This window comes from Calypte anna, chromosome 33, assembly GCF_003957555.1.
Source record: "Calypte anna isolate BGI_N300 chromosome 33, bCalAnn1_v1.p, whole genome shotgun sequence".
Classification (NCBI taxonomy): Eukaryota; Metazoa; Chordata; class Aves; order Apodiformes; family Trochilidae; genus Calypte; species Calypte anna.
The window spans coordinates 572-136,785 of NC_044275.1; the positions used below are offsets into that span (position 1 = coordinate 572).

The following is a 136,214-nucleotide window of genomic DNA, read 5'->3' on the forward strand; positions in this document are numbered from 1 at the left end:
TCTCCCAGTACTGATCTCTCTTCCTCCATAAACTTACTTTTTTAGCATGTCTTGTTCAAATTTTGTAACTTTTATAGTACAGAGACAGAAGTGAATGTGTTTGCACTGACTAGAGGGCCAGCTACACTCCTGGAGCAGCTTTCACCCTGTACAGTAATTGCAGCTTGTAGAGCAGAAAGAAGTAAGGGTGCAATTTGTCTGCTTTCTTGTATAACAAAAGGAGAGATCTAAATAGGTGCATAATATTCACATTCACAGAAAAAAACAACACCCCAAACAATCTTCCTAAAGAGAAAAAATAGCAATATAGCAGGTTTCTGCATAGAATAATTTTTTTCCCAGAAGGAACTGAGCCATTGATGTACATTATGTACAATTATGTAAAACCTGATTACTGTTATTAGTGTCTCTTTTACTGCCTGTAACATATTCACAGATGTATCAAAAGGAGAATTGCACAAATTAGCAAAACAGGAACATCATTTGCCCAAGCAGACACTGGGTGATGTTTCTTCTCTTAGAAAAACCAGAGCTGTACTTAACAGATGGCAGAATTTGTCACATCTGACCAATTTCTGCATTTCAAAAGCAAAGTGAAGTCACCTTGCCCAGTACCAGGATCATGGCCCATGTGCTGTACTCATGGCCAATGGAGTGGTGTGCAGATTTCTTGGAGTTTTTTACAGTTTCTTAAAGGACTTTGATTCCTGATCCAGGGTGCCTTATCTTCAGAGGGCTGTGATTACTCTTTCCACTGCTGGGATGGTTCAGCTGCTCATGAAGCAACTGCTGAATTGGTGCAGTTTACAACCCAGCACAGTAAAATGAACTGGCACTTATGTAGATTTCCTGCTTATGCCAAGCTGTAATTTGTTAGGATTCAGCAGCTGCTGTATAAATAGCTGAGTTATTCCTGCAAAGGAGGCACAGCAGACAGCTGGGTGACAGAAACAATGCAGCTATTTCAAGGTAAATGGTTTGTATTTGAGAATCAGAGTGCTTAGGTAATGAAAAATATGAATGTATGTTGTTACTGTAAACTGGAAGACTTAAAATGTGTCTGTCACTTTGCATTGTTCTGGGACTATTTGCCTCTAGTTTTATTTGACAGGTTTTGGGAAGTGCACAGAATTCTTGATGGGGGGGGGGGGAAGCTCAGCTGTCTTCAAGAGCATTCAGTGTTCTGGTTAAAAACTGTGGGGTTTTTCTCTCTCTTTTCTCTCTCTCAAAGGTATCAGAAAGCAGCTGAAGAAGCCACTGCTGAGAAAAGAAGAAGTGTATGTATTTGTTTCCTAGGCAGTAAGAACCAACCTGCAATCAGAGCTGATCCCCTCACTCCACATTTCTGTCCCAGATGATTTTTGCAATAGCCAAGTTGCTGCCCTGTTTCCTACAGAAAACTTGGCTTAGCCATAGTGCTTGCTTTCCACTCCTTCTCCCTACCCTTTCCCAATGTGAATGAAAGAAAAGGAAGTTCCTTGCCCAAAGCCATGTGCTGAATCACCAATTTGCTCCTGAGCAAAAGGCAAAATGAATTAACCACAACACATGAACATCCATCTCCTCCTTCTTAGCTGGAGGCAGTTGTGTGGAACCTTTTCCTTTCTTAACTAAATTTAAAAGTCTGCTTCAAGGAGCTGCCAGCCTCTCTGAAATCCAACCTGTATATTTTTGATAGCTGGAGAATCCATTAAGGAGGATCTGCTCTGAAGTGGCTTACAGGGTTCAAAATGCCCCTGGATGAGGGAGAGCCATCCTGCCTGGCTTTGTTGCAGCCTCACATTCCCTTCTGTAAATGACATTGCCCTTGCTGTTCTGGGGTCAGGGGCCCTGGTTTCATACCAGGAACCCAGACTGCAGGCCTTTGTATAAGCTGTTCCTCAGATGAATTTTTATTTAAAAAGACTGTCAATATTTTCAGGATATTTGGGTGAGTCTTTGCTAGACCATGCTGCCTCAATCTCTTGAGTGCTTGGCAACTTACTCTTTTTCTGTTTGGGATATAGATGTGGTAAAATAAGCACTCTAAAAATTACTCTTCATTTTTTTTCATTGCCAACATGATCAGGGAACAGGCAAACCCCAAGGAAGAATGACTTGTGTTATGGAATATATATTGGGCCTCCATAGGTGTCAGTTCCAGAGGTGTTCCTGCTGCACTCTATTTTGAGTACTTCTGTTACAACATTTGCCTTATAAATTCAGTACTTTCTTTCAGGTACAGTCAGCAAACAAGGTGATATTTTTGAAGTCTAGATAGATTCAAGTTAATTTACAAAGCAGTGTTCAAAATGTGACCAGAAGAGTAATAGGGTGAGAGACTTAAATCCCAATATAGCTGCTAATCCATCTTAATTCCTGTAAGCCTGGCAGACCTGTTCCACTCGCAGGAAGTTTGATGCACAGTGGTCTCCATAAGGGAAAGATGGCAAAAATGCACTGGTGGCAGGTATGAGATTTGAATGACTCCAACTTGGGCTGGTCTGTTACTCTGGGGAGAAATAATTACTTGTAAGCAAAACTAGGCTGAAATGATTTAAACAGGAGAAGTACTGCTGCTCCATGTTGTACCATCTGACTGGTAAGGCAGTGCTTGTGAGTTGTGTGTGTGTGCATCCTGCTGAGAGCTGTCAGTGTTTGGTGGGAAAGAGGTGGAAAATTCCAGCAAATGATGTGGGGTTTATAAACAGGAGCAAAAAGACTTTTGTTGTCAGTGCTTGGCTTAAGCCTGACAATACATGGGATGAAACACTGAAGACAGATCTCTTGTTAACTAAAAGGCTGCTGTTGACTGAGAGGAGGAATACCTACCTCCCAAAAAGTAGTGCTTTCTGAAAGCTGAGCTGGAGCTTTTTGGAAGGCCTACTGATTGTTGTCTTCTGGACCAGCTGGAAGACACTGCAACATTTGGCAGACCCCCCATTCCTCATGGGGCTCCTTCTGCTCTTGTTTGTTCTAGGACTAGAGACCCTTGTGTGGATTTTTGGTCCCTTTTTCCTTGATGTGTAGATTGAAGCCTTTTGTGTGTCATTTAACTCATTAAACCTCGACTCCCTTTTCCCTTATAAGGCCATCATCCTGTTTGCTCACTTCCTGCTTTAGCTCCTGACTTTTCTCTTCTCCCCCCTCCTTCCTTTCCTATCCTGGATGCTTTCTGCATGCGGCACAGTTGTAACCATTCACAGCTGGTTGAGAAAGCAGGGAGCTGAGCTCAGGACTGAGCCTTTAACTTCCTCTGGCATAGAAAGGAAGTGCTTTAATGCTTCAGCAGACATAGAACTGGAATTAACTTTTTTTTTTTTTTTTCCCTTCTTTGTAGAACGCAGAAAATCTTCCCCCTCATTTTAAAAGAGGGAATCTGAGTGTACTGAAGAAAAAGTGGGAGAATCCAGTGCTGGGAACAGAGTTTGGGAAGGAAACGCTCCGGAGCGGCTGTGCTAAGGTTCGGCACAAGGGAACCGGGACCGGTCCAGTTTCTCCCCCAGAAGTGGAGCAAAACCCGGGGGCTGGTGCCACATCTGAGCCCCAGAGCTGTTCCAGCATCCCTTGCCACTTGCAGGGCCCCGGTGGGGACAGCAGAAAGTTGAAAGTCCACTCATCCCAGAGTGGTACCATGGAAAACTGTCTGCGAGAGCCCCGAGAGGTGGAAAAACCCGAAAGCAGCGAAAACGCGGAGCCTGCGGGGAAGATCGAGAAATACAACGTCCCCCTCACCAAGCTGAAGATGATGTTTGAAAAGGGTGAAGCGGCTCAGCCCAAGGTAAGGCTCTGTCCCTGCAAATCTTCAGAGAAATTCCGACTCTGCTGCCTCTGGGGCATCAGGAAAAGTGCCCGGAGGGAGTGGCTCTGAACTATTGACTCTGGAAATAATTGTATTCATTGGGGTTTAGTTGGAAGTTGTTTCAGTGAAAGGGGTGCAGTTTGAGAGAGGGAAATAAGTGTGGAATTCATGAAGATGGTTTTTTAAAAAGCAAGTTTGCACCGTTTGTATCTTGGCTGACGATTAAGATGAAGTGTGTAAAATGTAAATATATATAAAAGTAAAGAAGTGAGCTCAGCAATCTGGGGTGGTTGCAGCTGAGCTGGAAATCGTGCCAGAGTTAGGAGGGGTTTTATGTGTACCTATCAGTATGTGAGTCACACAGAGGCACGTACAGAGAGATGTAAATCCTGTGAAACATTCCCTTCTGTCCCTTCCTCTGCTCTCGGTGTCTTAACAAAAGTTTCTTCCCGAAAAAAAAGGGAAAAAAAAAAATCCTTAGGGGAAGGAAAACTAAGCAGAGATAGCTCCTGCCTTCACTGGTTTTGACTTGCAAATGCAGAGGGTTTGCATTTTCCTACAACTGCTCATGAAATCTGATCCTGCATGTGGACTGCAGCCTGGTGTCCCCGGGGAGAATTGCCTAACTAGCAAATGAGTTGCATATGCGAGTGACTTGCAACACAGTCCTGAGGCCTTGATGCTGGTGGATTTTCCAGCTTTCTCATAGTTTCCCCTACTCCTGGCTTTGTTTTCCTGCGGGAGGGTTTCTTTCGGTATTAAGTAAACCAAACAAATTTTATACAAAAGTTGTTGAAATCTGTGACAGTGAAAGGCTTCAGAGGAGCACCCCGGTGATAAAGCCCGGGTTGGGTCTGGGTGTAGTAGTTTCAAAACTGATTTTTTTAGGGTTTTTTGGCAGTCTTAATCGTGATCTGAGAGCTGCCCTTACCATCACATCCACTGAAGGGTGGTGCTCTCCCAAGAGCAATTCTCTGAATTCCTGCCTCGGGATTAATCAGTCAGGATTCTGCAGGGAAGTCCCGTTTGGCAGATGGGCTCCAAGTAACTCTATCTTAGCCTGGGGAATAAATAGTTGGGAAGCTGACTGAATATGGAGCTGATATTTCTATCAAGCTTAGTTCAGATATTGCTGGAAAGCCATTGAACAGTAAACACCAGACTGTAGGTATGAAACTATGCAGGTCAGGTTAAAATGATGGAACTCTGTTCCAAGTTCATCTGGTTACTTTTTAATTTTCCAAGAGAAAAAGCACAAAGGGTTCTAAAGTGTTGTAAGTGTCTGGGGGGGAGGGGGTGCCTTTGTAATTAGAAAGCACTATTGTCAGATTTCTGGGAATTTATCTGGGGGCTGGAGGATGATATCATGCAGTCCTGTACAATGCAGATCCTTGGGGCTATGAGGACACAGATTTTTTTTTTCACTAAGGTAGGAAGCAACTACAGCACTGGGGTGAGTTTGGAAGCTCTGCAGTTGCCTCTTCATGATTTTCCTGAACTCTGTCCATTGCTAAGCCTCTGGTTTAAGTGCAAGCCAGGCTTCAGCTGAGAGAGAGGAATTTTCCTTGCTATTTACTTCAGGCTTATGGTGGAAGTGCTGACAAAACATCTGTATAAGCTAAGAAGCCCCATGGCAGTAACTTCACAAAGATAAAATGACTTGCCTAGTTGCTGGGTAAGAATGTGGCAAGAATCCAGATGAGAGCCTGGATTTCCTGACTCTGTCACCCACTCCAGACAAACTGATTCTCATTTTCTGGGTTATAAGCAAAACCTCCCAGCTGATTCGTTCAGATCTTGCTTTGTCTTCTGCAATTGAGATACAAAACAGATTTTTTTTTTTTCTTGTATATTCATGGAAAAAAAAATGTTCCAAGTACATTAGAGGCAGGCATGTCAGTCTGGATTGGTTCAAGACAACATCAGATCTTTTATCAATTTGAAGAACTCTTCCTGGAAGTGATAACAGAAGCAGACACAGGGAAGATCAGGAGAGAGAACAAACAGATCTGCAGAATTTCTTACAAAGTTGTCTCCAAGTTGGTTGGTGGCTCTTTTGTGTTTGTTGTTTTTTTTTTTTTTCTTTAAGGCAAACACAGCCTTGTGTAGCCTCATGTGCAGGTCACATTTGACACAGTTAATATAGAATAAAATAGGTGTAACTTTTATTTGGTCTTTTGCCCAACAACTCTTTGTGCCCCAGGCAAAACACTGCTAACTCTGTTTGTGGTACCTTTGCACTCACCTCTTTTGTCTTAGAACCTTGGGGGTTTCCAGACAGGAGGAGGATTTTATCTCCTTTTGCAAGCAGCAGAAGCTGTGCCATGGGAACTGTAAATGGAACTGAGCAGCACAGGCATAAGGTTGAGAGTTGGGGATTTCTTCATGCAAAAGGTGTTACCTTCCCTGAACCATAATCACCCTGATTACCTCTGGTTGGTCAGTCTGTTAATGGTAACAGGAGAACTCCTTCATCTTCCCTTTGTGGATTTTTTTTTTTTCTCTGGGGTTATTCTGCCTGTAATGGATCTTTGTACAGCAATCAAAAGCTGGACCCTTTGAGGAGCAAATTTTTGAGCTGTAAGAACTTCAGACTTCTGAAGGTGACACTGAAGCTGAGACTGAATAAGAATCATCTAAGGACAGTGTGCACAGAGTGGGGAATTTGCAAGTCCTTGCAAGTGTGCAGACACTCCCAAACTGAACCTATCAACACACTCAATAGAAGGAAAAGACTTGTCATAGCTAAGCTCTTTTCCAGTAAGAAAAGTTACTGAAGTCTTAAACCACAGAAATAGAAAATATTTCCCATGCTAATGGAAAAAGAGCTTTTCCAGCTGCATTTTCCTTTCCCAGTGAAGCTGCTGATTTGTATGCCAAAGGAGACTGATTTTGCACAGTGATTATCTTACAGTGCAGTCCTGTTAAAGTAAAACTTTGGAATTTGCTTCAGTTTGGTGACCAGCAAATAAGCAACTTGTTAGAAGTTGGGGGGTGGGGAGACTGTGTGGCTGGAGCATCTTGCCAAATCTGCCTTTTTCCCTGCATTAGCCTCAGACTTCATTTCCAACTGGATTGTGATTTAACTCTTCCCAGGGAGAGAACAAAGATCTATCACCTTCCAGTATCTTATAGACTGACCTTCAGCTGGGAGGACCTCATGGCTTGATGAAGTCAAACTGAACTCTGCACTTCAGGAGCATTTATCAAAGCTGCTGAAATTGCTTTTCATAATTTCTTTTATTGAGCCCTAAGATTCTGGGAAGTTGGTCTCAACAAATGAGTATCAAATCTGATGGAGCCAACCAGTGCAGCAGGGCTCCAGAATGCCCTGACCAGCACTGCAGCCATGCAGTGATTATCCTGGAGATCTGAGAATATTTATCTCTAGCACTTTCCTGTTTCAGCCTTATCAGACCTAATTAGGGAATTATTTGGCAAATATATGAGCTACCAAAACAAATAACTAGCTAGGTTATTTTACTTCAGTAACTTTAACAATTGTATTTATTATTCTTTCCGTTGCTGAAAATAAATGCAAATTGTTGATATCTCACTCATTTCATCCTTTTTTCTTTTTTTTCTGATTTTAAATCTTCATAAAACGACTTTGAAGAAAAGAAATGGAAAGGAAAACAAATCTCAACTGAAATTTTGTGCCTTTATATCTGACCTTCCCACAAAGGTAACCTGTCACAGGGTAGCTACTGACCTCTTCAAGTGATTCCAGGTTCCAGAGGGTCAGGTACTCTGTGATCAAACTTTATGTTGGTCAGATGAGATGGATGTCACCTGCCAGACGTGTTTATTCCAGTAAAGCAGATTTGCTAGTGACACCTGTGCCTCTGAGGGGATTAGATGTGACCATCTCTGTGTCCAGGCAGCTGATAGGTGGTGGGTTTTGTCTCTCAGGTCCCTAGAGACCAGAGGAAGACAGCAGTTGGGAGAAGGATTTCTGAAAACAGCCTCTCTTCTGAGGACTTTGATGCTGGCCAGGGAGAGAAGAGCCACAGTGCATCAGGTCAGTAAAGCTCCTCATCTGAATTCTGGGGTTTAGTTTATAAAATGAAATTACTTTGTACAATAGAAATGACTTTTGCCTTTCAGGGGGGGAAGGAAACGAAGGCATCTTCCATCTGTAAAGTCCATGGGAACATCATGGGAACATTTAAATCAGTCTTGGTTCCTTCAGCACAGTAAACCCAAGGCACAGGAGGTCACCAGCAAGTTAGTGGAACCCATTTTTAACCTGGGTCTTAATCCTAGACCTTCATCTAATAATCAAGCTAATTTAGAAAGTGGTGAGCAGACAGACAAGACAATATGTTGTCTTCTGTCCTGCTTTAAATCTCATCCCTCCTGCCCTGTCCAGGCATGGGTAGCTACAGCTGCCTTTCTCCTCTCAGGAAATGTGGGTTCTCTGTGCTTGGAGACTTTTCTAACAAAGCATTTACAATTTTTGGTGTTTCCAGGCTGTGGCTAATGCTCTGTCTCACTGCTTAGTGAGACACATCGTGTCCTGGTTTGAGCAATGCTGGAGAGAGTGGCAAAAACTCCTTAAATTCCTTGTCCCCAAGAGGGACCTTATTGATTAATCCAACTTCTAGTCATTCAAGCTAATCAATGGTATGATTTTTTTGTCATTCTTTATTGAACAATTATTATTACTGAAGACCTGAGCAGTCTAGAAGGAAGTTAGATAGCAGAGCAGTCACAGGAACTGGCTTTTTAAACCTATTTGGCTACAGTCTGACAGCAAAAACCTTTCTGTAGACAGGTCTGTTCCTGAGAGTTACCCTTTATTTATGTAATTCTTGGTTTTTTTTTTCAGGGCATCTTGCAGATACCAGTCCAGCACCCAGCCCAGACAAGGCAGAGAGCAAGAAAAGTCTGGAGATGCCTCGTTTATCAGAAACTTCAATCAAGGATAGGCTGGCAAAATACCAGGCAGCTGTGTCCAAGCAGGGCAGTTCCACAGTGCCCATGGTAAGTCTGCTTTTGGGCTTGTGGAGAAGTGGGTTTTTGAAATTAACTTTGTGCCCAGAGGAGTTGTTCCTGAGGAAGTTCTAAGTGTTGCAGGAAGAAATAAGTATTTGCATCTTCCTGGAGTGATCTTGAAGTTAATTCCAAAGTAGGAACTCTGAGGCCCTTCTGAAGCACAGCTGATCCTCTTTTTCTCCTGGCATGTTTGGCTGTTTGTAGTTTTGTTTAAAAAATAACAACAAACTCAACTCTGTGTTGTGCAGTAGCTGTAAGGCAGTGGAAACTGAGGCAGAAAAGGATGAAGGGACTTGGAGTGTCATGCAGTGTCTTGGCATGCAGAGATCTTTGGGATCTCCAGTCAGTTTTCCTGCCTTCCTGTCTTCTCACCCATTAATCCTGAGTCCAATTAGACTCTTGAAGGGAATGAACCCATGCCAATTTCATAGATATTTGATCAGGAAATGAGCAATTAATGAAACATGGTGAAATAGTGCAGCTGAAGAGATTGCAAGAATCTAAGGTTTGGTTAAAAAGTGTTAAAGGACATTTGCTGGAACTGATGCTTTTGCTTAATGATGGGAACTTTTATTGCTGATGTATGACTTTTATTAACCAGAGCAATACATTTTAAGAGGATAAGCCTTTTTAGGTTAGGAAACTTGCACTGAAAATAAAAGCCAAAAATGATGGCTCTGAGCTTTGGGAGAGTGTATCCTTCCTGGGTATCTTTGCAGAGGAGAACAAGTCTCCACCCAGCTGAAGTGGTTTCTCAATTTTATATGCAGTGTGGCTCTTAATTCTCCCAAGGAAAGGGAATTTCCTTGGGAAGGAAAGCAGAGTAAACTTCACTGCATGAATAGAAATTATTGCAGCCAGTGCAATAAATCTGATTAACTGCTAATTGCTGATTTCTGCATCCCCTTTTCCCCTGGATTCAGTTTGCAACCTTGCCTTTGCCAGTTTGTGGCTCACAGTGGTGGTTGATCCCCTAAATGATGTCTTAATGGGAAGAGCTTTACCATAGATGTCTCCTGAGACTCCTGTTTGCCAATCCCCAACTGTTGGAGTGTCCTGATGCTTTTAGGATGTTCCATTTGGCAAAATTTCTTTGGATTTGGGGCAGCCCTCCCTATGCAGTGTGGTGTCTGCAGTGCTTCTGTATCCCAGAGCTCTTGGATTTTCTCCTTTCCTGCTGACAAAGCCACTCAGGGCTCTTTTGATATGGCAGTGTGGTGTTTGCACTTCTCTGAAAAGGTGTCACATCTGTGCTACAGAGGAAAGGCATCATCTCTCCTGGGAACAAGTATTTTGAGGGCATTGTGGTGTAATTAGGCCTGGATTAAAAGTTACAGAAACTTGGCTAGTTAGAGTGAAAGTGAGAATTTCTAGAGCATTCCAAGTGATGCAGGCAGGAGAGGGAAGGAGGATGCAGAGCATATTAGAGATCTCTACATTAAAATTCTACCAGGGAATTACATACCTAGCAGAAGTGGTTTGGTTTTTTTCCAGACTTGTCTACAGAATCCAGTAAGATGCTGGTGCTGGCATTTGGCTGCTTTTCTCTTTCATTGCAGAGAGGAGGCCTTGTGAAAGGCACGAGTCTTCCTCCCATTATCTTGTCTCCTGTGAAAGAAACACGAGGTTTCACTTCAAAAAAAAAAAGTCTGAAAGATCCTTTTGTGAAAATGGGTTTGTCAAGAACAAAAATCTCAGTCAGTAACAGAATTAGGGTTTTGAGTAGCACTGAAGCAAAAGCAGGATTTGCTTTTATGTCAAATTGGATTTTTCTAGGTTACAGAGTGCTTCAGATAGTGCTTGTCTTGAAATATTCATAATGCCAAATGAAAAGTTAATGGTTCTGGAAAAGGAGAATATGGATTGAGCAGGAGAAACAGAGTTGATTTTCAACAGGATTCTGGAAGTAGAGAAAAGGGATTGTTAGGAAAATGCTGGAATTATCTTCATAGAGAATATCAAAATTCCACAGTCCCATCTTTTTTTCTTCATTAAAATACATCATTAAGTCTGGATAGATTTTTATGCCCTTTCCTTTAATTATCTCAGTATGTATTAGGAAAACATTTTTTTAAAAGATCCTAAGGAAAAAAAGATTCTAGGGGAAAAGAACCTGTCACCTTTCAAGTGCTTTGTTCTATAGACTGAGACTCAAGCCAGTGAAAGTGAACTCAAGAATTACAAATCTGAGCAGAAGGAGAATATGCCACCAAGTCTTGAGGACTCCAGTTCCTGTCAGGAGGGGGAGAAGGTAAGATGCTCATGCTGGTGAAGATCAAGGACTTGACTTTGAGTGGAACTGTAGAAGCACAGCTGATAGACATGTTCCACAAACCATTAGAAACTGAGGATAAGCAGCTGAGACAGATAAATGCTGCAGAATTCCTTTATTTATTTATTTTTATTATGTTGGACTGCACCTGAATCATAAGCTGACAAGTCTCTGTGGAAGACTTCTAAGCAGCTGTGAATACCTAGAGACAAATTTTGAATTTTTTGGAGAGTTTTCCTGGCTTCTCAGTAGTGAAATGCCTGCAGAGTGACTGAGTCCTTCAAGATAAAACTTCTGTGTTATCTGATGGCTTCAGTAGCTGCCCAAACCTGAAACCTCTGATGGTTTAGGGAGGAGATGGTTCTGGTTTACTCTTCCCTTTTGGTGACAACGATAAAGCCACCTACAAAACTTTTGTCATCTTTCTTAACTATAAAATGATCCCCAGCTAGGTCTTTGTTCTGTTTGTGGATTCTGTTTGTGGATTCTGTTTGTGGATTCTGTTTGTGGATTCTGTTTGGTTTTCTATAAACCAAAGAAACTACACCAGAAAAAAACCCCAGAAGCTTTGTGTGACACAAACATAAGGAGTTTGTCACTGTTTCCTCTGCAGTTAGTGGCTAAATTTTGGTTAAGGTAACTGAGAATGCCAGTTTGGGTTTGTTTTCCTGGTTTTGAACTTCAGCTGTAAACTGAGCCTAAATTACCCTGTGAATTAGAGATAATAAAGTGCACTCAAGCATTTGTGTACTAAACTGGGGACAGCAGAGGGGATAAAAGTAGCAGAATAATAATTGGGTTAGTGTGTATTCCAGCCATTCTGAACACGTGGCAGCCTAATGCCAGGAGAGCTTTTAGAGCTTTCCAGCCTTCCTTGGGCAAGAGGCCAAATGGTTGCAGTTCCTCTTTCAGCTGTTCCTCTCTGACAGCTGAGCAGCTTCATTCATGTTCAGCTGGTTGTTAGCTAGAAGGTGATGTTAGTAAAAGACCCCCTGTTAAATGACAGGACATCCCTGGAAGATTGGGATAAAATTTCTTCTGTTTGGCTTTAATTGTGGAGTTGGTTGATGAGGTGTCCAGGAACCTGAGGAGAGGATTGTGTTGAGAGCCTTTTGAAATGCCATGATGAGCTTTGGAAAGAAGCTTGATTAAAGTTAAGAGGAGAAATTATCAGAAATGGGAAATCCTCTGGCAAAAAGGAAACAAAAGGAACTTGCTAACCTTCTCTGTCATTTTTCAGCTATGTGATTTTTCTATCTCAGAACACACCATTTCACTTCTTGCTCATGTTTAGTCACTTCTTCAGTAAACCAGAGTATGTTAATGTATGTAATTTCTTTCCTCATTACCTCATGAATTTGCAGACTTCAGTTGCTTGAGTGAATGAGTGATGATTTGCACTTAATCTTGTCACAGTCCTCTTCTAAAAAGTTGTGTTTCTGAAAGAGGATAAACAGGATAGGTCCAGGCATGTTTGTCCTGACCTTGGTGTCAGGGACTTCCCAAGCCTGAAAACCTGGGACATGCACCAGTGAAATCCAGAAGGATTTCTGAAGATTGATAAATAAAGATGTACAAACTGCAGGGGTTTGAGAGAACAAAAATGTGATGTTTGTGTGTGTGTGAATGCTCCAGCAGATGATCTGAACATTCCAAGAGCTGTAAAATGATGGGAATGTCTACCTGGTAGGAATCACTGACATTCCCTGCAGTCAGCTGGACTCTGCTTTGTGCCTTACAACACAAAAAATACCTTCATGTGCCCCCAGGGTGGTCAATCTGTGTGTGTTCCTCAGGCCATGACTATTCAGACTGCAGCAGATGAAAGGTGTTAATTGTCTAATATTCTCTTGCAGGTTTCTGGGGGTGAGAACAGCTTGTCTTTCCACTCTGGTCTTCTAGAGGATGGCAATGGTAAGCACTTGTTCTCCTGCCTCAACAAGAGCAAAGCAAGAAGAAAAAAGAAGCTGCCCAGTTGTGTGTAGGATGCTTAAGATCAGTCCTGCCAAAAGATAAAGTTGACCCAATAAAAACTTGCCTTAGCTTTACATGTGAGCACTTTGCAGAAATGAAGAAGAGTTCCTGGAGGTTAGACAGTGGCTCCCTGTATCTGAGTTTCCTCTACAAATCACCTTAACTTTCCTGGGAAATCAGAGGAGTAGAACAATCATGTTTAAATATCTAGATCTAAAGCTTTAATAAGAGATGTTCAAGAAAAACTGTGTTATCCCTCAGCTGGCAGGATTTCTGTCTTAGGAGCACAAGCCTTGCATGGTTTTCAAGTTACAGAATTTTTTTTTTCCTCCTCTGTTCCCCTAGTTGGACAAAACTTGGAGAGAGAGACAGAAGTCCAGAAACCTGTCAGCACAAAGCAGCAAAACTTTGGTTCTAAACCAGTTGGCCAGACAGATGCATCTCCACCCAAAGCAGTGAAGGTAAAGCAACTGTTAATTCTCAAACCTTGGTGATGGTTACAAACAACAAACTATTTAATACTGAAAAGCCTTGATGTGGTCACAAAGGGTCTGGCAGTAGCTGTGTCAATATCTAATCTGCCTTCCTCAAAATGTGTCCATGAGGGAACTTGAATTCCAAAGGGAAAAGCTGCTCAGAACTGAGAGTTTTTCTTCCAAGATTTGAGTGGCTTGAGTGTGCTGTCTGTGGGGAAAGGAGGCTGAGGGGGGGATGGGATCAGGGCTTGTCTTTTGCTTCTTGTCAAGTCAGTGCTAGAGGCTGGCCCTGAGGTCCTGATACCACTCTTGAGACTTCATGAGGCGGGGATTTGACCTTCCAGCCTCCTCTTCCAGCTCTTCCCAAGGTAACTGCAGTTGGGAGGGCAGGAAGGGCACTCTGGTGACTGACTCCACAAAGTTTGGCATTCTCAGTGCCAAGTCTTTAATGTTCCATTTTCTTTAGTGGGAACCATCAGATACAAAGCAGATGGAGAACCCCTTGGATAGGAATGCATTTGCTAATCTTATTAGACACACAAATGGCAGTATTGAACATTTTGATCACACTGTACTTGTCACATGTGCTGTCTGGAGTTGGGATGCCTGTTCCCTGGGCTGCCACAGACTTCCTGGCTCACTCCTGAGGAAACAACTCTGCTTTTGTTGTTTTCCCCATCTTTGAGAGGAACCTCGTGAAGACCAGGGAGATGTTACTGCCCAGGGGTCTGGAGATGCCAGAGTGCAAAATGAGAGCTGCCCAGAGAATTTTTGTAATCTCAGACTTTTACAGCATACAGGATAAACACAACCCGTGTGTCTTGGTCCTCTGTGCTCTCTCTTTATATTGTTAGAACCATTTTAGTCCTTTACCTTGTTTACTGCTTTAGATGCTGCACTGCTGAGATAGAAACCCAGGTGCTGTTTATTCATGTAAGGTTCCTATTTGTCTCTTCCAGCTTCTGTTTCCTGTTCTTGGTTCCTAACCTCTACTCCTGCCTTCTGCTTCCCTCCTACTGTGAGCTCAACTCTCAGCCTTCTCTCAAGTGTTTTTATTATATATATATAAATATCTTGGGCCTCACCTTCCTCCTGTAGCTCCTACTTGTAGTATGCCTGGGAAGGAATTTCTTTCTCTTCACACCCCAAAATGCCATCACACTTAGGGCTCATTGTTCAACAAGTAAGTTCCTCTTCTTGGATGGGGATGTGCATTGCAGAAGCAGGTGCCAGCACCTTGTTATCTTACCAAAAGTATCTTCCAGGGAGAGTTGCTTTTTAATGGACAAGCAAATTGTTGCTGTCTTGCTCCCTGGGGCAGAGTAAATTCTCATTTTCTGAGTTGTCATTCAGCAGCTCAGAATTTAGAAGTCGTATGAAGTTTTGGCAGCTCCTAGAAATGATGGATTTTGGGGTTTTTTTGCCAAAGGAACTCTGAACTTTGGTTGGTCAAGCTGTCATGGTAATTAGAACTTTAATCTACAAAAACTTCAACCTGTGCCTTAAAGTTGAAGTACCTACTAAACTGGAATTAAATTGGCAGCAGGTTTTATGGTTGTGACAAACCTTCAGCTGGCTCTGTCTTCAGCAATCTGTCCCTCACATACTGTAACTTTCATTGCCTAATCATTGTTTCTAGTCTGTTATAAATAAATTGCTGTAATTATCTCTTTCTGTGATCTTCCTGTTTTTTATTTAGGCATCATATTTTTCTTAAAGCTTTTTAGCAAGTTTATAGCAGGTAATTTTTTGTCCCAGAAAAGCTACAATGTCAATGTGTCTCTGCAGACCTGGGGTATGGAGCACAGGCACCTTTTTACCCTTCTGCTGCAGTAGTTGTAATCAACATGCAGCCTGAGACTGCCACTTTTTTAACTAAGTTCTTTTTCTTTCAGCAAAAAAAATTCCAAAATCTTTGCCATACAGCACAGCAGTGACACTTGACTCCTAAGTGTCAAAGTTTACCCTTGAACCAAACTCTCAGGAAATTCTCCTGGTGAGCACATAATCAGTTGTAGCTCTTTAACCTCAAAGCTCTTCTCACTTTGAGTCTCGGTCAAGTTTGAGAGCTGCATGTCCTAAAACTTGGGTTTAATTTCTTTGTGGTAGAAATGGAATTGCTCACAAATGAAGTCAGAAGTGTTTGCTGCTGCCTGCATCTGTGCTGAGATTATTTCCTTCTCTTTAAAAGAGAGTATTTAGCCAAACCATTGAGCAGCCAGCTGCACTCCTTTCCCCTCCCAATCCCTACCTTTTATTTTGAGGTTATTTCAGCTCCTTTTCTACCCTATTTTTTCATTTGGTTAAGTCTCATCCTGCCTGTATTCTACCTGAATGTTTCCTCACCATTTTCCTGTAAAGAAGAATTGGTGTTTCAAAAATGGATTTAGACAGCTTTTTGGCAACTGGCTCAGTGAGAGCTGTGACTGAGTTCTGGTATTTTCATTGTTCCTCCTCACCCATTGCTCAACTTGTGGTCATTCAGCTGGGGAATTCACTGGGGGCAAAACTTGGCCCATTACCAAGCCTGGAGGAATTTTTCCAGCTCACAAGCTTTCTCTTCTTCCTGTAGAAATTTCAGTTGCCAGTGAAGGAGTCCTGTGTGGGGTGTCAGAAGACAGTGTACCCAATGGAAAGGCTCTTTGCCAACCAGCAAGTGTTCCACATCAGCTGCTTCCGCTGCTCCTACTGCAACAGCAAACTCAGGTAAACATTTTGTTCCTTTCCTTTCCTCCAGGAGTGCAACTTTCCCCTTCTGCAGCTGAGCAAGGTGCTGCTCAGGCGTAGCTGAGCTGGAGGCAACCATAATCCAGTGAATTAGAGAGTGATAACAGAGCCCTAGCTCTGCCAGTGGCTTCTGCACTTGATGCAATCTCTTTCTAAACCTTTTATGTAGGGAAAAATGTCCAGCTTTGTAGTTTGGAGGGTTGGAAAGAGGGCTGTACAAACTCAGGAAAGCTCTGAAGCTCTTCAGTAACATAACTAAAGTAGAAAGCCATCCTGGTGGCTGAGAGACAGAATGCTAACGTTTGACTTCATGTTTCCTTGAGCAGTCTTGGGACATATGCATCTCTGCGTGGGAATATTTACTGCAAGCCTCACTTCAATCAGCTCTTCAAAGCTAAAGGCAATTATGATGAAGGCTTTGGACACAAACCACACAAGGAATTATGGGCAGGCAAAACTGAATGTGAAGAATCCCCAGAGAAAACTCTCCATGGTGTAAATGCAACAGAAAGTCCCCAAAGCCCAGGAGTAGAGGATGCTCCGATTGCAAAAGTTGGAGTTCTGGCAGCAAGTATGGAAGCAAAAGCTTCAGCTTTGCCTGAGAGAGAAGAGAAACCAGCAGAAACAAAAAAGCTGAGGATTGCCTGGCCACCTCCATCCGACCAAAGCATTCAAGGAAGTGCCTTAGATGAGAGCATCAAAGTACTCAAACCCAAATGGCCTCCAGAAGAAGAGTTTTCCAAGCCAGATGTGCCAGAGGATGTGGATCTGGATCTTAAGAAGTTAAGAAGATCTTCCTCCCTGAAGGAAAGGAGTCGTCCCTTTACAGTTGCAGCCTCATTTAGAACAGTGTCTGTTAAAGGCCATAAAACTGAGAATTCCCCTTCTCCTACTAAGGCAGAGAGAGAAGTGTTGAAAAGAAATGAGGATCTGGTAGACAAAAAGCCAAAAGAAAAGCAGGTTGAGAATAGAAACATCCAGAGTGCTGAAGAGAAAAACGTAGAGGAAGAGCAGGAATTGTCTCCTGACAAAACAGCAGAGCATAATTTTGTAGAAAATGGCCAGGTGAATGCAGAGACAGATGAGGAAGAACATGGGATGGAAGAGCAGGAGCTTCCAAATGAAGAATTCCTTGAACCTAATTCTCCTAAGCATTCCAGCTTAGCCCATGTGGGGACTGCTAAGGAATCATCCAACCAGAACCGTAAATCCCAAGATGTTGGTTTCTGGGAGGGGGAAGATCTGGAGGATTTGTCTGTGGAAGAACAGATCAAAAGGAATCGTTACTATGAAGAAGATGATGAAGAATAAATTGGCCTTTTTCCTAGAAAACTTGCTGCAAGGTGCTGGGCCTTTTTGAAGTGGTATTTGTAGCTTTACCAAACAGCTGTCCTCCATGCTATGCTGCACGTGGACATTAAGGGAATCCTAGGAACCATCCCAACTAGAAAAATATTCTGGAAGCCTGCAAAGAGAATCCTTAGGTGCATGGAAAGCAGGATCTGGGCTGTGGGATAACTTCAGCAGGTAATCTCTGTCCCCAGCATGAGACCAGAGCTCTTCCATACTTCTGCCATCTCATCCTTTTTGAGCTTCAGGACATCCTTCACTAACAACTGACAGAATTTCACTGTCCTCACCCCAAACCAGGCTGTGAAACAACCATTCTGGACCACACTATTCTTACCACTACAAATGCTACTGCAGTGCTTAGGGACCAATTCCAAAGGGACTTTCTGGCCTGCTTGAAAAACTTAATGCACTTTAATGCATGGAAAGGGCACAACTGGGTTGTTGGGGTTTTTTTAATAATAAAAACATTTATGTTTGTGCTTAGTATCCAACAACTAAAGCCTCTAAAACCAAGAGCAATGTGATTTTCTTTCTGAAAACTGCCAATGATCAGCTGGAGACTCCCTGCTCTCTTCATTTTTCTCTGTGCAACTGGAATGGTGAGCCCATTGCTGGAACACTTGTGTTTTGGTGCATATCAGAAGCTGTGCTGGCTGACAGATCTCTTTGAGGACAAACCAACACTTCTGCAGTAGCCTGCAGGGCATTACTTTTACATTTCATATGCATTTGAAGTGGGGTTTTGGTTCTGTTTGGGGTTTTTTTTGTTTTCTTTCTCTTTTTACATGAGTTCATCATTCATTTTAAACTGCAGATAATATTTTTAAGGCCTTTCAACAACTTGGAAATCTTACTTGTACCAAACTGCCCTAAATCTTGTCCTTATGGCTGTGAAATGATGCTGCATTGCAAAAATCTCTGGAATAAAACCATCTCAAGACTGACACTTTCTGATTGCTAGCATTGAAGCTTAGTACATTTTTAAACTTGACTTCATTTATTTTACAAACAAGTAAATCTTGAACAGTGGAAGGAGGATGCTGTTTTATATTAGCTTTTATTTGTACTGTATTCTCATGAGAATTAGCTCTTAACTATACTTGAGGTGTAAAATATTCTGCTTTCTTAACAGTCCTGCTAACTCCAAAAACTTCAATAAAGTTTGGTCATTTACATTAAAATGGGAGTCTGAAGGCTGGAGTTTGGAAAGAAGGAGTATTTTAATAAAGACCCTGGGAAAAGAGGGATGAAACACCAGTGTTCCTCCTGGAAACCAGTGATTTTTCTGGTGCCACTAGGTGACACTGTGTGTCCACTTTCTTTCTGGTTGCCACTCAAGAGGCAGCTGTGCACTCCTAGTGCTGCAGGGTTCAGAACACGATGGGCAAAAGAGATATTTTAAACTATTAAACTTCCAGTTCTGGCTTCAGGTCGTTTGGGGCAACTGAGGGGTTTTTTTCCTCCCTTCTATGAGGTGCTTTGTGTTGCAGTTCTCTTCACTTAAGCCTGAGGTAGGTTTGGTTGGAATAGAGGGACTAAAACCTTGAAAAAGGGCAGAAAGTGGTGCAGCAACATGAGAAAATGTTTGTGAGGTGGATGGGGAGGAGGAAGAGAGCAGGGAAAAGAAATTCTGTCTGTCTGGAAGGGATCAGCAGTTGCACATCATGAGGTATAAAACCTGCTGCTCATTTTTCTTTCCTTTTCCTTCCCTTCCATCCTTTCCCTTCCATCCTTTCCCTTCCATCCTTTCCCTTCCATCCTTTCCCTTCCATCCTTTCCCTTCCATCCTTTCCCTTCCATCCTTTCCCTTCCATCCTTTCCCTTCCATCCTTTCCCTTCCTTTCCCTTCCTTTCCCTTCCTTTCCCTTCCTTCCCCTTCCTTCCCCTTCCTTCCCCTTCCTTCCCTTCCCTTCCCCTTCCCTCCCCTTCCCTCCCCTTCCCTCCCCTTCCCTCCCCTTCCTCCCTTCCTCCCCTTCCCTCCCCTTCCCTCCCCTTCCCTCCCCTTCCCTCCCCTTCCCTCCCCTTCCTTCCCCTTCCTTCCCCTTCCTTCCCCTTCCTTCCCCTTCCTTCCCCTTCCTTCCCCTTCCTTCCCCTTCCTTCCCCTTCCTTCCCCTTCCTTCCCCTTCCTTCCCCTTCCTTTCTTTTAAGGGAGAAGACTCGATTTGTACAGATACAGCTCCTGCAAACCAAAGCAATGATGTGCAAGCACATGCTGCTTTCTGTAACCTTTACCTAACAAAATAAACCTGGTATCAGGTTTCCTCCCCATTGCTCAGCAATCGGATGTGTTTCTGCCTGGAAATTGCACCAAATGTATTTGAAAAGGGAGGGAAGAGTGTTTGTTGTGGCCTTGGATTTGTTGAGCATGCCTGCCACTTGTTTCTAAGGAAACACCACTGAATTTTACATTGCATCCCCAGCTAGGTGAGGGTGAGGCAAAGCAGTGGTGGCTGCAGCTACCAGGTACTTCAGTTCTAGTTAAATTTCAGGCAGCTGTGAGACTTGGAGATACAAGAGCCCTTTACTGTTCATGCAGACTTTCTGAGCATTTATCTTCTAGGAGAAATTAGCACAAGTGGTACTTTTAAAGAAAGTTGTTGATTAAAAAAAAAAAACAAACCAACCCAAAAGTGAACAGATCATGATCTAGCCTGTCCTTGAATCTATTAGTTATCATAGCAGTTGAGTGCTTAATGGGCCATTTAATTTGCTCCTGACTGGACAGATGCCAAAAGAGCTATTAGATGAAAGATGGGTCATTTGCTGCAATGGATGAGGAAGTTGGTGCTGACCAACTCTCCAGCATTATGGAGAGAACATAATTAAAAAGCTTGTACAAACCTGAGGTTTGGTTACTTGGTACTCTTCATACCAAGAGTGGGAAGCTAAACCACAAATTCTCCTGAATGTTTTAAAAGCTGCAAGGAAAATCTTAAAACTTTGCCAAACAATGAACTTTTGGGTCTCTGTTTTGCACATGAATGTTAATATTAGTAGAACTAATCCTTGGATTCTTACCACATGGCTCCACGTGAGAATCTGCACTGTCCTGGCAGCTCTGGGGTCCTTCCCTTCAGAGGTGAACTGGGCTGGGAGCCTGCCTGAATTAATGAATCCTGGAATCATTTGGGCTGGAAAGGACCTCAAAGATCACCCAGGGACATTTCCCACCAGCCCAGGAGGCTCCAAGCCTCAAACAACCTGGACCTGGAACAGGAGCTCCCCAGCCTCCCAGGGAAGAATTCCTCTCAAGATCTCATCTCTGTCATTTTGAGGCCATTCCCCTTCATCCCATCCCTCCAGGCCCTCATCCAAACTCCCTCCTCAGCTTTCCTGGAGCCCCTTTGGGCACTGGAAGGGGCTCTGAGGTTTCCTTGGAGCCTTTTTGGGCGGAATCACCCCAACTCCCTCAGCCTGCCCAGAGCTGCTCCAGCCCTCAGGTCACCTCCATGGCCTCCTCTGGATTCCTTCCAGCAGCTCCGTCTCCTCCTTGCACCTTGGGGGAGTTTCACACTTCCCGCAGAAACTGTCTCGAAGACTTTTTTTTTTTTTTTTCTTTTTTTTCTTTTTTTCTCTCAGAACCCCTCTGTGTCCACCAATAAACAAATAGAGGCTTCCGAGAGCCACCAAAACCCCCTTTCTCCCCCTCTTTCTCCCTCTATCGCGACATTTCTGCTTCCCCTCCCCCCCCCCCCCCGACTATCGCGACAGCAGCGCTGAGGCGACGGCGCGCGCCTAACGGTCAGCCGGGAGCGCGCGGAGGCGGCGGTGGGGGCGGGGCCGAGACGAAGCACAAGCACCAGGCGCACGCGCCCTGCCCGAAATGGGGCGGGGCCAAACGAAAGGGGCGGGGGAAAGGGGAAAGGGGCGGGGCAAAGGGGAAAGGGGCGGGACGAAAGGAAGGGGGCGGGGCTGGGGCTGCGGTGGCCGCGGCGGCGGCGGCGGCGGCGGAGGAGGAGGAGGAGGAGGTGGAGGAGGAGGAGGAGGCGGAAGATGGCGGCGGCCGCGGCGGCGCTGCGGGCCTGGTTCTGGAACGAGCGGTTCTGGCTGCCGCACAACGTGACGTGGGCGGACCTCGCCGGGGAACCGGGCCCACCGGGCGGTGGCGGGTTGCAGTACCCCCGGGCCGGCCACGTCCTCTCCGCTTTCCCGCTGGCGCTCGGCATCTTCGCCGTGCGGCTTCTTTTCGAGAGGTGAGCGCCGGGGGCTTTCCCTCCCCCCCTCCGCCTTTCACTCCGCCCCGACTCCGCGGGGCGTCCCTAGGGGCGGCCGGGACGCTGCCCGCTCCCGCCTTAGGGGCAGCGCCCGGTGAGGCCTCGGTGTCTCTTAGCAACGGCTGCCGAGCGCCCCGGGGGGCGGCGGGACGGGCCCGAGGCGGGACGGGCTCCGGAGGGCGGTTCGGATGAGTTCCCCCCCCCCGAGCTCGCCCCTCAGGCCCCGCCGAGGCCTTCCGCTGAGGCCGTGCCGAGCTCCCCGGCCGCCGCCTCTCCCGAGGCGTTTTTTGTGTGAAAAAGGAGAATTGTGTAAGCCGGGAAAAGCGGTGTCTGTGTCTGTCACGACATAGAGAAACCCCCCCGGTCCCCTAAGGTTCCTTTCTCCCTGAGGGGCTCCGTGGGTGCTAGCGGTACCTTGTGCTGAGGTAATGCAAGAAAAATTCGGGGGGAGGGGGTTGGAAATTCACTTTTTATTTCTCCTCCTGCCCGGCAGAACCTCGGTTTGGTTGTGGTGTTGGTCTCTGCCTTGTCCCTCTCCTTCCCTTGCGAGTTCCTGGAGGAGGAAATGGGATTTGTTCCCATGGGCTGGTGTATTATTATTATTATTGTTTTTATTATTATTATTATTATTATTATTATTATTAAAGAGTTTTGTGGATCCCCCGCATCTCCGGAGTGAGCTGAGTGCCTGCAGGTTACACCCCGAGCAGGTGTAATGCTGTAATGTGCTGGAGTATCCCTGAGCATCGAACCCATCCCTGGGGGAAAGGTTTCTCCCTGCTGTGATGTGTATCTCTTCCAGCCACATGCAGGGCAGGCTGTGTGGGTGGCAGGGATACTAATTAGGAAAGTGGATTATGGAGGAAATCAAGTGGAAGAGACCCAGGCACCTTGTGTTCCTCTTTAAACAGTTGATTTAATCTTAAATTTCCCCATTGGAGGGGCAGAAATATTCCTGAGAGTGTAAAGGAGTGAAGTGAGTGGGAGTCAAGCTGGATTTCTTTTGGGGGTTTTCTGTAAGAAGTGTGAAGCTTTCAGAAAGGAAACAGGAGAGGACTGGACTGAAGTAGGTGAACTGTGGAGAAAAATGAAGCAGGTCAATAGAAGAGGAATTCAAGAGGCTCTTTTTTGTCCTCTCCATTTTATCTTTCTCTTCTCTAAAATTATAAAATAAATAAAGCTTTTAGAAAACTGATTGCACACACGTGGCAGTGCCAGAATCTCATCTCAGCTTGCTGCCAGCCTTGATCAAATGTTCACACTTGCCAGCAGACAGGGAAAGGGAGTTGTGAGGCAGAACAATATCCATGGCAGGAAGGTCTCACTTTCCAAACCCTGCTCAGTTCAGGTGTCTGAGTCTGGGGAGGAGATGCCAAAGGTTCCCTTCCCTCTGGAGTGTGAGATGTCAAGAGAGATACACTGCATCCTACCACACCTTGTCAAAGTCTGCTCCTGCTAGCAATTGCTTTGTCTTGGTAATGTCTGCCCGGTTTGTGACATTTCTTTTGTGGTTTTAATGTAGGGAGGAGTTAAATGACAAATTAAGTCGTCTGCCTGCACAATGAAGCTTCCAGACCAGGGCCTGTTTCTCCTTCTCAGCTCTGTCTTCGTGTGTCTCTGGTGGGATCCTGAAGTAAGCAGGTTGTGAGAGCAGCATGCAGGGCATTTCCATTTATTTTTACAAAGCCATCATTTTAAGAACTGCTTTTCTTTTTCCTCTTTGCCACTTCAACCATCTCATAAAAGTTCAGGGTTGTCTTAATAAAATCCCCTTGTGCATGTAATAGTGATTCAGGCTTTGGGGCATGATTGTGCCAAGTGTCTTCCTTGACACAAATCTGGCATTTGAACTTGATGATTCAGAATTTGAGTTGTAAACTGGTGGAGCTCTTTTTGTTTTAGCTTTGCTTCATTTCTTTCCTTTCCTCCTGCATCTTCAGGGTGAGGAAGTGCTTTTGAGACACTGACACTTGACACATGCTTCTCTTGGTGAATGCTCCTATAAATCAACCTTTGCATCACAGTTTTGGTAAAATATTCACACTTGTGGGGTGTGTATGGCTCTAGAGCTGAGGCAAGACTCGTAGAGGAAGGTGAGGTCCTGACTTAGTTGCAGAGGGGTGAGATTTTTGTGTAGGCAAGATAACAAAGAACTTCTGCCCACGAGTTTGTGTTGTGGTTCTTTCCTTAGTTATGCTTGCTATTATTTTTTCTGACACATCTTGTGCCACTGCAGTCACAAAAAAAATCCCCAGCCTGTTATCCATATGGTGTGTTGATACTGGAATGCCCTTCAGTAATAAATATGCTTGTTGCTCTGCAGGTCTGAGGAAGGATCTGCAGCTTGTGCTGGAGATAAAAGTGATTTTAGATGCTCCTTCATCTGGTCTGTCTGGAAAATCAGGGAAAGGTGTGGAATGAAGTGGTTTAATCTTAGCACAGAGATGATGAAGAGGCAAACTCTTACTTTTACTACATACTTTTAAGGTCTTACTGCATCCTGAATTGTTCTTCCTTTTCAGAGCTCTGATAGAGTCACCAAACTTGAAGGTTTCATGGAATAATTTTGCCTTTGGGTTGGTGAAGTACAACATGCTTGGCACATAGTTGTTGTAACATATGAGGCTGTGTACTTGGTTTCAAAATCAGTCTGTCTTAATTATTAGTGTAAAAAAGGTAGCTTGGTAGGGGTGACTTAAAGCCAATGAGCAGACACCTGCTCATAAAAGTGTAATCTGAGTGTTTAAGTGATGATAATTCCCTTCTGGGAAGGTGTGGCAGTAAGTTGACCTTGGAATAGTTGTTGCAGTTAAGAATTCTGTGGAGTCATAAAATAATTTAGATTAAAAGGCATCTCTGGAGGTCACGTTGTCCAATCCTCTCCTCAGAGCAAGGCCAATGTTCCAGTCAGCTCAGGTTGCTTGTGATCTGGTGCTGTTCAGTTTTGAGTCTCTTCCAAGAATGGAAATTCTGCTTCCTGAGCAGCCTTTTTCTTTTGGTATTGAACTGCTGGCACAATGCAGAATTTATTTTTTTTTCTGTGGGCTCCAGCACCAAACTTACACATCTGGAAACATCTGTGACCAAAAATCTAGCATGCCAATGAGGTTTTAAATGTGAGTTTTCCATATCTACAGAAAACAACATCTATTTTTCTGACTAACAGGAGGATTAATCACTCCATAGTCCTCCTGCAAGGTGCCAGGGTTGAAGCAATTGGGCTGTGGCTCTTCAGCAGACTGGTGAGCACCAAGCCTGGGCACAGCCATTACTTGCAGAGTTAGAGAAGCTCACTTAGGGCTTAAACTTCCTTAAAAGTAATGAAATCCAGTGCTACCATCCTTTTTCCTTCCTGTTTCTGTGCCTGGGACTCCCTGCTTGTGTCTTTTGCTTGTGTTGATGTCTGGCTGCTACTCTGCACCTTTGTGGGGTTTTTTTTTTTTGGTTTGCTCTTTGGTCACCCACAGACTTAACTGAGTAACTTGAGTCCTCTGTGGCATCTGTAGCCTGTTGCTTACTCTTGGGTTTTATTTATTCTTTCCCTGATTTCTGGAAATATCTGTATTTTTTCCCTAAGGCTGCTGGTGGAGGAAATGTACTGCTCAGGAAGAGTTTCATGCAAATTTTTGAGTCTATTGGGTTTGCTGTTTGGTTTTTTGCAGTCTTTAAGTCCCAAAGTGAAGTCTGTATTTTATTTGCTTTTCCTGGGGAGATTCTGTTTCTGCTTTCCTTGGTGTTTCAAGTTTTGAATTGCAGAATAATGCCAAAACTTTGTAGGGATCACTGAGAGCTTTTGTAACTATTCCTTCCCTTCTGATTCTTAAAACAAAAGAAAACTCCACAGAATAATAATTGAATTTGCAGGGTTTTTTATTTTTTTTTTCTCTATTACATGAGGAAACTGACCCAAACTCTGAGTATCTTTAGGCAAGTAGGGTTTTTTCCACAGCCATTTGTTCCTGAAGTCCTGACAACCTCTTCACAAGAACTGCTGGAGCACTAAAGAGTTGAGGTTCTCCTGAATTTTCAGCTCTCCTTCAAAACCCAAAGAAAAATGGTAGCAAGTGTTGGGAAAAGCTGCTTTTTCTGCTTGATGGCAGCTAAATGGGATGCAAATGTGTAATTTGTTGGCTTCATTTATCTCTGAAATAATCTCTGTTTTGAAGGAAAATAGATTTAATGATGCAAATACTGGGTCCTTTTCAAGATTAGTTTAGAGAAAGAGGTTGTTCTTGCTCTTTCTAAAGAATTGATTAAAAAACCCAATAAAACTTGCTCCTTCAAACCCTTCTCTCTTACCCACCAACAGGAGAGCAAACAATTCACATATTCAGGTAACAAATACATTTTCCTTGGAATCTGGTGCCCATTTTGATCCAGAGGAGCAGCAAAACTGAGGGAGATACCAGAGCAGGTGACTCCTTACCTCTTCCTCATTCTCTGAAGGAAACAAGCCACTTGATTTTCCCCAAATCTATTATTTTATTTAAGTCATGAGAATCCCCCTGTGAGGATTCTAATACTTCCAAGCCAAGAACATGAAGATTTGGGATTCTGTTCTAGTTGTGTCTCCTCTTGGTGCTCTCTGCAGCTGCCATTTGGACTAACTAAAGGTCACCTGGGCAGAGTGAACATCTTCAAGAGCTTTTTGGGATGGGTTTTGCAGTTGGTGACCCCTCAGGGGGATTTCTGGAGGAAGGAAACAGTTCTCTTTTTTTAATCCAACTCTTTCTTGGGAACTCTTCCAGGTTTATTGCCAAGCCATGTGCCATAAACCTTGGCATTCAGGACAGTGGACCTCACAGAGCCCAGCCCAATGCAATTTTAGAGAAAGTGTTTACATCCATCACTAAGGTGAGTCCTGCTTCACATTCTGCTAGAAATGGAGGCCTAGAAGTAAAGGGAGGGGGGGAACTTTCTGCTTCCACCTCCCCAGTTAAAGAGGGATGCATTTCACACTGTGCCTGCACAATCACCATACTCATTTTACTTTGCCCCTGGCATATCCTTGTAGCAGTTCTCTCTGTGACTGACCTGTGCTTTTTGCCACAGAAGAAACTTTTTTTTTTTTAATAAATAAATGTTCCCTTTTGTCCTGGTTTGGGTCAGGATAAAGATGATCTTTTTTAGAAAGGTACCAGATCTCTTCCTTTAGTGCCATCCCATTGTCCAGATGTTAACTCCTGGTAATTCTTGGCCTAAAAAGAAATTTACCAGAATATTTAAACTTTCTACTGGAAAAATGCTCCCCTTTTCCCTTGAGATTTGTTCCTTTGCTGGTTTTATTGACCAATTGTGTGAATGCCTTCCTCTTTTTCTTTGTTTTTTTGCCATCTACTGTGGAACTGGACAGCAGCTGTCACAGTAGAAGTCAGTTATTTAAGGAAAAAGTGTTCAGTCAATGGGAGTGTGCCCTGAGAAAGGGTAAGATATTTCATATTGGCAGTAGGTTTTTCTTTTGATTGATCCATGGCCTTCCTGTTCAATTCTTTGCTCCAGAATTACAGAATTCAGTTGAGTGGTGACAGTGAAAGGCACACAGACAGCACGATAGGTTTTCATTAAAGAGAATGAAAATGGAAGGTTTTGTGCTCTGATTTTCTGATGCTGAACTTCACTCTGAGTGGAGCAGATAAAGTGCTCAGTAAATGGAAGGGAAATGATACCAAAGCTTTGCTAAAATTTGCCTCATGGGAACATGAAAGTTTTGAGGGCATTGGGACGAGGTGTGAACTGCAAAGTCCACGTGTTTTGATGCTGTTTCTGGGGAGGACTTTTATGGAGGGGATGTCTTTGAAATTAATGTTTTAAGAAGCCCATGGGGACTGCATGCTATGCAGAATTTATCCAGCATATGAAAAGAATACTGAGACATTTAACTCAGTGTGCTGGTGTCTGCTTGTTTGGAGAAGCTGAACATGGGGTGGCACTGATGCAGGGGAAAGATTTCATTGCTGTTCTGGAATCAAAGCTCTGTAAATTCTCCTTTGAGGTGGGTTCCCTTCCAGTGCAGAAGTGTCAGACAGCCCCAACTATTAAACCCTGGGAAAGTGCAGAGAGCTCTGGGTGTGATGGGGTGACAGGAAAGTCCTGGGCTCAACACTGCAAATGAAATGAGAGATTATTTGGCTTTTCAGTTGAGCAGTCTGGTGACTTGATTAAATCAGTGTTCTGCACAGTTTTGGGGGTTTGTCTGTAACTCGAGTGGTAAAATGTGTTTATCATCTTTCAGTTGTAAGAGCTCCCTGGCAGAGCTTGTTAAAAGGAATCTGGTCTGACACTAACGTGGCTTATCTCCCCACTGGGCCATTTTAGAGGTAGTTATCAGGTTTTGTTCACTTTGTCTCTTATCCATTTATGTCATTATTTAAATAAAGTAGAGTTGCCAGTCAGTACTGTTATTTATTTTTTCAAATTGAGTTCTATTAATCAACTTTGATAACGAAAATATCAGCATCTCCATGATGCTCCTTTGGAACACACAAATATCCAGCGTGTTAAACCAACTCTCACTTTAAAATTTCCCTAAACTTGGAGTGTGTAGCAACCCTTAAATGTGTTCAGCTTTGATCTGCCTGAGTTCTGGACTCTTTGAGTTGCTGTGCAAGTTTTAACAGGCAGGACAGGACATTTTAAAAGCTCTTTCCTCTCCCAAATTAAGAAACAGAACAATTGCATTCTTTGTCATCAAATGATGAAATAGATGAGGAAATGTTCAACCAAAAGCATTCTGAATAATTAAGTAATTAGTGGCTTATGGAGTTTAAGGATGAATTAACATTTCTGGCAAGGGGTTCCTGCTTCTAGTCCGCACCTCATGCCATCCTGGGGGGTTTGGTGACCTGGGCATCACTTCTGCCATGCTGCTGAGGGGGATCTCAGAGTGCAAGCAGGTTGAGGAGCAGGAGAAATGAGCCTTGTTTGATTTTTTTTTCCTTCAGTCTCCAGATGGGAAGAGGTTGGAAGGCTTGGCAAAACAGCTGGACTGGGACGTTCGGAAGATCCAGCGGTGGTTTCGGCATCGGAGGAACCAGGACAAACCCACCACCCTCACTAAATTTTGTGAGAGCATGTATGTGTGTGCAGGGGCCAAGCTGATCAAGTGTCTTGCCTTTTCTAACTAAAATCCTGGTCTGGAGTGTCTTGGGCTTGGCTGCTGGAAGAGGAGCTCCTGGAGAAGCAAACAGAAGAAGCTGGGAGGGCTTTTTAGGTGTTGGTCAGCTAAAGTATTTAGTGTGGGTGCATGAGGGAGCAGAACACATGCACAGGAGCTCCTCCTGCCAGCCACAACCAACTTTATAGATAGTGGCCCAGGTCCTTAAGGCCAGTGCAGCACCCCTGAGTGCATGTGTGCCTCTGCATGTGCTCAGCACAAGTAATGAGACTGAAAAGAAGTCTGCTGTCTGCACAACACTTACATTGCAGAGCAGTGTTTATTTCCAGAATGCCCTCATGGCTCACAAAGTGATGGATTATACCCTTACAGACACTTCTTGGATCCCTGTTCTTTTCATTTCAGTTCATTCTTTTGTTCTTTGTTTCTTTCTGTGTGCTTGCAGTTACCTCTGTTAGTGTAGTAGCATCTGAGTATTTTTTCCTGACTTGTTATTTCTTCTGTGCTGGTTTCTTCCCTTTCCAGTAACTTTCTGCATATTAATTCTTCCTCCCAGTATGGTTTTGTCTACTTAAAGCCACAAGGTAAGAGGGACAAAGACATATATTAGGATACCTTCTGGATAACAGAATATCTTGTTATATATTAAAGCATATGAATTGATGCATGCCCACTCTGAACTTTATTTCTGACTTGTCTTGTTGATGCAAAGTTCTGTGTGGTGTGAAAACTCTTCAAGAGGTTTATTCTTACATTAAATAAAAGAAATTTGGTGGGTGAAACCTTTTCAGGTGTCAGAATGTGGGAGTTTTTTTTTCACTTTATCATTTTATAAATGTTGACCAGAAGCTATTTCTGTTTCCTAAGTTTAATTTTTGCTTCTTTTTTTTTTTTCCAGGTGGAGATTTACATTTTATTTAAGTATATTTTTTTATGGAATCAGGTTTCTCTGGACGGTGAGTTTTGCTGTTTTGTAATAAATTTAGCTTGAGTGATAAAATCAAGATAAAATTCCAGTGAAACAGTCCACTGCCTGAGATGACAGGGAAGAAGAAACCCAGTGAATAATAACTTCCTTTTTCCCTTTAGGCACCCTGGTTTTGGGACACACGACAGTGCTGGTACAATTACCCTTTTCAGGTAGGTGCTAAACACTAGATTCCAGCTTTTTGCACAATTTCAGGTTTTATTTTTTGTTGATAGCAAATTGAATCTCAGTAGACTGGAATGCTTCTCATTATCCTGCTGGGTGGATGCTGCACAGGCTGCAACCTGGTCAGTTTTCTAGTGGAAAAAAAAAAAACCCAAAATGCAGAAAATTCTGCTAGTAACTCATTTCCAGTGTTAATTTTCATTATGCAGCAATTATTGTGTAGAGACCAACCAGGTTGTTTCAGTGTCTGGTTGTCCTAATCCAAGAGCATGTGTTGTAAATCCTGCCAAGGGATTATTCCTTTTGAGTAAAGGAGTAAAATTTTTTTTTTTATTTTAAAATTTTTTGAATTTTACTCCTTTTGTTTGAAACACAAAGTGTTTGTGTGACCAAGCCTGGAGAAAGGAGTCTTTTGCTTAAGCTGGTTTTCCCTAAACTTTAATTCTGAATCTCTTAACTTACTGCTCAGCATTCTAAAGGGACAGAGTGGGATGGCAAGGAAAGAGAAAATAAATTTTGATGTAAATTGTCAAGTACTTTGTCTTTAACTGTGCTATCTTTGTTTGTTTTCCAGCCTCTAACATCCAGGCTTTATTATTACTATATCTTGGAGCTGGCCTTCTATTGGTCTCTCATGTTTTCTCAGTTTACAGACATTAAACGGAAGGTGAGGTCAACCAGAGTTGCATTAATTACTTTGCTAATTAGACAGGACTAACAAAAAATATCAGTGTGTCTGGCCAGTATGGCTGAGGCATAGTAATAACTATTTTCTTCTTCATTCACATCTCTGTTTCTTTCTTGAGTCACTACCCAGTCCCTGGGAAAAAGGGAGAAGCCTGGTGTATCCTTGAGAGTCCCTTTCACCTTCCAGGAGAGAAGAAAATCTCTCATTACCTCCCAATAAAAAGTTATCAAGCAATTGGGTAAAAAAAAAAAAAAAAAAAAAGTAATTAGAAGGCTTGCAAGAAAACATGAGAGGTTCAAAGCAGTACCTTGCTGAGCTGGGGAAAAAATGGCAAGCACTAAAGCAATAATAAATGCTGCTTTGAAATGGATTTTTCATGTTTGTGTAGCAGGATGGTAACAATTGCTGGAATCCAATTGCTGTCTTCTAGGATTGGCTGATTGCTGCTGCTGGAAAACAGTTCATCATAAATCATAGTTTATTGCTTCAGTTCTGCAAAGTGGCAAATTATCCCAGCTCTTCCACTGACTGTTCAGAAAGAAAGATTTGCCTCTGTTTGTTTTTTGTTTTTTTTTTTAAATCTTTTTTTCTGTACTGAAATAGCATCAGGTGAGGCTCTACAGGCAGAAAGGGAGTGATTAAGAGCATCTGTGATGCTGTTTATATTTAATTTTGTACTCTGGCTTTAACAAAGCAGATTACATTCCCCACTGGTAGGGCACTTTCCCAGGGAAGTATTGGAGCCAGGGGGCTAAACTGGAAACCAGCCCTGAACGTGTGTGCATTGTAAACATCTTTTTTTTTATTTTTTTTTTTTTAATGAAGTGGCCCAGTTCTTGCTGTTGGGTTATGGTGGGTTCTGTGCCTGTTCTGCCCTGGCAGGCTGTTGCATGCTGACAACAGGAACAGCAGAGTACTTAACACTTCTGCCAAGAGCTGAAAGGAAGAGCAGGAGGAGTGAAATGCCAAAACCAAGGGGCAGTTTCTGTGCTGTCAGCATTTCTGGTGGGGTCTGCAGGCATCATACTTGTCTTTACCTTGCAGTTGTGTGCCAGAGAGGCTGTGCTGTGCCTGCCTGTGCAGAGCTCTGGCTTTCCAGGCACAGAAATGCTGGGAAAGACCTTTCTGGAAGCATCAGTGGTGATGTTGATGTTGTGTGATGATGCTTTATCTGAAATGGGAGTCAGAGTCTGAACTAAAGTAATCTATGACCCCATTAGTCAGGTGTGTGGCCCTGTTCCAAACTTTTGTGTTTATTTGACAGCCAGAGAGTCTTCATTCACTTTTATTTCTGTTTCCAGGATTTCCTGATCATGTTTGTCCATCATTTGGCTACAATAGGACTCATTACCTTCTCTTACATGAACAACATGGTGCGGGTTGGGACTCTGGTGCTCTGCCTCCACGATGCATCAGATTTCCTTTTAGAGGTGAGTTTCCTCTCACATCTTTGCAGACCAACTGCTGGTGGGGGCTCAGGGGAGCAAGCTGACTTTCCCTTTCTTTAAAACTACATGAAATATGCCATCAAACTTGTGCTGCTGATCCTGCCTTGTCAGCTTTTCATCATAACTGCTTTAGTGCTGAGCATAATCCTTAAACGCTCCAAACTCCTTACAAAATGTGATGGCTTGAGGGGTTTTGGAGGCTCTGCAGGCTGGTAATTACATGAGTGCACAAAGGGAATAATGTTCTCATGTTTCTTGTCTCTTTTAGGCTGCAAAGCTAGCTAATTATGCCAAGTACCAACGACTCTGTGATGCTTTCTTCATGCTCTTTGGTGTCGTTTTCATTGTTACACGGTTGGGCATTTATCCTTTCTGGTAAGCACCTGGAAGGTCTTCTTTGTTCTCTCAGTCCTTTAAAGAAAACCTTTGCATTTTTCTTGCAAGCATTTCAGCCTGAAGCTGCAGACAACCCAAGTGCTGTTAGGAGCAGTGCATTGGAGTAGGGATGTGAAGAAACCTCTCAGCAATCAGCTGAGAGTGAGCAGAATCCTAATGCACAGCTGGCCCCTCTCCTCCTCCTGCAAAGTGATGACAGGGCTTGTTAGCTGTAGCCAAGTCAGCTATATCTGCTCTGAAAAAAACTTCAAGGGTTCTTTGCTTCTCTGAAGAAGTTCTGGAAATAGTTCCAAACGAGGTCTCTTGGTAAATTTGATTTTTAAGTATCTGGTTTATTCATCACTGCAGTTTCTGCTTCTTGTGACACTTGTGTCCTGTCCTTGTGTTGTGACTCTTCTGACCCTGAAATAAGTCTTAGGTTTCTTGGGAGGTAAAACCTTGGCTAAATGGCTTATAGCTCATCCTCCTGTAATGAGATTCCCTCTCACCCCAGTGGGTCAGGCTTGGTGAGGTTCTGCTGTTGATGAGCTGTTACCCACTTCTTGTTTCTGTGTGGGAAGAGTGAGGAAAATTCGGTTACACCTGATGAGCACACAGTTTATTTTGGGTTTACTGCATGTATTTATTTCCTAGGCAATGGGCACCTTGCATTCCCACTCTTTTTGGGTATCCCAGTGGGAGGCAGAAACAAAACTTACACTTTGGTGTTGGGGTTGCAATGAAAGCTCTTGCTTCTTCCCCAGTAAATGCATCAAAGGCATTTAGAGAAGGGAGAACTCTAATTCTTAGGTCTTCAGAGGCTCCTTCCAGAGCCAATGAGATAGTTGTCATTGTTTTTATTGCTGCTGTTTGTCATGAGGTGATGCTCTTGCATCATGCTCCTGCTCAGCAGACCTGTAAATCTTTAATGTGTTTTCCACTGGCTGTAATGTAATTCCTCATCTTGGTAGAGAAATCTGGCAAGCTTGGAGCAGTATTGCAGATCCCCTTCCCTAATGAGCAGAAAACACCAACAGATCTCTGGAATTGCATGTAATTAGTCCAGAAAGTGGCCAGGAGTTCTGTAGCTGCATTTTGGGGCACTTGGGTTCCTGTTTAAAGGATTTGTTTTTTTCATGCGAAGTGTTAAAAGCTGTGTGAAATTATTGATGTCTTTAAAGGTCTCTCCATACCTCCCAACTTAATAAAATCTCAAGTGTTTACTAAATTAAGCACTGGCAGTAACTCCCAGCCACAAGAACAGCAAAACAATAATGAAAGCAAGCAGAAAGCTCTGTCCATAAAGCAGCTTCTTGGCTTTTGGCTCGGCAGGAGGAATCTATAAAAATCTGGGGGAAGAGAATTGCACACAGGGAGGGAATCCTCCTGGGAACAAAATTCCTTCCTGATCTTTAAATACAGGTGAAGACTGCCCAAGTCTGAACGTGTTAACTGGTGTTTTGATGACCTGTGCAGCTTGACATCACTTCCTCTCAAGTTGATGATAAATGTTGATGCTTTGGAGCAGGAAATTGGCAGCCGCTCGGTGCCTGTCACCCAACTGCAGAACATTCACATCTTCTCCTGGTTGTTGCTCAGCTCAAATGTTTCTAATTAGCTTGAAGTCTGTCTCCTAGCTCTGGCAAGAGCCACTCTGCCAGCAGCAGAGTGACAGATGCTTAAGTGAGCCACAAACTGGTGTGCATCTGGCCACCCCTCTCCAGGGCTGGAGGCCACGGCCCCGCGCACGCTCGGTCTGTAATGTCTTTCTGCATCTCTTTTAGGATTTTGAATACAACCCTTTTTGAAAGCTGGGAGTTGATCGGTCCTTACCCTTCCTGGTGGCTCTTCAATGGGCTTTTGGTAACCTTGCAGGTCTTGCATATCATCTGGTCTTATCTCATCATTCGCACTGCCTACAAGGCCCTCGTGCGGGGAAAGGTAAGGCTGCTGCTGCCTGCTTGGGCTCATCTTTCCTGCAAGGCCTGTCAGGCAATCCCCCAAAAAACTGGGCCCCCCAGTGAGGGCTGGAATGAGTTCTTGAGGGATTTGCATCAGGAGTGCTTTGTAGAGTGCTAGGGGTTTTTTTTGGGGTTTGTTTCTTTTCACCTTGGTTGCTCTGCTGACTTGAGCTGCCAGGTGTATGCAAAAGCAGGGATGCTTTCCTCTCTCTTCATTCAGGGCAACAATTTTCCAGAATGTTGTAATAACAGTGATAATGACAGACCTGTCATGCACTTGCTTGGAGCTGAAGGTGGTGGCAGTGGGCTCTTTTTTCTGAACACTCATTGTTTTCCAGCTTTCCAACCAGCTGAAGGTTCTTGGGCTGGGCTGGGGGTTGTGCATCCTCCACTTGTTGGCACTCCCAGAGCCTCCTGGCTCTGAGTGCAGAGGAGAAAGGGTTAGCAGAAATGCAGCTGGGTTTGCTGGTTGTCCCTGGCCTCATGGGGTGCAGTCTGGCTTCAGGCCTGAGGATTGAATTTCAATTTGTCTTGGGAGTCTCAGAGAGAGGGGGGGGTGGCAGCTGGTTAGCAACAGCTCCTGCCCTGAGAGCAAACAATGCTGACTTTTGGCTGCAGCCTCAGTTGCCAAGCAGAAAGGTGTCATTCAGCTGCAGCAGCACAAGACAGAGCCAACCAGTCTAGGAACTCACTTGACACCCACCCAGCTTCCCCACCAGATGCCAACTTCCCTTCCCAGGGAGCCCTGGCTGATTTCGTGGCAGAAATGCTTTTCCAGATCAGATATTTGGTATTCTGGGTTTCTCTCCGTGGCTCTCCTTTATTTTGACTTCTGAGCTGCCCCTCCACGTGGAATGTAACCTTGAGAAATATTTCTCAGTTGTCTGTGGCAGCAATTGTCAGGGGAGGGCAAGTCTCAGGGTATGCACATGAGCTTTTCATCTGTTCCCCACAGCTGCTGCTGCAAATGTCTCATTTTCTGTCTGTGCAGCTATTTCTGCATCCTGAGGTCTACATCTTTTTGCTTTCCTTGGTTCTCTCCTGTCCAGGTGACCTAGCCAGAGAAAGGACTCTAAGCTCTGTCTTCTTCATTCTTTTCTCCTTTTCTCTGTGCCAGATTGGAGCTGGACAGCTTCATCCTTTGCATGTAAGTGTGATCTCTGCTTCTATTTATTCACTGGAACGTGGCTGTGTCTGGTTCAAGGCTGAGACAAAAGCAAAGCTGTGCTCTTGGGGCTTTGGTGGCTGCTGCCTTCTCTTCAAACATTTCTCTCCCTGGCTGAGGCAGTGCTGGTTCTGACAGGATCCTAAAAAGCAGCTTTTTTCCAAAGGTCAGAGCAGTGTCTGCTGACAGCTGGCTGCATGACCTTCACCTTTCTGCTTTTATGTCCTCACAGAGCCTTCTGGTATCTCTTTAGTGCTCCTTAACACTGGGCTGGGGTGGAAGGAGGCAGTAGAAATCCCCTGCTTTGTGCAAAAAGGAGCAGAACAGTCCCTAAATAATGGGAAACATTTCGAGGGATTTCTGCTTCCTTCCAGTCACCCTTTGAACTTCCAGCAGAGCAGAAGAGTTGAGGGGAGGGGGTAGGAAAAAAAAAAGATATTAAAAGTTCTGGCAAGAGCCAGAAGCCAGTCCATCCAACAGGGCCATCAAATCAAGCCTGGAGATCATTAACTTTTTCCTGGCTTCCAGCCAGATCTTCCCCTTAATTTAAAAAACTTCCTGCTCTTTGAAAAGCCCTGTCAGGGTTTAACACTGGCCCAGCAATGAAACCAAGTACCAGATGCTCTCTATTCATCTCTCTCTGCTCCTTGATAAAGAAAGGAGAGAGAATAAGGGAGAGAGACTGATGGGTTGGAAACCAAACTACACAACTTTAATGAAACAGGAATGATGCCCCTGTGCTCAGCCTTGGTGAGGCCACAGCTTGAGTCCTGTGTCCAGTTCTGGGCCCCTCAGCTCAGGAAGGAGATTGAGGTGCTGGAGCAGGTCCAGAGAAGAGCAAGGAGGCTGTGAAGGGATCCAGCAGAATTGCTGTGAGGAAGGGCTGAGGGAGCTGGGGGTGTTGAGGCTGGAGAAGAGGAGGCTCAGGGGAGACCTCATCACTCTCTCCAACTCCCTGAATCCTGGTTGCAGCCAGGTGTAGCCCCAACGGGATGAGGTTCAACATTCCAAGTGCTGGATCCTGAATTTTGGCCACAACAACCCCATGGGGAGCTCCAGAGTGGCAGAAAGGGACCTGGAAGGTGACCATGAGCCAGCAGTGTGCCCAGGTAGCCAAGAATCCCAATGGCATCCTGGATGAGGAAGAGTGTGGCCAAGAGATCCAGGGAGAGGATTCTGCCCCTGGGGAGGAGGCCACAGCTTGAGTCCTGTGTCCAGTTCTGGGCCCCTCAGCTCAGGAAGGAGCTTGAGGTTCTGGAGCAGGTCCAGAGAAGAGCAAGGAGGCTGTGAAGGGATCCAGCAGAATTGCTGTGAGGAAGGGCTGAGGGAGCTGGGGGTGTTGAGGCTGGAGAAGAGGAGGCTCAGGGGAGACCTCATCACTCTCTCCAACTCCCTGAAAGGAGGTTGGAGCCAGGGGGGGGTTGGGCTCTTTTCCCAGGCAACTCTCAGCAAGACAAGAGGGCACAAAGGGTCTCAAGTTGTGCCAGGGGAGGTTTAGGTTGGAGATGAGAAAGAATTTCTTTCTGGAGAGGGTGATCAGGCATTGGAATGGGCTGCCCAGGGAAGTAGTGGATTCTCCGTGTCTGGAGATCTTTCCAAAGAGCCTGGATGTGGCACTGAGTGCCATGGGCTGGGAACTGCAGTGGGAGTGGATCAAGGGTTGGAGCTGATGAGCTCTGAGCTCCCTTCCAACCCAGCCCATTCTGTGATTCTGTGATAAATAGGAAAAATTACTAAATCTATACAAATAGACAGGAAAATGGAAACCCCAATGTGGGGCTTGAGACTCAGCTAAGAGCACAAGACAGAAAATCACCTTTATCCTGGCCCAACCCAGGACAAGCCCCAACCCTGACCCGGAGCAAGCAAGAGGAGAAGGAAATCCTTGGAAAAACGAAATCAAATGAGGGTTGGGAGCTGCAGAGGAGTTGGGGGGCAGGCAGAGCACGGAGCCTGCAGCACTGGGGAGTTTGGGGCTCGGGCACCCCCCGGGTGGTTTTGGGTTTTATTGCAGCTGGAGCCACTTTTCTGATCTTTTCCTTCACGTTTTGGGGGTTTGGGTCTGTGTGCTGGTGCAGTGCCCTCCTGTGGGCAGAAAGCACCTGGGTCTGCTGTGAAAGGTCCCAAAAACCAGAGGGAAAATGGTGCCTCAGAATAAATAAAATAAAAATAAATAAAAAATAATAAAACAGAGGGAAAATGGTTCCTCAGAATAAATAAAAATAAATACAAATAAATACAAATAAATTAAAATAAATTAAAATACAAATAAATACAAATAAATTAAAATAAATACAAATAAATTAAAATAAATTAAAATAAATAAAACAGAGGGAAAATGGTTCCTCAGACTAAATACAAATAAATTAAAATAAATACAAATAAATTAAAATAAAATAAAATAAAACAGGGAAAATGGTTCCTCAAAATAAATAAATATTAATAAAAATAAATAAAAAAATAGTAAATAAAACAGAGGGGAAAATGCTTCTCCAAAATAAAAATAAACAGAAATATAAATAAATAAAAATAATATAAATGTAAATATAAATAGAAATATAAATGTAAATATAAATGTAAATAAATAAAAATTAAAAATACATAAACAAAAATAAAAATAAATAAAAATAAATAAAAAATATAAATAAATAAAAATAAAAAATACTCAATAAACCAGGGGCAAACTGCTTCCTCACAGCCCCCCCAGCTCCTTCCTCTGCCCTTTTTCACCTCATTTCCCCCCTTTTTCTCCCCTCCCCACCTGGATTTCTGAACCCTTTCAGGTGTCCAAGGACGACAGGAGCGACGTGGAGAGCAGCTCTGAGGAGGAGGAGGTGACACCCAGGACCCCCAAAGGAACCCCCAGAGGGACCCCCAGCAACGGGTCCAGCCGGGCTAATGGCCACGTGGCCAGTGGCCAGCGGGCACAGGAGGACTGAGGCCAAGGAGCAACCAGGACTTGGGCTCCCAACCCCTCTGCTGAGCTCCCTGAGACCCCAAAACCCTGAGGGGGGCCGGAGCCAGGAGCAGCCCCGAGGCTGAAGGGACAAAACCCCAGAGTGGGGGCAACAACAAACCAGAGCTGCAGAGTTCAGCAGTTTTGTTTTGTTTTTTTTTTTTTTAAAAAAAAAAGCCATTTTGTACTGAAAAGCTCAGAGCTGGTGGTGTGTGCAGGGCAGCTTTGTGTGGGAGCAACTGGGGGGGGGTTGGGGTTTTTGGGGGGTTTTTTTGTTTGGGGTTTTTTTTGGGGGGGGGATTTTGGGGTTTTTGGTTTTCTTGGGGTTTTTGTTTTTTGTTACTTTTTGGTTTTTGGGGGGGATTTGGGTTTCTGGGTTTTTATGGGTTTGGGGGGGGTTGTTTTTTGGGGTTTTTTTTTTTAGGTTTTGGGGTTTTTTTTTTTCTTTTTTGTTACTTTTTGGTTTCTTGAGTGGGTTTTGAGTTTCTGGGGTTTGGGGTTTTTTTTGGGGGGTTGTTTGGCTTTTTGGGGGAGGGTTTTGGGTTTTGTTTTTTGGGTTTTGTTTTTTGGGTTTTGTTTTTTGGGGGTTTTTTGGTGAGGTTTTTTTGGGTTTTGGGGGGTTTTTTTGTTTCTTTGGGGTTTTTTTTTTTAAATTTGGGGAGATTTTTGGGGGGTTTTTTTATTTTGGGGTTTTGGGGTTTTCTTTGGTTTCTTGTTTTTGTTGGGGGTTTTTTTGCTTAGGTTCGGTTTTTGGGTTTTTTTTCCTTTGTTTTTTGGGTTTTTTTTGGGTTTTTGGGTGTTTTTTGCTTTTTTGGGGGTTTTTTGGGTGGTTTTTTTTGTTTTTTATTGTTTTTTGGTGGGTTTTTGGTTTGGTTTTTGGGTTTTTTGTTTGGTTTTTTGTTTGTTTGTTTTTTTAAAGTGTTTTTTTTTTTTTTAGGTTTTGTTTGTTGGGTTTTTTCTTTGTTTTGTTTGTTTTTCCTTTTTTCCTCGAACCAACTCAAGCTGAATCACTTTCAGAGCGCGTTGCCTGCCGGCCACTTGGGCGGGCGGGCAGGCAGCGAGCTGTGGGCCGGTTCCGGTACCACTTCCCAAACGGTTTTCTTTTCACCCCAGTGCCCAGGTTCGGCAGCAACCCAGCCACCCCAGAAACCACTTTAAAAAAACCCCAAAACCCCCAAAAAGAACCTGGAGAAAGCGGAGTCCCCTGGTGCCACCTCCTGGCTCTTAGCAGAGACTTCTCCGGACCGAACCGGGACCCTGCTGGACCTGCCCACTCAATGCTGAGGTTCGGTTCCTGCTCTCTGCTGGCCCAATGGCCCCAGGGCAGCTTTTTGGTGCCTTTTTGGTGCTTTTTGGTGCTGAAACCCCTCTGAAATCTTCAGTTCTGCAGAGGGGGGGGAGGTTCTTGCTTGCCCCTAGGACCACCCCACCCTTCCAAAGGATTTTCCTCTTCCAAGGAGGGGTTTGGAGAGGTTTCCAGGCCCTGCTGGCCAAGCTCAGACTTGAGGGCAGACCCAGGGTTGTGTCAAAAAACCAAAAAAAAACCCCAAAAAACCCCAAATATTTAAAGTCCTGCTTTGTAGGAAGAGGTCTGTGGGGCTGGGCTGGGTTTTTGGGGCTGGGCTGGAGGGTTTGCTGCTTCTGTTTTGTTTGGTGGATTTGTTTTGTTGGTTTTTTAATTTTCGTTTTGTTATTTAATTTTAATTTTGGGGTTTTTTTGGGTTTTTTGGTTGGTTCGTTGTTTTTTTTGGTTTTTTTTTACTCAGTGGTACTCGGAGGCAAACAGAAGACCCGTGTGTGTCAATCAGGAGCAGAATTTGGGGAAATTCTCCACTTGTTACCATTTTATACCATTGTTTACTCTTCTCTCCGATTAAAAAATACTTCAGAAACCTCCCTGACCCCTTCCATCCCTCGAAGGTAAAACCCAAGGACAAGAAACTGACCCTTTTCTCTCCTTCCCACCAGCTCAGCTGCTGAGACACCATTTTAAGGGCAGATTTGGGGCTGACACAACACAAATCCTCCCTTTTCACACCGGTTTTTTATTTATTTTTCTCCATCCCGGACACCGGGAAGGGGAGGGGGGGGGGGTTTGGCAGGGTCGTTTCTCAGCCCTCCACCCTTTCAAGCCTGGAAAAAGCGATCCCAAATCTCAGTCCCCTTCCTCAGCTCTCGGTCCCGGCCTGGGCCTGGCGTTCCCGGCGGCGCTGGAGGATCCGGTAAGCGCGGACACCGCAGAGGTAACCCCCGTACAGCGTCAGCAGCATCATGGAACTGGAGAAAGCTTTGTAACCGAAGTCAGCCAGCTGCTTGCCGGACACCATGGCTGCGCCTGCAACACGGGGAGACGCTCAGAAGGCTCAGGAACCCCCTTCCCCCCCCCCCTTCCCTCTCCCCGCCATTCCCGCTCCCCGTTACCTTCGCCGTTCAGCACCACCGGGAGTCCCGCCGGGCAGCGCGCTTCCGGGTTTAGCCACGTGTTTTACTGTCACGTGACGGGAAGCCCGCCGCGCTGCCTGCTGGGAGTTGTAGTTCTTCCACACAGACCCAGGGAGCAGCCGCGCCCCCTGGCGGCGCCCTCAGTGCTGCCGCTCGCTCTCCTCAGGCGGCCTCGCCCCGGGTTCCCCTCAGCTCAAACCCTCGGGATTTGCCCCTTTTTCACTCGGAATTCCCTCTTTTTCACTCGGAATTCCCTCTTTTTCATTCAGAATTCCCCCTTTTTCACTCAGAATTCCCTCTTATTCACTCAGAATTTCCTCTTTTTCATTCAGAATTCCCCTTTTCACTCAGAATTCCCTCTTTTTCACTCAATTCCCTCTTTTTCACTCAGAATTTCCTTTTTCACAAGGAATTCCCTCTTTTTCACTCAATTCCCTCTTTTTCACTCAGAATTTCCTTTTTCACACGGAATTCCCTCTTTTTCACTCAGAATTTCCTCTTTTTCACTCAGAATTTCTTCTTTTTCATTCAGAATTCCCTCGTTTACACTCGGAATTTGGTCCTTTTTCACTCGGAATTCCCTCTTTTTCACACGGAATTCCCTCTTTTTCATTCAGAATTCCCTCTTTTTCACTCAGAATTCCCTCTTTTTCACTCGGAATTCCCTCTTTTTCACACGGAATTCCCTCTTTTTCATTCAGAATTCCCTCTTTTTCACTCAGAATTCCCTCTTTTTCACACGGAATTCCCTCTTTTTCACACGGAATTCCCTCTTTTTCATTCAGAATTCCCTCTTTTCCACTCAGAATTCCCTCTTTTTCACACGGAATTCCCTCTTTTTCATTCAGAATTCCCTCTTTTCCACTCAGAATTCCCTCTTTTTCACACGGAATTCCCTCTTTTTCATTCAGAATTCCCTCTTTTTCACTCAGAATTCCCCCTTTTTCATTCAGAATTCCCTCTTTTTCACACCCAATTCGCCCCTTTCTCACCCGTGCTCCCCCCAGCCCCTGAGGGATGGCGCAAAGCCCGCGTTGCCCTGAGGTATCCAGAGGTCTCCGCCCTCCCTTGGGGCTCAGGTTCTCCTCCCAGCTGGGAATCGACTTCCAGAGGATTTTAGGAGGCCGAGCTCCTCCAAAACGTTGGAACCCAGCAGTGCTCCCTTCCTGGAGCTCCTTGCAATGCTGCTGAGCTGCTCCCAGGGCTCTAGAAGAAGCCTCAGGGCACCCCCCCCCCCCTCCTTTCTCTCCTTTCTCTCCTTTCTCCCCTTTCTCCCCTTTCTCTCCTTTCTCTCCTTTCTCCCCTTCTCCCCTTTCTCCCCTTTCTCCCCTTTCTCTCCTTTCTCCCCTTTCTCCCCTTTCTCCCCTTTCTCCCCTTTCTCTCCTTTCTCCCCTTTCTCCCCTTTCTCCCCTTTCTCCCCTTTCTCTCCTTTCTCTCCTTTCTCTCCTTTCTCTCCTTTCTCTCCTCTCTCCCCTTTCTCCCCTTTCTCCTCTTTCTCCCCTTTCTCCCCTTTCTCCCCTTTCTCCCCTTTCTCCCCTTTCTCCCCTTTCTCTCCTTTCTCTCCTTTCTCTCCTTTCTCTCCTCTCTCCCCTTTCCTCCCCTTTCTCCTCTTTCTCCCCTTTCTCTCCTTTCTCCCCTTTCTCCCCTTTCTCCCCTTTCTCCCCTTTCTCCCCCTTTCTCCCCTTTCTCTCCTTTCTCTCCTTTCTCTCCTTTCTCTCCTTTCCCCACCGCAGCTCCCGATCCCGCAGTGCTGAGGCTGCAGAACATAACTCCAAATGGCAAAGGGAAGACTTTTTATAGCTTGTGAACTCCAGCAGCAGTGCAAAGCATGGGGTGGCTAAAAGGTAAGAGCCTTCTACGCTGCCCCAGGTGAGAGCTGGGACCCTCAGTGAAGGCTGGGAGGGGGCTGCAGGGACAGCACCAAGAAACCACAGGGTTTGGGATGGAGGAAACAATTCCACAGCGGAGGATCTACCAGGGAAATACAAATCCAAAAGACAACTGCAGATCCTGCTGCAGCTCCAGGAAGTTCCTGTCAAGAGCTTAGAAAGCCATGGTGAGAAAGTGCCCTGTGTGGAGGGAGAGACTCTGTCCTGGGTGAACCCCTCATGTCCCAGCACTCACTCTGGGATTCCTGCAGCACTTCAAGGCAAAGGGAACCAGAAGTTGTGCCAAGCCCTGCAGGAACACACTGCACTTCCTTTATCTTCCCTCCAACCTCAATAAGGCTGCTCCTCAGAGGAAGCTGCTGCTGGCTGCTTTCCCTGCCATAGCTCAGTTGAATTTAAAGGTCGTCGGGGTGCCTACTGAGAAAGTGTGTCTAATAAAAGGCACAGAAACAACTGCACTGCCAGCAGATTAAATTCCCTTAGCAAGAGGCTGAGCAGAGGTCTAAGAGTCCTGGAAAGGTCACTCAGTATGAGATGAATTTCAAAGAGAAACAAGACAATTCTGGGGAAAAAAAAAAGTGAATAAAACAACACAGCATGTTCCAAGAAACCAAGACATCAGAGAAGGGGAGGCTTGGGGTACAGGGGGCACAGTGGGGTCCTGGCTTGGCTCCTGCAGGCCCCAGGTAGCAAAGTTGAGGGTCTGAGCCCAGCTCTGCAATCCCCAGAGCCACAATATAACAGCAGAACCAGTGCTGAGGAAAAAGCAAGTGGGACACCAGGGTACAGGGTGGCAGAACAGTGACCTGCAGGGGCATTCTTGGTGTTTCTGGGACAGCACAGGAGGGTGCAGAGCCAGGAGGGAAGGGACAGTGCCCTGCTCTGCACTCTTAGCAACTCCAGCAGGCACCAACCCAAAGCCCCAGAGCCAGCAGCACATCTCCCTTCTCCTCTCCAGCTTTTTTTATTCTGATTTGAAAGAGACCCAGCAGTGCTGGGACCCAGAAGAGAGGGGGAATGGGGGGTGGGCAGTGCAGCAGCCCCCCCACCTGCCAGCCCAGACAGGGGTGAGTGAACCTCTGGCCACACTGGCCTGAGCAAACACCAGAGGAATGAGGGAGGATTCAGAGGACCAGAGAGGCACGTGGCACCCAGCTGGACAAGGGGCAAGTTCCAAAGGCACAACACAAGGCAGGAGACCTCTGTCCTCTCCTGTGATTGTTGGGAGGGCTGTTTGGATCCACGTGTCCATTGCTGCCCCTTCTGCTGGAGGAAGGGGGGGGGGGGGCAGTTTCCAGCACCCTCCCAGGAAAGGCAGTAGGGAAAGGAAGGGTGGAAAACCTGCTTGCTCTGCTCCCACAAAAGCCACTTGTAGAAGCAAAGAGCAGGCTAAGGCACAGACTGGAGCAAGCCAGAGAGAAGGCAAAAAAAGGGCTGCTGTGGATCATTCATCTGAAAGCAACACGACCCAACTGCTCTGTCAGGTCCCCTGCCAAGGGTTACAGAGCCTGCCAGCTGCTCAGCAAGACTTGGGGGCAGTTGGTCCCTGCATTGCCAAAGCCAGGACAGACCAGTACAAGGGAGAAAAGCTTTCTGGGAACAGCCAGAGGGCATGGAATTAGCACAGGCAGCTCTGTGACAACAAGGATGTTCCCTGGGTGCAGGGACCAGGTCTGATTGTGAGAGCAAAACCAAAAACCTGCATCAAACCAGCTGCAAAGCCTCTCAGCCCAGGGCTGCCCTCAGCCCCGAGGCACTGGCAGGAGCAGCTGGGGAAGCAGCAGGTGGCAAGGTGGCCCAGATTGCTGGTTTGTGTGCTGGTGTTTCTTGGAAAGAAGAGTGATTTCTCAGTCCTGAGGAGCTTCAGTCACCCTGGTGGAGCCTGGCAGTGCACTCTGCCCTTTCCATGAGCCAAGGGAAGGCAAAAAGCAAGAGCAGCAAGGAGGGGAAGGGCTGGCAGGATGCAAAGCAGCCCCTGGGGGCCAACAGCAAAAGCTTTGTCCTCCCAGGCTGGATCCAGATGACCTGGCAGAATCCCTCAGGGAACTGAATCCATCACAGCAAGAGAAAGTGAAAAGGAGGGAAGTGCTCAGCCCCACGCAGGGCAAAGCCCACCCAGCAGCATCAGAGAGGGAGAGCAGAGCTTCCTCTGTGCCAGGCTGAGTGCCCAGGGCTGGGTACAGGGAAGCCCCCTGCCCTTCCAGCACTCTGCCAAAGGCTCCCAGGAGATCCAGACCGAGCGGTGGCAGCAGAGGAGGTGGGTGTGGGCAGGAGCTCTCTGCTCATCTGGGCAGGACCAGGGGTTCTGGAGACAGAGCCCACTCACATGTGCTCAGGGTGGTTCTGCAGACACCTGATGACATCAGTGACAGGTTTGCCCTCGTAGCAGATCCTGTACACAGCTGTGAAGAGGGGGAACCTGCAGACAGAGTCACCCCCAGCCCTGTTACCTCAGCTGCTCTTTGGGAAAAGCAGAACCACCCCCCCAGGCCACAGAACCAACCCCCCCAAGCCACAGAACCATGCCCCAGGCCACAGAACCAACCCCCCCCCAGGCCACAGAGCCACCCCCCAAGCCACAGAACCTACCCCCAGGCCACAGAACCAACCCCCCAGGCCACACAACCACCCCCCCAAGGCCACACAACCCCCCCCCAAGGCCACACAACCACCCCCCCAAAGCCACAGAACCATCCCCCAAGCCACAGAACCAACCCCCCCAGGCCACAGAACCACCACCCCCAGGCCACAGAACCACCACCCCCAGGCCACAGAACCAACCCCCCCAGGCCACAGAACCAACCCTCCCAGGCCACTCTCTGCTCCAGTGCAGTTTGACCCCAACACTGGAGATGCCAAGGGGGGTTTTTTCCCCTCCCACAGAGGGATTCTAACCCCACCCCGGAGGAGGAGACAAAGGAGATGAAACCACTGACTTCTCCACCATGTTCTTGCTTTTCAGGATTCGATGCACCTCGGCAGAAGTCTGGGGACCCTGCAGCTTCTGCCCGTTCAACATCTCCTTCTCCAGCTGATCAATTGACTGAAACGACCCAAAAGTCAGGGAGCTGGACCCTGCGACCCCATCTGCAGCCCTGGAGCCACGGGAAGGGAAGAGGGCAGGGTGCCGAGGCGCTCATTGGGCTCCAGGAGGTTCTTCTGGACCTCCCGCTCTCCTCTCACCTTCCCGGTTTTGGCAAACGCCTCGGCCACCTTGCGGTTGCGGCCACCATAGCAAGTGGTGATGAGGTCGGCGACCCCGCAGCTCTGCAGGAAGGTGGAGGGGGTGACGGGGCCCTTGCAGAAGAGTTTGGCGAAGCCAATCATCTCCATCAGCCCCAGGCGAATCACGGCGGCCTTGGTGTTGTCTCCGTAGCCCAGCCCATCGCAGAATCCAGCCCCAACAGCCACGACGTTCTGGAAAACCAGAGCAGGATGGAGGGATCTCAACCCCAAGCACAGGCTGCTGTGCCAGGGATCATCCCTGCAAGGAGCTGAGCAGGACACACCAGTTCCTTCCAGAAGTCTGGCCTCAGATCCAGGGATTTCAGGGTGCAGCCCCCTCTCCAGAGATCCCTGCAGGACCCCAGAGATCCCCAGGCTCTGCAAACCCCCAGTGAGCACCTCACCCACCTTGAGAGCCCCACAGATCTCCACAGTGTCAGCTTCCTGCACCACTGTCACCCTGAAGTTTGGTGTCTGCATCAGCTCCTTCAGCACCTGCCCGTGCTGTGGGTTCCTGCAGCCTGATGGGAAGAGGAGGAAGATGATGGGAAGAGGAGGAAGGTGATGGGAAGAGGAGGAAGGTGATGGGAGGAGAGCCCAAGGTAGGACTCTGCTGCCCTCCTGCCCACTGGTGTGTTCCTGCAGCTCAGCCCTTGCAGCTGCTGCAGCAGGATTGCTCAACTGGTGGGTGCTGATAAATATTTGCAGGTCCACAAAGCATGAAACACACATGGCCTGGCTGATAAGTAGGATTCAACCTTGGAATTCCCCAAAGATGAGGGCAGGCCCTACTGGGGTGTAAAACCAGAGAGGAATTACGTGCCCAGCAGATTGAAGGCATCTTCAGAGGTTGCTGTTCCCTTGCAAGGGTGTTTTCTGTGTGCTCTGCTTACACCTCAACAGTCCCCACAGCCTCCTGCCTGGCACGTTTGCTTTTGTTTAAAACACAGACACTGAATCTCCTGACTTCCAACCCAGGAAACTCTTGTGTTGGGTTTAGCTGCTTCATCCAGAGGAGGGGGACAGGAGCAGCCACCAGATGAACTTTCAAGTCAATAACTTGAGATCCAGGTGAGAGCCCCTCGAAGCCCAAAGAAATGAAGGTAGGAACTGCATTTCCCAAGAGCCTCTTTTAGGCATTTCTAAAGGCCCTGAGTGGTTTTACCTGCACCCTGCTCACCCCTTTGCCTCTCTCTAATTAAGAGAAACAAAGGCCGCTAACGAGGGGGGCTGATGGCTCCTTACCGATGGTTGTTTCACAGAACTTCTCGTCTGCCACTTCATTAGCAATATTGGCCCCCATGAGGACGCTCATCTCTATTCCCAGTTTCTCACGGATAATGTCTGAGATCAGCCTCAGCCCATCTGGTCCTTCATCCACCCCCTGGGAGACAACCAGGGCCAGAGATGAGCATCTGTCCCCCCCCCAAACCCCCTTCCCGGGGGGACCTGGCCCCCAATTCCCATCCTTCCCTGTGCTGCAGTGCTCCTGCTCTCAGCCCCACAGCCCCCAAAGCTCACAGTGCCTCAGATCCCCCAAACCCTTCTCCTCCATGCCTCCAAATCCTCACCAAGACTCTCTCCTCCCTTCTCCCCTTTATCCCTAGAGCCCAACTTTTCCTCCAGACCCCCAAGATTCCCCTTGGCAGCCCCTCTGTTTCCAGCTGAACCCCCTGCACAGTGCCAGGGCAGCACCCCCCCTGCTCACACCTTGATCAGGGACATCCCAACTGCATCTTTCTTCACGTGGCCCTTGAGCTGGTCACAGACTTTGCCAATGAACTGGTGGGGGACCACGAAGAGGAGGATGTCAGCCCCAGCACAGGCTTTCAGCAGGTCTGGCTCTGCCACCTGAGGAAGGGAGCTTGGCTGTCACCAGGGACTTGTGCCCAGAGCTGTGACAGGGAAACGTGTCCTGAATCCAGGACAAGGGGAGCAGGGGGGGCTTGAGAGGAATTGCTGGAGGGAAGGGGATGTTCCCTGGAAGGAAAGGAAGGACACAATGTCACTGCCTTGCTGTCCCCTCCTGGGGCTGGCAGGGTAGAGGGGCTGGAGCTGGGTAAGAGCAGCCTGAGGGGCTGTGGGCATTTGGGGAATATTTGTGGGGCTGAGGACAGAGTTGGGGGGCAGCTAGAGGGGCTCAGACAGAACTGGGGGGCAGACAGAGGGGTGAGCACAGAATTGGGGTGCAGCTAGAGGGGTGAGCACAGAATTGGGGGGCAGATAAAAGGGTTGAGCACAGAACTGGGGGACACACCATCCCCACAGGCTCCCTGCAGGCTGCCAGCACCACCTCTGCAGCAGCCACAGGGGCTCAGGCCCAGCCCGTGGGACCCCGGAGTGGGGGCAAAGGTGGGGGCAGTGAGAGCAGCCAGGGCTGCAGCTTGGCCAAGCAGAGCTCAAGGTCACCAGGAAAGAAAGCAGAGAAAAAAACCCACCAAACCAAACCAAACCAAACCAAACCAAACCGTGAGTCCTCTGCAGCCCGGTGCATCCCCTCCCTCCCTTCCCACACCTCCCCAGAACCCGGCTCAGAGAACCGAACCTCAGCGAGCCCTCGGGAGGTCCGGACTCACCACGTTGGGTGGCAGCTTGCGGCCGGGCAGGTATTTGACATTTTCGTGTTCCGTGTTGATGATGTCCGTGAGCTGCCGGCCTCCCACCTCCTCCTGCAGCACCCACATCCTCACCTCCTTCTCGAACCCGCTCAGCCGCCCCGCGTTACCCCCGGCGATTTTGGCGATGGCCGAACCCCTGCGTGGGCACAACAGAGCCGTGGCCACCGGGACCGCTGTCCCCTGGGCCACAAGAGTCCCGCTGGGAAGGGGACAACTCGCAGCGGGGCTGGGAAAGGGGACGGGGACTGCGCTGTGCGGGGCAGCGGGTGCGGGGCAGCGGGTGCTCGCTCACCAGTTGCCGGAGCCCACGATGCAGACTCTCCTGCCACCCATGGTGCGGGGAACCGGGGCACTGCGCAGCTCTGGGACCGCTGATGGTATTTCAAGGCCGGCCGGAGCAGGGACAGCCCCGTCCCGCCTCTGGCCCCGCCTCGCCCCCGGGAGGCACCGGGCAACCGAACCCGGGCCGGCGGAACCGGGCCGGTGCTCAGCGAACTGAGCTGCAGCGGAAAAGTGTTGCCCTGAGGCAAAAGGGAAAGAGCTGAGAGCTCAAATCTAAGGAGTGGGAGGCAGGAGCACCTTGCACCTCTTCTCCCTCCCCCCCCTCCCCATTTTTTTTTTCTTTCTTTCTTTCCTGCAGTTTAATTCCAAGAAGGAACCACCGGGATGCCAACCCGGGACACCAAGGCTGCCCTGTCTGCAGCAGAACCAAGTGACCTCACCTCCAGAGCTCTTGCTTTGGACACAGAGCAGCTCTCACCCTTGCAGGAAGGGCTTCCAGGTTTGCTGTCACACTGGACACTGCCCCAACCAAGGCAGGAGAGAGAGCAAGGTCTCTTTTGCATAGTTTGAAGCCCTTTGTACATAAACTTTAAAACAGTTTCACTGAAATTCTGCCAAATTCCCATGGGTTCCAAGTTACCCTTGCAACAGGCTGTGGTAATCCTGCAAGGCAGCAGTGTGTGGAAACCAGAATTTATCAGCAGCTTGGCCACTGGATTTCCACTTTTGCTCAAGTGACTTTGTTTACCCCAGGAGAGCTTTGCAAAGGCTTAGCAGATGTTGCAAGCCAGAAGATCCTTACATGAAAGGCTCTCTATAAAAGGCCAAAATCTGCAGAATGTTTTCCCTCCACTCTCTTAACCCATTTGGCTTTGTTAAAAAAAAAAAAGAAATTAAGGATGTAATCCCAGGCAAGTCCACCAAGTGTCAACCAGCCAGGCAGCTCAGAGAACACGTGCTGTCAGCCCAGAAAAGAGGGAGCCCAGGTTCCTTCACAAGAGGCTTTTATTAAAACTGGGTGACATCTACAAGGAGATACAGTACAAAAAAAATTTTGGTCCATGGAAAAAAACCATAACATTCAGTTAAGAAAAGCAGTTCTTCTGCACCAGCTAAGCTTGCCTACACAGTACTCAGCATCCTTCACGTGTGATTCCCCTGAGGAGTCAGTGGGCTGCTGCACCAGCACCAGAACCTTCACCCCAGTACCACAGAGGAGCCATTTCAGGAGGGCAAAGGAGAAGGGAAGTTGAGAGCCTATTACTCACAGACATGTAGGAACACAGACACGAGGAGCAGGGCCACCCAGGCTCCCAAATTCAGAGCAACCTCCCCAACCACACCAAAGATGGGGGTGGGGATGAGGGGGGGGTTTATCAGGAAGGGATTTTGCAGCTGTTCCAAGAAAATATGACCAGCTTTCAAGTCCATTGGCATGAGAGTCCTCAGCAGAAATACTGAGCTCAGGGTTAAGAGAAGCCATCCTCTAACACCTGACTCTTCACTAGTAACTCATTCCAAGAAGAGGCACCTGGGCTGCTGCTCTCCATGGTAAAGAAAAAAAAAAATCTACTTTGTACATTCCTGAACCATGCTGGGCTTTCTGGAAGCCTCAGAACCTAGAAACTGGACTAGAAACTACAGGAGCTTCAGCACAGAAACCTCTTAACTTGTGTTTGCTTGGAGCTCTGCCTGCTCCCCAGGACTCTCCTGTGACAGCCTCAGCCCCACACGAAGGAGCCTCTGGTCCCCAAAGCAAGTGACACAGGATAAGCATCCCAAAGGAATCCCAAAGGAATGACCCCCAGCTCCAGCAGGCAGCTGCTGCAGTCCCTCTCACAGGGAAAACAAGCAGCCAGAGGGTTTGCTGGAATCACAAGTGGAGGTTTTTTTGTTGGTTTTGTATCAAGTGCAGTGAAGTTTCATCACCCGAATGCTTCCACATCCCTGCAGTAAGCCAACACCTCAACTCCCCTCTGATCCCAGCCTGGGATTTTCTGTCAACACAAAGGGAAGAGGGCAGGGAAAGAGGGGCAAGGGAAGAAGAAGCAATTCTCTACCCAGTCCAGTCACTTCCTCAAGGAGGAGAGTGACCCATGGGGCAGCCCAGTGCAGCAGCACCCTCCAAGAGAGGGAGTGAGGGCAGGGAGGTATCTCAGCTCGTGGCATCCTGCCCACTACAATTCCCAGCACCTTGCTATCAAAGGAGGCAGGGAAGAGGCTGCTCACTTGGAGCAGGTCCAGGCTTCCCTGACCCAGTGTCTCCCATCTGCTAACTGGGGAGGAATGGGCTGTGGTTTCTGAACTAAAGGCTCCCAAGTCAGGAGTCATACTGGCTACTGGGGGACACTACAGGTAGTGCAGAGTCAAAGGGAGGCTCTCAGAAGCCTTGGGACTGAGAAGGCAACAGTCAGGAAGAAAACCAGGTAGAAATGTGTGTTGGTTAGAGCCCATCTGCTTGCCACACCCCAGAATACCCCAGGTGTCCTGGTGTTGCCCAGTGGGGACAATGCCAGGAGGAATAATGATGCCAGACCTCACTGCCAGAATGGGCTGATGTGAGCTTTTAACAGCCAGCACTCTGCAGCTCTTGTCTCCACACACCAAAAGCTGGGATGCCCTCTGGCTGGGGAGGAGAGGAGCAGTCTATGTGTTACGGATCCCCAGGGCCTGCTCCAGTTCCTGCCGTCTCTGCTGCACCTGCAAGAGAAGCCAGAATTGCAGCATCAAGGGGCTGAGATGAGGCAGCAGCACAGAGGATGAACAAGACAGGCCCCAGATGGAAAAGGGAGAACTCCCAACTGGGACCAAGGTGCATCAGAATCACAGAATTATGGAATGGTTTAGGTTGGGAAGGCACCTTAGAGATCATCCAATCCATCAGCCTCCAAGTGAAGCTCAGGACTGCTGCTTTTCACTGTTAAGAGTGAGAGGAACCCTGAGCTTGGTCAGAAGAAGGGAGCCCAGCTTGGGGCTGCTCACCTTGGAGTAGAAATATCTGCACACAGCTTCCTGAGCCCAGGGCTGGAAGTAGAACTCAGCTCGACGTTCCTCCTCAGGATTCCCAACAACATCAGTCATTGTCTGGAGAGCACAAAAGCACAGAAGAGTTCAGAGAGTGCAAAAGCTTTGGCTGTGCTGAGCAAACCCACACTCCCTCCCCTTTCCTCAGAGAAATTTCAGTACAGTCAGGTCCTTTCCTCAGAGGAATTTCAGTACACTCAGGTCAGGTCCTTCCACTCGACTCCAATCCCAGCCTGGCTTTCTGAGCAGCAAACTGCTTCTCTCTCTGTGGGAGCTGCCTTATAATGAGGGAAGCCTGTGACTGGCTCCACCTTCCAGGCAAGACAAAGCTTTTACCTTTAAATCCCTGCACTGGGACTGCAGCCAATCATTGATGAAGCCCTGAGGATCTCGGGCAAAGCTCAGCATGAACTCCCTCTGGGTCTTCAGCTGGTTAATTGTCTCTATTGTTTCATGAATCTGGAGGAGATAAGCACGGCAACTCAACTGCTGAATAGGGGAAAAAGTCAGACAGAAACATCAAGAGAACCAACACACAAAGGCAACTTCTTATTCTCTCTTTGATTTCCAGGTATCACTGCAGGATTTTCCATTCCCAGTTTCCCCCCTCTCGATTATTACCAACTTCCCCACACTTTAAAACTGCACTTCCAGGGAAATCCACCTGTCTGTAAGGATGGCTGACCCCACCCCAGCTTCCAAAGGCTCAACAGAACTCCCCTGTCCTCCTCAGGGCTCCAGAGACACCTTCCTACCAGCACTGAAGAGCAGACCCCTTCCTACCTTGTTATCCAGAGCAGCAATTTCCTGTTGGCTGGCAGTGGAGAGGAGAAAAGAATTCATCTGAGTTTTCAAGGTGTCATCCACCTCCACATCAATGTCATAGCAAGCTGTCTTCTTCTGGTCATTTGGGTCAACACTAGGGACATCCAGGAGAAAGAAGTTAAAATAAGCAAAGAGCTCAAGAAAGCAGCAAAACTGCAGCTTCTCTGGGATGATGCAGAATTTGGGTTGTGGGCAGGGACAGCCCACGCTGAGCTCAAGCAGCAAAGCTCCACAAGGCCCAAGTGGTTGTTCCAAGCAGATTTCTATTTACAAGAATATAAAACAAAGGACAGCAGGAAGGTGGGGAAAAAGAGGGATGTGAAACAAAAGAGGTGGCTCTAAAAAAAAAAAAAACAGTGAGAGGCAACGTGGAACTGGTGCTGAAAATCTGAACATGGAATGTCAGGTGGGAAGGGACCTCAAGAATCATCTCATGGTGATCATCTCATGATCATGCCCATCATCTGCTCCAACTCTCACTTATCAGAGCTCTTTTAGCATCCTGTCAAGCTGAGACTTCAAACTGTCTCCAGTGTGGGAATCTCCCACTTCCCCTGAGAGAATAACATTATTCCATCCTCTTCCTGTGCCAGCCTCCTCCATCCCTTCCACCTTTCTGCCTGGAAAATCAGGAGTGGAGAAGTCTTACCTGATAACATGATTAATGATGATGGGTTCTGGGGGCATAAGCAAGGCATGAAGTCTTTGGGGGATTTCTGAGAACTTCATCCGCTGAGACTCAAATATCTGTGGCAGAAAGGAGAGGGCTGAGGAGAGGAAGGAGAGCTCAGCCCCAGCCACCACTGCCTGCTGAGGACAAGGAAAAGCAGGCAGGCTGCTGCCAGCTCCCCCCTCTCACCTGCTGGAGGTATTTGTCACAGATGACATATTCCCTCTCGTGGGGATCCTGGAGTTTGTGGGTTTTGATGTACTGCCAGAGGGCCTGGATGATGACAGGACGGGTCTGAGTGTGGATCCCCAGGAGCCGAGCTAAACGGGGGTCCAGTTTGAACTGGGGGGGCTGAAAAAAGCAAGAAAAAAGAAAGAAAAAAAAGCAAGAAAGGGGTGAGGTGGGCACAGAGCTCCCAGCACCCTCCCTCCTCCCCCTTTCCCAAGGGCTCACTTGGTAATCCAGCATCAGGAGGACGGTGCAGCGCACGTTGACATCCCCTGGCCTCTTCACCTGGAAGCCATCTGTCTCCTGAGTTGTAGCAGTTCTGTGCCACTGAACAGCAAAGGGAATTCAGAAGCTCCCTGGTGCTTGGATCCCTCCCCCCCCCTGCTGCCTGACACCCACCAACTCTGCCAGAGAAACCCCCACCCAACCCAGAGAGAGCTCACCCTGCTCCAGCTGGAGACAAAAGAAAAAATAAAAGAGAAAAGAGAATTGTTCAGAGCCCCAGGGAAGGCAAAGGGGAAAAACAAAAGCTCAGGTGAGAATTCCAGAGCTCCTGGCTCCCCACCACTGGTTCAAGCCTTGTAACTCTCAAGTTACAAACCCTGCTGAAACACCAACCCCTTTTTTTAGAGGGAACCCAGCAAAAAGCAGCTCACCTCTACCAGGTGATTGTCAGGGCCATACAGGTCTTTATCAAGTTCAATGACCAGAGATTTAAAGAAGGATGAGAACTTTCTTTTCTGCTTGGTGGCATCATATTTGGACAAAGCAGACTGCAAGCAACACAGGAGGGAAAAGGATTAGGAGAGCAAGTGTCAGCACTCAAGCACAGCCACCACGACAGGTTCCTTGAAGTTCTGGACACCTAAATTCCCCAGGATATGCTTGAAAAAATCAAGTTCCAAGTCAGAAAGTGAAACGCTGGAGTTAAAAGATGAGCTTGCAGGAATTCCAATCACTCAGCATTCCCATCAAATGCCAGTGTCCTGCTTCTCAGAGCCAGGGAACACAGAGGCCACTGAGCTGCTCTCACCATTTATTCTCAAAGCTACAAGAACTTTGTTTAACTCATGTCCTGCCACGGTCTCCAAGTTGGGCTCTCAGTCTCTTCACCACCAGACTCCTTGGAAAACAGAGATGAAGGAGGATATCAAGCCCCTCGCTACACTCAGCCCCTAAATTCCTGTTTTCACCCCCAATTCCAGAGCCAGCAAATCACCACGGGTGGGGGGGTTCCCACTTACATCTTCCAGCAGTCGTCCTTCCACTCGAAGCTCCCAGGAAGCCACAGTTCCTTCCCCATCCTCTGCATCCGACTTGGCTGGATTGAAGGTGTTGGAGATGAAAATCCGGAGCTTTCTTTTTTGCTGGGAGAAAAAGGGAATTCTCCACGTTAATCCCAAAGCAAAGGGATCCCTGTACAAACCCAAACCTGATGGTGCCTCCAATTCCCCCTCTCCCAGGCCAGCCAGCAAGGAAAGAGCCACTTCTCCTTCCCACACCCCTCGGTTCCTCCTCTGGAGAGTTTAGGGATTGGGAGGATCCCAAGCTTCAGTCTTAACTCCAGGAAGAGCTTCCAGCCCAGGTGTGCAGCTCCCCCCCCACCTTAATGGGTCTCTTCAAAGCCTCCTGGATATCCAGGCGTTTCCTCATGATTGTCTGATCCAGTTTCCTCTCAAATGCCAGCAGATCCATGTAGGCCTGGGACTCGGGAACGAGTTCACGGATCTACAGCCAAGCCAGAGGGAAAATCCCCATCAGCTTCCACAGGTTCCTCCTGCCCCTTTCCTGGCCTTTTCCTGCCCCTTTTCCCAGGTTCCTCCTGCCCCTTTCCCGGGCTTTTCCTGCCCCTTTCCTGGACTTCTCCAGCCCCTTTCCACCCAGACTTCTCCTGCCCCTTTCCTGGCCTTTTCCTGCCCCTTTCCACCCAGGTTTCTCCTGCCCTTTTCCTCCCAGGCTTCTCCTACCCCTTTTTCCAGGCTTCTCCTGCCCTTTTCCCAGGTTCCTCCTGTCCCTTTCCCAGGCTTCTCCTGCCCCTTTCCCCCCAGGCTTCTCCTGCCCCTTCCCAGCTTTCTCCTTCCCCTTCCCCCCCCAGGTTTCTCCTGCCTTTCCCAGGTTTCTCTTGCCCCTTTCCCACACTCACCCTCTGAGGTAGGATTTTGTCAGCCATCTTCTTCTTTTTAGCACTGTTCAGGAGGAGGAAGCAGACACTGACCCCAAACCAGCAGCTGACAGAGCCCCACCACCCCCACCCCCACCTCTCTGATTTTTGGGGGCTCTGTCTGCACCCCCAGACCCACCCTCTCCCCAGGGGGCAGCTGGGTGAAATATCCTGGGATATCCCTCCTGCCCCAGGATGTCCCCCATACCCCGGGGTGTCCCTCCTGCCCTGGGATGTCCCTGATATCCTGGGATGTCCCTCCTGTCCCAGGATGTCCCTGATATCCTGAGATGCCCCTGATATCCCAGGGTGTCCCTCTTGTCCTGGGACATCCCTGATACCCTGGGATGTCCCTGATATCCTGGGATATCTCTGATATCCTGGAATGTCCCTCCTGCCCTGGGATGTCTCTCATACCCTGGAATGCCTCTGATACCCTGGGATGCATCTGATATCCTGGGATGTCCCTGATACTCTGGGATGTCCCTGATATCTCTGGTATCCTGGGATATCCCTCATACTCTGGAATGCCTCTGATATCCTGGGATGTCCCTCATAACCTGGGATATCTCTGATAGCTTGGGATGTCTCCCATTCCCCGGGATGTCCCTCATATCCCAGGATGTCCCTCATATCCTGGGATGCCCCTGATATCTTGGGATATTCCTCCTGCCCTGGGATGCCTCTTATATCCTGGGATATCTCTGATATCCTGGGATGTCCCTCCTGTCCCAGGATGTCTGTCATACCCTGGAATGCCTCTGATACCCTGGGATGTCCCTGATATCCTGGGATATCCCTCCTGCCCCAAGATGTCCCTCATACCCTGGGATATCTCTGATACCTTGGGATGTCTCCCATCCCCCGGGATGTCCCTCCTGTCCCAGGATCTCCCTGATATCCTGGAATGCCTCTGATATCCTGGGATCTCCCTGATATCCCAGGATGTCCCTGGTATCCCGGGATCTCCCTGGTATCCCGGGATCTCCCTGGTATCCCGGGATGTCCCTGATATCTCGGGATGTCCCTGGTATCCCGGGATGTCCCTGGTATCCCGGGATGTCCCTGGTATCTCGGGATGTCCCTGGTATCCCGGGATGTCCCTGATATCTCGGGATGTCCCTGGTATCCCGGGATCTCCCTGATATCCCAGGATCTCCCTGATATCCCGGGATGTCCCTGGTATCCCAGGATCTCCCTCCTGCCCTGGGCTGTCCCCCATCCCCTGGGATCTCCCTGGTATCCCGGGATCTCCCCGCGGATCCTTACTTGTGGTTCCGGTTGGGCACAGCCTGGGGCTGGACCTGCTGGAGCTGCTGCGGGGCCGGTCTCTTGCGGGCCTGATCCAGACTGGCCTGGGCCAGCCCGGGCCGAACCGCGGGGCTCCCGCCGTACCCGGGAGGCCCCATGGAAGGGCCCTGAGGTGCCAACCGGCTGCCCGGTAACATCCCGGGGCGCTGCGGGGAGACGGAAACCGTAGCAGAACCGAACCGGAGAAGCAGAACCGAACCGGAGGGGAACCGATCCGGAGGGGCAGAACTGAACCGGAGGGGAACCGAACCGGAGGGGAACCGAACCGGAGGGGAACCGAACCGGAGGGGAACCGAACCGGAGGGGAACCGATCTAGAGGAGCAGCGCCGAACCGGAGGAGCAGAACCGAACCGGAGGGGCAGAGCCGAACCGGGGAGGAACCGACCCGGAGGGGCAGAGCCGATCCGGAGGGGTAGAACCGATCCGGAGGGGCAGAACCGAACCGGAGGGGCAGAACCGAAGCGGAGGGGCAGAACCGAAGCGGAGGGGTAGAACCGAACCGGAGGGGCAGAACCGAAGCGGAGGGGCAGAACCGAAGCGGAGGGGCAGAACCGAAGCGGAGGGGCAGAGCCGAACCGGAGGGGCAGAGCCGAACCGGAGAGGCAGAACCGAACCGGAGGAGCCGCCCCCCTCTCCCCGTCACCCCCGCTCCCTCCCTCCCTCCCGCCCCGCCCCGCACCTCCCCCGCCTCACCGGGTAAGCGGCTCCCGGTAACGGGGAGCGGTACAAGCCTTGTCCAGGAGCCGGTCCCATGCGAACCGGTCCGCTTGGAGTGCCCGGTCCCAAGCCAGCGGTTCCAGCGGCGGCTCCAGCGCCGGCGGCGTTGGGAGTCACGGACTGGAAACCCGCCCGCGCCGCCATCTTCTCCCACACAAAGGGGAGCGGACAGGAAGCGGAAGTGGCTCATAGAGAGCGGCCGAGCCAGAGAGGCACCGCTCCCCCCCACACCCAAACACCGCCCCCTACCGGCTGGAGGGAGCTGGGTGCCCTGGGGGGGGGGTCCCGGGGTTATGGGGGGGGACAGGGGGGAACTGGGGTGCTCGGGATGGGTGCGGGGGTTTGGGGGGGGGGGTCAGGGGGGTTCAGGAGTCCCATGAGGGGGAGGGGGGGGCTCTGGGAAGGGGGGGAGGGCATGGGGGGTCCGTGAGGGGGGGGGAGGGGAAGGGATGGGGGGTCCATGAAAGGGGTGAGGGGGGAGGAGGGGAGGGGAAATGGGGGGCTTGGGGGGGGGGGGATGGGGGATGAGGAGGGGTCCATGAGAGGAGGGGATTGGGGGTGCTGGGGGCTGAGAGAAGGGGATGGGGGGGAGTCCATGAAGGGGGTGGGGGGGGAGGAGAGGAGGGGAAATGGGGGGTTCCGGAGGGGGGGGATGGGGATGAGGGGGGGTCCATGAGGGGAGGGGATTGGGGGTGGGGGGGGGGCATGATGGGGGTGCTGGGGGCTGACAGAAGGGGATGGGGGGGTCCGTGCGGGGTTCTGGGGGTCGTGGGAAGGGAATGGGGGGTGAGAAGATGGGAATGGGAGGGGGTTTCGTGGGGGGGGGCACTGGAAGGGCCACGGGGGAGGGAAGGGTCCCGTGGGTGTTTGGGAGCAGAGTGGGAGAAGCCTCGGGAAGTGCGGGAGCAGCAAAACCACCCGGGGGGGAACTGTCGGGTTTTTGGAAGCTTTGATCCCGTTCCCTGGCAGCTCCCTCCGGGCTGGCTCAGAGACTCCTCTGCCTCCTTCAGCTGCCATCCCACTCCTCCTCCTCCTCCTCCTCCTCCTCCTTCTCTCCCCTGTCCCCATTTTCCCTGCCTCATGTCCTCAAAATTCCCGCACAGGCTCTGAGCAGGGTTGGGGGGGTTTTAATCCCACATTTCCTGCAATTTATCACCATTTCAGGACCCCGGAGCATCCCCCCTGCCTTGTTTGTGGAGAAAGAAGAAACAAACAGAGCCAGAATCCACCTGGGGGAAAAAAAAAAACCCAAGAGAGGAGTCAACTTGAGCCCTAATTAAGGAGTTCCTGATGAGCAGGGGGCATTTGGGAGCCTGTCCTGGGCGGTGCTGACCCAGGGAGGGTTTTTCCTGCCTTGGATAAAAAACCACGAAGCTTTCAGCCCCATTTTTAACCTTTTTTTTTTTTTTTTCCAGCCTCCGTGTGTCCCCCCAGTTAATTCAATGCCACCTCTGAGGGGCTCGGTGCCCGGCAGGCTGATGAAAAATTCATGGGGAGGAGGAAAAGAAAAAAAAACTAAGAGTGAAACTTCTCTGCTCTGGGTTGTTCAGCTGCAACTTGGACTCTGACTTAACAACCTCCTGGAAAGGTGCCCGGAATTCCTGGGAGGGGGACAGAAAGGGATGGGGGGGCTTGGGAAGTGGACTCCAGAACTGGACCCAGCCCTCCAGAACTGGACCCAGGACCCCAGAACTGGACCCAGCCCTCCAGAACTGGACTCAGCCCTCCAGAACTGGACCAAGCCCTCCAGAACTGGACCCAGGACCCCAGAACTGGACCCAGCCCTCCAGAACTGGACCCAGGACCCCAGAACTGGACCCAGCCCTCCAGAACTGATCCCAGCCCTCCAGAACTGAACTCAGCCCTCCAGAACTGAACCCAGGACCCCAGAACTGGACCCAGGACCCCAGAACTGGACCCAGCCCTCCAGAACTGGACCCAGGACCCCAGAACTGGACCCAGCCCTCCAGAACTGGACTCAGCCCTCCAGAACTGAACTCAGCCCTCCAGAACTGGTCCCAGCCCTCCAGAACTGGACCCAGGACCCCAGAACTGGACCCAGCCCTCCAGAACTGGACTCAGCCCTCCAGAACTGATCCCAACCCTCCAGAACTGATCCCAGCCCTCCAGAACTGGACCCAGGACCCCAGAACTGGACCCAGCCCTCCAGAACTGATCCCAGCCCTCCAGAACTGGACTCAGCCCTCCAGAACTGGACCCAGGACTCCAGAACTGGTCCCAGCCCTCCAGAACTGGACTCAGCCCTCCAGAACTGGTCCCCAGCCCTCCAGAACTGGACCCAGGACCCCAGAACTGGACCCAGCCCTCCAGAACTGGACCCAGGACCCCCAGAACTGGACCCAGCCCTCCAGAACTGGACTCAGCCCTCCAGAACTGGACCCAGCCCTCCAGAACTGGACTCAGCCCTCCAGAACTGAACTCAGCCCTCCAGAACTGGACTCAGCCCTCCAGAACTGAACTCAGCCCTCCAGAACTGGTCCCAGCCCTCCAGAACTGGACCCAGGACCCCAGAACTGGACCCAGGACCCCAGAACTGGACCCAGCCCTCCAGAACTGGACCCAGGACCCCAGAACTGGACCCAGCCCTCCAGAACTGGACTCAGCCCTCCAGAACTGAACTCAGCCCTCCAGAACTGGTCCCAGCCCTCCAGAACTGGACCCAGGACCCCAGAACTGGACCCAGCCCTCCAGAACTGGACTCAGCCCTCCAGAACTGATCCCAACCCTCCAGAACTGATCCCAGCCCTCCAGAACTGGACCCAGGACCCCAGAACTGGACCCAGCCCTCCAGAACTGATCCCAGCCCTCCAGAACTGGACCCAGCCCTCCAGAACTGATCCCAGCCCTCCAGAACTGGTCCCAGCCCTCCAGAACTGGACCCAGGACCCCAGAACTGGACCCAGCCCTCCAGAACTGGACCCAGCCCTCCAGAACTGGACCCAGCCCTCCAGAACTGATCCCAGCCCTCCAGAACTGGACTCAGCCCTCCAGAACTGAACCCAGCCCTCCAGAACTGGACCCAGCCCTCCAGAACTGGACCCAGCCCTCCAGAACTGGACCCAGGACTCCAGAACTGGACCCAGCCCTCCAGAACTGGTCCCAGCCCTCCAGAACTGGACCCAGGACCCCAGAACTGGACCCAGCCCTCCAGAACTGGACCCAGCCCTCCAGAACTGATCCCAGCCCTCCAGAACTGATCCCAGCCCTCCAGAACTGGACCCAGCCCTCCAGAACTGGACTCAGCCCTCCAGAACTGATCCCAGCCCTCCAGAACTGATCCCAGCCCTCCAGAACTGGACCCAGGACTCCAGAACTGGACCCAGCCCTCCAGAACTGGACCCAGGACCCCAGAACTGGACCCAGCCCTCCAGAACTGGACTCAGCCCTCCAGAACTGATCCCAGCCCTCCAGAACTGATCCCAGCCCTCCAGAACTGGACCCAGGACTCCAGAACTGGACCCAGCCCTCCAGAACTGGACCCAGAAATCCAGAACTGGACTCAGAACTCCAGAACTGGACCCAGAACTCCAGAACTGGACCCAGGACTCCAGAACTGGACCCAGCCCTCCAGAACTGGACCCAGGACCCCAGAACTGGACTCAGCCCTCCAGAACTGGACTCAGCCCTCCAGAACTGAACTCAGCCCTCCAGAACTGGACTCAGCCCTCCAGAACTGAACTCAGCCCTCCAGAACTGGTCCCAGCCCTCCAGAACTGGACCCAGGACCCCAGAACTGATCCCAGCCCTCCAGAACTGATCCCAGCCCTCCAGAACTGGACCCAGCCCTCCAGGTGGGGTCTGCCAAGAGCAGAGCAAAGTGGGAGAATCCCTCCTGCTCCCTCTGCTTCTCCACTCCTTATCCAAGAGTTTTTCCTTTCACCTTCCTGCCCATCACCCCTGCTGCCTTTTGGGGTCCAGGCACCTCCTCTGGGGGTTCAGCAGCAGCAGAAACCCCGTGCTGAGGCTGTGGGACCTCTTCCCAACCTCTTCCCAACCTCTTCCCAACCTCTTCCCAACCCAGGAGGGTCCTGGGGAGCTGGGGCAGAGATGGGGTCACTGCCTGCCCCCTGCAAGAGGAGCTCCTGGGAATGCTGCTGGGATTCAGCTCTTCCCAGGGGTTTCCTGCACTTTATTTAGGTTTATTTAGGGGTTTCCTACACTATATTTATTTAGGTTCATTAACTCCCTCCTGGGCTGGGATATTTTATGGGTTTCCCATTCAAAGCCCAGCCCAGCCCCAGGTCTGGCAGAGCAGGAGTGAGGCTCTGGAAATGCCATTTGGGAATTCTTGAAATGCTCCCTGCCATTTCCAGGAGCAACAGGGATGTGGCCAGAGCCCTGGGGCTGCTGCCAGTTCCCAGTGTTCCCCACTCACTGGGATTCAGGCTCCAGGGGGGATTTTTTGGGGTGCCTGGGGCTGTTCCTTTTGTAACTGGGATTTTTTAGGAAAAAAAACCCCAAAAAACCCCAAAGAAAGTTTATACTACAATTATTGAGGTTAAATTTAAGGAAAAAGGGGATTGAATGTTCTCCTTCTGCCTCCTTTCAGGGCAGAGCCTTTTCCCCAGGATTTCAGGGATGCTTTGGGGCTGCTGCCAGCTCCCAGTGTTCCCCACTCACTGGGATTCAGGCTCCAGGGGGGATTTTTTGGGATGCCTGGGGCTGTTCCTTTTGTAACTGGGATTTTTTAGGAAAAAAAACCAACAAAGAAACCCTAAAAAGGTTTATACTACAACTCATGAGATTAAATTTAGGGAAAAAGGGGACTGAATGTTCTCCTTCTGCCTCCTTTCAGGGCAGAGCCTTTTCCCCAGGACTTTAGGGATGCTTTGGGGCTGCTGCCAGTTCCCAGTGTTCCCCACTCACTGGGATTCAGGCTCCAGGGGGGATTTTTTGGGGTGCCTGGGGTTGTTCCTTTTGCAACTTGGATTTTTTAGGAAAAAAAAAAAACCAAAAAACCCCAAAAAAGTTTATACTACAACTCATGAGGTTAAATTTAGGGAAAAGGGGGACTGGATTTTCTCATTCTGCCTCCTTTCAGGGCAGAGCCTTTTCCCCAGGACTTTAGGGATGCTTTGGGGCTGCTGCCAGTTCCCAGTGTTCCCCACTCACTGGGATTCAGGCTCCAGGGGGGATTTTTTGGGGTGCCTGGGGCTGTTCCTTTTGTAACTGGGATTTTTTAGGAAAAAAAACCCCAAAAAAACCCCAAAAAAAGTTTATACTACAACTACTGAGGTTAAATTTAGGGAAAAAGGGGACTGAATGTTCTCATTCTGCCTCCTTTCAGGGCAGAGCCTTTTCCCCAGGACTTTAGGGATGCTTTGGGGCTGCTGCCAGCTCCCAGTGTTCCCCACTCACTGGGATTCAGGCTCCAGGGGGGATTTTTTGGGATGCCTGGGGCTGTTCCTTTTGCAACTGGGATTTTTTAGGAAAAAAAACCCCAAAAAAAGTTTATGCTACAATTCATGAGGTTAAATTTAGGGAAAAAGGGGACTGAATGTTCTCCTTCTGCCTCCTTTCAGGGCAGAGCCTTTTCCCCAGGATTTCAGGGATGCTTTGGGGCTGCTGCCTCCTCACGGGGGGGGGGGGAGGATTTCCCAGGAGCTGAGTGTGAGAGAAAGGCTGAGTGCTCATCATTTGATTCCATTCTTTATGTCATCTTTGAGAGGAGCAGGAGCTGCTGTACCCTGCAGCTGTCACCTTATTGTGCTTCCTATGGAAATGTTGTGTACATAGTAGAGACACCAGAGAGAGTTCAACACTTTATACACTTTTGAAGGCATTCAGAGATCAGGAAGAGAAAAAGAAAATGGCACAAGAACAAGGCCTAAATGCTGCCAGATGAGTATCTACACTGGTAGGATGCATATATAGATATATATATATATGTACACATATATATATAGTAATATATATTATATATAAGAAATATAAAATGCAGGTGGCAGAATAGAAACAAAGAGAGAAGTGTTATGCTTCATCAGGTGAGCATCAAGGTCAAAGCCCAGCCCCATCTTTAAAAGCTTTCGTGGGAAAGAGAAAGGAAGGAAGAGAAATAAATAAGTGGAGTGCAATGAAAGAGCAGGAAAAATCCATAAGAAAATTTATGGATGTGGCCAACTTCTCATCTTTGGGAGGTTGCTGGGTACAAAGGACTGAGCCCCCACTTCCTAATTTTGGGCAGGGGAGAAAATGAATAATAATAATAATAATTATAATAATAATAATAATGGCAAAAGAAAAACAAAGAAAAAAAAAAAACACCAAATCAACCAACAAAAAAAAAAAAAAACCCAAGCAAAACCAATTTTGCTCTTTAAAAATAATAATTACAAAAAAAAACCCCCAAAAAAAGACTTATTGCAAAAAAAAAGCTCTTAAAGATAAGAAGCACTTCAGCCCTGGGGGGCTCCTGCTTGATGCCTGGGGGGTCTGGGGGGTCCAAATTCCACTGAACCCCCAAGTCAAATGGGGGGGGGGCAGCAGAGGCTCTGCTGGGAGCACTGGGGGGGGGCAGGGCTGGGGGAGCAGTGGTGGTCCCGGGGCAACGAGCCAGAAGATGCCCTAAAGGTGCCCAGGGGCTCTGGGGGGCTCAGTGGGGTGGGAGCCTTTGGTCCCCTGGACCAGAGCACCCTCTGCTAGCCAGCCCAGTGGCCAACCAGCCAGTCCAGTGGCCAACCAGCCAGCTCTGTGGCCAATCAGATAGCCCAGTAGCCAACCAGCTAGCCAGGTGGCCAACCAGCCATCCTGGTGGCCAACCACCCAGGTTGGTGGCCAACCAAACAGCTTAGTGGCTGGCCAACCAGCCATCCCAGTAGCCAACCAGCCAGCTCGGTGGCCAACCAGACAGCTCAGTGGCCAACCAGACAGCTCGGTGGCCCAACCAGTCAGCTTGGTGGACAGCCAGCCAGCTCAATGGCCAACCAGCCATCCCAGTGCCCAACCAGCCAGCTCAGTGGCCCAACCAGTCAGCTTGGTGGACAGCCAGCCAGCTCAATGGCCAACCAGCCATACCAGTGGCCAACCAGCCAGCTCAGTGGCCAACCAGCCATCCCAGTGGCCAACCAGCCATCCCAGTGGCCAACCAGCCAGCCCGATGGCCAACCAGCCATCCCAGTAGCCAACCAGCCGTCCCAGTGGCCAACCAGCCAGCTCGGTGGCCAACCAGCCATCCCAGTGGCCAACCAGCCAGCCCGATGGCCAACCAGCCATCTCAGTAGCCAACCAGCCGTCCCAGTAGCCAACCAGCCAGCCCGGTGGCTGAGGCACTGCCGTCTCCTGGGGCTGAGGAAGACGTTTTGGAGGGGTGGGGGTGCCCCATCTTCGTGTGCCTGGGAGCACCCAGGAGAGTGGTTGGGCTGAGGGCCACCAAGGTGCCAAAGCCACCACCCCCCGGGGGTCCTTGGGGACCCTTTCTGCCGGGCACGGGGGTTCCAGCGAGCGTCGGAGCAGGGATGGACATGGAGACAAGGGAGGGACAGACGGACGGGGTCTTGGTGGCCAAATGGCTGCTGCTGCTGTTGCTTCTTCTTTCTTCTTCTTCTTCTTCTTCTTGGCTTTTTGGGTTTTTTAGTTAAAAAGGAGGAGCTGGGGCAGGGCCGGGCCCCAACCCCCTGTGCGTGTGGCTCCCCGCGCCGCGGGGAATGGGGGGGACGGAGCCTCCTCCTCGGGGGCTCTGAAGGAGCAGGGCAGGTGCTGAGCAGCTGCCACGGGGGCTGCGGGACGGGGTCCGGCGTGACCTGACCCCAAATCCATCACTACTCTTGTCCTTGTCCCACCACCGTGGCCGGGAGCCAGGTCCCCTCGGGTGGGACTCTCTGGGCCGGCGCCGGCGGGGAGCGGGGCAGCTCTCCCGGGGCTTTGGTAGCTCAGGGTGCAGATCCAGACCTCGGGGTTAGCAGGTGAAGTCCTCAAAAGTACCCCGGGCAGGGTGGTGAGGTAGGATGTTGGCTGCGTAGGTCATGCCTGCTGGGTGGCCCCGGATGCTCTCACAGGGGTTCTGTGGGGTGGGGGATGGATAAGTGGATGGAGAAATGGATGGGAAAATGGATGGATGGATGGATAAATGGATGGATGGATGGATGGATGGATGGATAGATGGATGGATAAATGGATGGATAAATGGATGGATAAATGGATGGATAAATGGATGGATAAATGGATGGATAGATGGATGGATAGATGGATGGATAGATGGATGGATAATGGATGGATGGATAAATGGATGGATAAATGGATGGATGGATGGATGGATGGATGGATGGATAAATGGATGGATAAATGGATGGATAAATGATGGATGGATAAATGGATGGATGGATAAATGGATGGATGGATGGATAAATGGATGGATAAATGGATGGATAAATGGATGGATGGATGGATGGATGGATGGATGGATGGATGGATAGATGGATGGATAAATGGATGGATAAAAGGAGGGATGGATGGATGGATGGATGGATGGATGGATGGATAAATGGATGGATGGATGGATGGATGGAACATTGGTGTTTCACCCGCAGGGAACGAGTCCTCTCTCCCCACACCATCTCTGCCTGCTCTGAAACCCCCTTCCCAAGCACTCCCAAAGTGGTGACAGCCCCTGTGTCCCCATCCCAACACATCTAGGGCAGCTGCTGAGCCTCAGCCTCATCTTGAGTCCTGTGTCCATGTTCCTCACTATAAGAGGGATATGGAAGGGCTGGAAAATGTCCAGAGAAGGGCAACAAAGCCCAGGAAGGGCCTGGAGCCCTGTGGGGAGCTGAGGAGCTGGGGGGGGGTTGGGCTGGAGAAGAGGAGGTGAGAGGAGACCTCATGGCTCTGTGCAACCACCTCAAGGGAGGATGGAGTCAGAAAAAGCCTCTGCTCCTTGGTAAACAGTGCCAGGAGCAGAGGGAATGGCTGGAAGCTGTGCCAGGGGAGGTTTAGGCTGGAAATGGGGAAATATTTTTTCACTGGCATTGGGATGGGCCGGGGCAGTGGTGGAGTCACCATCCCCAGAGGTGTTTAAAAGGCCTGGCCCTTAGGGACATGGCTTAGTAGTTGATTCTGGAGCTGGTCAAAGGTTGGACTGGATGATCTCGGGGGTCTCTCCCAACCTAAACCATTGTGTGAGATCCTGTGAGGGCCCCAGCAGGTCCCGTGCACCCCAGCACCCACTCACGTGGCGTTTGACGTCGTCCATGCTGAGCGCGACGCCCTTGTCCGTGTTGTTCCTCTTGTGGTTCTTGTGGCACTTTCCCCCCCGGCACAGTCGGTGCTTTATCACCTAAAAGAGCCACGTTTGGGGCTTTTCTCCGTGTCCCACCTGAGGGGTTTGGTGCTCTGGGATAAACCAGGCCCCCCCTGTAGCAGTGGGGTGGCCGGGACACTCACCTCGTAGGCGTAATCAAAGAGCTCCAGCACTGTGAGGATGCTGGCCCCGATGAAGAGCCCCATCTGCCCTCCGATGTCACCTGCAGGGGACAGAGAAGCCATCAGGGGGGTGTGAGCCCGGTGCCTGGTGGCAGAGAAAGGGCAAAACTCATCCCAGCCTGGGGATCTCACTTGGCATCCACGGCGTCGGAACATCCCAGGGATTTGGGATGGGGCCACGGAGCACGGGGCCACCACGAGGCCACCTCCTTGGGGGCTGCTGTCCCCAGGGCCCCCAGCAGAGCCACCAAGACTCACCCAGCAAGCCAGCCACCTCGTACGCCTTCTTCTGCTCGATGGTCTCGTAGTTCAGGGCTTCAAAGAAGATGTCCAGCACCAGGATGTTCTCCCTGTGCAGGACACAAGCAGCATCAGGCTGAGATTTGGGGTGGAGGGGGAAGATGCTGCCCCATGGCTGAGGTCTCAGCACGTTACCCGATGTACTGCTCCGACTTGTTGTACTTCTTGGCCAGGTACTTGGCAGAGGCTTTGCTGGGAATCTTCACCATGGAAAGCTCCTTGCCGTAGCGGGTGACGTTGCAGGGCATCTCGCAGACACAGTACTCGTTGTCCTTTTCCACCAGGAAATCTGGGCAGGGAGAAAGGGAGATGGGAGAGGTGGAGAAACCCAACACCCCCCAGCTCGGCCCCGTGCAGCCAGGCAGCCTCACCTAAAGCTGGATCTGCACATTCCTTGTACTGCTCCGGGGTACAGTAAGGAGCATCTCCTGGAGGAGAGAGAAAGCAGCTTTTAGGAAAAAAAATCTTCCCAGAGAGGGTGAGCAGGCACTGGGATGGGCTGCCCAGGGAAGGGGTGGATTCTCCATCCCTGGAGTTTTTTAAGGAAAACTCAGTGGCACTCAGTGACCTGCAAACCACAGCGGGGATGGATCAAGGGTTGGACTGGATGGTCTCAGAGGTACTTTGACACCTGGATAAATCTATAATTCTTTGATTTTCTTGGTGGGATTGGGTTTTTGGACCCTTCCAACCCCCCAGGGGGGTCTCACCTGGCATGTGGACCATGCGGCAGTTGCAGTTCTCCACCAGGTACCTCGTCTCGCAGTCGATGCGGCACGCGGTGATGCTGTAGGTGTCAAAAAACTCCGAGTCTCCCACCCCGGCCTTGCAGTCACCCCAAGGAGGTGGCAGGTAGATGAGCTGGGAAAAGGGGAGGCAAGGAGCCAGGAGTGAGGGGAGAAAAGCCCAGCAGCACGGTGCTGGGACAGACACCCTCATTGCAGCGGGATGGGGAGGTCCCACGGCAGGTCCAACCCTGAGCACGGGGTGGGAAAGGGCACCCCAAAACCTCCCCAAGTCCCTACCCTCTGCTCCTGGCAGGACACGAAGGTCTGGAAGCCAGGAGCCACCCCAAAGCCCAGCTGGTCGATCAGGGGGGGCTCATCCTGGCTGTGGATCTGCACCTTGATCCCGGCTTCAAAGGAGGTCTCGTCTGCAGCAGAGAGAAGTGGGGTGAGCCTGGGGCTGTCCCCCCTCTGAAGGAAGACATGAAATACATTTATTCCTGTGTCCATCCATCTATCCATCTGTTTGCCACACCGTGTCCTTGTCCCCTCTGCCCCTGCCCCTCCTGCTCCAGCACATGGGGAGAGCAGCAGGGAAGGTGTTGGCCTCTATTTATAAACAAGTGATGGCTGCTTCTGGAAACCCACTGGGGGGGTTGCCATGGCAAGGAGTGAAGACAAAGGAAAGAAAAGGACCCAAAGTGATGAGAAATGGAAGGAGGGAGGAGGAGGCAGCCTGAGAGATGTCAACCTGGGATGTGGGGAGGTGGGAAAGGACTGGGAAGAACCCCAGGAGGTGCCAGTGATGGAGCAGATCTGCTGGCAGAGCCTCTGGGGTGCTGGTTACCTGTTTCCCCCCAGACTGGGAGGTACTCGTCCTGCTGGATGTCCAGCATGATCTCCAGGCCATTCCCAGTGCCACCCTTCATGGTCATGAGCCGGGGCTTCCCATCCTGACCGGAGTTGAAGGTGTAGCACTTCCCATAACGGGTGAAAACCTGGAGGAGAGGACGTGGGGTTGAGCAGGGGGAACCCTCTGATGGCCCCAAACTCCTGCTGGCACCACTGCATGGAGCCAGGGGGGCAACACCAGCCCCAAACCCCCAGCACCAGCCTGGGGGGATGATCAGACCCAGGCTCCTGTCCTGAGGGTGTCTCTCACTGTTGGACCTTCCTGTCCTTGCCCCACTGGAGGAGGAGAGATTCCCCAGCAAGGCACAAGGATGGACTCAAGAGGAGACACTTTGCAGACTGACAGCACCTCGACCCCCCAGGGATGACAGCACTCAGCCCAGCACCTCCTCCAAGCCCTCCTCATCCCTGCAGAGGATGGGGATGGATGGGATCCTGAACCCCCATCATCCCTGTCCCTCCAGCAGCCACCAAGCCACTGCCAGCCCGGACAAGGGCCACCTGAGGCCACTGAGCTGCAGACCTCACGGTGCCCCACGGGTGGTGGTGACGTTGGGACAGAGATGCCAAGCACCTCCCCTGCAAGCACAGCCCCGGGGCTGCTCTCCGTGTCCCACCAGATGGTCCCTGCTGCCGGTGCCATCCCCGGCTCCAGCGAGACACCCGGGTGCTGGCAGAGGAAGCTGAAATGTCAGCCTGTCCCCAGACAAGGACAGCATCACCCGACATGCCCCATCCAAGACGGTGCTGGCCACAGCTGCTCCCTCTGCTTAGCCACCTCGGGGCTACTCACCACCACAAAGTCCTCAGGGCCACACCGCTGGCCCCGGTAGCTGCAGCTCAGCAGCATGTCCTCCAGCTGGTGGCAAGTGCGGTTAAAGAACCCGTATAAATTTAGGGGCTCTTCCTCCTCATCATCATCCTCAGGGCTGGGCTGGGCTGGCGAGAAGCCCAGCTCCATCCCGGGCTCGTAGTCAACCAGGGGAGCCAGGTAGAGGAGGTCCCGGTGGCTGAGCTGGGAGACCCGCAGGCGGTTGATGTTGCAGAAGGTGACGGCGGGGAAGGTGACCTGGGGGGTGTTCACCTCCCTGAGCAGGGTGACGTGGTGGTACTCCAGGTAGTAGGCGACACGGTCGGCCACCTGGTAGAGGAAGATGGAGAGGGAGAGGAGGAGGGCCAGGGCCCAGAGAGCCTGCCGGGCACCCAGGCTGCCTTCCACGAAGATGTGGTTCAGTCCATGCAGAGTGCAGCTGCTGGCAAAGGCCACCAAGTCTGTGGCTGCCCTGGTGTCCTTCTCCTCCTCTTCATCCTCCTCCTTCTGCCCGTAGAGGAATTTGTCTGCTCCATCCTCTCCCCTCCTGGCAGCCGCAGGATCTCTTGGTCCTTCCTCGCTGGAGAAGGAGATGGTGCAGAATATCTGGAGGGGCATTGCCTGCTCTGGAGGACCCAGCTGCAGCTTGGAGGTTCTGGTTCTGCTGGGGGGGAGTTCCTGGCTCCTGCCCTGCTGCAGCCTGGGGGGCTCGGATGGTGGCGAGGTTCCTCTAGGAGGGGGTGAGAGGGGCTGGGGGAGAGCAGGGGGGGAAGGAAGGGGGCAAGTTCAGAGAAATGGAGGATGGAGAAGGGGCGAGAGGGAGCGAGGGAGAGGAGCAAAGGGCTGCTCAGAGGGGCCGGAGAGAGGAGGGTATATGAGGAGCAGGGAGGAGGAGAGGAGGAGCGAGGGGCGGTTCTGCAGCCTCCCCAGGTCTCCCGGGACGGCCCGGCTGCTGCTGGCAGGATGGAGCAGAGGCGGCTCCTGCTCCAGAAGCACCAAAAACCTCGGGATCTTCCTGTGCTGCCCGGGGTGTCCTGAGGGGCTGCACGGGGGTGCTCAGGGGTGGGTGTGCAGGGCACCCAAAGTGCTGGGGACCCACGTTGTGTCCTTCATCCTCACCGCGGGGCAGCGCAGCGCTGGCAGCCCGAGTGGCTGCTCCAGCCAGGTCCTCGCTGCCGGGTGCCGGGCTGGTTCCGGAGCCACCATATGCCCGGCTCTCTGCGCTCTTCATCGGGGCTGCCAGAGCCAGAGGTTTTCTCAAAAAACTCCCGTGACTGCTGCAGTGTGGGCAGGAGGATGCTGTGGAGTTCCCGAGCTCCTTTCTGCCCGTCCTGAGCCGGCAATCCCATCCCTGCGGGCTCAGCTCCAGGGGAGCATCCTGCACGGGTGATGTCCCACGCAGCGTGAGCTCCATCCTCTTCCAAGCCGGGGCTGTTTTGGGCAGGATTTGGTTGATGACTCCTCCTGCAGAGCTCAGCCAGCACACGGTGCTCTGGATCCCCACGGGGGAACAGAAGGAGCCACCCCTTCCCCTGGGGGATGGTGCCCAAGCCTCGTGCTGCTGATCCAGGGGGATTTTGGGGGTCAGGAAGGGTGCCCCGATGAGGGGTGGGTGGGATGGAGTCGGTGGCAAGGAGCAAAGACATCTCCTCCCTGCAGCAGCACAGCCCCTTCTTGTGGTTTGCTTTTTTTCCTGTGCTCAGCACTTCGTAAAAGCATCCGAGGAGACCACAGAGCAATCTCCAGCCCCTTCCCAGCACCGCAGCCCAAAGGGGAAGGGAAGCATCTAAATACAGCAGCACTTTGGTGCACAAAAGCTGGATGGGTGGTTTTGGCTGATGCCAGGGTGTGAGGAGCAAACCCCAGCCCCCGGGTTTGGCTGCTGTGCCTTCCCCCACACCCCTGAACACACAGACGTGGGGACCACCAAACCAGGTGACAAAATGCAAGGAGGAAACTTGCCCCAATCTGATCTGATTCCACTGCAAAACCATCACTGCAAAACTTCCCCAGCAGTGACAACGGGCAGGGAATGCACTGGGGATCCCTGCACTGGGGAGCAGCCAAGAAGGTGACAGATGAGGTGACAGGGGGTTGTCCCTCAAGAGGCCATCCTGGGGCTTCCCAGGCTCAGCATTCCCAGTTGGATCCTCGTGTAAGAGGGACACTGACAGCTGCCAAAAAGCTGGGGACGTTGTCAGCACCTGGGAGGAAAGATGGGTGACCTTGGGCATGGACACCAGAGCCACGGGATGAAATTTCACGCAGCAGAGAGCAAGGTGACACCCAGCCCGTGGGAGCAACTCAGAAAGCTCAGCTGGGAACTCATCTTGGGAAATGGGGCTGGGGGAGGTGGTTTGGAGGCACTGGGCAGGCTCAGCAAGCTGGGAGTAAACTGGGAGCAAGGTGGGAATAAGCACACAAGCAGGAGCTAGAGGATACTCCAGGCAGGGATTGAGCTGGCTGAAGTTGGGGTGGGATTTCTGCTGCTGCCCAGCTCTGGGACAGGCTCTGGGTCCTTTGCAATGTCTGTAGGAGGAGGAGAAGGAAAACGGAAGAGAAACCTGAAGGGATTTGTTCAGCCCTGGCAACAAGTGAGTGGAGCTGCCCTGTGCCCCCTGGGACAATCCCTGATGGTGTGAGGAATGGGTTGATCTGATCCCACAGCGTGGGGAGCTTTAATGGGATTCCTTGGGAGCAATTGCAGCAGGGAAAGAGAGAGAGAGAGAGAGAGAGAGAGAGAGAGAGATGCTGTAATGAAAACACTCCATCATCAGCTGGGGCCATTCACCTGCATCGCTCGGCTTAAACAGCTCCCGGGGAGAGGCGGGGATGGGCTCAGCTCTGGTTACCCCCTCCTGTCCCAGAGGTGACACTCGAGCTGGGGTGAAGGTGACCCGGGAGAGTCAGAGCCAGGAGCACGGAGCCACCAGCACTCAGGGGACAGCGTCTCGACTCCACAACTGGGGGGACAAACTCTGGTGCCCGGTGTCCCCGCACTGCCGGGCAAAGAGGGTACCGTCCCGGTTTGTGGAAGTTTTTGGAGATGCTGAAGGAGTCCTTGGGCTCGTTCCAGCTCCTCCCTCGCCGGGAGTTATTTTTACCCACTCTCAGGTAAAGCTTTGGCGGGGGAGAGGGACGGGGGATGCTAAAATTAGCCCGTGACATCAGCCCCCGTGGCGGCGCCTGCTGGGATGATGCCACCACCCCCCGACCCACCCGTGGGGACCGGGGATGCTCCGTGCCCTTTTTCCCCGCTGCGGCAAAAGGGAGAGGAGCCGATGGAAGGAGCCTGGAGGCTCTGGAACAGCTTTTGGCCACCGTCCTGGTCCGGTGCAGCTCTGCTCCCTGCTCTGCAGCTTCTCACGGGTCTGGGGAAGGAGAATCCCTGGAGCGGGGGAGCACGGAGGCGGCGGGGGGGGTGGGAAGGAAAGGAGAGGGAGGGGGATTTGACGGCAGCAGCAGCACATTTCACAGCCTGTCACGCTTTAATGGCAGAGGAGATCAAAGCCGGGCTGGAGTTATTCATAGAGATAAAACCAATCCCCGAGGAGGCGAGGAGCAAACAACATTGCGAGGCTTCTGTTATCCCAGGCCTGCAAGCGGCAGCAGCTCCGGGGAGGCTGTGGCAGAAAAGTGCCCCGGGAATCGGACTCGCTCCGCTTTGTAACCTGATGCTGCCCGCCAAGGTTCGCCCGAACCGGAACCGAACTGCCTGCACCATCCCTGAGGGTGCCCGGGCACCAGCGGGTGGGAAAGGAGGAGATGGGGTGAATATGAAGCAGGATTTGGGGATGGATATTTGGGTCCCCAGGCATCCTGCTCCCACGGTGCTGCCGGGGGCACTGTGCTGGGAGGGAATGAAAATCAGGTTTGCCATGTGCTTTGGCTGCTGAATTGGCTTTCCCAGAGCTGCCAAGATGCTGCTGATGGCACCTGCAGTGCCTCCATCACCACTGGAGCAGAATGAGCTGCTTTGGGATGGCTCCGTGGCTGCAAATCCCCTCCCTGACCCTGGGGAGAGGCAGAGATGGGGTAGTCGAGCAAAGTGGGATTGCCCGGGCAGGCAGGATCCCTGCTGGCACTAATCCTGCCACCCTTATCAGATGCTGCCACCTTGCCTCCCTGTGCTCCCTGGGCCAAGCTGGGCCCAGCTTGTGTTATCCCTCCCTTTATCCCCCAGATTAGATGCTTCACAGTGGATTAGCATGTCACATCCTAATGCAGAAAAATTGATGATTAAAAAGGAGTTTTTCCTCTGTATTATTCCCTACCTCCGCCTCTTCTCCACCCTATCCCTGCAGGCCTGGACAGCCTCAGCCCCAGCCCTGTGGGTGATGCTGGAGCCTTGTCCCTGGCTCCCACAGGTGACAGAAAACCAGAGGTCCATTTTTGGGACTGTTCTGGGCTGGCACACTCTGTCCCAGCTCCTTTTGGTGGGCTGGAGGGGCTCCAGGTCATTGTGCCATCCTCCCCTGGGGTTGCTGGCTGCAGACTCCACATCTGCAGAGCAGAGTTTTAATAAAAAGCACATTATGGTGAGTAATGTGCTAAGTGGACTTCATTATGGACCCGGGGCCTCCCTGGCTCCCAGTGTTCCGTGTGATTTCATATCAGACGAGCCTTATCTCCTCTCCAAACATTTCCATTTAAACTCCATTAATCTTGCAAAGCTTCTCTGGCCAGCGCTGCCGAGCTCTTCCCAGCTGGGTGCTGGAGCTGCTGCCCCAGGCCACTTGCAGCTCCATTGGCTCAGGGTCCTTGGGGGAGGGGGGGCTCATCCAGGACCCCCCACAGCTCTGTGGGCATCAAGTGTGGGCCCTTTGCTGGGCGTCTGCTGTGACAGCTCCCACAGCCACCTCACCCTCCTCTTTTTTTACACTTCTTTGATGAAAACTCTTCGCAACACCCAGAGCTTTCCAAGTGCTTTGCTCTCCGGCCACGTCCCCTTGTGCCACGGAGGGGTGAGTGGGATGGTGGAGGATTCCTGTTGGGATGTAGAGGATGGTGCTGAGGTGCCAGTGGTTCCCGTGGTGGTTGGTGTCACCCTGTGCAGACACTTTTATCCCCTCTCCTCTCCTCCTTCCCTCCCGGTCGTGAATTACCCAGAAGCAGGTTGCAATTTTTTCTGACAGCATTCACAATTGTTCAGGCAGCTCTTGGCAGCAGATTCAACCTGATGGGTTTATTGGTTTAGGGGGGGGGTGGGAGGGAAAAAAAAAATTGTATATATATATATATATATATAAACAAGAACTTGTATTCCTATCTGGTTTCCTCGCTGCCTTCGCCGGCTCTGCACGCATCATGGTTTTCAAATCTAATCTGATCCAAGCAGGGTGGTTACACAGCCTCAGTGTGAAGCTGCTCTGGATGGGTCTCCCCGTCACTTCCCTGCTGCTGCCAGGAGAAAAAGGCTGAAAATCCCTGCAAAATCAGAGGGAGAGTGGGGAGGACCCTTCCCCAGCTCCGGGCTGTGTCCCAGCTCTGTCCTTATGGGGAGAGCTTGGATGCGACTGCACCGAAGTCTCCTTGCTGGGGGGAAAAAAAAAACAAAGTTTCCAAACCAAATAAAATAAAAGGTTGTAATAACCAAGTGTCAAGGCCTGCATAAATAAATAAGAGCCTGAGATAGTGAGATGCTTCTTGAGTCATGGTTGTTTCGGGAATTGCAGTGCTGCCTGCTGCTTAGGGAGCCCCAGCTCCGGCCAAACTCTCTGCAGGCAATAAAACAAAGGCAGCTATAAAAAAACAGATAAATTAAAACCGAGGCAAAAGGCCCCGGGACAGTTAATTTCCCAGATCTCCCTGTAGAGATCTCTGCCTCCTCTCTGTCTCCACACACTTTGGGGGACCCACCCAGCTTCTCCCCACTTGATACCGGAGGAGCAGAGAGGAGGAAAACGGCACCAGGACATTCCCTGGGCAGAGTCTTTGAAGTCCCAGCAGCACCGTGTGCCCCTGCTTGGGTCTTGGGTAAAGACTGAAGGGGGAAATGTCTGGAGAAATCCCATGGGATTGTCCAGGGCTGAATTTCCAGCCCATGGGGCTGGCATCTGCAGAGCACAAGTGCCCAGGCTCCCTGTCTGCAGCCAGAGCATCCTTGTTCTGTTGAGGTCAGACAGCCCTGGAAAGCCTCTTCATCTCTTCCGGCAGCCACAGATGCCATTAAAGCTTATTAATAATAATTAATAATTCATTTGTTAATGATTTTTTATGGGCGAGGGGAGCAGGAATGGCCTGAGGTGCAGCTGAGCTGCTCTGAGCTCACAGTGACAAAGCCTCCAGGTGTGCGTGGAGCATCTGAGTGTGCAAAGTGCTTTGGGTGAGGTGACAGCTCCGGGTGTGCAAAGAGTTCTGGGTGGGGGTGACAGCTCAAATGTGCAGATTTCTGGGTGGGGTGACAGCTCTGGGTGTGCAAGGATTTCTGGGTGGGGTGACAGCTCCAGGTGTGAAGAGTTCTGGGTGAGGTGACAGCTCCGGGTGTGCAAAGAGTTCTGGGTGGGGTGACAGCTCCAGGTGTGAAGATTTCTGGGTGGATTAACAGCTCTGGGTTTGAAGATTTCTGGGTGGGGTGACAGCTCCAGGTGTGCAAAGAGTTCTAGGTGGGGTGACAGCTCCAGGTGTGAAGAGTTCTGGGTGGGGGTGACAGCTCTGGGTGTGCAGAGTGCTCCTGTGCAGGGTTTGCTGCTGGTTCCCGTGGCTCTGGACAGGGTTGTGCTTCCTGGGCTTTGCTCCTGGGCAGGGCCAGGCATTAAATGGTGACTGGGTGGGCCCGATCCTGACCCTTCAATCCTTCTCTCTCCTGAACCCCTGGTTTAGGGGGGTGGGGGTGGGAGCAGCAATGCTGTTGAGTGCTCTGAGGTTTGGAGGCACCAAATGCTTCACCTGCTCCTTGGCAGAGCTCCTGATGAAGCAGCTGTGAGGCCCCGAGCTGAGGGATCTCAGAGGAGGTGGTGCTGGGTTTGGTGGCTCCTTCCCTTCCCACGGTGACACCGGTGTCACCCCCTGGCCTCGCTGTCCCTGCTTGCACCCTTGGTGTCAGCCTGGGGTGAGCAAAGCCACGGGCAGCCGAGGGGTCCCAAAGGGCAGCTGGGGGGTCCCCAAGCTTCCTGCCTGCACCCCCAGGGCAGGGAATTGTCCGGAGAGGTTGGGATGAGGCTGGGAAAGGAGGAGTTTGCTCCCTGCCACAGGGCTAAATGGCTCAAGGCTGCTTCTGGGATGATTTGCTTTGAGGAAAATGCCACAACGCTTGAAAACTGCTGAGCTGAGAGAGTTGGGATGTTCCTGATCCAATGGGTTTTCCCTGGAGAGCCAAGGAACCACCAGGAACCAGCTCCAGCCCCATCCGTGACTGAGCTCCTGCCCTTGGCTGCTCCTCTGTGCCACCAACTCCCAAATATTTTGCACCAGGCAGCCTGGGTTGGCTTCATTTGTCTGGGAAATGATGGAACCTTTGGAGTCAAAGGATGCTGCTGTGGGAGAGCTGGGAATTTGCAGAGGATGGAAGAGAGGAGCCAGGGAGAACCTTTGGGATGCCAGAGGTGAATTGCCCCTGGGAAACAGCAGATCCAGGTGAGCATGTCCAGCTTCCAACCCTTCTCAGTTATTTAGGAGCTCGTGAGCTGCTTTAAAAAGTGATTTGCATAAATGACTTGAAGGTCTTGCAGAATTTGCAAATGTGCCACCAGGGACTGGCCCCAAACTGGGAGGAAGATGTGATCTGGGACCAGCAGCTGACCCCCCCTTGCCCACCCCTGGTCCCCAGGTTGTTTTTCCCAGAGCCAGGTGGTCCCGTGGGGTTTGTTTATTCCCTGCCTAAAGCTCCAGGAAATGTCTGGGTATCAGCAATTCCCGTGCCTGGCCTCTCCAGCTGTGCTGGAGATGCTTTTCACTCCAGCTCTATGATTATCCACTAAGATGCACCACGGGGGAGCTCTGCTCACCACACCATCCCTGGGCTTCTGACTGCCACAGCTCCACGAGGAACCGTGGGCTGGACACCTGGGCCCCCCGTGGGTGCTGGGTTGGGGTCCCACGGGGCTGAGGCAGAGCAGGGGGATTGGCAGCACCCCCTGCTTGAGCACCCTGAGCCCCCTTGCACCCTCTCTCTGGGCTCCCCTGGGTGCTGGAGGGTGCCCTGGCACCCACAAACTGGGCAGGTTTGGATGGCAGAAGGATCTGGTGGGGAAAATGGGGTGCAGCAGGGTTCAGGAGGGCAGTGGGGAGGCTCAAGAGGGTGCAGTGGGGTGCTGTGGGGTGGAGTGAGCTGCTGATGGAGCCATCTCCCATCTCAGCAGCTCCTCCACTGCTCCAGAGATGGGAGGGAGGAGGAGAGGAGGAGCGTGGCCAAGGTTTGCTGGGCTGCTCCAGACCTTTCCTGCTCCCTCCCTTGCTCCTGCTCCAAGGTATTTCCAGGGCAGAGGATGCAGAATCCAATGGGAAAGGCAGGAGCCACAAGCTCCACGTCAAACTCAATTCTCCCCAGTGCCAGCTCAGCCCTGGAACCTCATGGAAATGGTCCAGAGGTCTTAATCCTCTGCAGTTTATGGAGGATGTCCCAGGGTCTCAGCCTCAGGGCTCCTGTGCCAGGCTCAGCATCCCTGCCGTGAGGCAGGATGGGGACAGGGAGCTGGGGACATGGCTCTCCTCCAAGGCTGGCTGGGAGAAGGAAAAAGCTGCCCTGACCCTGAGAAAGAGGCTCAGGAGCACTGAGCACCATCCCCAGGTTGGGTTTGCCATGGGGCAGCCCCAGCTCCCAGCCCAGGGACCTTCCCAGGGCAGGGGGGGGGGAAACTTTTCCTCTGGGTTTCTCCTTCTTCTCTTGGATGGCAAGAAAATAAAAGGGGTTTAGAGCCCAGAGAGAGGACTCCGGGGTTTTTCCCTTGCTGGGTGAGGATGAGGGGGGTTCCAGGAGCCCTTTGCTGGCACGGGGAGGGAGAGGAAACAGAAAGTGGGAGCTGTGAATTCCTGAGGGCTCCAAGTGATAAATAATGGAGGAGCAGGAGTGAAACCTGGATCTCTGCCCCAAAACAGAGGTGACAGGGAGGGTGATTCCCCCTTCCCTGCAAAGGGGGGGCAGGCACAGGACCCCTGAACCCGGCCCCTGTGTGGTCTGGTGGGTGCAAGGTGCCCTGGTGATGGGCACAACCTCACCTCATGGCCCTCAGGGCTGGAAAGGTCCTGAGGGAGGTCAGGATGTGCCCCCCAGCTTTGTGTTTTCACCCCTGAGCTTGAAAGCCAAGCCAGGATTTTGGGGTTGGAGCAGGGAGGTGGCTGCATCCCTCTGCATCCTCCTCCTCGATCCAGGGGTGCTTGATGGACCCCAAACCTCCCCCCATTGGTGCTGGAGAGGCTGAGAAGAGCCAGGGCAGAGCTGGGGTGGAAAAATTGTTTCCCCCTGGGTGCTCTTAGAGGGTTCCATCCCCTGGACAGGATGAGTCCAAGCTTGGGAAGCTCCAACTCTGCCCCTGGAGCATTCCCGGATCCCAGGCACAGCCCCTGCTGGGAACACCCATCCCAAGAACCAGCCTGGGTGGGACTGGAGGGGGATGAGCAGTGCCAGGGACCCCCTGACATGGCCCGATGATGCCACAGGATGAAAGAGGAGGTGGGAAAAGCCCCTGTAATCCCAGGATGGGCTTTCCCACCACATCCAGCCAGAGGAGCCTGTCCTGGCTGCAGGTAGAGCTGGGGCAGCTCCTGTCACCTCCTTGTCACCCGGGTGCTTTGGGTAGGGCAGCCCAGGGTTTGCATTTGCCACATCCCCCCCCTCTCCCCCCTGCCCCGAGCCCTCCCTGCTGCTGGGGACAGAGGAGGTGACAGCCCTGGGGCCGTGGTGCTGGCAGCAGAACCGCTGCTTTTCCCATCCCCTCCTGCACCAACCAACATCAGCATGCAGCCAGCATCACCCGGGCAGCCACTGCCCCCCCAGATGTCCCCATCAACCCCCCGAGATGTCCCCATCAGCCACAGCACCCAAGTGAAATGGTTGCAATGGGGACAGGCGCAGGGAGAAACCCGAATCCACATCCCTGCCCGCCGGCAGACACCCCCCCTCACCCTTCCCCAGCCACTGGAGGGGGTCTGGGCAGCCCCAAAATCCTCCCCAGCACCCAAAAATCCTCCCCAGCACCCAGCAAAGCCCCTCCCCAGACGCAGCATCTCCTCGGAGTCAGGGAGAGCAGAGGGGCAGCACCGGCCAGGCAAGGAGCTTCCCAAAAGGCAGAGGATCCCTGCTCGGTGGGATCCCTTTGGGATGGCACCAGATGAGGATCCCCAGCACCCACCAGCCCTGCCCAGTATCACCAGACCCAGAGCAAGCACCAAACCCAGCTCAGCCTGGGTGGATGCAGCCCGAGCTGGGAGGAGGCAGTAGGGAGGCAGAAGGAATTAATCTGTCAAACCAACCCTGCTGAAAGCCCCGGGTCCCCATCCCAGGGATGGGGCAAAGGTATCCCAAACATTCCAGCGAGATGGGATGGCTGCTGGGACCCCGGGTCCAGGCAGAATCAGCCCCAAGCCCCCCCAGCACAGCCCTGAGAGTGCAAGGCTGCAAAAGGGGAACCCAAAGAGCAGCAGAAAGACAGCAGCGAGCAGGCAATTCCTCATCAAATCCATTAAATCATCCCAGGCTGCTCCCAGGGAGGGATCCAGGCAGGAATAACAAACCAGCTGGGAGGCTGCTATGCTTGAACTGCTTGGAGGTGGGTGCAGGTGGGGAGGGGGATGAAGGTGGGGAGCTGGGATGAGGCTCTCCCCGTGGATGTTTCACTGCAGAAAACACAACCCTGTGCTGGGCAAACAGTGGCCACATGCAGGCTGGGAACTGGCCCCACTTGCCAGCCCCACTGGAGAAGCTCCAGCCCCACTGGAGAAGCTCCATCCCCCTCCAGGCTGCAATTTGCCTCCATTTAACAAAATGCCTGACAGCTGACAACAGAGAACTGCTCTGTGCACAGAGCTTGTCACGGGAATTTAATGATGAAAATCCCCCAAATTGTGCTGGGACCCGGGCAGCAGCCCCACAGACACCCAGCTGGTGCCTTGGCCTTGTCCTCACCCAACCCACGGTGTGAGTGGGACAAGCCCAGGGCTGGGGATGAGGATGGGGACCCCGATGGGTGCAGGGCAGGGAGCTTGGGAAGAGCCAGCCCTGTGTGAGTCCCAGCTGGGTGGGGAAGAGGCAGCCCTGGGGGATAAAGGTTTGATTGTGTGCTGGGTCCAGGCACCAGCACGAGATGTAACCTCTGTGGTGGGGCACAACTCTTGTGCCATTCCCCAGGGACCTCCCCAGGTCACTGCCAGGCAGCACTGCAGCTCTCCCTGCTTTTCCTCCTCACCCTGGGGTGGTTTCCAGCATGAGGTTTCCAGCCCAGAATGCATGACCCTGTTTTGCAGAGCCCAAATGATCCCAGGGAGCTTTGTCCATGCTGGAGCAACTCCACCCAGCAGCATCTGCTCCCAGGGAGTGCCTGGACCTCCAAAACCCAGCAGCACCCCCTTAATGAAGATGCTCTCGGTCCTTTCCAAGCTGGAAGGAGAGAGGAGAGGCTACAGGTGGACAAACACCCTTCTGGTGTGGGAGAAACTCAGCATCAGGCTGGGGCCCCGGGGGCACTCACCACTTTGAAGTCTTCAGGGGTGCACTGCTCCCCACGGAAGAAGCAGGACAGGAGCATCTCCCGAATGTCGTGCCCAGCCCGGTCGTAAAATTCCAACATGTTGAAAGGTTTGGGCTTGAAGTTCCGGAAGTTGGCCTTGTCCTGCAGGATTTCCAGCTGCTTCTCATCAGCGGTCTGGGTGTCGGGGATCTCGTATCTTAGGGGAAAGAGGAGGCAGAAGCTCAGGCCTGGCCGTGGTGGTTGCTTCTCCTGGTAAAAGCCATTTGGGCTTCACAGGGATTAATTCTGCCCCGACCCTGGCAGGGGCTCAGCAAAGCCCCAGGCACTTTGCAGGTGGCATTTTCAGGGCATTCAACAGGAGGAAGTGTCCCAGAGGCAGAGGAGGGGCAGTGGCTGGGTACCCAACCCATCCCACTTGCCCCAGGGGTGGTCCCTCAGCTGCTGTCCCCATGTCCCCAGTGCCATGGCTGCAGGTGGTGGCCTCAGGATGTGGGTTGGGTGTTGTGGCTCTCAGCCCCTGCTCTTGCACTGTCCCCTTGCCTCTGGTGGCTGTGGACTCCTCCCCGATGGAGAATGACAAAGGGGAGGGGGGCAGTGGTGAAGCCCTGGGTGAAGCACAGGGAGCAGAGGTTGCTGCTGGCACCAGCTCAAGGAGGTGGCTTGGAGCTGCTGTGGCCATGGGGATGAGCTGGGAAGGGGGGGCTGGGGGGGCTTCCCCAGGAGCCCTGGCACCAGAAGGATCCACAGCCCAAGGGCCAGGACCCTTCCCCACTTCTGGTGTGTGGGGGATGATGCTCAGCACCTTCACCTCCTGGATCCACCCCACGGGTGTCCCTGGGTGGCCCTGTCCTTGCTGCAGGTGCCAAGCACTGGGGACAGAAGCTGTGGCTGCTGGGTCTGTCCTGGGCAACTCCAGGATGGGAGCCATGTGCCCAGGAGCTGTAGCAGGACCTGAAGCCTCCTGGATTTTGGTTGCTGATGTTGCTGCCCAGCTCTGGAGCTGAACCTAACTCAGGATCTGCTTCCCCTAAGGCTGGGGAGATGCTGCCCATGGTGTTCATGGAGCAAACCCTTCCTATCCTCACTGTCCTGGTGGGGTGGCTGGGGGCCGTAGGGTGGTGGTGGCTTTCTCGTGGGGACGTGGGGACCTCAGCAGGGCCCCCAGCACCCACCTGTTATTGAGCAGGGCGAGGAGCTCCCCAGCGTGGTACAAATCGTTCTTGGTGACCCGGCTGAATCGGAACTCGTTGAGGTTGCAGAAGGTGACAGCAGGGAAGGTGAGCCTGGTGGCTGCCACCTCGTCCAGTTTGGTGACGTGGGGGTAGAGGAAGTAGTACTGGATACGGTTGGTGCAGACCAGGACCAGCAGGGCCAGAGAACCCAGGAAGCAGAGAGCCCAGAACACCCTCTTCAGAGAGAGCCGCTCGTAGGAGAAGATGTGTGAGAGCCCGTGGAGGGTGGAGCTGCTGGCAAAGGCCTGGATGCTCACTGGCTGCCCACTGTCCACCTCCTCCTCGTCCACCTTCAGGTCCATCATGGTCCTCCTCGGCACCCTGGGGTGGCCACTCTGCCGAGAAGGGAGCCCGTGGGTGCCTGGTGCCGTGGCAGCCTCGTGGGTGCTGCTGCTGCTGCCCGGCCCCTGGCAGCCCCGTGCAGGGATGCAGGGGATGCACCCAGCAGCCCTGGTGGGGGGCAAATGCTTTGCTGTGCCCTGCTCTTCCCCCCAAAACCCCAGAGATAAATCTATATATACACACACACATGGCTATAGAGATATAGATTGATATTTACATTCATTTGGGTGCTGCCTCTTGCATTCCCTCCCCTCCCACCTCCTCTTTGCCCTTCCCACCCCACAGCCGTGCCCCCCCAGCACCCCTCAATCCCCATCCTTCCCACTTTCCCCCCAACCCTCCTTTCCCCCCCTTCCCTCCCCCCTTTTTCACCCCTTCCCTCCCCCCCCCTCCCCAAATGGCACCGGCGCATCCAGCAGATGAAGGAATGGAGAGGATGCAAACCTGGAATCAGGGCCGGGGGCCGGAGCCGGGGCTGCTGCTGCGGGTGTCGGGCGTGGGACGATTTTTTTTTCTTTTTTTTTTTTGGTTTTTTTTTTTTTTTTTTTTTCCCCGCACCTCCGGCTGCTGCTGCTGCTGCTGCTGCTGCTGCTGCTGCTGCTGCTGGGCTGGGAAGAACGGGAAGCGGGAGAGGAGCAGGGAATCACGGAGGGATGCGAGAGGCACCGAGCCCGGCGGCGAGAGAACCGGAAAAGAATGGAGGGGAATAAAAATAGCCTCGGTGGTACCTCGGCTGGTGCAAGCGTGGGAGCCGGGATACGGGAGGGGGGAGTCGGGGGAAAAGGGGTCGGGAAGGAGCCGGGGCCGCGCTCAGCTCCGTGCGGGGGGACCGGAGGCGGCGATGGTCGGCGAGGAGGCAGCTGGAGGGTGCGAGGAGGAAAAAGGGGGAGAGGGAAGGCGAGGAGAGGAGGGCTGCTTCCCTGCCAACCACATGGATACCTCCCCCTCTGGCTAGCTGCGAGCTGCTGGTGTCTTCAGATGCAGAATCCGCATGAAGTCATTGTCTGGGAGCTGCTCTGGGGCCGGAGGCCGCCCCGGGGCTGCAGCAAGCCGGTGGGCAGCGAGGAGGAGGAGGAGGATGAAGAGGAGGAGGAGGATGAAGAGGAGGAGGAGAAGGAGGAGGAGGAGCAGGAGCAGGGAGCTCCAGCGATTGCAGCGGCTGTTGGTGCTGCTGGTGTCTGCGTGTGGGGAACGTGTGTGTGTTGTGTGTGTGACTGTGTGTGTGTGTGTGTGACTGTGCTTGTGTCTGTGTGGCTGTGTGTGTGTGTGACTCTGTGTGTGTCTGTATGTGTGTGACTGTGTGTGTGTTGTGTGTGTGACTGTGTGTGTGTCTGTGTGTGACTGTGTGTGACTGTGTGTGTGTCTGTGTGTGTCTGTGTGTGTCTGTGTGTATGTTGTGTGTGTTGTGATTGTGTGTGTTGTGTGTGTGACTCTGTGTGTGTTGTGTGTCTGTGTGTGTGTGTGTGTGTGTTGTGTGTGACTGTGTCTGTGTGTGTGGCTGTGTGTGACAGTGCATGTGACTGTGTGTGTGTGTCTGTTGTGATTGCCTGTGTGTATCTGTGTGTGTGTCTGTGTGTGTCTGTGTGTGTGTCTGTGTCTATGTGTGTGCTGCTCCCATCCCCCAGCTCCTGGATCCCCTGGAACCCCCCCCCCAAGCCCCCTCCTTACAGCCCTGACCCCACTCTCCCTCCCAGGCTTCACCCCGGGGGGGTTGTTCAGACACACTCAGCTTGGTGGGTTTGGGGGGGTTTTTTTGGGGAGAACCCAAGACAAGAGCCTTCCAGCCTTTTCTGGCCGCCAGCTTGGGGTGACAGTGGGACACAGCAGAGCCTCCAGCATCCGTCCCTTCACATCCCTGCTCCTGGCTGCATCCCAGCATGTTCTTCCCCAGCATGGGGACAAGACCCTGCTGGGGGTGTTGTGCTCCTGGCCCTGTGCTGCTCCTTCCCCAGCTCTTTGCCTTCTGCCACTTCCAGAGTCTTCAGGACACCGCTCCTGTCCCCAGGGTGCAGAGCAGGAGGGTGACACAGTGCTGTCCCCCCCCCCCCCAGCCCTGCTGTGTCCCCTTCACACCCCACCTGCCCCCCCTGCAGACCCCCATCCCCCAGGGGCTGCTGGAGGTGCCTGCAGTGACACGGAGCAACAAATGTTGGGAAGTGATGGAAAGGGACACCCAGAGCTCAGGGTCATTCCCAGAGGCTGCACCCCCACCCAAAGGTGCCCCCCCAGGGTGCTGTGGCCAACATGGGGTGCATGGGGTGGGCTACAGCAGGGTCAGGCACCAGGACCTTGTCTCCAAATCCTGTGGCATGGACACCCTTGGGTTGATCCTTTTTTTTTTTTTTTTTTGGAGCAGCCACTCTGGGTTCCTCGTTGGAGCAGGAATCCAGGGAGCTGCAGCAGGGGGAGATGGCACCAAGGGACCCCCCCATGAGGCACTTATGTCCTGCTGGGCAGGGGGTGGCACTTGGCTGCAGGGCTGGGAGAGGGGCTGAGTGGTTCCAGTTGGCACCAGCCCTGCCTCTCCCTTCCCTGCTCCTCTCTGCAGTCAGAATCCCTCCTTCCCTGGATGCCACCCTCCTGCTGGTCCCTGGCCCTCCATTAGGGCTCCTGACAGGAGCTGGAGAAGGATGTGCTGCTTGGATAAGGGACAAGGACATTCAAAAAGGGGTTGGTTGGTTTGTTTTGTTTTTTTTTATCTCCAACCCCCTCCCCTTTTTTCTTCTTTCTTTTTTTTTTTTTTTTCTTTTTTCTTTCCTTTCCAGATGACAAGTCATTCTCTGCAGAGCTTTTACTGTCACTAAATCCACCAGCAGGGCAGGGATGGGGGGTTCAGGCTGGAGCAGAGCCACCCATGGATGTGGATGTGCTCCCCAGCCTCTGCTTTCCACCCCCCCAGTAAAGATGCTCCGTGTCCCCAAGCCACCCTGGCTCAATAAACTCATTTCCTGGGGGGGGGTCTCGAGGGGCAGTGGGGTTCCCAGATGCCCCCCAACTTTGGGGGGGAGCAGCCAGAGGAAACTTCCTCCCTGCTGACCCCCAGCCAGGGGAGCTGCAGCTGCATCCTTGGAGTCGAGGGGAGCCTGGGGAAGCAGGAGCATTTCCATGTTATTTTTTTTTTGGGGGGGGAAGCCATGTGAGGGGCTCACAATTAACCCCAGGTGATAATTAATAACAGCAGGACACCAGGATTAAAGGGCAGTAGGGAGGGATGGGCTGGGAGGGATGAATGGGGAGGTGAGGGGTGGTTGAGATCCTTCCTGGGCAAGAGGGGAGCTGAGCCCCAGCTGCCCTCAGGCTTCCCCACAGATCCAATTAGTGTGAAAAAAGTAATTAAGGGAAGGTGCTGCAGTTCTGAGGCTCCCAGCAGCCAGGCAGCCACTTGTGTGTCTGGGGAAGACCTCAGGAGCTTGGGCCAAAGGAGGAACTCCAGCCCTGGGCTGTTTTCTCCCTTTCCCAGCAATGTTTGTCCCTGCTCCATCATGCACCCCCCTGTTACAGAAACAAACTCCCCTCCTGCTTCTGGGAAGAACCTCTGCAGGGCAAGAGCATCCCCAGGGCAAGGCTGGGTTTGCAAAGAGGTAAGAGATGCTGAGATGCTTTTTCTATCTATTTTTTTTGGGGGGGAGGGAGGTTTATGCTCTGCTATCACTTGCTCCATCAAGGCTTGCAAATTGCTTCTCTATCTGCACCCTGCTGCTGTACAGGAGGCAATTTAATTCATAATGCTCTATTAAATACTCTGGGTGCTGGGTGCTGCTGCTTCCCAGGGTGTGACAGCTCTGGGAGTGACTGGTCCTGCAATTCCCAGTATTGGATTGAGTCTGGAAGGGGAGAGATTTAATGAGAAGGCCACCAGCATGGCATGTCACCACGTCCCAGCTGCTGGGGCTCTGGAAGCCAAGTTTTGGTGGGGTCAGATGCTCCTTGGGCCACCAGTTGCTTCTGAGCAGCCTAAACCTTGCTCCAACCCTTGGTACCAGGGCGTTTTGCAAGGCTGGGGCAGTGTCCAACCTCCCAGCCCTTTCTGTCACCTCCTCCAGGCTCTAACAGCTCTGGGAAAGAGGGTGGAAATAATAATAATAAAAAAATAAATAAATAAAATACAAGCCCCCCTCGAACCTGGGCTGAGTGACATGTGAAATATCTTTTGCAGCAGATTTCTGCTAATGGGTTGCAAATTGCTTCCATCAGCTCTGGTGTTACAGATTGCTCATCTGAAATTGTTTCCAGGAGCCCATTTTGGGGCCAAAACACTTCCTAGCCTGGGCAATAACCATCAGCATCATTAGCAACCATCAACTGGATTCAACTTGGGCGCTGGGGGGGCCTTGCTGGGACTTTTCCCGTGTGCTACCCCCAAACTGGAGGGGTAACTCTGGCATTAGGGGGGGTCAGATCCAGCTGCTCTCAGTTTTCCATCCCCATCACTCTGAGTTGCTCCTCCAGACATCACTTTGCTCCAGCTCTGAACCAAGAGCAGCTCCTCCATTGCCTCCACACAGGTCCAGGGCTTCCTCGTTTGTGAGCACATCATTAATTATCTGGAAGTTGAAGCCTCAGCATCTTGGTGAGCCCGAGGAGGCTCTCAGAGCTGCTGCTTGCCATTGCTGGCACCCTGAGCTGGCAGACAGAGGCAGAGCCAAGATTTTGTGTCCTATCTTTTGGCTCCTCTTTGCTCTTGCCATTTAAACCAGAAATCACCATTTCTGAGGCTTCCCCAAAGGAAACCCCCCCCCTATCACCCCTGAGGTGTGAGCACCCAACCCTGGCAGCTCCATGATGGGGTGGGATGCTTCTTCCAAGCCCAACCCAAAAGATGTCAAAGATTCCACCCCAGCCTGGGTGGAGCTGCTGCTCCACGAGGGTTTTTGGTTTATTTTTTTTCCAAAGGTGTTTAATCCAGGGTGGAAACAGAACCCTTGGAGCTCAGCAGCTCCTTCCTCCCTGCTCCCAGCAGCTCCTCACCCCCGTGCAGGGTGTCTGGGACTGATTTCTGTCCTGCTGTGCTCTGCTCCCCAGGCCTGAGGAGCCCATTAACCACTGACTCATCCTCAGCACCACTTCATTCGCTGAGGGACAAGCAGTTTGGGTAATTAAACTTAATTAAAGGGCTCCCTGGCCAGAGCTTGGCTGGCTGGGGAAGCTGAGGGTGCCCAGCAGCACCCATTAATTGGGTGCCTCGAAAGCCCTGGCAGAGCAGTGATTCTTCTCTCTCCCCTTTGGATTTTGGGGAGGTTTTTTAACCCCTTCCTGCCTCAGGCGAGGGTTTCCTTGGTCAGATGAGTGCAGGGCTGCTCCATGCTATTCCTGCCCCGATTAAACCACGTCCTGATGGGATCTCCTCTGGGCAGAGCTGCTGTCTGGAGGCCTTGGGTTTATTAAAAGGACGAGGTGTTCAGGGAGCTGGTAATAAAGCCATGAAAGCTTTTATGAAGCAGAGTTGGAGGCACTCAGATCGCTCTGCTCTGCGTGGGTGAGAAATTAGGCAAGAATTCCTCCATGCCGAGGCTTTTCTTTCTCCTCCCCCCTATTCATCTTTCTCAACAATTATCTTTTATTTTGATATCTTTCTATTTAAACCTCCAGAACTCTGCTTGGGATTAAAAGGAACAGCTCAACAAACAGGCACCTTGTGGTGCAGGTGATGGGGACCTGGAGACACAGAGAGCACTGGGGAAGGGGGCTTGAGCTCTCCTGGGGTTTTGGCAGCAGGAATGGTCCCCAAGGGCCAGGAAACTCCCTGGGGAGTCTCCCAGAGCTAAATTGTTTGGTTTATGTTGCACTGAGGTTGTACACCTGAGGATCTGGGATTTCCTTCAGCCTGGGATTCCCTCTTGCTGCTCAGCACCCTCGGGTCTGGATGCTCCTTGCCTGTTCTGGGGTTGCTGTGGTTTTGTTAGGTTTTTTTTCTTTTTTGTCGTGGTTTTTTTTTCCCCTGCTATTTTGCTATTCCTAAAATCTTGGGATTGATCAGCCACAGCTTTCCAGAGCTGTGAATAGCACACTGCAAACCAAAGGCAGATGGAAACCCTGTGGAAAGTCACTGAACTGAGCGTGTGCTTTCATTAGCTCCAGCAATTAGCAAGAGGCAACGCAAAGCCACAGCTCAGCACCTGTCCTGAAGCACTTGCCCCATGCACCAGCTCTGCCATCCTCCCTTTTTTCACTTTTGTGGCCAGAAAAAGCTTCTCCTGTGAGACAGGGACAGGATTTGAAGATGTGGATGTGGACCCCACACCTGGGAGCATGGGCCAGAGCCCCCAGAAACTCATTTCAGAGGATGCTGAGGCCTGGCTGGGTCAAGCAGGGATCTCTGGGGTTGCCTGTGATCCTGCAGCCCTGCCCCAAGCCATCCCTCCTGGCTCTGGCTCTCTGATATCCATATCAGGAGCTGATGCTGCTTTGGAGCTCCACAAGAAGAACCCCCCCATGCCCTGATGCTCCTGCAGATGTTTCCAGATGTGTCCCCCCCCCCCCCCTCCTGGCCCCTGGCAGCCAGCAGCAGTCCTGGCACTGGGGGTGGGATGCTCGAAGTGCAGCAGAGGGACACAGGGACCCCCTCTGGCTGGGGATTCAGCCCCTTCTCTGGTACCACCTCAGCACCCCGGCTTTGCTGCTCACCCCCTGTCCTTGTCACCACGGTGGAGCCGAGGTTCAGCTCTCGTTTGCTTTTATACCCGGCTGTGGTCACAGCAAAACTCCTTAAGGAAAGGCTGAGAATGGCTGGAAGGGGGAAATGGATCCTTCTCCCCCCCCCCCATCTGGTAAATGCCAGACTGGGCCAGAGGTCGAGGGATCAGGGAATCCCTTTAGGGGATGGAGGGGACCTCCAGACCTCACCCAGTCCAAGCTCCCTGCAAAAAACCGGGATGATTGGAGACGGCAGCTCCTGGGATGTGCAAAATGCCCAGGAACCCAAAGGGTTAAAGCTGAGCCGAACACCCCCCTTCCAAACAGCACCGGGGGGGCCCGGGAGCCTCTGCCCTCCCCGAAAGGCGAATTAAAGCCATGTCGCGACTCGGATGCGTTTCTTTGCAGCAGAGGGGAGGGCAAAGCATCGCTCGGAGGCTGAGGAGACAAAGGAGATGCTGCTGGGTGCTGGGGACCCGCCGAGCACCACGGACACTGCGCTGCTTTGCTGGGAGCTGAACTGAGATTTATTTTTTTTTCCTGCTCTCCGGCTCGGTGGCAGCCCCTGGAATAACCTGGGGAGGATTTATGGGAGCCGCAGCAGGGCCAAAGGGGAAAAACCTGCCTGGGAAAGGCGGGGGTTTACTCAGGAACTGCTGCTTCTCGGTGCTTGTGTCCCATTTCTCCAGGAGGAATTGCAGGGAGGGGATGGAGCACGAAATGCTCCGGGCAGCTCCATCAGTGCCGGTGTCTTCCCAGCGGCTGCCTGACATGCAAGGGTCCAGCACCTCCAAAAAAAAGAGATCCCACTCGGCTTCTTGTCCTCTTCTTTGCCTCCAAGAGAAACGCAAAGGAAAGATCCAAACCCCCGGGAACAATTCAGGGAAGCCCCGGTGGAGCCAGGGCTGGGGGGTGCCTGGGGGAGGAGGGTGCTTGGCACTTGTTTGGTTTGTGCTGATGGAATTGGGCAGCCTGGACCTGCAGCTGCTGTTTGGGGGCTGCTACTGCTCCCCAGGGGGGCCTCATCCTTGTCCCCCATTTACAGGAATGACAGGAGAAATAGGGGATGAAGGGGGGGGGGGGAGTTTTTACCCTCTCCCATCAGCCAAGCCCATGCAAGGAGCAGATGGAGCCCATCTTGAACGTGCAAGCTCAGCAAAAGCAAAGCCAGTGAGTTAATTACCAGCATGTAATGTGAGAACTGGGGGTCCCCAGGGGATGGGGGGAGACCACTCAGCCCTTGGCTCACCAGCAGGAAGGGGCTGGGGGTCCCGGGTGGCTGCAGGGGGAGCTGAGCTGCTCCCCCCAGGGACCTCTTGCCTGCAGAAACCCTCAGCAGCCCCACGCTGAGCTCTGCTGATATCCCCCAGGTCGTGTCCTTCCCCTCCTCTGGGCTTTTCCTGGCCGTATCTCAGGAGGTGTATTTGCAGGATGGCTGCAGTTGTGGTTCTGGCTGTGAAAAAGAAGAATTTATCTGCAAGGGGAGCATCTTTTGCCTCTGTCTGGTTGCTGGGAGAGAACAGAGTAGCAGCTCCTGCACTCCCTGGTTTAAAAGTGAATTTTAGTTGGGTGTAAAGAACCTCCTGCCCTGTACCTGGTGCCTTTGGGGCAGCTTTGCTGCATCCCTCAGCCTGACCAGTGAGGCAAGGGATTTCCAGCTGAAATGCCTGCCTGGATTTGCCCTTCTTGGTGCTTCCACTCTCCTCCCCATTAGCTGAGCTGCTAAAGTTTAGACTCATTAAATTATTTCCAACTTGATTGCCCTGGGCTGGCTCGTTGGTCCTGTCCAGCCCTCCCTGTCTGGGAGATAAGGATGGCAGTGGTTTTAATTCCTCCCTTGTGCACTGACTGCCAATCCTCCTGCCCGCTCACCCTTGATAAATATTGCACAAACGTGCTGGAGATAAAGGTCTGGTCCCCCCAGATCTCCTTCCTCTGTACCTTTTGTCTCTTTTTTTATGTGTCCAATTTGTGAAACAACCCACCCGCTGCCGAGGAGGCTCTTCCCATCCCTGCTTCTGATTAACACGAAATCCTTCTTCCCCTGCCCAGCCTTGGGTGGGAATTGAGGAGGAAGGGAAAGGCACTTCTGTCTCCAGGCCTTGGATTGTTATTGATCAGGGAATCAATAGCTGAGCTCGGTGCTCTCCTGGGCCTGGCAGGGTTCCCCTTGCTGGCATCCTGCTGGTGCCAAGGAGCTGCTGGCTCTCCTGGGAGTCCATCCCTGGGACCAAAAAGCCCAAACCAGGATTTGGGGACACTCCTGTACAGCAAGGCTACAAAAGTGAGGGGACCAGAGGCTCTGGCTGGGTCTAAAATCCTAAAATCCTCTGTGCTGGATGGGCACAGTTTGGTCTGGCAAGAGAAGTGTTTGGGAGGCACTGCTGGGAGCTGTGCTGCATTTGGGCTTTGCTGGACCTGTTTTCCCCCAGCTCAGAAACCTCCCAGGAGCTGAAAGCTGCTCCCTGGGGGTGCACAAGTGTCTTATGGAGAGGGTGACACCGCTCGTGGTGTCCCTGGGGAGGATGATGCTGGGAGCACTGAGCTGGGGCAGGCCCAGTCCTGGTGCTGCAGAGATGTGTGAGAGAGCCTCAGATTTCAGGCTGTGCTGTAGGGAGAGGACAGGAGAAGGGGAGGTATTGATTGGGGTGGTTAGAGGGGAAAGAGAAGAGGGAAAGGCTGGAGCAACCTTATCTCTGGGTATGGATCTGCAGCTGCTGGAGCTGATATCCCCCTCTGCATCCTCTCAGGCAGCATCCTGAGTGTCTGTCTCTCTTCTGAGAAGATCAGATCCAAAAGGACACGGGTGACACTCGAAGCTGAAAGTGTTTGAGCTCAAAGGTGTCACGTATGGCTCCTGCTCCTGCTGTCCTGGGGAAGCTTCGGATGCTCTTTAGCTCAGGGTTCTGGATTCCCCAGTTTGGGGCTGGCTCTGCCAACACTGTTTGATCACTATCACTTCTAAATCCATAAGAAATGTCATCTAAAGTGCAACAAATAACGCTCTCATTATCTGCTGGATCCTAATGCTACTCCCTGGAGATAACAAGCTGTAATTTTCCCCCTGGGCCATACAATAATCACCCCAATTACTCCCAAGCAGTGGTTATTAAACTCGGGGCACTGCTTTCATTTACAAAGCAAAAATAATTAAGCAGGTGTCTCTGGTAGCTGGGGGGGGGGAGTGGCCGGGGTTATTTCTCTGCTTTGTTCTGGGAGAGAAACTACGGAAAACCGGGCTGGTTTTCCCCCTTCCATGTGGCACAGATCTGTCAAGAAGAGGAGGAGAGAAGCCGCCGGGTGAGGGAGGAAATCAAACGCAGCCGGTGCCTGGCGAGGCTGGGGTTGGTGTCCCACGGGATGTGACCTCTATCCAGCTGGAACATCAGAGGGATTTTAGGGAGAGGAGGAGGTTGGAGAAGCTGAAATGTGACGGGCATACAAAATCACCCCTCTGCCTCCCCCCCAACCCGGTCCTTGCAGGGACCGCGGTGCTGGTTGGGTTTTGCCGGTTCGGTGCCGGGTTCCGCCGGGCTGCCCCGGTGGCTTTGGGATAGGATTGTCCCCCAGCTCCATCAAGCTGCGGGCAGAGGGGACAACAGCCCCTGAACTTGGTCCCGGAGCAAGGTTTTCGCCTTGCTTTCGGCTCTCCGGACGCGCTGGTGGGGTTGCTCCCCACGCCGACATGCGTGGGTTGGGTCGCATCGGGAGGCTGCCAGGTCCTGGAGGAAAAAGGCAGGGAAAGGGATGGATGGATGGAGGGATGGAGGCAGAGCGGGTGAATTATGCATGAGGCAGGGAGGAGGCAGAGCCCTTATCTGCAGGGACAAAGCCCCGCGCCAGGCTCCGCTCTACCTGTCCCTTCCTTGCGCCCGCGCGTTATCTCCGCTCCCAGCTTGTAATTCAGCCCAAAATATCAGAGGAAGCTGGAAGATTAATTTTCTCTGTTTGCATGGCAAAGGGAGAAGGGGACGCGCTCCGGCTCCAGCCTCCCAGCTGCTTAATCCGAGGCCTGCCCGAGGAAAAGGCAAAATTTATCTGGGGATGCTGAGGAGGGGAGGTTGGGAGCCGGCGGCTCTGCCCAGCCAGACCCCCCCCCATCAGAACAGGGTTTGTAATTATCCCGGGGGAGGCAATTAGAAAATGCCAAACTTTCCCTTCATCCCAGTGTTGGGGCCCAGAGGAATGTGAGGGGGTCGGGAGAGCCCCTGCCCCATCCCTGAGCCTGAGCCTGCAGCCTGGGGGGGGGTTGGGTGGCTCAGATATTTAAGAGATGCCAATAATAATAATATAATATAATAATAATGATTAAAATGATAAGAATAAAAAAAAAAGAGGTGAAGATCCCTTGAGTTTAAAGCAGGAAACATCAGCTCAGCTTTGGTTTGCCAGCCCTCTGCCTCAGCTTACTCCCTGACTTAAATGAAATCATAAATATCAGCCCCACAAAGGTCCTTTGTCACCGCACGCAGCTCCCGGCGACAAGAGGTCATTCATTAAAAGCCAGACGAAGGCAATAGAGGCTCCCATTGTTTTTTAACGAGTTCAGGATCAGGCCACGGCTCCTCTGCTGACACCGTTTGGAGAGGAGGAGCAGAGAGGATGCACCAAATGTCACCTCCCGAACCCATCCAGGGCTCCCTGCGAGTCACTGCCGGAGGAATTCCCAGCCAGGAGCCCGCAGGGAATCTCCTTTCCCGGCTGGAACCCTGGGGATCCCTCGGTACCCTCCTGGCAGCCCCTTCTGGGGATGGATTTGGGCTCAGAGGAGCGATGGCTCCGGCTGGCACCCATCGGCATGAGCCTGATGCCATCTGCCGGGCTGCGGCTGGGCCGGGGGGGGGAAATTGGGAATTAATTCCCTGAAGTGTTCATCTGCCCTCCCTGCATCCCTCACACCTATTTCTGATGCCTTATTTTTTTAATTATTATTTTTTTCCCCCTGGAAAAACGTCGTTGTCTCAAAGCTCCTCCTTCAGCTTCCCCCCCTTTTTCTTTTTTTTTTTTTAATTTTAATTTTAATGACGGAGCCCATCGCGGTCTAGCTGGGATTAAAAGGAACTTTAATAAAGGTGGCCCCTGAGCACAAAAGGGCACAAATGGGTTTGCAGTCCTGCAGCTAATGAGGCAGGAGCTGGGCAAGAGAGATTTGGGTTTGGGAAGCTCCAGTAAAGGATAAGGGAAGGGAAAGGTTGATTACTGAGGGGCTGCAAAAAAAAAAAAAAAAGAGAAAGAAAAAAGAAAAGAAAAGAAAAAAAGAAAAGACAGGAAAAAAAGAAAAAAAAAAAGAAAAGAAAGGAAAAAAGAAAAAAAGAAAGAAAAAAAGAAAAAAGAAAAGAAAGAAAAAGAAAAAGAAGAAAGAAAAAAAGAAAAAAGGAAAAAGAAAAAAAGGGAAAAAAGAAAAAAAGGGAAAAAAGGAAAAAAAAAAGGGGAAAAAAAAAAAAAAAAAAAGAAGGAAGGTGCTGGGGCAGATTTCTTGGCATCCTGCCCCAAAAGGACTGAGGTGTGGGCTCAGCAGCCACCCCACGACCACGAGTGGGTCCCATTTGGGTCCCCTGGACCCAGAGAGGGGGTTTGGGATGGGTGGAAGGGGGGAAAGGGCTAAAAAGGAAAAGGTGGGAGGAACTGGGGGAGAATTTCTGCTGGCTGAGGATGCGAAGCTTCCGCCAGTAATCGCCGGAATCATCAAATTAGCATAAATTCTATTAACGCTTTCCCAGATGAGACATTTCCAGGCTTCTCCCTCCCCTCCTCGACACAAACAAAAGGGAATGTAATTACTTGGCAATAAAGCAGCTCCTGAAAAGGCCCCTCAGTCCTTCTGCCTTTTCTCCTGACCTGGAATAAAGCTGAAAGGTGAGATATAAAAGGTAAAGTTATATATAAAAGGTAAAGCTACATATAAAAGGTGCTTCTGACTTCTCTGTTCTCATCTTGCAGCAGCCAGGAAGGAGGAAAAGAAAAACCCTACAAAGCTTTGAGGGTCTGGGGCACAGAGGAAACTTCTAGAGGTACCCAGGACCTTCCTTTGGCCCCATCACCTTGCAAGGGGGAATCTGGCTGCAAACACAGAGAGAAATCTGATTTTTGCAACTCTGCAAACCCAGAACCTAAAGCAGTAACTCATTACAAGCACCATGAGGGCAATAAGCTGGAATAATGGGGTTTTTTATTGGCAGGGTGACAATTTGAAAGGGAATTTGCTTGTGAGCACAAAAAAAAAACCCCAAAAAAACCTCCGTAACTCTTAAGAATGACACTAAACCAACTCGCCTGCCCAGGAATATGATCTGCCCAGAGGGACATTGTAGAGAGACATTGTCAACCAGGTGCCTCGAATTGCCAGTGAGTGGGTGAGAGTCCACCTGTGCCTGATTAGGACAGGCCCCTATTGGGCATGAGCAAGGCCAGGGGGCCAATAAAGGTGGAACACACACCCACAGAGCAAACCTCAGCTCACTCTGGTGTGAGGCATGGAGAGGCCAGCAGCTCATTGAGCCTCTGGAGCAAGAAAGGCTCTTCCTGCTACACTTCTACCCTGGAAGCGCTGTGTGGTGGCTGGAGTCCTGGAAGAGACCAGCAGCTCGTCGAGCATCAGGAGCAAGAATGGCTCCTCCCGCTACATTTGGTGGAGAATGCGGGCAACATAAAGAAGCAGCAGTGTGAGGAGCTGGCAACAGGAACATTATCCCCGATTTGAAAAAATGCCTGGGCTAACACTCTCCCTGAAAGGTATGACCAGCAAGCTCTTTGGTTTGGAAACCCCTGAACAGAGGGAAGCCAAGATAAGGATTCTCTCTTTGGAAGCCCCTGAGCAGAAGGAAGCCAGGAGGATGGAATCCCATGGTATGGAATCCCACGGAGGAACCAGAAGAGAAAAAAAATAAATTAATTAAAGTATAAAGTATGGAATCCCACGGAGGAACCAGAAACCCATGAGGAACCAGAAATCTCTTTGGAAACCCCTGAGCAAAGGGAAGCCAAGATAAGGATTCTCTCTTTGGAAGCCCCTGAGCAGAGGAAGCCAAGAGAAGAGCAGATACAGGAGGGAGAAAGAACAGAGACTTTGTGAAAAAGTGCCTGGGCTGACATTGAACGGTTGCCTAAGCTAGGGTTAAATCCCGTAAGTTGTAAGTGTATTTTTGTGTAAAAAAAAAAAAAAATTTTTGTGTGTAAAAATCCTGTATGTCTATGTCTAAATCCTGTATAAGTGTGTTCTGTACTGCCCCTCAGTGCCCCCTCGATGCTCTTAGCTGAGTGTCCCGCGGGGCCCGAAGAAGTGTAAATGTTAGTAAAAATCGTGTTAAATTGTGTTAAAATGTTTGTAAAATGTTTGTATCCTGTAATCAGTGTTAAAAAAAAAAAAAAAAAAGGGGGGGGGAAATGTAGAGAGACATTGTCAACCAGGTGCCTCGAATTGCCAGTGAGTGGGTGAGAGTCCACCTGTGCCTGATTAGGACAGGCCCCTATTGGGCATGAGCAAGGCCAGGGGGCCAATAAAGGTGGAAGACACACCCACAGAGAAAACCTCAGCTCACTCTGGTGCGAGGCATGGAGAGGCCAGCAGCTCATTGAGCATCAGGAGCAAGAATGGCTCCTCCTGCTACAGGACATCTTAGCTGGGAAGATTTAATTACAGGCAGGAGCCACAGGAGGCTGAACCTGCCCCGAAATTGGGGTGCAAGATGCTGGGCTGGGGTGTGAATGCAGCAGGTGAACCCAGCAGCCTTGGATTTCCTTCCCAGCCTGGGGCAAGCTGGGTTTTGGGCTGATTTGCCTTCTGATGAGGTCCAAATATCAAGGTCAGGGCTTTTCTTTTGCTTCACCATTCACTCAGAGGATGGAGTTTTGTCTCCTCTGGGCCTCAGCTCCTCTGTAAAACAGATAATTTTGACTCTCTTCCTCAAGGAAGCCTCATTAAGGTTTACTTTTCAGAGGACCTCGAGGGTTCTTACAATCTATTATGAATTAATTACTATTAATGGAGTTAAAGCAGACCATAGAACCCAAATGAAGCTGATGGGAGGGAGCAATCTGCTTCCCCCACTCCCTTTCCCACTTAACAATTTGAAGCATTTAGTTCCGCTTTCTAATTGCTAATATCCATTCCTCAATTACCCGCTGTTTTGCTTCAGATTTCAAAGATTAAAACCCGTTGTTATTTCACGATGAGATGATTGTGTTTCCTGCAATAGTCAGGTTTGGGTTTTATGGGTTTGCGTATTAAGCATCTGGCTTGAAACGAGGGGTTTGCCTCTTGACAGGCGGGATGGAGTGACAGCTCTTGCTCAGATCAACCTTTCAAAACAACAAAAAATCACCCCAAAACAGTTGAGGCATCATTTCTCAAGTCAGAACACACGGCTTGTTGGTAACGATGCCTTGAGGCCCACCCGCTCAGTGCCCTGGTGGTGTTGCTTCGACTCCCAATCCAGACCTTGTCCTGAAAGCACTTTTTTCCTCCCCAAAACAACCCCTCTGGTGCCCTTGGCCCCGTTTGGGCCCGTAGAGAACCAGCAGCCCCGGGGTTCGGGGGGGCACAGGCCTTGCCGGCGTCCCCGGCCTCCTCCGTTGCTAAGCAACGCGCGCCGGAGCCCGCAGCCAGCAGCAAAGATGGCGCCGGGGCGGCTTCAGGGCGCGGCGCCCTCAGCGCTGGCTCCGGGGAGCGGGGCGGAGGAGGAGGCGCCCTTACTAAAGATGGCGCCGGGTTGGCTTCAGCTTGCCGGTGAGAGCAGCCAATGAGAGGCCGCGGAGCTTGGGGAGCGCGCTGGGATTGGCTGGCGCCTGGGATTCAAACCCGAGTGCGGGCGTTGCGCGGGGCGGTTGGAGCCGCAGTTCGCTCCGGGCCGGCGCCTCAGGTGAGTGCGCGGGAATCGTGAGGGGGAACCGGGGTTTTTCTGGGAGCGGAGCCTTCCCTGGGAGGCAAATTCCCGTCCCAATGCTTCCCCTAGGCTGGGGGATTTCCCTCTCGCTGTCCCCCGGGGAGCTGCTGCCTTGGGCGGGCCCGGCGCTGCTTTCCTCAGGGGTTTTCCCCTCACAGACAGGGCTGTGGCTGTGGGGTTTTGCGGGCCGGCCTTGTCCCTTCGCCCTCCTTGGCTTCTTCAGACGATTTAGGTGCTGGGGGTGCTGGAAATGAGGGCATAAAAGGGTGGGAGAACCCTTTGCCAGCAGACTGCAAGGAGCGTTTTATCATTGAGCTTTCCCCCGCCTTATAACAGAGGAAGTCCCGAGGTCCCTGGGTGTCTCTAGGGTCTGTAACAATGAATAAAGCCCCAGTTTTCTTTCTACCTAAGCATTAAAGTGCTGCGTTGCCCTCCTGGCACCTCTCCCAGCTCCGTCTGCACCTGCTTCTGGTTTTAATTTATTATTCAGGGCTGTCCTGCGAGCCCCAGCAACCTCTTGCCATTAGCAAAGTAATTTCTGTGTTGCTGAGCTGGAGACTTTCCTCTTCATTGCTCCTCTTTATGCCGTTGTTGCAACTGTTTGGGGGAAATGTGCTGACTCCCTGCATTTCCAAAGCTATTTGCAGGAGGAGATGAAAGTTAAAATGCAGCTAAATATAAAACTGTATTAAAGTTCCACAGAATGCTGCTCCTATTTTTATCTCACGAAGCTCTGTAAACTTGCAGATTTTTTTTTTTTATTTTTATGGCCAAATTATTTTCAGTCTGGGCATCAGCTCTCCAGAAGGAGAATGGGTTGGGTTCTCTCATCTTGCCTTGGGTTCTGAGCCTCTGCTGTATCCTGGAGATTCTTTGAGGCAATAATAAGGTGGGGAGCAATGATTTTTCTCCCTCTGGCTCTGCTCTCTCCAAACTGGGGAGCTGAGGACTTTGATTCCCTAGGAAATAATTTAAGATGTGTGTAGCTCCTGATTTATTGTGCTGCTGCTCAAACCCACCTTAAAAACAGTTAAAAAAATGAATTCTGAAGCTGATTTTCCTTTCTCTGGGCCGGTAGCAATGTTTTTTAGTTGGGAGGTGGGAAGGAAGGGCTGGGATGTTTATTTAGCTCTGGTTTTTTGGCAGGAAGATGGAGAGTTCCATGCTGAACCTACGGGGTCTGTACGATCAACTCGTGCGCCAGGCTGAAGTTCTGAGTGAAGGGAATGAAGCTCGTAAGTTGGGTTTCTCTGGGGAGGTGAGGTCTGTTTGCTGTAAAAACCTTAACATGCCCCCCAAAAAACCCAAAACCAATTCTTAGTTGTTACTGGAGAATCTGTTGGTGATGTCCTGGGTAATCAGATTGCTCCAGGTAGTCCAATTGGAAGGGTTTTTTTCTTTCTTATCAAGAAATATAAAGTCAGGGGCTGAACTTCCAAGGCAGGACCACGTTCTGCTTGCAGCAAGCTGGCTTCATCCACACAGGGGCTGGTGTTCCAGCTCTCCTGGTTGATGCTGCCACAAAAGCAGTTTGAATAACTGCAAGATCTCATGAATATCCAGAGTGTAGGTGGGCTTGCTGCCAGGCCAGCACCTCCTCTCTTCAGCTGGCAGCATTATTATTTATTACCAGTGGAAGGAGGGCTGCTGCATCTCCTCTGCTTGCCTTGTGTGTCCTCTCTGCAGAGTTTATCCAGTTAGCCAGGAACTTTGAAGAGTATCGGATGAGGCTGCAGAAAGCAGAGCATGAGCTTGGCAGGTACAAAGATCTCCTCATGAAAACTGAAACTGAGTGCAGTGCTTTGGAGGTGAAGCTGAAACACGCCCGGAATCAGGTGGATGTGGAGATCAAACGAAGGCAAAAAGCTGAGACAGACTGTGAGAAGCTGGTGAGTAATTCCTCTATCACCAGCCAGCTCTCTGGAGGTGACTAAACTGCACTGATCTGTGGAAAACAAGGATTGGCACTTGGAATAACTTGTTTTGTAAGGAGGAGGGGAAAAAAAAACCCAACAAGAGATTGGGATAGAGGGGCTGCTGCTCAGAGCTGAGCTGCCATTGCCTGTCAGAGCCATCAGCACTCTATTGACACAAGTTCTGAGAGCCTCTCTGTGTGGAATCTCCTCTCCTCAGGGTTGGTTTAGGCAGTCATTAAACTTCTTCAGCTTCTGATGTTCTCTCCCTTTCCAGGAGAGGCAAATACAACTGATTCGAGAGCTGCTCATGTGTGATGCCTCTGGGAGCATCCAGCTGAGTAAGGAGCAGAAGTCTGCCCTTGCCTTCCTCAACAGGCCCCAGGTTTCTCTAGGTGGTTCAGGCAACAAAAGGTAGGCAAAAAAAAAGGGGGTTTGAGCAACAGAAGTGTCAAATATCAGTCTGGTTTTGTGCCTTCTGCACAGAGTTTTACTTTTTGTTCCAATCTGAAATCCACCTCACCTTGTAACCCCTGGAATCACTGCTGAATCAGCAAGATTGTTTCAGAACCACAGCTGGAAGCCACACTGAGTCAACTTTCTTCTAATTTTTTTATTTTTAGGCTGTCTACAATAGATGAATCTGGCTCAATTCTGTCAGACATCAGCTTTGACAAGACTGATGAGTCCCTGGTAATGTAACTCCAAGTTGTAAAGTTTCCTCCACTCTAAAACCTCTGGGGTGTGGGGTTGTCTCCAAAGGCCTCTTGTGCTCAGCTGGTATTTAACTGGCAGAGCTGATTTGCATTTCTCTGATGTGCTATTGGCTAAAACTGAATGAAAGTCCTGGCCAGAGGCTGTGTGGTGTTTACTCTGAGCTAACCAGCCTTGTGTATTTCCCACAGGACTGGGATTCCTCTGTGGTGAAAGCTGTCAGACTGAAAAGGAGAGAGAAAAGGGTATGTTCAGTGCTTTCCCTCCTGATGGATTCCATTGTTAGCCTGGGCTGACACAATGTCACCAGCTGTCACCTCAAAGCCACCTCTAATGATGGCTGAGCCACTAATCACAATTAAAACTTCAGATGGAGCTGCTGTAACTCACACCTGCTGCTTGGCTTCAGGGTGAATTTTGGTGGCATTGCCTCCTGAAAAGCAAATTTTCTTCTGCTGTGGCCTAGGGTTGGTCAGGGAAGCAGGTGAAGATAAACAGCTACCAGAGGGGGGGAAATCATCTAGGAAATTAATGGTTTTTTTACTTTTTTACAAGCTTCTGCTTGTGCTGCTCTGCTGTTGGTGGGCAGTAGGCACAGGTAGGAGAACAGGATAGGTTCCCAGCCTGAAATCCTCACCAGCAGAGCTTAGTTGCCCTTTTTTCTGTGTGTTTTGGGGTTTTTTTATGAACTGGATTACAAAGGTAGCTAAGAAACCAACTCAGAGCAGTGTTTTGAGGCCTGATACTTCACAGCATCTCTAAGAACAGGAACTGTGGGAGAAGCTGATGCACTTGTGGTGTGTGCTGCCAGCTCTGGGTCTCTCTGGGTGTCCTGGGGTGGTGGAACAGGAGGTTGGGTGACAGGATACCTGTCCCAGGGACAAACCCTGCTGTGTCTTCCAGCGTTCCTCCAGGCAGTTCACTGAAGGCCCCCCAGCTCCTCAGAAGAAATCCCGCTCCATTTCCTCCACCGTGGATCAGGTACAGCCCTTCCACTTGGGTTTCTGGGCATTTAGAAGCCATAAACACCTAGTTTTAGGGTCAAAAAAACCCCAAAAAAACCAGGAAATCCCACCAGGTGCTCTCCCTAACCTTGGATTTCCCATTCCAGGGCAACGAATCCATAGTGGCCAAGACAACTCTGACAGTGCCCAACGATGGAGGCCCCATTGAAGCCATCTCAACCATCCAGACTGTGCCTTGTGCTCTGAGAAGCTGGAGGAGGAGTGGTGGGTGACACCTCTTGTGTTTGGGGACAACTCAGGGGGCTGGGGGTGACCCTGCAGGCTCAGGCACCCCCCTCCTCACCTCCCTCTGCTTTGGGCTGCACTCGTTTAGTCGAGAAGAGGTTGTGGAAGGGGGTCTCCATTCCACCAAATTTCCCCTTTCCCCTTTCCCCTTTCCCCTTTCCCCTTTCCCCTTTCCCCTTTCCCCTTTCCCCTTTCCCCTTTCCCTTTCCCCTTTCCCCTTTCCCTTTCCCTTTCCCTTTCCCCTTTCCCCTTTCCCCTTCCCCTTTCCCCTTTCCCCTTTCCCTTTCCCCTTTCCCCTTTCCCCTTTCCCCTTTCCCCTTTCCCCTTTCCCCTGGAGGGGGTTCCCATCCCACCAAACCTTTTCCTTTCCCCCCTTCCAGGTCCTTTGCAGCCCTGGAGCAGTGACTCAAACTCTGTCAGTAAGCAGCAGGAATTCAAGTCAGAGAGTGATGGCTCTGCCACCCCTCAGAGCAATGGAGGAGTCAGGCTGCATGAATTTGTCTCCAAGACGGTAGGATTGGGGCAGGAAAACTTGGAAAATTCTCTTTTTTTCCCTTTTTTTTTTTTTATCTGTGACATCAAACCCTTGATAAGAGGCCCCCAGCCTGTGTGTTCCCAGTCAATACCTACTACTGAAGTTGAAGCAGTGATGTGTTGCTCCATCCCACTGATTTCTTCCCATCTTTATGCTTGGAATCCTTAGGTTATCAAGCCAGAATCCTGTGTTCCATGTGGAAAAAGAGTAAAATTTGGGAAAATCTCCCTGAAGTGCAGAGACTGCCGTGTGGTCACTCACCCCGAGTGCCGGGACCGCTGTCCCCTGCCCTGCATCCCCTCCTTGGGGGGCACCCCTGTCAGGATTGGAGAGGTGAGCTTGGGGCAGGGTTGGTTAGGAGCAGAACCTGCTCCAAGGACTCTGCTTTCTCAGTTCCTCTTGCTCAGAGCTGCAAAAAGAAAGCAGAAAAAACAAACTTTTCCTCCTTGCTGAGTGGGTGTGAGGGGGGTGCTGAGCTGTGTGAGCAGCTCCAGGAAAACAGTCCCACAAGGTTGTGCTGTGGTGGGTCTGGTGTTGCTCTTCCCTGAGCTGATGAAGGAGAAATGGTTTTGGTTTTTTAAAACCTTGCTGAATTCTTCAGAGAGTGTTTCCCATATCATGGAGACTGAATATCTGACTTTATGTTTGGTTTTTATTCTTTTTTTTAATTCTGCCTCTTAGGGGACCTTGATGGACTTTGTGCCCTCCACTTCTCCAATGATCCCTTCCCTCGTAGTGCACTGTGTGAATGAGATTGAGCAACGAGGGCTGCACGAGGTAAAAAAAAAAGAAAATGAGGTGTGAAACTAATGGGATGGGTTGTGGTGGTGGGGAAGGGAACTGTGAACCCAAATATTCTGTGTTTATGGTGCCTGTGGTGCTTCTCTGGGGGGCACTGAGGGAGCAGCAGTGTCTGTGGAGTGCTCAGGTGTTGGGGTGTAAGGGGGGGAGCAGGGAAATGTCAGCTTTGTGGTTGCTCTTTTGCCTCTAAGCAGAGCTCTGTGTCAGCAGACAGGGCTGTACAGGATATCTGGCTGTGACAAGACAGTGAGAGAACTGAAGGAGAAGTATCTCAGATCAAAAAATATCCCTCTGCTCAGCAAAGTGGATGATATCCACGCCATCTGTGGCCTCCTCAAGGACTTCCTACGCAGCCTCAAAGAACCTCTCCTCACTTTCCGCCTCAACAAGACTTTTATGGAAGCTGCAGGTAAGGAATTGGTCATTTTTGTCCCTAGGTTTGGTGGTGACAAGTGTAAAGAATCACTGAATTTTTTCCCTAGGTTTGGTGGTGGGAAGTGTAAGGAATTTTGGTCATTTTTTTCCCTAGGTTTGGAGGTGACAACTGTAAAGAATTGATAATTTTTTCCTTAGGTTTGGTGCTGACAAGTGTAAGGAATCCCTGAATTTTTTCCCCTAGGTTTAGTGGTGACAAGTGTAAGGAATTGATAATTTTTTCCTTAGGTTTGGAGGTGATAAGTGTAAGGAATTGGTAGGTTTTTTCCTAGCTTTGGTGGTGACAAGTGTAAGGAATCACTGAATTTTTTCCCCTAGGCTTGGTGGTGGCAAATATAAGGAATTGGTCATTTTTTTCCCTAGGTTTGGTGGTGACAAGTGTAAGGAATTGGTCATTTTTTTCCCTAGGTTTTGTGGTGGCAAATGTAAGGAATTTTGGTCATTTTTTCCCTAGGTTTGGTGGTGGCAAATGTAAGGAATTTTGGTCATTTTTTTCCCTAGGTTTGGAGGTGACAACTGTAAAGAATTGATAATTTTTTCCTTAGGTTTGGTGCTGACAAGTGTAAGGAATCCCTGAATTTTTTCCCCTAGGTTTAGTGGTGACAAGTGTAAGGAATTGATAATTTTTTCCTTAGGTTTGGAGGTGATAAGTGTAAGGAATTGGTAGTTTTTTTCCTAGCTTTGGTGGTGACAAGTGTAAGGAATCACTGAATTTTTTCCCCTAGGCTTGGTGGTGGCAAATATAAGGAATTGGTCATTTTTTTCCCTAGGTTTGGTGGTGACAAGTGTAAGGAATTTTGGTCATTTTTTCCCTAGGTTTTGTGGTGGCAAATGTAAGGAATTTTGGTCATTTTTTCCCTAGGTTTGGTGGTGGCAAATGTAAGGAATTTTGGTCATTTTTTTCCCTAGGTTTGGAGGTGACAACTGTAAAGAATTGATAATTTTTTCCTTAGGTTTGGTGCTGACAAGTGTAAGGAATCCCTGAATTTTTTCCCCTAGGTTTAGTGGTGACAAGTGTAAGGAATTGATAATTTTTTCCTTAGGTTTGGAGGTGATAAGTGTAAGGAATTGGTAGTTTTTTTCCTAGCTTTGGTGGTGACAAGTGTAAGGAATCACTGAATTTTTTCCCCTAGGCTTGGTGGTGGCAAATATAAGGAATTGGTCATTTTTTTCCCTAGGTTTTGTGGTGGCAAATGTAAGGAATTTTGGTCATTTTTTTCCCTAGGTTTGGAGGTGACAAGTGTAAGGAATTGGTCATTTTTTTCCTAGCTTTGGTGGTGACAAGTGTAAAGAATCACTGAATTCTTTCCCTAGGTTTGGTGGTGGGAAGTTTGGCTTCTGTGTGACCTCTCAGTGCCCCTTGGAGGCCTCAGGTTGGCAGCTCTCTTGATGGGGTGCAAGATGTAGAAGCTGCCTCCTGTTGTACTGGGTATTTTGGTTGGTTTTTTTGTTCCTCTGCCTCTGGGACCACTTCCTGAGGTCTGTGCACTTTTTTCTTCTCTTCCCCTCCCAAGAAATCCCAGATGAGGACAACAGCATTGCTGCCATGTACCGAGCAGTTGATGAACTCCCTCAGGCCAACAGGGACACCCTGGCTTTCCTCATGGTGCACCTCCAAAGGTATGTTCAGATGGATTGCTACTTCTAAGAGTTAAATCCAAATAGCTTTTTTTTTTTTTCCCCCTGAATGAAGACTTTATTATGAAAAACCTGCTTATTCAGAGGCTGAAGTGTGTGAGATGGGGGAGTTGTACAAGTGAAGAAGACAAGCTCCATTTTCCCTCTCTTAATAATTTTTTTTTCTTTAATATAGGGTGGCTCAGAGCCCAGAGACAAAAATGGACATTCCCAACTTGGCCAAAGTCTTTGGCCCCACAATAGTTGCTCATGCAGTGCCTGACCCTGACCCTATGACCCTCCTGCAAGACACTAAACGACAGCCCAAGGTGGGTGGCTTTGAAGTGGGGGATTTTGGGTGGCTTTGAAGATCCCATGGAAGGAATTTCCTACTGGAGAAAGCAGGTGGGATGTCTGTCTGGTGTCAGTGTGTCCCAGCTCTGTAACAACAGCTCCTCCTTGGTGTCTGCAGGTAGTGGAACGTCTCCTGATGCTGCCTCTGGATTATTGGAGCCAGGTGATGATGGTGGAGCAGGAAAACGTGGATCCAGCTCATGTCATTGAGAACTGCAATGCCTTCTCCACTCCCCAGACACCTGATACCAAAGGTACACCCTGGGTGCTGCTGGATTGGCAGCTGCAGCCCTAAAAAATAATTCCCCTGCTCAGAGCTCCTGTTGGAGCCAGGGATTCCTGCAATGCCTTCTGGAGGCAGAGGGAAGCAAAGCATGCCAGGAAACACCAGATCTGGCTGGTGGTTTTTTGACAGATGCTTGGGAATGGCTAATTTTCCTTGCATGGCAGTGAAAACTTCAGCTGTCCTCCTGTTGCTCATTTCTCTGCCTTTTTTTTTCTTTTTTTTGGACAGTGAGCATTCTTGGACCTCTCACTACTCCAGAGCAACAGCTTTCCAAGACCCCTTCCTCCAGCTCCCTGTCCCAGAGGGTCCGTTCTACCTTCAGCAGAACCACCCCCAAGTGAGTGCCAGGGGGTGCTGGGGTGCCAACCAGGGGGGTTGGGTGTGTGAGGAGAACTAAAATTAGATTTTTTTGACCCATTTCTGGGACCAACCTGGATTTCCTACTCAGTCAACCCTCCCTTAACCAGTGCTGTGAGCATCACCTTATGGCAGGGAGAGGAACACTTGGTTTGGGTAAAATTTGGGTCAATAACCCTTGGGGAAAAGGGGAGGGGGAGAGTGTTTAGACCTTTCTAGCCCAAACCTGATGTTTTTCTGCTTCTTTTGAACCAGATTTGGGAGCAAAACCAAATCAACAACCCAGCTGGGGCACTCGGGCACCTTCTTTGCCTCTCCTATGCTGAAGTGAAGTGGAGCTGGGAGGCAGAGCCAGCCCAACACTTTCCCACCCATATGCATGAGTACATTAAATACAAGTTTTCTCCCCAGCAGCTTATGTTAGAAGATCTTTTTCTCTTTCTTTCAGCTTAACTGAGACTTTTAATGGGATTTTATTGTGCAATGTATTTTTATTCTCAAATGCTGACTTTAGAATTATTGAAAAAAAAAAAAAGAAGGAACTAGCAGGATTTGTTCAAAGTGTTAATAAAAACCCAACTGCTAGAGGGACTGACACTTCCCAACAGCATCCAGTGTAAAGCCAATCATGCAAATGAGGGTTTTTTGGTGTTTAAGACTCCATAGCTTGCTCTTCACACAGCAGTATCACTCCTACTGAATTTTCTGAGAATTTTCCAGGTTTTCCAGCAGCTCAGAGCTGGAATTCTTGTGGTGTAGCTGTAATCCTGAGGATGGCAGTGTTGCTCCAGGCAGGAGAGGTTCTGCTCAGGGACTGACCTTTTGTTTCCTGGTACTGTGATTACAAGGGGGAACATCTTGTAGAGAGCTGTCTGGAGATGAAAACCCAGAGGGTTTTGAGCCTCTCTAACTGAATTACTTCCCCTCCTTGTTCTGTGAGGGGAGTTTCATAGCACCCTTGCTTTATGGAGTCCCTGCTTTCCAAAATCAGACTTTGTGACTTTGCCCAGTGCTGTGTGAAGAGATTTGTGGAACCTGTACTGAAGTTCATCAAGTGTCACTTTTTATTGAGCTCTGGAAGACTCCTGCCCTGATCTGTGCAGCTAAGTAAATCATGATATTCTGTGTGACTTCTGCCTGATGTGTTTTTAATTTCTGCTGCAGAGTTTTAACACTTGTGCAGCATTCCAGGAGGCTGAGGTGTGCTGGCTCTGAGCTGCTCCTGCCTCAAGGATGGATGAACCTGGGAGTCAGGATCATCCCTCTGTCCCTCCTCACCCTCCTCCAGACCCTCAGCACTTGGTGAGCATCTGAAGGAAGCAATCTTAGAGCTGCTGCAGCTCAGAGGAGCACCCTGAGAATCCTCCTGCCCTCTGAAAAATCACTTTATTAGCATTCAAGCTTTTCAGAAGCCACAGGAGATGGGAGAAGGAGGCTGCTGGGCTACAGAATGTCAGCTTGGGGTTGCCATGAGCCAGCAGCTCCACACAACTCTGCACAGCCTGGCTTCCTGGGCTGGTTTGGGCTGGTTCTGCCTTGCCCTGCCCTGCCTGCAGCTTGCCTGGAGTCTGTAACTTGTTTATCCAGAACAGCAACTGCCCAGCACCCAGGTGGCTGCTACCTGAGTGATTTTTAACAATTGAATTTGTGTCACTGCAAGGTCTGAGGGCTCTGGCTGGTAAATCCCTTCCTTGAGGAGCAGACACTGGGCACAGGAGGGCCCTGGGGCTGTGGATGACTCCTCAGTGATCCATTTCTAATCATTAAATAACACCCTTTAAAGAAGTGGCAGAAACTGCTCTTAGAGGTAAGAGGAAAAAGAAAAAAAGAAACCCTCAAGATACCTGATGTTATCTGGATGCAGTGTGGAGTGGCAGCTCTGAAGGGCAATTTGAGGCTAGACAGCAGTAGAAAATACATTAAAATATCCTCAAGATCTTAAACTGAGGAGGAAGAAACCATCAACCTTATATTCTTCTCATCAAAAAAAAAAAGAAAAAAAACCCCCCAGGATTATTCCCCCCCCCTCAGGAGGCTGAGTCACTGCAGCAACACAAAGGGAGTGGGGAGGATTTGTCCTTAAGAGGGATGGGATGGATACTTGGGGTTCCTTTGTTTATTTTTTATCCATTCCTGACACCCTTTAATAGAAATGGAGTAGTTTGGGTATTGGCTGTTAGCAGTGCACTTGGAACTGGATAAATGGGAAGTGAGGGCTGTGTCTTAATTAGACTGAGGCATTAATTAGGATATCAACCTAATATTTGTATTCCCATGGAAGCATCTTTGTGTGCTTTGCCTTCCCCAAAAGGGTCTGGCCAGCATGGGGCTCTGAGCTTGGGTCCCTCAGGCCTTGGTGGTGGCTCTTGGCTTTTTCTCCTGCTTAATAATATTAAGAGTGATTTGAGGCAGATGATGGCTCTGTGAAACAGCTATTAATATCATACAGAGCTTGGATGGAAGTCAAAAAAGAACAGCAAAAGGGAAAGCTACCAACAAGCCAGCCAAGCAGGAAGCACAGGAGAGAGAGAAAAGGGGAGAAGGAAAACCAAAAGATTCAGAGAAGAAAAATACAAATAGCTGGAAAACAATCCTGGGTTCCAAACCAGTTCTGTTGGATCACATTTTCTGAGCTGATTGCAAAGAAATCCTGATTTATGGGCATGTTCTGTAGGAATAAATTATCTGTGGGACCAAATGAACTGAGGAGGAAATGCAGAGAGAGCAGCAGTGCTTGATCCAGTGGGAAAAGGAAACAAAATCCAAGCTTGGCTTGATGCTTCTTGGACACAAAATTTGCAGCATGAAGTGGGAGAAAAAGCCTGGGAAGTGTTGTCTGGAAACCTGGGAGGTTCAGCTGAGGAGCAGAGGGCAAAACTAAAAATACTTTGAGGTGTGGCAGGAGGATTTCCCTGACAAAAGCTGAGCCCTGGCTGAGTGTTTAAAACTTCTCCTGTTCCATTGCCTCCAACTTCCTTGTTGGCACACCAGAGGGGAGGCTGGAAGGAGTAAGAAGAGGGGTGAAATAGAAAAGTGCCTTTGGTTTCTGTGGCACATTTATTTCAGCTCCTGTTTGCTCTGCTCTTTGCAGTTCTTCCCCCTTTTTCCAGGGAAGGAAGGGAGCAGAGTTTGGCCAAGGCACCAGCACTTACTCAGAGCTTTGATTCATGGTACAACTCCTTGGGCAGGAGCTCTGCTGCCCCAACCCTCTGCTCTCCCCCTGCTTGGATGCTGGAGGATTGCAGAATCTTTTACTAGACCAAAACAGGTGACATTTCTCCTAGAAAAAAGAGGTTTAGGTGCTTCAAAGATGCCTGTTTTCTCCTGTATTTGATTTCCTTATTTTATAATCCCTCCCAAGCCCAGGCTGCTTTGCTTGCTGCCTGCAGAGGGCAGAGGATTCCCACCCAGCAGCTGGGAGACACGAGGTGAGGTTTCTGCCATTTATTCTCCCCCTGGTGAGTAACCAGCAATGCTTTGGCACCACTGGATTTCTGCCTCACAGCTGGGTTGTTTCCTCACAATATTCCTATTTCCCTCCCTGCTCCCTTATTTCCATGAAAAGCCCTGGATTTGGAAATGGGGGAAAACAGACCAGGACTTGAGGAATATCCTGTGGATATTCATCCTTAACTGAGCTAAAAAGAGCCCAAGAAAATGACCAGGCAGTAAATTTAAAATGATAAAGGAAAGATTTTTTTATTTTCCATCCAATTTATACAGAACCTGAGAGCACCATGGGGTCAAAACAGCATCACCAAAGTATTTGCTCTTGTTTTCAAATGCTTTGAGTGTACAGCAGGGAACAGCTTCTCCCTGGGTGATTCTTCTCTTATTTCCTCCCCCTGGAAATCAGATCCATGGAATTCCTCCAGATCCTGGACATTCTGCTTTCCTCAAACATGGGCAGCAGGTGATGTGGAACCACCAGAGACTGAAACTGCTGCCCTGGGAGCTCTGGAGTAAGAATTTCACCCCAGGTTCCCTTCAAGCTGGGCAGGGGCTGTTTATAAAACTCTTCAAGAAGAGTTTGGCAGCAGAGAGCAGAAGAAAGGAGCTGTTAAACAGTTGGAAATCTTAGGCTAAACCACCTTCCTGCAGTGCCTATCTCTCCTCAACTAATCTCTTCCAAAAAAACGAGCATCCCACTGTCTGTTTGCAGCTGGGGGAGCCCAGGAGGCCGAGGCAGAAACTTGATCAACACAAGAAAAACACTTTGAGGGAAGAGAAAAGAGGTGATAGCGTGGGGTTCAGTTTAACTGCCCTCCAAAACCCAACCCTCAGCCCCTGCCCTGTCCCAAAGCTGGGGCTGCAAAGTGCTGGAAGAGCCCCTGATAGCAGCCACCTCCCTCCCCTGAGCTCCTCAGGGAGGGCTCCTTATCTCCAGGAGCAAAGCCCTCCCTGCTATCAGCCCTCCCAGAGACACTCAAACTGTCTTCCAACTGCTCTGATGCACTTGATAAACCCAGAGCATTTGCAGCAAAAAAAAAAAAACCCAAAACCTCACCCTGAGCCTGCAGCAGAATTGGGAGGCAGAGAGCTGCTCCCACCCCTCTGTTTTCAGGCCCCATCCAGGGGTTTTGTGCCATCCCCCAGCTGAGGGAAGGCAGAGGATCCCAGTTATCCCAGATCAAAGGAAATCCCTGGGACTTGGAGGGTTGGTCACGGGTGAAAGGCAAAGGTTGGCAGAAAAATCAGATCCTCAGATTCCAGCTGTTGGTCCAAAGGCTCTGGTCCTGCCAGTGTGGCAGAAAAGTAAGGAGAAGTTGGGGTAAGGTTTGGGTGAGATTGGGGCAAAAAGCAATGAGAATTTGGGGTAAGGTTTGGATGAGATTGGGGCAGAAAATCAATGAGAAATTTGGGTCAGATTTGGATGAGATTGGGGCAAAAAGCAATGAGAAATTGGGGTAAGGTTTGGGTGAGATTGGGGCAGAAAAGCAATGAGAAATTGGGGTCAGATTTGGATGAGATTGGGGCAAAAAGCAATGAGAAATTGGGGTAAGGTTTGGGTGAGATTGGGGCAGAAAAGCAATGAGAAATTTGGGTCAGATTTGGATGAGATTGGGGCAAAAAGCAATGAGAAATTGGGGTAAGGTTTGGGTGAGATTGGGGCAGAAAAGCAATGAGAAATTGGGGTCAGATTTGGATGAGATTGGGGCAAAAAGCAATGAGAAATTGGGGTAAGGTTTGGATAAAATTGGGGCAAAAAGCAATGAGAAATTGGGGTAAGATTTGGATGAGATTGGGGCAGAAAAGCACAAGAGTTCTGAGCCAAACTCTGAGAGAAGCTGAAGTGCTGACAAGCCCATGTCCTGTGTTAGAAAGAAAAGAATTATCAGGGGATGATTTAAATGATGTTAATTAAAATCAAAGTGACACTGAGGGATGAGTTCCTGCACTACTGAGGAAGAACTAGCACGTGGCACACTCAGACTGGTTTCCAGCAGCAGAAAATCCCTTTTTTTTTTGTGCTTTCCATGGGTTTAGAGTGTAGAAGTTTTGAAATATGGGTGAACTTAGGATCCCATGGAAGCTAAAAAAAAAAAAAAAGGACCCTTGGAGAGGGTCAGGACAACTTCTGCCTCTGGGTGTTTCTGAGATAAACCCCAGGTGATCCAACAACTCCTTGGATGCTTCCCTGGGTTGGGGATGGTGAGTAGGAGACAAACGTGGAGAGGAGGAAGGAAAGAGCAGATTGAAGTCTTCCTCAGGAGCAGCAGCTGATGGTGATGATGCCAAGGAGGTGGATTTATGTCAGAATGGTTTCAAGGGGTGATTGATCAGCTCAGGATCATAACTGAGTGATGGAGAGGGAAAAAATCTCAGTACAGTAAGGACAGAGCAGGCTGGAAAGCACTTAGGGTCATGATGTCCTCTGAGATCATCTGGGAAAGATTAAATCCACTGAACAGGTGGGAAAAGAGGGACCTGGGGAGGATGGAAAATGGTCAAGAAAAGTGCCAAAGGTTAAAAAAAAGAGGTTGAGGGGCAGGAGAGAATGAAGGTGGTGGTGGAAAAGAGGGGAACAAGCAGTGCCCAGAGTTTGTCAGCACCTGCAGGTGGCAACAAAGAAAAGGAGGAGCAGGAAATTTGGGAAAATTGGGAAAATCCAGCCCAAGTTAAGCTGATTGAGTTCTGCAGTGCTGCTGTCAGTGCTGCACTCCAAGAAGAGGCAATAAATCCAATTTCATGGCTCCTGACACTTCCTTGCAATCTAAAATCAGAGTGGGCCAAGGCTGGGGGAGGATTGGAGGAGAATTCTCTGTGGATTCCCTGCAAAGTGAGAGGAGAGAAGCAGAGCAGGTTAAAGAAATGGGTCAGGAGGAGATTTCTTTGTCCCCTTTATTGATCCTGGAGGTTTGGTTGGTGTGGAACTAAAAAATATTTGGGTTGCAAGCAGGAGAGCAGAATACACCTGGAAACAAGACACTGTCAGCAGCCTTAATAACAAAACTACAGAGTAAAGGGGCTGCAGGTTGGTGATTTTTTTGGCAAAATGTTAATTCCTGGTGGAACAGCTCAAAATAAACCTGGGCACCTGCTTGGATGGAGCCTGGGTATTTCTGCCAGGAGTATTGGCTCTTCCTGAAGAATATTTAAGTATTTGTTTCCTGGGATGCTCTGCACCTCTCAGGACTTTGCTCCCTGAAATGTCATCCCTGCTGAGAAGGATTTTACCCTTGGCCAGAGTCAAAAAGGAGATTTCCTGGGTTTGCTGACCCACTGGGCTTCTCAGCGTTCAAGATGGGAGTTGTTTGCTTGGGTTTAACTTGGAACCAATTCAGCAAAGTCTTTTTGGCCTGAATTTTATCTGAATTAAAAATGGAAAAAAAAAAAAAAAGAAAAAAAAGGGGGAGAATAAAAATATACAGTGTCTTCTAGAGAAAGCAAACAAACCCCATCCCTCCCTAGCTCTGACTCTTCCTCTCTCAGCTTTCAGGAACCGAGTGGCAGAGGTGAAATTGGTTTATGTCAACTGTCAGTTCCTTGCTCACTTCTCTCCCCACTGGAGCTGAACTTGGCTCTTTCTCAGCCAGGCAGATCCGAGGGGCAGAGTACAGAAAATAAATCCCTGGGGGAAAAAAAACCAACCAACAACAACAACAAAACCCAAAAAAACAATCCCCCCACCCAAAAAACCCCCACCCAACCCCCCCCCCAAAAAAAAACCCAACCAGCTGCTGCTCCCTGGTGCAATCTGTGGTGACCCCAAACAGTTGGGACACCCCCCCCTCTTCCTCTTTCTTTTCCCTCCTCCTCCTCCTCCTCCTCCTCCTCCTCCTCCTCCTCCTCCTCCTCCTCCTCCTCCTCCTCCTCCTCCTCCTCCTCCTCTCCTCCTCCTCCTCCTCCTCCTCCTCCTCCTCCTCCTCCTCCTCCTCCTCCTCCTCCTCCTCCTCCTCCTCCTCCTCCTCTTTCTTTTCCTCCTCCTCCTCCTCTTTCTTTTCCTCCTCCTCCTCCTCTTCCTCCTCCTCCTCCTCCTCCTCCTCTTCCTCCTCCTCTTCCTCCTCCTCTTCCTCCTCCTCTTCCTCCTCCTCTTCTTCCTCCTGTTCTTCCTCTTCCTCCTCCTCTTCATCTTCCTCCTCCTCTTCATCTTCCTCCTCCTCTTCATCTTCCTCCTCCTGTTCTTCATCTTCCTCCTCCTCCATCATTCCCACATCCCAGTGAAAGGTGTTGGGAAGAGCTGCTCAGCGCGGAGCTCCCAGGAGCCGCCTCCAGATGGTGCTCCAGCCAATTTTCTGGGAGTTTTAAAGCATTCCCAGCTGGGCAGCCCCTGGGCAAAGGGGATGGACCGGGTTCGGTCCTTGCAGGGAACCTCCAGCTCCTTCTGCCAAACCATTCCAGCCTCTGGAAAAGTTCATTCCTTCCAGTTCCTGGACTGGAAGCCCTCGAGTGGCTGCCGGGAACGAGTCCCAAACAAAATCCCCCAAGGAAAAGGGAATTCTGGATTCATAACCTTGACCATTCCGGGGAGGAAAAGTTTCTTTGTCCAGTTTGCTTTATAAATAACCCTGAAAGTCCAGCTTTGTTTTCATGGTTGTGCAGAGGAACCTCAGCAGAGCTGCTCCCTGGGCTGGCATTTGAGTTAAGGACTCCCAGAAGGCAAAATATCCCAGCAGGAGAAGACCAAGGAGCAGGATCTGGGACTCTGTGGGATGGGATTGGTGCCTCTGGACCATCCTGCTCCCTCTGCCTGCTGGATCTTCCCAAAAATCTCTGTTCCATCCCTCCTTTTTCACTCCCCCGAGTTCCACTTGCAGAATATTCGGGGCAAATCTTGAGCAGTAGATACTTCCCTTCCCCACCCCACTCTTCCTTCAGCCCTTATCTGCCCTCACCTGTCTCCACTGGGCTGCTTTAAAAGTCCCAGACATTTCCTTCCTTTGTTTGTCTTGGCCAGAAAGGGAAATGTCTTGTGTGTCAAAGGTTTAGTGCAAATTCCTGCCCAAGCTCTTTAGGGCCTCTGTAAATCAAATTTCTTCTCCTTCTTCTTCTGCAGAACCAAACCCCCTCCTCCTGCTTTCCCACTCCTGCCTGCAGGATTGGGATGGAAGGGGAAAAGGGGTAAAAATCCTTCCTGGCTGATGGAAAAAAGGATCAGGGAAGAATTTGGGTTCCCAAAGGGTTTGGAAGGATTTCTCCAGCTCTTTGCCACTCTCTCCAAGGGGCTGAGATGGATGAGGAGCAGCTTGCCAAAAAAAAAAAAAAAAAATGGTGATTGAGGGGGAAAAATCAGAGTTCTTCATGGTCAGGTTGGGGCTGGCACAAATGGTCTGGGGAGAGAAGAGGTTATGGGGAAAATAAAGCTTGAGAAGCATCATTCTCTGCCCTGAGCAGCTCTCTAAAAACTGGGCCAGGAAAGCCAGGGGCAAAAGTGAAAGCCAAGGGGGTCGTTTGCAGGAATTCCTGGAGCCTGAGGAAAAAAAAACCCAAAAAACCCCAATCCCAGCCTTTCCAGAATTGGCTTTTCTGGCTTTTTTTCCAACAAAGTGCTGGAGAAAAAGAAACCTCCCCATGGGGTCAGCAAACTGACCTGTTGGAAGCTCCTTCCTTTGCAGATGAAAACCTGGATTTCATCCTTCTCCCCCCTGAGCCCTGGCTGAGCATCACACCTGGGTGAGATTCCCTTGGAATTCCCTTCCCTGAGCTTTGTCTTTGGATGAACCCAGAAAACTGATGCCCAGCAGGTTGTTGGCAGAGCTGCTGGGACAACCAGGGGGAAAAAGGGATGAAAAATCAAGAGCTTGGTGGCCAGCAATGAATCCCTTACCACCTAAAACTCTGTGGATGTTCAGAGGGTTCCATCACCTCTCCCAAAACTTTCCAATTCCAGAATCAGTCCTGGAGCTCCCTCAATCCAGCACCTGCCTCTTCTTGACATTTAAATCACTCTGGGGGGATCAGGAGCTGCCCCAGAAGCTTCTTGATGGCAACAGGAGAGCAAAAAAAAAAACCACATATTTAGGTTTTCCTGCTGAATCTGCCCTGGAGATGCTCCTGCAGCCTGACCCCAGGGATGATCAGGGGGCAGGGGATGGGATGAGGAATTATTGGGAAATTCTAGGGGCAATTTCTCCTACTTTTCCTGCAAGTTTGGAAGCCAGGCTTCCCTGGAGGACATCTCAGCCCTCCTCTTCCCAGCTGCTTCTCATTTTCCAGCCATAGTCTTCCTGTTTTGCTGGATATTTGGTTTATTTATTTATTTACTTATTTTTTACATTTTTAAAAGTGGTTTTTTTGGGGGGTTTTGGTTTTTTTTTTTTTTTTTTTTTTGGAAAGGTGGGATGGTGCTTTACAGCTGCACACAATTCCCCCCTGGCTCTCCCTGCTCCCAGCACTGGGTAAAACCTCAGACAAGCCAAACAAATGGAGTGGGGCTGGGGTTAATAATCACAAAATGGAGTTCAGCTGTCTCTGAACTCTGATTTACTGGGCCTGAGGCCAGGCAAGTTCCTCCTCACACCCTGGCTGTGGAGCCATCCACAAGGGACCCAGGGAAAAATTATTTGAAATGCCTTTTTTTTTTTTTTTTCTGGCTGAAACAGGAGAAGATGGGAAGGATTCCAGCAGGTTTGCTGCTGGGTGAGGTCTCCAAGGAGATGCTGGAGGAGCATCCTGAGTGCTGCTGTGTCCCTGCCTCCATCCTCAGAGCCCCTTGGGGGGTTCAACCTGTTCAATCCTTGGCCTTCCCTTGGCCTTGGGGTGGCTCAATACTTATGGAAAAATCCCTAAAAGTCCTAAGTGGGTGATGAAGATGCTCCCTGCTCCTCAGCCTTTGAGCAGCACTTCCAAGGCTGCTGAAATACCTGCCCTGGACTGATGCAATTTCAAGAATCTTTCATCTTTGTCTTGACATTTCTCTCTGCAAGCTTCCAGCTCTCCTGAAATGTTGGAATTCCTCCTCTCCTTGTCCATCCCTACAGGGGGAGTGCTACAGGGAGGAGCCAAGGATCTCAGGACCCCACTGGAAGGCACAGGGGGTTGGGTTTTCTGGGGTTTTTTTTCCATGATAAAACCTTGCAGAAGAGCTCTTGGAAAATGCCAGCAGGGATTAGGACACTGGGGCTCCAGCATTTGGGAGTTCAGAGGAGCCAGGCTGAGGTTTTCCTTCAGATCCTGCTCTCCTGGCTGCCACTTTCCAACAGTGTGAATAAAACCCCCATATTTGCAGGGCAAAAAACCCCAAATGTGCATTCTGCCCCCAAACCTCTGCATGGTCTCTGTTTCCTCCTTGCCTGCCCTTTCAGGATTCTTTCTTCTTCTTTCAGGATTTCTTAGGGACAGAATTATTTTGGGCAGCCATCCAGAAGCCTCCAAACCCCCCATCCCACCAGGAATCTCCTTGGATCCAGCAGCACAACCACTTCCAGTGCTCGGGCTGCCACACCACATCTTTGGGGTTCTCCACTTGGTACAAGGTGAGATTTCCTCCCTGGGCTCCTCTGCCTTTGAAACACAAAAAAATATTCATCTTTCCCCCTCTTTTTGCCTCCTGGGAGGCTTTGGTCAACTCCTTAATTAGAGAGGATTGCCTCACTTCCTTAGGGCTGGAAATGTCTCTTTGTTCAACAGGGCAGGAGCTCTTATCTCTTATCTCTCCCTGGCCCTCAAACAACTTTGCTTTTGCCAATTCCTTCTGTGTCCTCACAGCCAACCTGCAGATGATGCAAATATCCAACTAGGTAAAAGTTTTTAACTCAACCTAAAAACTTGGAGCCACTTTGGGGACACTCAGAGCTGCGTGACTGATGCCCCAACCCCCTCCTCAGCACATCTTTACCATGGCTGTTTCCTTTCTCCTTGGGTCTTTCCCCACCATCTTGATTTTTTTTTTTTTTTCCCCCCACCTCTTTCAGGCTTTTGGGTTCTTTTATCCAAGAAGAAAGTCAGAAAAATCCCAAGAACAGATTTGTAGCTGTAGGACTTCCTCAGGACAGGACTGCCTGGGCCATTTGTCATTTTTTGGGGGGCTCCATCAACCCAAATCCCAGCTTTCTGAGATCTGATGGGTCCTGATGGATCCCTCCAGCCCTGCTGCTGCCAGGGATGCCAATTTTCCTGCTGGAATTGGGAGGCAGAGTTTCTTCCTCATCCTTTTGACAGCAAAATTCAGCTTTTGCTTTTGAGAAGACTTCAGCTCTTCCTGGTCTCAGGAATTCCCATCAACCTGCTCCAGCAGGACTGGCAGGAGCCCACCAGGCTCCTTCTTTTCTCCTTCTTTTTTGGCATTAAAGGATAATTTGAGCTTTTTGGGAAGAGTCAGGACAGGTTGGTGATGATTCTCCAGGCCTGGAGTGGGGAGGGAGCCCAAACTCTGCTCTCAGGAGAACTTGCAGAAAGCAGGGCAGCAGCTTCCTTGGAAAAGGAGGAATTCATCCCTTTGTAAGGCCCCTGGGAGGATTCTCCTGGATGATGGAGAGAACCTGGAAGCAGAGCTCCTGCCTCGGGCCAGAGGCTGTGGTTGGAAGGGACATTTGGGTGGCAATGGGTGAGGCAGGAGCAGCATTCCTGTCCTCCTCCTTCTGGAGCTGATCCTTCAGAAAACTAAAGGCTAGAAACCTTGGAAATGGGGCTGGGAATCTCAGGTGGAAGGAGCCTCTTCCTAGCAAGATGAAGGTTTAAAAGCACTGGGAGAGGGCAGATCCTCAGCCTCTCCCCTGCATCCCTCTTCGAGGTGTCCAAGTCCCTCCTGGAAAACACTGGAGCTGGTGGAGCCAGGAACTGGGAGCCTGGAGGGAATTTTCCTATTTTGGGGCAAACCCGAGGGCTGTCAGCTGAGGAAATGGAACTTTTCTCACCCCCAAAATCTCAGAGTTTGTGGTGCAGAGGTCACGGCTCGGGCAGCTCCATCCCAAGCTCTGCCCTGGGCTGTCTCTGGATTTTTCTGGCTCTTCCCACCTGTTCCATCAGACTGATGTTTCCCTGGGGTCTCCAGCAATTTCCCTTTCCATTTGGGACAGGAGTTGATGCCACCCATGGTGTCAGGCATTGCACAACCACTTAACCCTCTCCGGGTAAGAGAGAAAAAGGGGAAAAAAAAAACCAAACCAAAAGGAAGAAGAACTCCCGACTTCTCTCTGCTGTGACACTTTCTCCCAGCCAACAAACAAAAGTTTTATGAGCTAAACCCTCTCGGATGCTGCATTCCAGCTTGGTAACATTTCGCTAACACATTGCAAACGTTTGACTCATAGAAACTTGGAAGGCTGGAGAGAGCCGGGGGAGGGGGGAAAAGCGTCACATTCCCATTCCCGGGCAGGGTTTGGTTGTTGGATTTCTTCTGGGTGTAGTGTTTGTTTTGTTTTGTTTTTTTTTTTATTATTATTATTTTTTTTTAGGAACTGAAACGTCTGTTTAATGAGGAAAAAAAAAAAAAAAAAAAGTGTTTCAGCCTGTCCCTTTTCACCAGCTCGCTTTGTGTTGGGGAGAGAGGGGCTGGAGGAGGAGGAGGAGGAGGAGGAGGATTTGTGCTGCCAAGGGAGGAACCCGGGGCAGCTGAACTCGCTTTTCTTCTGCTAGATTTTTTTTTTTTTTTTTTCTCCCTCTGTGTTCCCAGGACAGGGTTGGCTTTCTAGGTTTGATAAAGCATTTCCTTCCATTGTCATTCTATACGGCCTCTGGGCCCTTCTCTCAGTCCCTCCCCTTTCACCATCCCCTCTCTTTTTTTCCTCTCTCTCTCTCTCTTCCTGAACTTTAGAGAATCTTGAGATATAAAGAAAGCAGCTGCCTCCCTTAAGCACATCTTGAACAATGAGACCTCATCTCCAAGGGCTTTAATTCCTCTGGATGCAAGGACAAAGCCAGGGTGAGTACCCACTGCCCCCTGTCCCTCCAGAACCTTCCCTGTGGGTGCTGCGGTCCCTCCCTGGGGTCCCCTCTCAGCTCTGGGGGTGCCGAGGATGTCCCAGAGCAGAGGAGGAGATGCTGAAAGCTTCAAAACTCTTAAGACTCAACCAGTGGTGCTGGAAAAAACACCAAAACTCCGCTGTCCCCATCGGACACGTGCGCTGGAGGTGGCTTTGCCACCCCGAGTCCTGGGTTTGGGTCTCCCGGGGGGGACTGGGACCTCAGCCAGGAGGGGAGGAATCCTGGGTTCCAAGGGAAAGAAACAGGATGCAATCAGGAGTGCCTGGGCTGCGGGAGGGAGATCTTTTCCTTCCCCCCAACCCCTAAATTTTGGGGTTTTGCCACCCCTGGGTGACACCGAGAGGAGCCTGGAAGGGGCGGGGGGGGGGGGGGTGGGGGGGTGGGAGCCACCTCCAGTTTGGGAGGCGGGGGTTGCATCGTGTGGATGCTGCTGAGCTTCCTGCTGGTGTCCCTGGTGTTTCTGCTGAGAATTCCGTAGGAATTTTCCAGCTCGTTTGAAAAAGCAAAACCAGAGCTGAGCAGATCCTGCAGGGAACCGCGGTGTCCATGGTGGGGACAGCAGGGAGAGGGACATGGAATGGGGTTGGGATTTGGGGGGGTGGAATTATCTGGAGTCTGGTTTTTGCCTGAACCAGGGGTTTGGGTTGGTTTGGTGTGTAAAAAGCCGAGGGGAAAATAAAAGGAGATGGTGCTGGATGTGAACTGGGGAGGGGGGAAAGGAGGGTGGAGGGGGGGTCTGGCACAAGGGGCAAAGCTGCTGCCACCAAATCAGCTCCCCAACAATCGGGTCCCAGGCTCTGGGAAACTGCACCCGATTCACATGGCAGAGCGTGAAGGACGAGAAGGCCTCTCCCAGGGAAATCTTGAGATCTTCCCAAGGGATTGCAAGCCTAAAAAAGAAAAAAAAAAAAAAAGCAGCACATCGTGAACCTGCCAGCTCCTCCTCCTCCTCCTCCCCAGCAGCTTCCCAGGACACTCGATGTGCACCCAACCAGCTCAGTGTTCTGGCGTTTCCCCTCTGCCCTTTCTGGCAGGCTTTGCAAAGAGCTAAAAACCTGGGGAAATCTTTTTTTCGAGGTGTTGGTGTCCCCCGGGCTCCCCCTGCCCCTCTCTTTGCCTCCGCCGTTCCTGCAAACTTCTGCTTGCAGAGCTCAGGTGACAACGGGAACAAAGGAGCAGGGACGGGGACTCTGAAGGATGCCCCGAGGTCACAAAGTCCCCTCTGCCCCTGGCATCGCCTCCTTTTTTTTTTTTTTTGCCGAATTGCTTGCAGAGCATCCCTGATGTTCCTCTGGTTTTGGGAGGCGATGGCAAAGCCAGAGAGAGGGGGGGGGAGGTGGGAACCTGCGGGAAAACCTGGGCTGAGGACAGGGATGGATGGATGGATGGATGGATGGATGGATGGATGGATGGAAAAAAGGAGAAATTCTGCCTGCTGGAGGGCAATGTTGCTGTGATGTGGCACGGACTGGTTGTGGGAAGTTGGGAGAAAGGCAGAGAGAGGGTTTTTAGGGAGGACAGGGGCTCCAGCAGCTCTGCCACTTCCCCCAGCTGCCTCCTTGGGTTGGTTTGGTTCTGGCTTGGAAGTAGAGAAATGAGGGAGGTGAAAGGAAAATCTCCAGGCTTGACATTGAAAAGATCTCAGGTCAGTGCTGGGAGGAAACCTCCAAAGCTTGGGACAGGTGTTTTTCCATCAGGAGCTGACACGTCTTAAATATAAATATAAATATAAATATAAATATAAATATAAATATAAATATAAATATAAATACAGATCAAAGCTTCAGATTTCATGGAGCTTTTCTGAGGCATAATTGTGTTCCCTTTGGGTTTTCAGGGAGAGATGAGAACTTTTACTGCCTCTGAGCATCCTCCCCACCCCTGTGCCCACAGCCCCCTCCATAGCAATTCCCTCCAGGAGTTCAGCTGTGTTCTTGGCACTTGCACAATGAGGAAATTGGCAGCATTTCCAGAGCAGCCATCAACTTTCCAGGGATGTTGCATGTATTTTCCAGCAAGGGATGGAACAGCATCAGCAACCCTTTTGTCCTCCAGGCCAGGGCTGCAGTTCTGTTGGAGGAAGGACCAGAATTTGTTAAAAATGCTCAGGGTGCAAAGGCTCTGAGAGGTTTTTCCTCCAGCCCAGGAGTTCTGTATTCAGCTCATGTCCTGGTGCTTGGCCCTCGTGTCCCTGCTGGGATGTTTTGGTGGCAGCTGCCATCACCCTACTCCAGCTCTCCATCCCAGTGTCCCACCAGTAGGCAAAGGGCATCTTGCTGGAGTATCAGAGATTTTGGGATCCCTTGTCCTGGCTTTTCATGCTCCTGTTCTCTTGGGATTGCTTGTTGAAGGGAATCATAGACTGGATAAACTGGGACAAAGCACCTGGAAACAAAAAGTTGGGCCTGAGGTGATGTGAGATGTTTAAGCACAGGGTTAGGAAGTGACAGGTACCCAGCTGTCACCTCCTTCCCAGTGCCATTTCCCCCTGAGGATCTCTCAGGACAGACACAGCCACACATTGTGTGGGCATCACCAGGAAGGTGCATTCAAAGATCTGGATTAAAAGGGCTTGGTTCATTCATCAGGAAGTTTACTTGAAAAGCAAATAAACCCAGGAGCAGCTCTAATGCCAGGAAACAGGTAAAGTGGTTTGGTTTGGTTTGGTTTGGTTTGGTTTGGTTTGGTTTGGTTTGGTTTGGTTTTTTTTTTCCTCCTGAACAAACCAGGCAGGGGAGGCAAAATAAAATCCTTGCCTGAGCTGCAAGCATTGAACAACTCTGTGATAGCTGCACCTGGGGGCTCTGATATCACCAAACAAACTGCTAAATAATGAGGTTTTGTGTGGTGGCCACACAAGAAGACCCTGGTGGCCACACACATTTCCCCATCCTTGGAAATTTGCTCTCCAAGCCCATTGCAAGGCTCTCAGGGACTCAGGAATAATTATTCCCTCAGCCCCCAGTCATTTCTTGTTGCTTTGGCATCTTCCAAGTGCAAAATGCACCGAAAGGAAAAGCCAAATCCTTCGGCTCTGCTTTGTGCTCTTTGGGGCTGCAAAACCCACCCTGAACTCTGCAGCACCCGTGGCAACCCTGGGCTACCAACCCAGGGCTTCTGCTGGTCCCCAGTGGGCTGGGACACAGGTGACACCGTGGCCAACCTGCTTCAACCTTTTTTGGGGGGGTTTGTTTGTTTTCCACCCCAGGCTGCTTCTCCCTGGTAACTTCTCCCTCTCCTTTGTTCCTCAACCAGATTTCTCCCTCAGGCCCAACTTCTCCAGGAAGCTGTTTGTTTCCAGGGGCTTTGTCCCAGTTTATCCAGTCTATGATTCCCTTCCCTGCATCACCAAGCAATCCCAAGGGAACAGGACCATAAAAAGCCAGGAGGAGGGGTCCCAAAATCTCTGATACTCCAGCAAGATGCCCTTTGCCTACTGGTGATGGGGAGCAGTGTCCCCTTTCAAAGCCACAGTCCCAAGACAACCCTGGTCTTTTGGTTTCTTTTTTTTTTCTCTCTTATTTTGCTTTTTTTCCCTCCCCCCTGTGCTTGCTTTCATGCTGGGAGAGCAGTTTTTCCAGCCAGCCTGGCTCTGGAAAAGCCCCGAGCATCAGACATGTGCAGAATGAGCAATGCTGGAGCTTTGGGGCTCAGCCTGGGCTGGGGGGGACAGAGAGAGGGACACCAGGAGCAGGCGGATGGTCTCCCAGGAGAGGAAAGGGCTTGTTTTGGGGGACAGAACATGGATTTGAAAGGTATTGGGGTTTTCCAGTGCTGGGGTTTGAGTTGGAGACATCCTGAGGCTTTGGAGTGAAATTATTTCCTTTAAATTTAGGAAATGGCACCTGCCTGCTGCTGGGTTCATCCTGTGAGATCCAGACCCTGTAATTCCAAACATTCTCCTGTAATTCCATACATTCTCCTGCTCCTGGCCCAGGGGCTGATCTGAGCACTGCCAGTGTGCAGAGGGATGGGGAGGACCTGGCTCTGGAATCCTCCTGACTTCTCAGATCAATCTGTGATTTGTTTTTTTTTCCCTAGACTAAAGGTTTCCAGTAAGGTGGGAAAACTCTGAGGGGTTTCTGGGCATTTCCCAGCCTCAGTATCCTCGGGTCTTTTATGGAGGTGAAACCCTGACAGGATGAGTCTCAGGATCCTATTGGTGTGTGGTTGGGAATGAGTTATAATCCAGGGATGATGAATCTTGCTCTGCTCAGATGTCCTGAGGAAGGATCCTCCTTCCCAGTTCCTGAATTCATCGAGAAACTGGGTTAGGGAAAAAAAAAACCAAACCAAAACAGAGCAATAATAATAACAGAAGTATCTCTGTAGCAGATGAGAAAGGAAACAACCCCCTGGAGGAAACTAAATCTCAAACCAAAAGCGAGAGGAGCAGAGAGGGGACCCAGGGGCTGGGGCAGGCTGGGGATGCTCTGCCAGCTCCAAAGGCTCTGGAAGGGCTGAGAACCCTGAGCTGGGGCTCCTGCCCTTTGCAAAAACCTCCTCAATCTCCTTCCCCAGGAGCAGAAAGGTTTGAAAATAAAGTTGGGATCCGTGGGGCTGAGCTGATCCGGTCCCTCCGGGCTCTTTCTGTGCCAGCAGCGTCACCGCCAGGGCCGGGGAAAGGGGGGGTTGGGGGGCAAGAGGCCAAATGGACTTTTTCAAGGTTACAAACCTCTTCTTTTTGGCCGCCTTTCCCTCCTGCTGGAGCCAGCCCAGGCTGCAGAGCTGTTGAAGTTTGAGGTCCTTTGTTTGTTTAATTGAAGTGCTGTTTGTTTTTGATCAGAGGCATTAGATAGGAGCTTCCTCTGCAGGCAGGAAGCTGTGATTTCCTGTTCATTCCCCGGCCAACTCTCACTGGGCAGGAAACCTCTCTCTGCTGAGTGTTCACTTTTCATGCAACGTTTTCTGGAAGGTCTTTTGGTGGGGGTGGTTTGGTTTGTTTGGGTTTTTTTCCCCCCCTCTTTGCTGTCTTTCTCCCCCCTCTCCTCCTGCGAGCAGCTCTGGGGCTCTGTAGGGATGCACTGACCCCTTTTGGGGTGATGCTTTTTGCTGAAAATGAGGCTGAAAGCTGGAAATGGTTCTGTTGAGGATGAAATCTGAGGTGGGGGGGTGTCCAGCTACTGAGCACTGTTTGGTTTTGACTGTTTGTGATGATAACTTGGGGTTCCCTCCCCATTTGTGGGCACCACTTGGTTTGGATCCACATCCTGACTTCTTCTCTCACTGCTTTGTTGGTGTGGGTTTTTTTTTTCCTTTTCTTTTACGAGACACTTGAATTTACTGTTGAGGAAGGGGAGTTTGTAACGGGTCACTGGGATGACTTGCCCAGTGTCACATAAAAACCCAGCCCAGGAGCAGGGAGTTCAAACCCAGCCCTGGATCCGATCTGCCAGGGTTGGTTGCCCGCGGGCTCCTTGCCCGGGGCCAGAAGGACCTTCAGGCAGATGGATGCTCTGAGGAGGCAGCAGGTGAGAAATTTATCACCAATTAAACCCCTGATAGATGGCTGCCTCCATCCCTGCTGGAATGGATGGTGCTTCCCAGCTGCCCTGGAAGGGCTGGCAGCTCATTTCTCATCTCTGCCATCCCCCCACCAGGCTCCTTCCCTCCCACCAGCACCAGGGAGTGGGGCAGAGCTGCTGCTTCATGCCCAGGGAGGTGGAAAAAAAGACAATTTGGGGCTTTTCTGCTTTTCTGCCTCAGACTCAGGCTGCAGGGACAGGTCCTTGGCAGCTCCTTGCACAAGGGGATATTTTTACTCCCTGTGTTTATCCTGGTAGCATCCAGGAGCAAACCCAGCCAGGGCAGTGAGATGCCCAGAGGGATCAGATGGCTCCAGCCAGAGGGACAGAGCTGCCTGAGAGCTTCCAAACTGCCCCGTGGCGACTGTCAGGGCCACACGGGTTTGTCTGGCCAAGTTCTGAATTATTTTGCTGCCCTAAAAGGGGCTCCCCTGCAGGGAGGGAATTCGTGATGGGAAGAAGAGCGGCCGGAGGAGAGAAGTGGGGAGGGAACTGGAAGAGGAGGAGGAGGAGCAGAGCAGTTCAGAGATGAAGAGCAGTGGGGGGGATGGATCCCATGTAGGAGAAGGAAGAGGGTTGGGTGTTTTCAGGCTGTGTTGGGCAAGAGCAGAGGGCTGGGGGGGGTGAAATGCTGGGGGGCTGCAGGGAGGGATGGGGGATGCAGGAAGGAGAGGGCAGGATGCTCCCATCCCTCCTGCTCGGGGCCATGCAAGGGAAAAGCTGCCCCGGGGCTGTTTTCCTCTGCTCCCCCCCTTCCTTCCCAAGCTGTCTCAGCATTCCCTCATTCCCAGAGAGCTCCCCAGGCCCCTTCTCATCATCCCTGCCGCTGACATCAGCGCCGGTTGCCATGGAAACGCCAGGTTGTCCAAAACACAACCCCTCGGCCCGGTCCCACGTGGGTGAGGAAATGAAGGGTTTGTAGGACATGGAGCAGAACCAGGGAGAGAAGGAACCAGAGAGCCACACAACCCCCCCCCCTCCTTGCCAGGCATTGATTTCTTGGGGTTGCAAAGCAAATTTATGGCTCCTGGGTTGGTGCTGGGCTTGCTGAGGTTTCTGCTTTGCTCTGAAGTGCCCCAGAGCAGAAGGTGCAGAGCATGGGGAGGAGGCAGAAAAATCTTCCTGAGGCTCTGAGCAGAGGCAGAAAATGGGAGAGAAGGGTCCAAAGGGGCTTCTGGCAGGTGGAGCAGTGGGATCAGCAGCATCTCCCATCAGAGCTGGAAGCTCTCACTGCCTTCAAAGCAAAAGCATTTGGGAGTTTTGGCCTCAGAAATTTTCCTAAAGCCCAAAAAAACCCAAAAAAACCCTGTGCCAGAATTGATGATTACCAAAGAACCTCACAGAGGTCGTGGAGGGTTTGGAAAGGAACCATCAGGTGCTGTCCTGTGGTAGGGATGGGACATTACTCTTAAAGCAGCCTTTGTTCAGGCAGGAATTACAACCAGACTCTCTTCTCCCACCACTTTTGGGTGGGAAGGTTTTTTCCCCCAGGGAGAGCTGGAAACTTTCCCCCTGGATGCTCTGCAGCCAGGCTGGAGAAAGCAGGAGGTGTCCTGCCCTGCCCCAGAACCAGGGGGAGCATCAAACCCTCCCTGGCTTTGCCAACACCTTCAACTTCCCTCCCAGATTTGTGGCTGGGACGTCCTGGGGCTCATCCCCAACCCCAGACTGGGATGTGCAGTGGTTTCTTTTGCCCTTCCTGCTGGCAGCTGGGCTGGGAATGAAAATTCTGCTGCTTCTGCTGAGCCTGTGGGGTGGATGAGACCCCAGGAGCTCCATCCCTTCCCATCTCCTGCATCCCTCTGTGGTAGCATCCAGCATCCCTGAGCTCGGGGCAAGCCAGGAAATCTCCTCCGGGGCAGATTCATGAGAGGAAAACGATGGGAATCTGATTTCTGCTCCTTAAGGCAAGTTCTTGTCCCACCTGGGAGGTTTTTCCCAGCTCCTTTTCTCCTTTGGACCAATCCCCCAGCACCCAGCGAGGCTCAAACATCACCTCCAGGAGATGGAAAATGAAACCTTGGAGGCTTTTGGGTTTTGCATCTTCCCCCCCCCCCCCCCCCCCGGGGCAGGGTGGAAATTGCTCGGGTGATGTGTTTTGGTTTCACTCACCGAGGCCACAAACCCAGCCGGGTAAACAAGAGCTCAGGTTCCGAACCCGACACCGACCCGACCCAACCCCCTCGTTGCAGCTTTTGCCGTGGGTGGTTTGGTTTTTTTTTTTTTTTGGGGGGGTGGGGGTTAAAAATAGCCTCCAGATTTCGGTTAGGGAGGTGTTTATCAGTGCCAGGGCTTCCCCTGAGACACCAAAATGAGTCAGATAAGAGCCCGGTACCACTGGCATCCTCTGGGCACGGCTGTCCCAGGGAATTCTTATTTTTTTTAAGATGTCCTGGAAGCCACAGTCCCTCTGGATGCTCCTCCTGACTCATGGGCATCCCAGATTTAGGCATTTCACAGCATCCTGCCCTCAGCTCCTCTTGAAACCCTGGCTCCCAGCCACCCATCCTCGGGTGTGCAAGTGGGATTTTTATTTTTTTTTCCCCTTCACCTGGATCAGTTTCTCCCCAAAAGGGTGGCAGGGGAGGAGGGGGGGTGGCAGCAGAGCTGGGGACCTCGGTGGGGACCAAGCTCCCCCAAAGGGTCAGGCAGGCATCACCCCAACTTCTACCACATGGGGGAAAAAAAAGAAATTGGTTATGTGCAGGTGGCCTCATTTAAGCTCTGTGATAATCCTTGGATTTGGAGACACAAGGGAGGATTTTGCTGTCCTTGGGGGGTTTGTTCCATGGGCAGCTGAGTTTCTGTGTGCAAGGGGGGGTTTGCAGGTAGGAAAAATCCCTGGTCTGCAGATTCCAGTGGGATCCTGAGGTCTTCCAGCTGGAGCAGCACTGGGGAAGTCTGGTTGTAGCAAGAAAACAACTGCTGCAAGGTTGTCAGGTGTAAGGGGCTGGAAAATAGGGATAAAGAGGTGATGGGATAAGCAGAGTGCTTGGGGCTGCTGGTGTATCCCTGACTTGTGGGACATTCAGAGCACTTGGGCTGGAAGGGACCTCTAAGGGTCTTCTATTCCACCCCCCCTGAAGAAACAGGGACACCCTCAGGCAGATCAGGGTGCTCAGAGCCTCCTCAAGCCTCACTTTGGATATTTCCAGGGGTGAGACCTCCACCACTTCCCTGGGCATCCTTTGGGCAGCATCCTATGGGAAACCAGTGGGGAAAATTTCCTGGGCTGCATCCCTGGAGCAGCATCCTTTGGGCAGCATCCCTGGGGCAGCCAGTGGGGATCCTCCTGGATTCCCCAGCCTCTCACCAGCTGGAAAAATCACCTTGTCCAGGGCTGGGTTGAGGGGCCAGGACCCCCGAGTTAGTTGAGGGCACTATTTTATTTTTTTTATTTTTTTTTTTTTTCATGACTAAGAACCCTCTCTCCTGCCTGCTGCTGGTTTCCTGTTTGACTCACACCTGACAAACCCTCAGCACAAGCCCCCGGGGCCTCTCTGGTGCTTGTGAGCAGCTGAATGGGGCTGTTTACAATTAGAGAACGTGGGATTCCCAGAAAGAGGCACAGCCCGGATATCCTGCAGGGAAACATCCCCAACCTCACTGCCTAAAAATAACTGGAGCAGAACCCTCACCAAACAACCAGCCCAGCACCCCCCACCCCAGGCAGCAGAGGGGCACCCAAAGCTTTCCCTCACCCTTTTTCTAAAATCATTTTAATTACTGTAACCTGGGGCTCCATGAGGTGGTGGCTGCCACTTGCAGTGATTTTTAGTTTTATTTTTTTTGTGTGTATTAGGCTAAGGGTTCAAATGAGTTCCCGGCAGAGGTGGCTGCTGGAAACCAGTTCAGGTGTGCTGGGGGAAGCTGGGCTGGGTGGGAAGCAAAGCTGGAGCTTTTTAACAGAGAATTCAGCAATCAGGAGCCTCTCTTAAAAGGCTTTTATGCAAGAGGTTGTTGCCAGAGGAAGTTTCTCTTTAACCCCAGGCAGTCAGTGGTTGATTTATGACTTGAGCTTCAGGCTTCATAACTCGTGGGGGTGTTGCATGAGAATTTGATTCTGTATTTCTAATAATCTTTTTTTTTTGTTGGGGAGCATCTCCTCCCCTCCCAGCCCTGGTACCTTAACCCCAGGGAGGAAAATCAAATGGGTCAGGTTATCTCAGGAGAGGGAATCCCTGAGTTTTCTCAGAGGAACTGTTGGATTTGGGGCTTCCTGAGCTTTCCCCTGGGCACTGACCACTTCTTCCCAGTTGTACCCCCCCCAAAAAAAAACCCCAAAACCATCAGGGACTCTGCTGCTGCTCGTGGTTCCATTTTTCCTCCTCTCTTCATGGTGATTTTTGCTCTCAAGCAATGAATCCCACAAGGGGGGAATCCTCCAGGAGCAGGGATGTGGGGAGTGGGCAGCTCTGCATCCCCTTACACAGCCCAGGGGGGCTTTGACCTTGGATTTCATGGCCCTGGAGGCCACTTCCAGTCCCAGAGTAAGAGCTCAGTGGGATTCATTTCATTTCATTTCATTTCATTTCATTTCATTCTATTTCATTTCATTTCAGTCTCCTGCCCCATGGAAGCTTCACTTGGGCTCTCTCCTCATTTGCCCTTTGCCTTTAATTTAAAAAGAGCCCCAAAAGCACCAAATATTCCAAGGGGAGGAAGGTCCCCAGTGCCCAGCAAGGAGCTTGGGGCTGTTCCTATTGATCTCAACTCCCCCTGCTCAGGTCCTGGGGCATCATCTCACCCTGCTTGTGGAATTTGGGGGGGAGAAAGAGCATCTTCTCTCTCTTTTTGTCTGTTTTATTCACTGGGAGAGGCCTTGGCGTGGGTGATTGCTGCCAGCTTGGAAAGTCTTGATTTTTTTTAAAAGAAATATTTATTATTTTTTTTTCCCCCCCCCCCCTTCCTGGGTGAGCGTGGGTGGCTCTGAGGCTGCTCCAGTTTGAGTCTCCCTGCACCACTCAGCTATAAAATGGGAATCTTGCTGCATCTGCTCCTGGGACATCCATTGTCTGGGAATCCCCGGGTGAGCAATGATGCCAGCAGGAGCCTTGATGGAAAGAGGCCACTTTCTGCCAGAGCTCAAAGCCTCTGCAAAAGGTTGGGAGGCTCCCCCAGAGCTTCTGACAATCCTTGATTGGGTTTGGAAACTGCTTGGGGTGGGAGAATCGAAGGAGAGGATGGGAGGTGAAGCCAAAGGATGGGGGATAAGGGCAAAGGATGGGGGATAAGGGCAAAGGAGGGGGGATAAGGGCAAAGGAGGGGGGATAAAGGGAAAGGATGGGGGATAAAGGGAAAGGATGGGGGAAAAAGGCAAAGGATGGGGGATAAAGGGAAAGGAGGGGGGAAAAAGGCAAAGGATGGGGGATAAAAGGCAAAGGATGGGGGATAAAAAGCAAAGGATGGGGGATAAAGGGAAAGGATGGGAGATAAAAGCCAAAGGATGGGGGAAAAAGGCAAAGGATGGGGGATAAAAGGCAAAGGATGGGGGATAAAAGGCAAAGGATGGGAGGTGAAGCCCTGGGGGCAGAAGCAGCATCAGGAGTTGTCATTCTGAAACCCCAACATGGAAACTGCAGGGAGAGGAGCAAACTAAAGGGCTGGGCTGGGGCTCCTCACCACCACACATGGTACAGAGCACCCCAAAAAGCTCCTCAGCCCCTGGGGACTCTCACGTGGACTCAGGGAAAAGGGAGACGGGGACGGCTGGGATGAGCGCTGAGGATAAAGGTACTGGGGGTCCTCTGCTCTCCTCCAACCCATCCTGTGGGGTTCAAGGTGCCTTTGGGCCATGCTGGTTGCCCAACACCTCTGTTGTGGGGCTGAGGTGGCCACAGGGGGCTTTGGAACCTGGAGGTGAGGTGCCAGAGGGAGGGAGGAGGAGAGGAGCAAATGATGATGATGAGGAAGCTCCAAGGGGTTGTTGCAGCTCTTGGTTGGGTTGTTGCAGCCCTTGGTTGGGTTGTTGCAGCCCTTTGTTTGGGTTGTTGCAGCCTTTGGTTGGGTTGTTACAGCCCTTGGTTGGGTTGTTGCAGCTCTTGGTTGGGTTGTTACAGCCCTTGGTTGGGTTGTTGCAGCTCTTGGGTTGTTGCAGCCCTTGGTTGGGTTGTTGCAGCTCTTGGTTGGGTTGTTGCAGCCCTTGGTTGGGTTGTTGCAGCTCTTGGGTTGGGTTGTTGCAGCTCTTGGGTTGTTGCAGCTCTTGGTTGGGTTGTTGCAGCCCTTGGTTGGGTTGTTGCAGCTTGGTTCACACCGTGTAAGCTGTCAGCCTGTTTGAGAGCCTGGAGGAGCATGGTCAGGAAAAAACCCCCAAAAAACCCCACTGTGTGTCCTGCTGGAAGCTTCACCACTCAGAGAGGACCCTGCTTGAGAGCAGGGGGATTTTGGGGCCATTTTGGTCAGGTTTGGGCAATGTTATTCCCTCCTGGCCTTGCCTGGAGAGCCCCAGCTCAGCATCTCCATCCCTTCAGCTGCCTTTTAGGTTTCCAGCAGCTGAGGGATGCTCCGATGGCTGATGGGCTGTAGGATCCTCCTGGTGGAAGGAGGTGCAGGGACCTCCTGCTCGTGTTCCCCCCCATCTGCTCCCCACAGGGCCCCTCAAAACCTCCTGGTTTTCTTTCCCTGGGCTTTGAGCAATCCAGGGGCACCCCCTGGCTGTGTCTGTGCCCACTTGGTGGCTCTGTGGCTGCCCTGGGTCCTGCAGGTGAGGTCCCTGCTCCTGGGAGAGGTTTTGGGATCTTTAGGTGAAGACCCCAAGATTTCCCCTCTCTTGGGGACCCCCTGGGCTCCCTTTTTGCAGGGGGTGACAAGTCAGCAGGGAAAGGGCAAGAATTGGCACCCCCAAACCCTTCCCCAACCCCATGGCTTGGACCATGTCCATGCTTTAAGTTTTGGGATGCTCTGGGGGGGTCCCTAAGCCCCCCCTGAGGTTTCTGATGGGGACCTCAGGTGACTCCAGAGTTGGGGCCACCCTTGGGGGGGTTTCAGCAGCTCAGAGGCTTTTTGTTTGTTCTCCTGGTGTTGAGGAAAACAGAGGGGTGTTTTTGCCAGCTATTATTTCTTTATCTGGGTACAACCCCTCGGGCTGTTTGGAAGGGAAATAAACAATTCCTGGTCCCTCGGGGATGGGGGGATGGGGACATTTGGGACATTTGGGACATTGTGCCCTGAGCTTCTTGGTGACACTGCGTGTCCTGAGCTTCCCCACTGAAAAAGGGGCAAGAAAGAGCAGGTGGTTTGTGTGCCCACGGGATGGGCTTTCACCTGACTGCTACATTAAAAAAAAAATAATTATTTTGAATGTTTAATTTTATCACTTTTTAAATATTAAGCTTCAAAAGGTCTGTAGGAAACCCCCTGTCAGCTGGGTAGGGGTTGTACCCACACTTTGGGCTTTCACCCGACTGCTACATTTAAAAAAAAATATTAATTTTTATGTTTAATATTTTAATCTACTTTTTTTTTCATATTCCAAAGGCAGAGGTCTGTAGGAAACCCCCTGTCAGCTGGGTAGGGGCTGTACCCACACTTTGGGCTTTCACCCGACTGCTAATTAAAAAAAAAAATTAATTTTTAGGTTTAATATTTTAATCCACTTTGTTTTTCCATCTTAAGCTTCCCAAGGCAGAGGTCCCTTAGGAACCCCTCTCTCAGCCAGGCAGGGATCCCTCACTCAAGAACCCCTCAGGTTCCTTCTCCATCCCTTCAGATCCCACCTCGGAGAGGCTGGGAACGGGTTCGGAACCCGGTTCCGAAGGAGACACCGAAGCCATCGGGGGTTTTATTGCTTTTTCCTCCTGGCTGCCACTTTAAAAAAACCCCAAAAATTCTGTTTAATATTTTAATCTACTTTTTTTGTCATATTCCAAAGGCAGAGGTCTGTAGAAAACCCCCTGTCAGCTGGGTAGGGGCTGTACCCCCACTTTGGGCTTTCACCCGACTGCTACATTTAAAAACAAATAATAATTATTATGTTTAATATTTTAATCTACTTTTTTTTGTCATATTCAAAAGGCAGAGGTCTAGAGGAAACCCTGGCAGTGGTCGTACCCACACTTTGGGCTTTCACCCGACTGCTAAATTAAAAAAAAAATTAATTTTTAGGTTTAATATTTTAATCCACTTTGTTTTTTCCATCTTAAGCTTCCCAAGGCAGAGGTCCCTTAGGAACCCCTCTCTCAGCCAGGCAGGGATCCCTCACTCAAGAACCCCCCAGGTTTTGTCTCCATCCCTTCAGATCCCACCTTGGAGAGGCTGGGAACGGGAGGAACGGGTTCGGAACCTGGTTCTGAAGGAGACACCGAAGCCATCGGGGGTTTTGTTGCTTTTTCCTCCTGGCTGCCACTTTAAAAAAACCCCAAAAATTCTGTTTAATATTTTAATCTACTTTTTTTGTCATATTCAAAAGGCAGAGGTCTGTAGGAAACCCCTGTCAGTGGTCGTACCCACACTTTGGGCTTTCACCCGACTGCTAAATTAAAAAAAAATATTAATTTTTAGGTTTAATATTTTAATCCACTTTGTTTTTCCATCTTAAGCTTCCCAAGGCAGAGGTCCCTTAGGAACCCCTCTCTCAGCCAGGCAGGGAACCCTCACTCAGGAACCCCTCAGGTTCCTTCTCCATCCCTTCAGATCCCACCTCGGAGAGGCTGGGAATGGGAGGAACGGGTTCAGAACCCGGTTCTGAAGGAGCCGCCGAAGCCATCGGGGGTTTTGTTGCTTTTTCCTCCCAGCTGCCACATTAAAAAAGAAATAAAATTATGTTTAATATTTTAATCTACTTTTTTTGTCATATTCCAAAGGCAGAGGTCTGTAGAAAACCCCCTGTCAGCTGGGTAGGGGCTGTACCCCCACTTTGGGCTTTCACCCGACTGCTACATTTAAAAACAAATAATAATTATTATGTTTAATATTTTAATCTACTTTTTTTTGTCATATTCAAAAGGCAGAGGTCTAGAGGAAACCCTGGCAGTGGTCGTACCCACACTTTGGGCTTTCACCCGACTGCTAAATTAAAAAAAATATTAATTTTTAGGTTTAATATTTTAATCCACTTTGTTTTTCCATCTTAAGCTTCCCAAGGCAGAGGTCCCTTAGGAACCCCTCTCTCAGCCAGGCAGGGAACCCTCACTCAGGAACCCCTCAGGTTCTGTCTCCATCCCTTCAGATCCCACCTCGGAGAGGCTGGGAATGGGAGGAACGGGTTCAGAACCCGGTTCTGAAGGAGCCGCCGAAGCAATCGGGGGTTTTGTTGCTTTTTCCTCCCAGCTGCCACATTAAAAAAACAAAAAAATTCTGTTTAATATTTTAATCTACTTTTTTTTGTCATATTCCAAAGGCAGAGGTCTGTAGGAAACCCCCTGTCAGCTGGGTAGGGGCTGTACCCACACTTTGGGCTTTCACCCGACTGCTACATTTAAAAACAAATAATAATTATTATGTTTAATATTTTAATCTACTTTTTTTTGTCATATTCAAAAGGCAGAGGTCTAGAGGAAACCCTGGCAGTGGTCGTACCCACACTTTGGGCTTTCACCCGACTGCTAAATTAAAAAAAAAATTAATTTTTAGGTTTAATATTTTAATCCACTTTGTTTTTCCATCTTAAGCTTCCCAAGGCAGAGGTCCCTTAGGAACCCCTCTCTCAGCCAGGCAGGGATCCCTCACTCAAGAACCCCCCAGGTTTTGTCTCCATCCCTTCAGATCCCACCTCGGAGAGGCTGGGAACGGGTTCGGAACCCGGTTCCGAAGGAGCCGCCGAAGCCAGCGGGGGTTTTGTTGCTTTTTCCTCCCGGAGTCGGGCGAGGGCGTGGGGGCTGCGGGTTCCAGAAACATTTAGTCAACATTTCAGGTTTCGAAAGCTAAATTCAGAGCTGCTCCGGCTCCTTCCCCAGCCCATTGTTGTGGTTTTACAATCACATTTTCCTGTTTTTCAAACAAATGTTTTTCTCTCCCCTGGGGCTGCAGCAGAGGCGGCCACGGGGGTGCTCAGGGTTGCAGCCCTTGAGCAAACCTCCCAGAGAAAAATCAACTCCCCCCTTGAAGAAAAATCCCACCCTGGAGTAAAAAAATCCCCCCCAAAAGCTGCAATCCCCCCTTGCCTTGAATCTCCCTTT

The 136,214-nt window shown here is 50.6% G+C and overlaps 7 protein-coding genes across 10 annotated transcripts; 3 read left to right on the forward strand and 4 right to left on the reverse strand.

Annotated features, from left to right (window-relative positions):
• Window positions 1–1,229: 1,229 nt before the first annotated feature.
• Window positions 1,230–18,745, forward strand: LIMA1 (LIM domain and actin binding 1). Of its 2 annotated transcripts, XM_030468188.1 has the most exons (9): window positions 1,230–1,277; window positions 3,320–3,760; window positions 7,694–7,802; window positions 8,613–8,767; window positions 10,923–11,030; window positions 12,908–12,965; window positions 13,371–13,486; window positions 16,074–16,207; window positions 16,555–18,745. In XM_030468188.1, the coding sequence occupies exons 2-9, from the start codon at window positions 3,614–3,616 to the stop codon at window positions 17,537–17,539; spliced, it is 1,812 nt and encodes a 603-aa protein (XP_030324048.1). In that variant the 5' UTR covers window positions 1,230–1,277; window positions 3,320–3,613; the 3' UTR covers window positions 17,540–18,745. The 2 variants fall into 2 exon arrangements, with proteins under 2 accessions (XP_030324048.1, XP_030324047.1); XM_030468187.1 differs by lacking the exons at window positions 1,230–1,277; window positions 10,923–11,030 and having other exon boundaries at window positions 3,525–3,760.
• A 2,820-nt stretch (window positions 18,746–21,565) lies between these two features.
• On the forward strand, window positions 21,566–38,835 carry CERS5 (ceramide synthase 5; the record flags this gene model as incomplete). Its single annotated transcript, XM_030468181.1, has 10 exons — window positions 21,566–21,774; window positions 26,544–26,649; window positions 28,737–28,867; window positions 29,808–29,865; window positions 29,999–30,049; window positions 30,637–30,729; window positions 32,052–32,180; window positions 32,467–32,573; window positions 34,358–34,514; window positions 38,483–38,835. Coding segments are annotated over 10 exons (1,197 nt in total), but the record flags the coding sequence as incomplete, so codon positions are not given.
• A 1,879-nt stretch (window positions 38,836–40,714) lies between these two features.
• LOC115600004 (cytochrome c oxidase assembly protein COX14) lies at window positions 40,715–41,190 on the reverse strand. Its single transcript, XM_030468136.1, has 2 exons — window positions 41,077–41,190; window positions 40,715–40,990 (listed from the first exon to the last, which is right to left on the reverse strand). Exon 2 carries the CDS (start codon window positions 40,980–40,982, stop codon window positions 40,824–40,826), a length of 159 nt encoding a protein of 52 aa, XP_030323996.1. The 5' UTR covers window positions 40,983–40,990; window positions 41,077–41,190; the 3' UTR covers window positions 40,715–40,823.
• Window positions 41,191–42,873: 1,683 nt separating this feature from the next.
• Window positions 42,874–49,226, reverse strand: GPD1 (glycerol-3-phosphate dehydrogenase 1). The gene is made up of 8 exons (XM_030468161.1): window positions 49,122–49,226; window positions 48,788–48,965; window positions 47,922–48,062; window positions 47,457–47,595; window positions 46,620–46,732; window positions 46,170–46,403; window positions 45,923–46,029; window positions 42,874–45,405 (listed from the first exon to the last, which is right to left on the reverse strand). The coding sequence occupies exons 1-8, from the start codon at window positions 49,160–49,162 to the stop codon at window positions 45,309–45,311; spliced, it is 1,050 nt and encodes a 349-aa protein (XP_030324021.1). The 5' UTR covers window positions 49,163–49,226; the 3' UTR covers window positions 42,874–45,308.
• A 1,791-nt stretch (window positions 49,227–51,017) lies between these two features.
• On the reverse strand, window positions 51,018–58,210 carry SMARCD1 (SWI/SNF related, matrix associated, actin dependent regulator of chromatin, subfamily d, member 1). Of its 2 annotated transcripts, none has more exons than XM_030468160.1 (13): window positions 58,025–58,210; window positions 57,289–57,476; window positions 56,002–56,044; window positions 55,464–55,586; window positions 55,103–55,225; window positions 54,515–54,631; window positions 54,084–54,185; window positions 53,820–53,981; window positions 53,610–53,707; window positions 52,919–53,054; window positions 52,472–52,594; window positions 52,094–52,195; window positions 51,018–51,811 (listed from the first exon to the last, which is right to left on the reverse strand). In XM_030468160.1, the coding sequence occupies exons 1-13, from the start codon at window positions 58,190–58,192 to the stop codon at window positions 51,758–51,760; spliced, it is 1,539 nt and encodes a 512-aa protein (XP_030324020.1). In that variant the 5' UTR covers window positions 58,193–58,210; the 3' UTR covers window positions 51,018–51,757. The 2 variants fall into 2 exon arrangements, with proteins under 2 accessions (XP_030324020.1, XP_030324019.1); XM_030468159.1 differs by having other exon boundaries at window positions 52,472–52,624.
• A 7,753-nt stretch (window positions 58,211–65,963) lies between these two features.
• On the reverse strand, window positions 65,964–83,924 carry ASIC1 (acid sensing ion channel subunit 1). The gene is made up of 12 exons (XM_030468158.1): window positions 83,877–83,924; window positions 83,031–83,425; window positions 81,859–82,054; window positions 69,359–69,509; window positions 68,812–68,939; window positions 68,497–68,647; window positions 68,158–68,214; window positions 67,922–68,075; window positions 67,745–67,836; window positions 67,448–67,527; window positions 67,236–67,340; window positions 65,964–66,068 (listed from the first exon to the last, which is right to left on the reverse strand). Exons 2-12 carry the CDS (start codon window positions 83,393–83,395, stop codon window positions 65,964–65,966), a joined length of 1,584 nt encoding a protein of 527 aa, XP_030324018.1. The 5' UTR covers window positions 83,396–83,425; window positions 83,877–83,924.
• Window positions 83,925–98,897: 14,973 nt separating this feature from the next.
• RACGAP1 (Rac GTPase activating protein 1) lies at window positions 98,898–107,713 on the forward strand. 2 transcript variants are annotated; one of them, XM_030468156.1, is made up of 17 exons: window positions 98,898–98,923; window positions 100,094–100,182; window positions 100,634–100,836; window positions 101,138–101,274; window positions 101,484–101,553; window positions 101,766–101,819; window positions 102,478–102,555; window positions 102,686–102,803; window positions 103,205–103,335; window positions 103,528–103,692; window positions 104,041–104,136; window positions 104,368–104,569; window positions 106,110–106,215; window positions 106,409–106,541; window positions 106,685–106,820; window positions 107,081–107,189; window positions 107,465–107,713. In XM_030468156.1, the coding sequence occupies exons 2-17, from the start codon at window positions 100,098–100,100 to the stop codon at window positions 107,538–107,540; spliced, it is 1,899 nt and encodes a 632-aa protein (XP_030324016.1). In that variant the 5' UTR covers window positions 98,898–98,923; window positions 100,094–100,097; the 3' UTR covers window positions 107,541–107,713. The 2 variants fall into 2 exon arrangements, with proteins under 2 accessions (XP_030324016.1, XP_030324017.1); XM_030468157.1 differs by having other exon boundaries at window positions 104,371–104,569.
• The last annotated feature ends 28,501 nt before the right edge of the window (window positions 107,714–136,214 follow it).

Excerpts from the sequence above, each read along its gene's own strand:
- LIMA1 (XM_030468188.1), top strand. The coding sequence starts at position 3,614 with ATGGAAAACTGTCTGCGAGAGCCCCGAGAGGTGGAAAAACCCGAAAGC. Across the intron at positions 8,768-10,922 it reads GCAGTTCCACAGTGCCCATG|ACTGAGACTCAAGCCAGTGA; the intron begins GTAAGTCTGCTT and ends TTTGTTCTATAG. Across the intron at positions 11,031-12,907 it reads CCTGTCAGGAGGGGGAGAAG|GTTTCTGGGGGTGAGAACAG; the intron begins GTAAGATGCTCA and ends ATTCTCTTGCAG.
- LOC115600004 (XM_030468136.1), bottom strand. The coding sequence starts at position 40,982 with ATGGTGTCCGGCAAGCAGCTGGCTGACTTCGGTTACAAAGCTTTCTCC.
- GPD1 (XM_030468161.1), bottom strand. The coding sequence starts at position 49,162 with ATGGGTGGCAGGAGAGTCTGCATCGTGGGCTCCGGCAACTG. Across the intron at positions 48,063-48,787 it reads GCAAGCTGCCACCCAACGTG|GTGGCAGAGCCAGACCTGCT; the intron begins GTGAGTCCGGAC and ends TCCCTTCCTCAG. Across the intron at positions 45,406-45,922 it reads AGCAAGAACATGGTGGAGAA|GTTCCCCCTCTTCACAGCTG; the intron begins GTCAGTGGTTTC and ends CTCTGTCTGCAG.
- SMARCD1 (XM_030468159.1), bottom strand. The coding sequence starts at position 58,192 with ATGGCGGCGCGGGCGGGTTTCCAGTCCGTGACTCCCAACGCCGCCGGC. Across the intron at positions 54,186-54,514 it reads CTGACAATCACCTGGTAGAG|TGGCACAGAACTGCTACAAC; the intron begins GTGAGCTGCTTT and ends TTTGCTGTTCAG. Across the intron at positions 53,708-53,819 it reads GTGACAAATACCTCCAGCAG|ATATTTGAGTCTCAGCGGAT; the intron begins GTGAGAGGGGGG and ends TTTCTGCCACAG.
- ASIC1 (XM_030468158.1), bottom strand. The coding sequence starts at position 83,395 with ATGATGGACCTGAAGGTGGACGAGGAGGAGGTGGACAGTGGGCAGCCA. Across the intron at positions 68,648-68,811 it reads TGTCCTGCCAGGAGCAGAGG|CTCATCTACCTGCCACCTCC; the intron begins GTAGGGACTTGG and ends CCCTTTTCCCAG. Across the intron at positions 67,837-67,921 it reads AAGTCGGAGCAGTACATCGG|GGAGAACATCCTGGTGCTGG; the intron begins GTAACGTGCTGA and ends TGTCCTGCACAG.
- RACGAP1 (XM_030468156.1), top strand. The coding sequence starts at position 100,098 with ATGGAGAGTTCCATGCTGAACCTACGGGGTCTGTACGATCAACTCGTG. Across the intron at positions 101,275-101,483 it reads GGTGGTTCAGGCAACAAAAG|GCTGTCTACAATAGATGAAT; the intron begins GTAGGCAAAAAA and ends TTTTATTTTTAG. Across the intron at positions 106,542-106,684 it reads ACACTAAACGACAGCCCAAG|GTAGTGGAACGTCTCCTGAT; the intron begins GTGGGTGGCTTT and ends TGGTGTCTGCAG.